Below are 109,702 nucleotides of genomic sequence, written 5' to 3' on the forward strand. Positions count from 1 at the left end.
AATTAATGAACAAAAAAACACCATTTTCAAATGTTCACTCACAGTTATGAAAATTAAAACTATATGCATATACAGCGGTGTACGAAGGAGGGAAGGGCATTGGGGAGGGCAACTGCTTTACACTTTAGACGCAAAGTGGTTTTAATTAAAATTGATTAAGAATTACAATTTTACGCCATTTACAATAACTACCTCGTTATGAAATTTGCTTGTATATATATATATATATATATATTATATACATATGTAATTAAAAATCAGCCAACCAGTCTGATCGAGATGTGTACAGACTTTGTGAGCTGGTGGTGCCGTTGTTGTATTCTTGAGCAATTTTGAAATGCAGAATAGTTGGCGTTCGAATTGTCGCACCTCGATCAATTTCAATAACCTGTTAAAAAGTTAAACAAATACTCAATTTTGTGGTATTCCCAAATTGAGATGAATAGCTTGTCTGTGGGTTTGTACGTACATAAGTCGCTACATTAAATCGTTGATCGGCTCCATCGATTTTGTTGAAATAAATGATTTTCGCGAGTAAGAATTGTGTAACTACATTTTTTGAAATTACCGCACAAAAAAAAGTCAACCCCAATGTGCAGGGGCAGCGTTGAAAATGTTCATTTTAGGGTTAAGCTAAGAAACTCCAGAAACCTTGTAAATCATCGATAGAGGAATACAAACGATCAATCCAAAACACCGAAAGAAGGCGGAGTGATCTACAACCACATAAAATATACAATTGGAAAATATATTGTCCTGAATTTTAAAAATACGCCATACTAAAAATTAAAATTGTTGGGCAGAATTTTAATAGGCACCACTGCAACTTTATAACAACAACAATATAAAATTAGCTTTTTTGTTTGCTTATGTTGATAATAATCATTAGTAGTTTAAGAATTCAAATTTGCAAACATTTTAGATAGTTTGCAAAATTCATTTAACTTAAAATGGAAGGATTCGCTTGCGAGTTCAGTCACTTCCTACTGAGCTACTCGGTCTCTAGGCTTGATCTTTCTCTCGGTATATATATATTTGAACAGCATCACATGCATAGTTGACCTAGTTATAGTTCTGATACTATAAAAACTAAGACTTCAAGCTGATATAATTGTTAATTAGACTCACGAGCACTAGTATGTATGTAAGTAGGAATCGGAATGGATTCAGAGAATGAAATGTACAAAGAGAAGCACATATGTCGTCGTTTTAAAATGACATGTCCGATTGCGATGAAAGATTGGTGAGAATTTGGTGGGAGTGGATCTGCATTCACAGTGAGCGACGCACGCATGGAACAAAAGTTAAAATCGCCACTGAAGCAGTTCTTATCAATGCAGGTCTTTTTATTTGTACATATTGTGTAAAGTTTGGTGTGCAGAAATTAAACAGATCTTTCTTGTAGCTTACTTGATTTAACCCATTTATGTTGAATATTTTGTTTGTTGTCAAATTACTATTTAGTTAAATTAGATCCATTGCGGTGATGGGCAAAATGCATTTTTCTGTTCCCCATTCGCAGATTATCTTAAGCGTTGTACTAATATTTATTTTTTGCATAAATCTTTACGAATACTTTCGAGTTATCAATTCATGGTGTTTTCGAAAAATAAAATTTTAGCATGAATTTGTCGTTGGACAAATTAAGTAAATTATATTATTATTGGTTCGATTGGGTTTTCTCTGGATTTTCCCCAAACCATGCATAAACGTTAGGGCATTACTGCAAGTCAATTAATATTTTTTTAAAATTGTTTTTAAGCTATATACTAAATTTTATTTTTAATTTAATTTGATTTTTGTTAATTTTTACTTTTTGAATTTTTCTCCATCGACTTAGTCGACATTAAATAAATAAATATATTTTATATGATTCATTAGATATTACAAAATTGTACTAAAAAAAATTATAAAAATATACTTATTGCTTTTTGCTTTATCATTAACTTTTTTTTGTAGAACCAATGTGATCCTAAGTACAAAGAAGTCTGACAAATTGCTCAATTTGCTCATTACATTCCTCCAAGAGTGCTAAAAGAATAAACATGACACTTAAGTGCTCCTATCGAAGCCGGTGCAATACAATTGTGCTTCTGATGCTTCTGCATATTGGCCAGAAATTCTACGGCAGTGAAGCTAGCGTACAATTTGATCATCCGACTGTAGATAATGAACTTAATTTAAGTGAGGCACATCAGAATAAAATGAAACAAGTGGATTTACCAACGGACCAGAAACTTATTGTACGCTTGCCATCCAATACACTGCTGAAGTACACCTCTTATAAGGATGTTTCAATACTTCACTTTCGAGTTCCATCGGACTCACGAGCTGCATATTTTACTTTCAAGGCAACTGAAGAATCTAAGAGTTCGTTTCGTAAGTAAATCATTTATACACTTTCCCACAAATCTTTTTCTATCTATACTTTTATATTTACAGAAAGAAAGTGCAAAGCTAAGGATGTCACACTACATTTAAAGGCAAACAGTTTACCTGTGATAAGTCCGGAAAACATTACCTTCCCCAACAATTTTGTAAACTCCGAGCAAAGGTAAATTTTCGTATCTTCAGGTAACAAAAATAATTTAAAATTAAAGTAACAAATTAAATAATACAAAATTAAAAGTAAATAATTAACTTTAATTTAAAATGAAAATCAAATTGTTTATAACTATTTATTATTATATAACTGCTACTAGACAGCTTCTGTAACAATAATGGCTTATTCAGGGCAACTCTGTTTGATTCTGTTTTTCTTTAAAAATGGAAAAAAAAGGGTATAATGAAGTTGTGCAAATGTAAGCGGCAGAGGGAAGCGGTCGGTCTAGTCAAATTCATCTATATATCCGGCTGTCAGCTCGTCCGCTTGTCTGTCCGTCCGTCCGACTATCCGTCCGTCTGTATAAGCTCGTCGATCTCAGAGACATTAATTTAAGTTGATCGATACTTCTTCCGGTTCTCTAGTATCGATAAAAATCGATAAGCGATCGTTTTAAAAACAACTATTTTTAAAATGTAAATTTGTAATTTGGTTGGACTATACATTGACAAAATGTTTTGTATCTGTAAATTTTTTTTAAACATCGGTTACGAGACACAACGGGAAATCGGAAATTTACCAAAGAACACTGCAGCAAGCTCGAGTATTTCTGTATAAGCAATTTGTTATGGGTTCGATGTATCTACTAATCGAGCTCTCCCGAATACAGTATTCTTAGTTGTAATTTAATCATGATATGAGCAGACATCTCTGACTTCAAAAAATTTAAACATTTTTGTCCAGCATTAATAATCTAATATGAAGGTGTTTTATGCTTTTTAAATGTTGGCAAAAACTAGCAGCAGCCGACTACATTATCATGTAACCCCCATTAGAAAAATCTGTCAGTAAATTCAGATGTTAACTTATTTCATTAATTGCTACAAACATAGATGAATGCATTTTATTAGCTTTTCTTTTATAAATTATGTATGTAATGGATGACAATTGTTATATTAATATTTACAGATTCAAAGTATATAACCTGCAGTTTCAGTCCGATGCGCAGGAGCACCGCATTCATATACAGGGACCCCAATTGGGCAGTTGGTTTGCTGTGGCTTTTATCAGTTGGACAGATCCAAATAATGATCGCATTGAACAACAAGGTAACAAACATATTTTTACACTTTGTACCCACTAAAAATTGGTAAAAATTGTTTTATCAAGTTGTGCAAAAATTCTCGTTTGTGTGCGCGCTTTTATGGAAGCTGATTATCTCAGTTTTTAAAGAATCATGTTAACAATAGCTAGCTATAGTTATATTTGTATTCAAATAATTCGCACACTTTGGTTGAAAAATATCTTTATCAATCTAATATGTCATACAGCTTCTGTTTAGATGCTCCAATTTGCGAAAACTAAACTTTTTCCATTCTCAAAATAGAATATCTCAATATAGAGCTACTGCTTTCAATGGTAAATAGCAATTTTCATGTGAAAATGCAAAAGATACTTAATATTAATATATATAATTATTTGTAATCTGATCTATTGCATTAACTACAGACTACCTTACAAATATATATTTGTAATGATATAAAATATTACAAATGATCTTGGATGTGACTAGGTCGATCTGCAAGGGTATAACAATTTTGGAGCTCCGAATATAGCTCTTCTTTGCTTTAACAAAAAATAACTAGATATTATTTCCGGATCGCATTCCGAATGTTTCATTGTTCTATAATCAGTAAGTAAGCACAATTGTAATAATGAGCCTAAATAAAGTAATAATGTTTGGTTGAAGCTCATTTAAAACATGCAGACAACATTTTTACTTGGTCATCGAGTTTTGAAAAGTTCTGTCACTTACATTCCGAAGGGAAACTACAGTTTATAGATCAAACTCAACATGAAAAAATAGTTGCAAAAGGTTATTATAAATTGATCACATAACCTCAGAAAAAAGTCGCACTGAATTTTGGAAATTCGCTTTTTTGGGGTCAAGGGTAACTCAGCTTATTATTTAGAAAGTATGTTTCTAAGAACAAGGGTTTTTGTTTTCTAAAAAACTGATCTAATTTGTTTTTCTTTCATATATGTAGAAGCGCATCTCTAAACTAAGCTACTTTGTTGCTTATATTAGCTAATAAAAATGAGTAATTGTAGATTTCACATGTGTAAGCATTTTAGGTAGTTTACAAATTTATATAATTTAATTAGAAATTTTCAATTCAAATAATTTATTTGCTCATTCGTTTTAACTCTAGGACTTTCCGCGTCATGCGATACTGTGCTTCTGGGCGAATTATCTGTATCTCGCTTCTCACCGACAATCGTAAATGACGGACAAGTTGAGACCGGAAATCTAACCGGTACATTTAGCTCTACCGAAAAACAGAGACTAAAAAATATAAACAATACTAAAAAAATACACCCAACTAAAATCAAACAAAGCCAAAAGAGGCAGCAACAGTTAAATGTAGAAATTAAAAATGTGACGCGAATACAAAATGATCCGCTTTCAAGGCTGGAGATTGACGAACTTAGTTCGCCAGATAAGGTCAATGAAATGATTTATAAGTTCTATGTGCCCGAAGATGTGGGCGTGGCAACGGCACTTATAACATTTCAAGAAGTGTGCGAAAATTGTCCCGAAATCGGCTTCTACACTCAGGCAAATGCCTTCCCGCCAATGGATGGTGTGGATCAAAGTGTGGAAGGCAACGAACTCAACTACGTGCACAGGCCTCACATTAAGCCAAATCAGACTGAAGAGATCGCAGTTGAATTTTATGTGCAGCCAAACACTTGGCATTATGCACTCTTGAAATTTGTTAGGCCCCCAAATACAGGCGAAGAAGACGCTGTAGACTTGCAACCAGTTAAAAGATTGCGGCAAGAAAATGGTAAAGATGAAAAGGACTACAATGTTGCGTATACGCTGTGTATACTTTATAAGGAGATGGAGCCACTTAATAAATCTACAAAGACTCTGGGGCAGCCAGCTAAGCTCTCGGAGACTGAAAATGCCTGGCAGCCAAAACGTTTTCGCGGAATGGATTTTTATCCGCTGCTGCGCCAGAGTTATCACGAATTTTTTATGTTTGACTATGATTTGGTGCCGGATGCCAACGGCACAGTTCCAGCACTACTTAACCTAACGGCCCAATCTGCAGTCGGATTCGCCTTTGAGCTGGGCGAGGTTTACGACACGGGCGGCACTTTAACCTTTGCCCTGTCCATGAAGCACGATCTGCGTTTCAGGAGCGAGTTGAAAGCAGCGCCAACGACATCTCCATCGGAACGGGGTGGAATCCTTGCAGAGAAGTTGGTTAGCGATCAAGAGGACGGAGCGGGATTGCCGATAGCCAAGGATCAACTGTCGAAATTGGCTCAAGGAAACCAGAGCATGCAAATTATTGTGTGTATGCACCACGGAGTTCCGGGCGTACCCACCTGGCCCGACAAATGCCGATATGGTCAGCGACTTATGCCTGCCACTAGTTTGGTCAATAACACAGATGCCACGGGTCTAATCCACGTTCCCTTTCCGGAAAGTGGTCTCTGGTAAGTGCACAATACTCTCCTCCCACGACAGTATAAGCCGGATGTTTTGATGACTCCAAAACATTGTCTTCACTTTTATTTTTCACATAAGCTATATATTTTTTTCTTATTTTATTTATTTATTTAATGTTGACTAATATCAGCTGACACAGAAAAATACAAAAGTAAAAAATAGATTAAAGATAAATTACAAAATTGGTAAAACATTTGTTGTACGGCTTGGGGGAAATCCAGAAAATCCGAATTATACCAAAAATAGTTAATGTGGATATGCAAATATGCTAAAGAGACAAAACTTTCAAATTGAGTTCGTAATCATATAAATAGAGTACTCTTCATGATATAGTCTAGAGTACATGATAAAGTCTATTTTAATCATTACAGAGAACTCGAAAAGGATCATGACAGGAATAATTAATAGTACAAGAAGAAAGTGTGAAACAAGAAGTTCGAGAGAGACCAGCCAAAATAATTCAATGTAGCAGCATTAATTTCACCGTTTGGCAATTTAACTGCAAATATAATACCTAGCATAACAATACGATTAATTGGGGAGGGAAGTTTTATGATGAGGAATCGATCGGTGTATGGAGGTAATACAGTCAGAGCGACGAACTCCTCGTAAGAACTCCTTTGCACAGATATTGTTGAGACCACACACAAGATCCGTATTCCATAATTCGACGTGGAAGAGAAGTGAACAGTATCTTTAAAGTATAAGGGTCATAAAATTTCCATGACCAATGCTTAATATATCTATGAACTTTAAAGGCTTCGTTGACCGTTAGGCTTTGTGTAATTGGGTAATTTGGAGTGGGCGTAAATAATCAGTAATCTATCTTCAAAAATTGTAATTATATGAGAAACTATTTCAACTTTTGGATTAAATAATTAATTATTATTAATTATTTAGTTTTTATTAATAGGAATCTAACAGGTACGAGCTCATAAAGTGCATATATTCTTAGTCAGCATCAAAAACTTCCAGTTGATATATAATATACCTAACTCAACTTTGAAACACAGATTTTGTTAATAAAAATATGTTTTCGTATTAAAAACGCTAGTATCATATCATTATGCATTTAAAGCCTGGGTTAAGAGTTCTTCTGGATGAGAAGCTCGAAGATTTGTACATATCTTCTCTCTCACTCTTTAACTCTATGTTTCTCTCTGCCTTCTAAGCTTTTAACATTCCTAATTACCAAGCCACTAATTCTTATACATAATTCTTATACATTTTTGGGATGTTGGTTTTTTTCCTGGATTTTCCAATCAACACAATATATGTTGGATTACATTAACATTTTAGTACCCATGATTTGTTATATCCTTTTTTTTACTTATTTTTTTCATTTTTATTTTGTTATTTAAATTTTCTTTAGCTTTTTTTTAATTATTTGTTTTAATTAAATTAATTTAATTTTTACTCGCATTAAAACTCATTCTTATTTTTTTGCTTATATTTTTAGGTATGTTACTATGAGGGTGTACTGCCCTGAAGCAGACACTGCACGGGCGACTATAATTGACAGTGTCAAGGAATTTGTACGGACCCACTCCGATCTGCTTTTGGAGATGCGAAGTCCTTGCGCCTGCGCTGGTAATGCTGAACGGTATGAGAAGTGCATCAAGTCCAAGGATTGCTTGGCCGGCATGAACGAGACGGATACGCTGAAGGTAAAGGAATGTATTATGGATTACAAGTGCACCGATGACTATCTGAAGATGACGCATCTCTTTCAAATACACCACAAGTCTGCGACGGAGCAGCACTTCGCGGACAACTGCAGCACCTCGGTGATCTTCTCGGTAGCATCGAGTCCATGTGTTGCCGGACGATGTGGTCGATTTGGCCGCTGTTACAATTATATGTCCGGCGGATTTGTATTTTCCACATGTGTCTGCATGAAGGGTTACCGTGGCTGGGATTGCACCGAGGATTCGCAAGTGCCCTCGAGCATGTCCATTCTGCTGGCCACACTGCTGCTCACGCTGAGCAACCTTCTCTTCATTCCGAGTATTTATTTGGCCATTAAGCGTCGATACTTTACCGAAGGCATCATCTACTTCTTTGCCATGTTCTTCTCGATTTTTTATCACGCCTGCGACTCCGGCGAAGATGAGTACAGTTTCTGTTTGGTCAAGATCGGAGTTCTTCAATTCTGTGATTTCTACTGTGGTCTATTGGCCATTTGGGTCACACTAATTGCCATGGCCCATGTTCCACAGCAGTTTGTGTCGTTGCTTCACATGTTTGGGGCCATTCTCCTAGCATTTGGCACCGAACTCAACAAACAGAGCCTGTGGGTATTTCTAGCCCCTGCTCTGACAGGCATTTGCCTCATTTCAGTTAGTTGGGGATTGAAATGCTCAAAGACCCGTAAGTGCTTTCCAGCGCGGCATTATCTGATCATCTTTATGCCGCTGGGGATGGTCCTGGTAATGGTTGGCCTGGTCTGTTACGCCTTTCTCCAGACCAAACAGAACTATCACATTGTGCACTCGATCTGGCACATGGTCATGGCGATGAGCATCATGTGCCTGCTGCCCGCACCACAGTCTTTTGTTCCGAAGGGCTAGCATTCGGATTTATCGAGGGAGATTCTCATATGGAATAAAAGGTATTCCTAGCTCTGCAGCTGATGTACCTCACATTTTTAGAAAACAACAATCCTTGCACTAGGTCTTGCAACTGTTCACTAGTAATAAGCTATACCATATAAGTAATGTACGATATTAAAGCAGTAGTTAACAAATTACTATAATTTATAATTATAAGCCTCCTTTGAATTTATAAGTATGTATGTATCAAAATCGAATTTTCATAGTGAAGGAAAATAGAATGGGATTCTAATTTATTTATTTAATCAAATCTAAATCCTGTCCACAAGCATTAGAAGATTAAACACATAAAGTGTATAAAATATAATTGGAAAATTCAAAATAAAAATAATTGTACCATTAGAAAACTAAATTAATATAAAATATAAGAACTGATATATCTGGGGGTATTAAACTGGCCCAAGAATTTGGGAAACCAAAAAAAAAAAAAAAAAAAAAAATCCAGACAGACCAAACATCCAAATAGATAGAGCTTAATAATGTTAGGGAAAAAAAGGAGAGAAAACGAGGTAAAATAAAGAGCATGGAAAGAAAGTTTGGTAAATTCGCATCAGCTAAACACGTTCATAGATTTCACGAAGATATGTTACTATTAATAGTTAAGAATTTAATTAAAATAAGGCATTGTAAGACTTACTTAAATGACATGACGATTCTCCAAAGTGGAATCAGACGTGCATCAAGGTAACAGAACAGCGATAAAGTTCCTGGTATGTCTACTAGAAACAGGAAAGTTAAGTCGACGTAATAGAAAAGATTAATATATTTATCAGTGTATGTATGTAGGCAGGTAAGCTAGTCAACGTTGGCATATTAATAAGAAATCGATTTTGGAGAACGAAGTCAAACGGAGATTTGGATCTTAGTTAGTAAAAAGTATTGAAGAATAGTGCGGACAAAAGAGCCATCAAATTCTTTTGACTAATGCAAGTAAACCATTAATCCCATTAACAATTGTTTACATATGGAGATTGAAGCCTAGTTTGATAACTAAGAGAACCAAAAGATCCTTAACTATAATTGCAATGTGACATGGTTAATCATAACAATCAAATGGTTAACTGGTGTCTAGTGCTTATGACTAGAATCATAAACAGGCATTTTTTGAATAATTAAGATGCAACTGGGTATTTATAGAGTTGAAAATATATCAGCTGTGTCGAAGGACGAGCAAATATGCTTTAGACGGGTGAGCTAGACTACGATTTGCCCTGAAACCCCCCGCTGTTAAAACAATTCTAGTTTTATTGCAAAATTTCCCAATAGGAGAGGATTGCCTGTCATTTCATTTCATTTTCTGTGGCAGCCAAAGCCACTGTAGAGTAGAGAAAAAAGTAATGGAAGTTCCGAATTTGGAAAATGGTGGCTTTTTTGCTATTGTAAATCAAAATGTATCGATATTCGAGAAGCGAAGGTAGATAACGATCAAATTAAATAAACTTTACCTACGCGGGGTATACGAGAATTTATTTCCAAGTTGGAAGTATCTGACTCGAATAGTTTCTGAGAACAGCATGTTCATACAGACGGACGGACGGAAATCGGCTGTGCTGTTGATACTGATAAAAAATATATGTATATACCTTTTGGGGTCGGAGATGCTTCGTTCTGTCTGCCACATACATTTGCACAATACCATACCAACCTGTTTCCCAACTTTCAATGTATTCCGATTATAATGAGCCTCCTTATCGCACGTTGATCAGTTATTGTGTTAAAGTGGTATCCCGCTGGCAACATCTCATTTTTCCAACTCATTATTGGCTAGATTAAGATCGCAAACTTACATAAGCCATTAGCTCCCGTTTTTATGCAGCAATGGACTTGTCCGGAAAAGAACAGCATTCAGGTCCAGTATGATACACGGATGAAACTTACTACAGGCTACATAATACCATATGTTGATTTCTGATCCTACAAGCGATTGGTCAGTTGATGTACAAATATTTATCATTGCCATAATCTTAGGGCTAAGATGGGGGCCCTAGATTATAATACAATATTGTCTGTGACGTCATATCAATTGAATAGTTGAAACACACTTGGAAATGCAGTGCTTACGAAAACGATGAGGAGTGAGCAAAGTGATCAGAGTGGAAAATTTATAGTGCCGATAAATCATGCAGTTTAAATAAACTGAAATTTCCCAATCTTAGAAAACTTTTTGCTTTATTGTTACCTCTAGCTGATGATCACCAATCCGTCGTCCATACACTTTAATGCTAAGAAAGTTTAGCGTTAAATGTAAAAAAAAAAACAAAACTACGCTCCCTGGCCTTTATAGAGAAACATAATATAAATATCAGATTCACATCAGAGAAACTGTTGTCACTAAATCTCACTACGATACCAAACCAAACCGTAAATATATTTATTTATATTTTGTAAATACAAAAACTAAACTTATAAAACTGAACAAAGAATTAAATTAAAAATATATAAATAAAATTTTTAATTTTTGTGGGTCTATAAATTGTGATACCCTGTTTTAGATTTGCACCATACATTTTGCGGGCTGTGCTTACAAAATTGCATCTGGCCCAAAAACTGATCAATTAAAAATCGAGTGCCAGCTGACATACAAAAAGTGTTGCTGCTATCTTCGCACACATTCAAGTGTGTACGCGATCCGGTAGCAATATAGCTGCTTCTTTCGCACACATTGATTACCCGTTATAAAATGTGCGTACCTGTTCGCAGCCATGCATACATGTTCATAAAAGGCTGGATTTTTCATTTACCCGCGATGTTGTCGCAGCGAAATCAAGTGAAAGAATGACCAGCGTTCGCTGCTCGACATGATGCTCCCGGAAAAATTTTCGACGACTTTTTTTTTGCCGATTTGACGCCTCTATTGTATTGTCTGCTTAGTGTTATTATTTAACCAACTGCTTTGAAAAGTGTACAGCCCTGACCGCAAGTAATGTTGCAATTTAGGTGCGAACTAGTAGTTCGATTTGAGGTGGTGAAATTGGGTTTGTGTGTCTCACTTTTGTTAAGTCCGTTTTTATAATATAGGAACCAGAGTTCGCTGGTAGCACCGAATTTAAACCATAATTTTTCCAAGGGATAATACTGTATATTGTGTAGTATAGTAGTAGTACTAAGCAGACAATACAATAGAGGCGTCAAATCGACAAAATAGTGCATGAGGTTTTTGTGTGAGTCTCTGTATTGTCTTAGTGATTACAGTCAGTACTTTATGTTGACGGGTCACCTTTATTGTTTAAAATCACTGCACAACGATTTGATTTACTTCTATGATTGATTTTTATTTACATTGTACTCTAAATGAGAGTAAGTCAAGGTTTTTAGCGCACAGATCCAGACCCGTAGCGAATTTCTCTTTCGAATTGCTCCGCTTTCAGAGTGCCGTCAATACTTTCACAGTTCTTGTTAAAGACACTGTATGCACTTATTTCACTCGGTTTTCTTGGACCAGTTCTGGTGTTGAAATATATTCCAAATAATGCCGAGAACATCAAAAACACCACTCCGAATTTGAGCTCTATGGCAATCACATACAATGTAACCCAGAATAGAAGGTAAACAGTCCAAAGAGTGTATTTTAAGCACTTGCTCTCCTCGTTTGCATTAGCATTTGTCCGGTTGTCCTGTGGCAACAATTCATCATCTTCGCTCGAGGCCACATTTTCATCAATGGTTTCATAAATTAGACCGGATTCCTTATTTAGCGTTTTAGCTGGCTAAAATTGCAATTACATTTGTTTACATTGTTCTATTGTACACGTTGACAAACTAGCGATAATACCTTAATGTCGATGGTCGTTTCACTTTTTCCCTGAGTTATATCTGCACCAGTGCCCAGCATCCAAAATCGTTTAGCTTTCGTTTTGATTCTGGTCAGTAAATCCTTTCTTTGTTTCTGTTGTCGATACTGCCTCAACTGCTCTTGGAAATCAGCCATATTCTTCTTCTTTCTCACATATGTTTGGCAACACTGTTAGAGATGGGAGCGTCTTGTAATCGGTGTTTTAACAAACCGAGTCACTAATTCTTAAAATAGCACTTACTTACATGCAAATGGATTTGTTATATCTTCAAGTGTATTCAATACTTGCAAAATTAAGACTACATAAAAAATCAATAAAAGTCAATACTTAGTAATCTTCCTTTTTATGATGTATTATCATTTTAAATCACCATTTTTAAGCAGACAAGATAATTTTGTATATTATATTTATATTATATCATATAACTCATATGATTAGCGCAGTTAATGATTTAAGCGAAAATATTTCTTCTAGAGCTGTGCATCGTAGCTCAATAATCATTTCAATAATTCATGAACTGTACATGAAGTGATCATTGGTTGAATCATTTGCTTATCGGAACTTGGTTCCGGCATTGGAACTAAAATTAATTTTCAACATTATTTACTCAAAGTTATATATAATGAACAAACAAAAATGTAGAGATATTACGCATTTCTTGGGCCACCATTTGTAGAACAGAAACACCTATCATATAAATCAAATCAACCAGCCTTCTTCGACTGTCAGAACATTTTCCACAATAAAGAAACGCACAATCCGAGCTGCTTGGATTAAGGGCTGGGCAGTTTTATATTACAGTTTAGCGGGAGTCGTGCATTTTGAACAATTTGAAGATTATGAGGAAGCTCAGACTATGTTATACACCAAGAAAATAATGTTCAGTTCAAGCTAGTCGCTTGCGGAAATGAGGTGGCGCAGTTTTTAATAAGAGAATAGGAAAATATAAAAGCAAATATTCTTTTAAATTCCCTAATAGCAAACATAGCCTTACTCGTTTGCTTATCTGTTTGCAAACGAGTGTCTCAGCTTAAAAGCTTCTAAATATATCGAAGTTTCTTGTTAGAAAACCTGGCACGACTTTTGAAAAATGCGAACATAGATTGAGAGGTGTTTGAGGAATAAATCAAATTAGATATTAAATTTAAAATCAAACGGGTGGAATACATCCTTGGATAATTGGTTAACTTCACACATAAATGTGATGCAGATAAGGTGGTTGAACTGATGTTGATTGAAATTTAATCTAATATTCTCTCATCGTTAAATGTATGGTTTAAAACTCGTTTGTGACTTGTTTGGAACGTTTCAATTAACAAGTTAAAAATATTATGACAATGTTATAAATAAGAGTAGATATCTTGCTACCTATTCAGTAGTTACACTTTGAGCATACGAAAGTATGTCATAATAATCATAGCAGCTGACAAATATTCCTACTGAATGCCTGACTAAGTGTTGACTACTTTTATGGGTTCACACTTTGAATTGTGAGAGGTCATAAAAGACGTAGACTTGTTTTGCATATCATTTATGTAAATACGAGAGTCGTCTGATAAGGCATTGGCCCAAGTGAAAACGAAAATGCTAAACTTCTTAGTTAGTGTATTTATTGTGCAGTTTAGTAATATAATTTCAAAAGATCAATCGAACGATGAGATACTGAAACTATATTATATAATTATTATATTCTCTGGTCAAATTAAAAATAAAAAAAAATAAATAAAATAAAATAAAAATAAATAATACATTTTTAAAGTTTTATTTTTTTTTTGGCCGATAATAATGAAACTTTTATGCGTATGAAATTATAAAAATATTTAATAAAACAATAAAGCTTTATCTGCAAAAGATTTTTTCATTATGTATATTTTAAAATCCTATCATACATTGTCCCGCAGATTCTCCTACCGATCCCTCTCTGTAGTACTGTGAGCAATGTCAGCATGCATCTGAATTGCTTAAGTTGCTTTAATTTATTAAGAACTATAAAATGTGGGGAAGGTATTGTTGACAATTAAGACTCTCGACAGTCAGACAAAAGTGATACACAATTAATAAATTAAACAGAGGGCATCTTCAGACCTTATTTTTATCTTTGTTGTGCACTGATAAACCAATCTCTAACGTTCCAGCGCAGAGACGTCGGAACTCGCTTTGAATGAATATTACCAATTTGTGTATAAAAAGATATGTCCGCGAGCGCATCGTGCTTCTCTCATCGTGATTATTGTGAAATTGTTCAGTGAAAAATAAATTTTGTACAATGAATACACGCGTGGGTCAACAAGATCCCGAATCAAAGCCAGTTGACTCCTTGCAAACTGACACGAGTGCTGGTCATGAGTATGAGGAAGTGCTTGATTTAATTGGTATGATAACTATAATTATAAACATAGTAATACAGTAACAAAGTATATATAGCTGCTAACTGAACAACGACTTGTTAAAGGATTTGGACGTGTGCAGTGGTGTGTTCTGCTTGCATCAGGCCTTTTACTAATGATGGTGATTAATGAGACAATGGGAATGTCATACATCACAATCGTATCCCAATGTGATTTTGAGACCAGTTCAATGGACAAGGCAGTAATGAGTGCAGCCAGTTTTATCGGTAAGTTTAGCTGAAGAATTAAGAAATACCTATTATTAAAAATGTCAATTTGGATAACTTCTGCTGCGGGTACATAAGGATATATGTACATATTTTGGGCTTAAGTATATAATGAATTTTAAAAAAATTTCCAAATAAGAAAGATTTTAAATTTTAAGGCCGACATTCATTTTAGCTCGAACTCATGGCCAATTTTTTGTCTGAATGTATTTTATGTAAATTACAGAAAACGCGCAATTGATAAAACTTTTCATTTCTTTTTTAATAATCAAAATACGTTTTTTTCTTTGAACAAATCAAGTTATTAAGTGTAATAAAAGATTATTGAGAGTAGTCAAGCTAAAGTACCGAGTCCTTTATTAAACCAAAACAAGCTTAACTTGAAGTACAAACTTTGTTATTACCATGTTCCATTATCATGTCTGCACAATTATCGTGTCGTCTCAGCAATTATGATTGCGAGTTGATTGTGTTATCAATGTTGTGCAAACTGGTGTTGTTAGGAAGCCTGTGCAAATCAATCCGGTGCAAAGTCTGAATTTTCATCATTTGTTTTTTTAAGTAATAAAAAGATGCGTGTTTCGTCTGTTAGTAAAATTTGTGATTCATGATGCTGGTACTATTAGCCGATTATCTCTTCCAACTGGTGTAATCTTGGATAAAGCATTTGGAGCACGAGATAACATAACAAATACATTGGAGAAGGCAATTAATTTCCATGAAGTCTTCAATTTGATCTTGCAAAAATATTGCATTGGATGAGGATGTTGTTTGCTTACGATTTGTCCCACGCTGACTTGGCCAATTAATTAAGAAATCCATATAAGTTCATTAATAAATTAAATTATGTATACATTTGCATCTTCTAATAACTTCATAATAAAAAATAAAAAAAAAGAAAACAAGTGAAGTGAGTTTTACAATTTATATTTTAAATATGACTTGAATAAAATAAGAAACAAATTTTTAACATTTACAAAAAATTCGTTATTATCATTCAAACATTTTGAAAAATGTACATTAATAGTTTTTCTTAGTATAATTATAGATATTATGGTAAATATTTATTGGATTGGATTAATGATAAACATTGGTATACTTGTGCTTATTGATAATGAACTTACATTTATATATTATTGCGCCTCATGCGTCTTTCTTCACCACTACCTGCAATCGAACTCTACTGACTGCCGATCAGATATCGATACTTTTGCTGATATCGCTGCTGACTCGACTACCTGCTCTCAATAGTATCGGGACAATGGCAACAAGGTTGCCAGATACCATTGACCGCTTCTCATTTGTTTAACTCTTATGCAAAATCCCACATTAATATTACAGATATTCAAGAAATTTATTTTGCAACGAATCATTGTGCTTTTGGAACGCAGAAGGTTAGATTTGAAGACAATCTCTGCGCAGTTCCTCAACTGCCAGAAACTCTTGCCACCAGCGAAATATTAATAAGCAGATTTTAATACCGTCTAGAATGTAGACTTGACCAAAGTTATTATTATTTAAAAAAAAATAATGATCTTTCTCCTTTTAATATTTTAACTGTCTCAACTAGAAAACAGTTTCTTATTATTATTTAATAAAATTAAATTTTCTTTGCAATAGGAATATTTTGTTCTTCATATTTCTGGGGCTATCTTAGCGATTCGATTGGACGAAAATCAGTGTTATTGTATACAACATTAACTGGAAATATTGTGTCTTTAATTTCAATCTTTATTCCGAATTACTGGATTTATGTAGTTGCCCGTTACTTTGTTGGATTTTTGTAAGTATTTTATTAAAGCCTTAAATATATCATACATACATTTGGTTATGAAAATAGTTATGTCAAACTGTCAAATCAAACGTCGGCAAATAAATATATAAAAAATATTTGTTAATCATTTTCGAAAATATTATTATTTGGTTATATAATATTTAACATTTTAGTGATCACATACTTGTAATGTTTCGAACTCTTGCGCTACAATTTTTATGAACATAACTTCAACAATAAAAATTTTTTAAGTCATACAATAAAATAAATGAAATTGTACTTTGATTGGTAACTCTGGGTGTCAAATTGTAGGATATATATATTTTCGAGACTTTAGGGTTGAAAGTTTGAGTGGACGTGAAAAATATTTAGATCATAAGTACATGGAACAACACCGATTTATTATTTTCACTTCAGGTTGAAAATATTTTAATTATATATTTTTTATTTACTTATTTAATGCCAACTAACGTTCGTCGACACAAGAAAATACAAATAGTAAGCTATAGATCAAATCAAATTAAAAATAAAATTTAATGGAAAATGGAAATTAAAAAGATTAGAAGTTTTTATAAGGATTAAAGGTAAAATGGTTCAAAACTTATTGCGTGGTTAGGGAAAACCCCAGAAAAACCCAATCAGACCAAAAAATAGTTAATATGAATTTGTTGAACCCAGCGACAAATGCATGCGAAAATGTCAATGCAATACTTAAAAAATTCTATCGTAATCATTAAATTGAAATGATTTTTTTATTTCACAGTATAGCGGGTGCTTCTTCTACAACATATGCTTATCTTGGGGAATTTTTCGTAACGCGACTTCGCCCGACGATAATCAATTATGCCACCTTGTCTGTCGGTGTTTCAACAGTTTATGTGCCTGGTAACTAATTCAATAATTATTTAAGTGTCTGACAACAATCAATTTAGCTTTTGAATCCTTCAGCTGTTGCCTGGCTTGTAATGTCGATGCATTGGAGTGTAGAAGTGACAGAAACTATCTCATTTCGACCTTGGCGCTTATTGACCTTTTTTTATTTACTTCCTGGAGTGTTGGGAATCATTATGCTATTTCGATTGCCTGAAACTCCAAAACTATTAATATCAATGGGTAAAATCGATGAGGCATATGTCGTATTAAACTGGATTGCTTTGCAAAATGCAGGCAAAACGCTTGAAGATTTCAAAGTTAAGAAAATAAAATCTGATATTTGCATTGGGAAAGAAAATATTATGACTGTTTCCAACTCACCGTGAGTATTCAAGCGTATTTATTTTTTATTTAACTAATTCTGTTGCAATCTGTTTAGAACTGTTTCTTTTAAAAATATGTGGAAGGAAACGTTACCATTGTTCAAAAAACCATACTTAAGGAACTTTTGTATTAGCTGCCTGGTTATGGTCGGGTTTTTCTTTAGGTGGGTTTATTAACCAATATGCTTGAGTTTTTATTAAATTCAAAGTTAACTTCCAGCTCGGCGGGAATGGCGCTATGGTATCCAGAAATACTAAATCGTTTGAGATCAGACATTGCCGAGGACGACATGACGGTATGTGATGTAATCGATGCATCTATTGATCAGGCCCAACTCAACGTAACAACAAATGTATGAGTGTAAATAATACACCTATTTATATCGAAGTCTAAGCATATTCTAATATATTTCAGATATGCAACGATGAAGTAAATACAAGGAGCTACATAGACACAATTATTTACGGCTTGGTTCTTATTGTCGGCTATATTTTAATCGGTTTTGTTATGAATCAAATTGGGCGCAAATTAGCAATCACAATTAGTTTGGCCATCGCTTCAACTTGTGCTGCTTTATTGGTGTGGATACAAAATGAGATTATCATCATAGTCTGTTTTTGCTTGTACCTCGTATTGCCAGGCTTATGTGTATCGGTTTTGAGCGGTGCCGTGGTGGATCTGGTCCCCACCCATTTAAGAGGGAAGGCGCTTTGCATATGCCTAATGCTGGGACGCACGGGTAGTGTTTTTGGCAGCAACCTAATCGGAATTCTTTTGGAATCGCACTGCACTATAACATTTGGAGTGTTTTCTGGATTGGTTTTTGGTAATTATGTTCTTAAATACTTTTAAAACTGTCAGTCAATACTTAATTATAATCTTCATACAATTAACTTAATGGACAAAATTAATAAATGAATAATGTCATCTGTTATCCTCCGAGTAAAATAGTAAATATAATAACATGAGTATATCATTGATCATGTTCAGTTAACTAATGCGAGTAGCTTTTTTTATAATTGCCGAAAATATTATAAGTTTGTCATATATATATCATTTTGTTATATATAGCCAGATTAATATAAATATAGCTGCCTACACCTGTAAATATAAAAAATATATGTGTCCAACTAGGAGATACCTAATTCTCAGCTTGAGCTAATTAATTTTAGCGGTTTTTTTTATAGTCTTTCCGAGAATATTATTAATTTGTCATGATTCATATGTAATGTAAATTTGTGTGTCTGTTTCTTAACTTTAGTCATAAATCAATTCATTTAGCGGCCATTAACTGCCATATTGGATGATAAAGATAAATTTGTGTGCACCTTAATTAAAAATTTGATCCTTTTTTAAATTATAACAAAATTTAACTGTTAGTATGTAGGCTCCCCTCTACTAGGGTATTAATCTTCGGCACACAGAAGATTAACTAAAGCCAAAAAGTTCATAATTTACATATAATTTTTTCCCTTGCAGGTTGTGCAGTGCTTTCTTTCCTTATTCCAATGTAAATAATCACACGGGAGTGGTCCTGGCTGTAACAAATCAAGAATGGATTATTTGTAGGAAAAATAGATTGTTTGCTTTTTTTCTAAACATCTTAAGGCAAAGGCATCGTCATTATTTATAAATGACATGTTTTGCCATTTTTTTCTTAATACAAATCAGATCAACAAAATGAATAAAAATCAACCACTATTTTTGTTCAATAATGGACACCATTATGAGACAAGACCCTGCATACGTAATAAAGGGTGTATTTCCTTAAATGTTTTCATATAAACGTCTCTATCTGTAGCTACAGGTATGTAAATAAAAAAAATTTACAAAAATAAATTTATATATTATAAATAATTATGTTTAAAAAACAATTGTAATCATCTAACTAGTAATAACTAAGCAAACATTGATAGATATAAGGCTAGTATTTTAAACAATAAAATCAATTGTAAATTAGAACTCAACCGGTGAATTACACACACATTTTTTTAAGTTTCTCAGATTTCTAAGAAGACTAAATTCTCTGCAAACAAAATTAATGAATATTTATACTTACAACAATACAATACTTGAAACACAAAAATCCTGGGCTTAGGCCTCAACGAAAGAGCAGAAATTAAAAATATGAATGCTTCTTGTAAGCTTCCTAAAATTTAGAAAATCCACTGAAAAATAGAAAAAGTTTCAGAAATAAATTCTAAATATACAAAAACAGTTCTTAAAATTATAAAGTTTTTTTTTTAATTTTCAGAAATATATTTCATAACAATAGAAACAATTGTTAAAAAGTAGAAAGCCTCTAAAAAATTTCATTTTGCATTTGCATTTGTCTCTCGCCTGCTTATTCGAGTGTAGCTGTTGTCTGCTTGGAGGCTGTGTATCTCTGCTGCAAATTCATTCAAATTAAATTTATTTACGCTATAAACTATCTAAAATATTACACATATAAAAACTCTATGGAAACTATACGGATTTGATTCAAAGTCTTAAAATGTAATTTTTTTGTGTTTATAAAAACACAACCTGCCGTTTTAGAAATCTATCTCATGAATTATGTGATGAAATTTTCTAAAATTCAGTGCATTCGTTTTCTGACTGTAAGAACAATAAGAAATATAGTAACAATAACAAATTGTCGGGCATTCATTTCTGTCAAATCTTTACTCAAGCTAACTCTGAACGTGAGTTGGTTTTACAAATATCTACATAGAGGTAACAATCGAAGTTATTGGTTTTTTCTAACTACAAATAATATTGATAATGTTAATAAGTTAAATGCATATAATATAATAACTGCCAAGGCACAAAGCACACTTTCAGACGAATTATGTATAAAAATATGTGTCTTATATTTTTTTAAAAACAAAAACTTAACCAACAATTGGTTTAATATTCCAAACATTTGGTTTCCCAATTGACATAACGGCCATGAACTTTGATTCTGCATACGCATATAAATGAATATTGTTGGCTTTAAACATTTTGCGCCAGATAAGTCGCATTGTTAGGCGACATTTACGTTGATCAAGGTCATTGGTGGATAGTGAACGTAAGTAGGTTGCTTGGACAACTCTAAAAACAAAGAGTTAAGCTGCTGACATCTACATTTCAGATCAGAGTTAGAAATATTATGTTTTAAGCAAATTTTATTCATAGTTGATCTTTTACGAATTAATAAACAAATTTTCGCTGTAAACCGGACTTTACCAGAAATGTTGAAATAAAATCGTTTTGTATGTGTTAATATTGCAAAATCGAAATCTAAAATCCAAAATATGAATTTTTAAAACTAAAATAATTCGGGACAGGAATCCAACCATGGCAATTTCGCAGGATCTACATTTTATTGGCATCAGGTTAGTGAATTGAAAAAATGAGTTTTGCTGTAAGTCAAGGGAGCTTTTGAAATTTAAACCTCTAGTATATGTGAAAAATACCATTAAAGCTTCACTGCACACATGCAAATTTTGGTAAGGTTTGCTTTAAGCAAATATTTAAAAAATGTTTTGTTTCAAACAAATATTTGTCTTACCTGTTTCAGGTCTGGGTGTTAACTGAATATTCAACATTTATGTATCAATATTATGTATATGGAGGGGTAGGTAACTGTCCTCAACTGTTTCTGCACTTTGCATAGAAGCAAACTGTTTTATAACAAAATTTGTGTGAACGTTATGCGATCTTACACATTAAATTTCTTATGCCAGTTAAGGCTTATCTTTCGATCGATTACTCTTTGTTGTCCGTTGTTGTCCGACCTATACAAAATCAATAAATTAAAGTTAATTATTTCTGGATTGAGAAAATTGTTGTAAGTGTGATTTCAAGTGCAAACAGGTTCAAATAACCATATTAGCTAAAAGACTTAAAGTAAAAAAGACTTCCGTCCGCCAGTATAATTGTTTTTGTGATTACAGTATTTGTCTATCATGGGTATATAGAAAGTCTGGCATGACTATGTCATCTTATTATCGAGTTATCAGAAATATTTTAATATCCCTATTAATCATACATTAACATATTTAAGTCACCAATTTGTTTGGAATAATTACCTCTCTAGTATATATTATTGTGATCTCTGAGCTACGAACACGTTGTTCTCAGAACAAGTTTTTGCTTACTCAAGCTGCAAAAAGTTTTTGGGTTTTAACTCACAGCTGTGAGTTGAGTGGAATGTGATGCATTTGTATAAGATACTTATAAGGCGGGGCAGTTTTGTCACGAGAATCAGTTGAATGGACGCCGTTGGAGTAGTAAAATGCAGGACCGTATTTCAGAATCTGGTGATTCCAACTCATTGGAATATGACGAAGTCTTGGAGAAGATTGGTATGCTAACCAGTTATATCTCTTGTGTTGCATTAAAAAAATATACCCCTTCTATGGTGCAGGCTATGGCAAGACCCAGTGGATTCTATTGCTTGTGAGTGGTCTCTTAACAATCTCTTCTGTAGCTGCCCAACAATCACTGGGAATTATTGTAATCGCATCCCAATGCGAGTTTCATACAACAGAAGCCGAGAAGGGCCTCATGATGGCAGCATCTGTTGCAGGTGAGTCGTGATTTAATTTACATACAACAGCACCAGTTTACCACATTTACATATAACAACGTTTCCGATCTACTACTAGCTCGGTATTATTTGTAAGGGGCTTAGATGTGTGGGAGCGATGGGGAGGGGCATCCTCTGCCCATATCTGGCTACGCTTATGCTTCTTAAATTTAGTTTTGTTACGCATGAAAGAAGAAATCTCATACTACGAAATTTGAATACAAATGTTTAGGGTGATCATCAAAAGCCGTCAATCAGATTGAAAGTCTGTTTTGTGGTTTGTATTCGTATCATGTTTTGCACAGCTATCAATTCTAAAGCACATCATGAATCATTGAGCTGAGTTTAAGAAATCACACTCAGAACAAAACCCCCGAGATGTACTAGAATATTAGCATATCATATCTTTGGCGCCAAAGGCAGTTCGACTTCTTATCAATAAATTATCTATCTAAAAGCAATTCTTAATAAAAACATTACAATTTTAATATGTATCACATATAAAATGACACTTGTTAGATATTTTACAAAAAACAACTAAACAAATCATTTGGGATTTAAACGGCGATTCGTACCCGAGACTTCTGTCGTTCGCAAGTTGAGTGAGTTTCCTCTGAGCTACGCGCCATTAAAAACAATTAAATGCTAACTTTTAACATATCAGTTGAGAGAACATGTTTCCTAACTTCATAATCTGAAAAAAATATTTTGCCAAAAGTTAAGATTTCGATTTTTACTTTAATAGAAATATTCAATATAATTAAGAAATATATTTTAAATTTACAGTCAACTTTAATACTGCATCAATTCAATCAGAGCAAGTAAGAGTGCTGTAGTCGAGTGATCTCGACTACGATTTACCCTGAACCCAGTTATTAAATGTATTCTATTTTAATTGGAAAATTTATCTTTAAAAAGTTTGCACCAAAATGTGAGCAGGTCTGTCTGCAAGTGCGCTCTGCCGACAAACACGTGCATATTCATACATACATACATATATAACACAAATCTATGCCATCTGTGTCTCACACATGCGCTCGCATATTTATGCATACAGAAAATGCTTGCCGCTGATGATGGAATGATGAAATGAGATCAATATTATAAAATATTTTCGAATATAATTTGGGTGATTCTTATCGTATCTTGATGAAATTTAGGAATTTTTTCAATAATATGCATATGCATATTATCTATTTATTAATTTCTGCCTTTAACATTGTAGCCTTTATTGCTATCGGAAATGTATATGTATCGATAAAATAAAGTAAACTTGATCTGCGCCGGGGAACCTGTGAGAACATATTATTTAAATTTGAAGTCTGTAGCTGTTATAGTCTCTGAGATCTGGGATAGACAGACATGACCATATCGACTCGGCTGTTGATCATGATCAAGAATATATATAATTTATGGGGTCGGAGATGTTTCCTTCAGCCTGTTACATACACTTGCACAAAACCATTATACCCTTTTTACCCATTTTTAATGGTTCAGGGTATAAAATAATAATAATGAGCACTCATTAAATGGTCATTGTAATATATTTAATAATTTGTAAACAAGTTCATTTTGCATTGTTAAAGGTATCTGCATATCAAACTATATATGGGGATATATCAGCGACGTCATCGGCCGACGAACAGTTTTACTTTGGGGAGCATTTATTTCGAGCGCCCTTCTGATTATTCTCATGTTCGTTACAAGTGTTTGGTTATTTAACATTATCAACTTCCTCTGCGGTATCAGGTAAGTGACTCCTATGTTGAATTTAAGAAATCTTATTACGCAGATTATAGAAGATTAACATTTAGACCACTTAATTTTGTTATTATTTTTTTGAAAAGACATTCTAGTTATCGCGTGTTTCATTGTATAATTTCTCATTAATAATCGACTCACGCAAATGGTACATTAGTTCTCATATAGAGACCGATCCGGCAGTGCCCCGAGATTTAATCATGCATAAATACAAATATGTATGGATAAGCAAACTGATGATTTCAATCTTGGGATTTTGTGGTGATGCTTCACACATAAAAATTGAGAAAACTTTGACTTGTGTAATTACCTTTCTGTGGTTGAGTGAGCAAAACTAGGACCCGTGCCTTAAATGACTATTTATTTAAAAGCTGGGTTCAGAGTCGCAGGTTTGCTTATCTAAAACAGGTGTCCATTGAATGTTAAAAATATAAAAAAAAAAACGAATCTAATTTAATTGTTAGCTTTCAATTGAAGAGTAAGTGGAAAGGTGCCCACATTGTGGATAGTGTGCTTGAAGCTTATAAGAAATCTACATTCTGAAGATTTTTTTTAGATACAAATTTTTTAAATGCATAGCTTCTGCTACGACTGTCAATCTGCAAATACATATGTTTTTCAATTTATTTAAATTTATTTTCATCAAAGAATTTTAGAAGTTCTTAAAATGTTAATGGGCCCAGTTTCTGAAGGTGCTGGATAAAATGATTATTGTATAAAACTTATACTGTATGCAACTTAAAATTATAAAACTTGCATCATCATGAATTTTCATGCACAACCTTTTGCCTCTTTGTTTCTATTAACCTTTGACTTCCGAAACTCTTATTAGTCTGACAAATCGATAAGAGTCGATATACGTAGAAGTTGAAACGATTAATCCTAAACTAAACTAGTGAAATAAATTTGCATAAACAAAACTTCCCCGGCCATAATTAAAAATTATATAAATATAAAAATAGTACTGACAAGCTTTTACATCGATTCACACCCACAGTCGCACCATATAAGTAAACATATAAAATACATAAATATGTCAATATAAATTAATCTCACATAGTCTTGGCGCTGTGTCAGCTGGACTTTATCCGTATTTGAGTGAATTCAATATACCTCGGCACCGAGCAGTTACGATCAACTATTCGACGATGTTTGTCAGTGTGACCGCAATTTATGTCCCAGGTAATTTAAACACTGCAATCTATAGTATTAAGAACAGTGGAGCAGATGCAAATAAAGGTTCATCTGTAGGTAATTCTTAAATTTAGTTACGAATATTAATGATAAAATTACTATTCGACGCGTTTTTGCGACTAAAATTAACAGCAGCTCGATTAAGTTAAAGGCTTTAACTTACCGTCAATTTTGGTATGTATATTAATAGTATCCCTTTTTAAGAACCGATAAAAAAAATTGTAGAGCCATGCCAAACACGCTCTGATGATTAGCAAAGCCAATATTTCGGAAAGTGTAAGTCAATAGAGCCGCATATTTACCACAATTGTATAGTCCCCAAACGTGAACGGTAACTTGCTGGCAAAAATCTTAAAACCTTAAAAAATCGGAATATACAGTTTTAAACAACGCCCAAATCCGCCGCCCCCAAGGAACTTCGGCCCTATAAATCTGAAATGCATATCTTCCACAATTTAGTAACTCCTTCGACGATCGTTTGGGTACATCCACCCAATTCTGGGGCACCTGTTATCAGATGGTATTACTTATTGTTATTGGAGTATTTCTTAAAATAGAACATAATATTTATCAATTTGCAATAATAATCTACGTATGTATTCGAATTTAATAATAGAGATTGCCACGTTAAATAAAGAGATAGATCCACAGACAGACTTCGAATTGCTCTGTATAAAAATATTATTATTACGATTATTATAAAGTTTGGCAAATAATTGAAACTGAACTTATTTATTTGCAGCAACTGCTTGGGCGATATTATCTTCAGACTGGTCAATCCATGTAGTTGGCGAATTTGTTTTCCGACCATGGAGATTGATAATGCTAGCGTCTCTTTTACCGGGTCTTATTGGAGGAATAATTCTTATATATTATCCCGAAAGCCCGAAACTTCTGCTCTCCCAAAATAGAGAAAGTCAGGCACTAAGCGCTGTAGATTGGATTAGTAAATTTAATCGAGGTCTTTCAGTAACTCATGTGCTCAAAAATAATGAATTTTCGCTGAAACCTGAAATACAAGCCGGAGAAAATGTGTTGGCAAACCAGAAGGGTTGTGGCATGGTAACAAACATCGCGCGCGCCACAATTCCATTATTTCATAAGCCGCATGGTTTCAACTTCATATTGTGCAACGTGGCTGTGCTTTGTTTGTTTTTCAGGTAAGATTATAAGTTGGTCATTCATGTAAGAATATTAAGTCTTTATAAATTCCACGCACCTCAATCCGTCAATCGCAACTTTAGCACCCACATAAGCTGTCATCTCTTTCCTACTTTCACTCGCCAGAGCACAGTGTCACATTCGACTTCAGCCTCAGCTGTCTTCACACTTTTTTTTCCTGCGTTTTGCAATACTGAACAAATTAACCGTTCAAATTATCACATCTATATTCGCATAGCTCATATTTTTTTTAGTATTATTTATTTATTTATTTTTATACAGTGCATGTTAATATTGAAAAATATATTTATTTGAATATTATTTTTAGCTCAAATGGTATGCAGTTCTGGTTCCCAGAAATAGTAAACCGTTCATCGAGCGCTGAAAACACTAATTCAACAGTTTGTCAAATATTGGAAGGCTCCTACGGTAAACAAGCTCAAAATGTCGCATTAAATAGCACTGCGGTAATTTAAAGAAAATACTATATCGATAGAATGATCTTAACAAAATACTTTGCCTTGTAGGTGTGTTCCGATGAGATTTCAACTAGAACCTACATTGATAATATGATTGTTGGAGCTTCATTTTTATTGGGATTCGCCATACAAGGCGCTATTTTGAATCCTCTGGGTCGAAAGAACGTTCTGTTCGCTGCACTCGTATTCTCGATTTTAAGTGGAGTTTTACTACACATTGTTTCGAACTCCACAGTGGTGCTAATACTATTTTGTCTTTACATTCTGTTGCCTGGATTATCGATTTCCATTATGATAGGAGCGATTGTGGATCTGATGCCAACACATTTAAGGTACGAAACAATTATCTGCATCTTATTTAAAGCAATTAGCTGCGCTCAGCTATGATTATTTTCAATTTATTTTATATTATATATATATATATATTATATATATATATGTATATATATATATATATATATATTTATAATATTTTATACTATGTTTAGTCAATGGGCTCAGAACATTTAAGATTTGAAGTAATAATCGATATTTATCGATATCGATGCGTACGTCCTCGTACCCATTTGTATATATAATTTTGCGTATTGATACAAGTATAACAAGTATGAAAAATCTATATATGTTTTAGGGGAAAAGCAACAAGTTTGGTCATGTCACTGGGACGATTTGGTATTATTGCATCAGCAAACTTAATTGGAATAACATTACTACCGTTTTGCAACTCAACGATTGCTTTATTTACAATTGTTCTTATTGGTAAGTATTAACAAACTCATATCTTTAAAAGGCGGCTCTTACACGACACGTTGCGTACAGCTGAGAGTTTTCTTGTATATTAAAATGGTTTATTATTAGCATTACCAGACTTATTAGCAACTGGTGTCTAAAGTTCAAAAATTTTTGATCACATCAATATCATCTACAATATACAATACTGTCTGTATTATTCTGACTGTGCTTAACGATCCTTTTATACTGTTTCTGCTGAGCGACTGTCCAACGAGTAGTTGATGACTTTCTCGGCACCGTCTGGCAACGCTATGAAATCCAGCGTAGAGCTGCCATCCTTTTCCATATTAAATAATCTGCAATGACTTAAAAATGATGGCGGCCTTACGAAAAGTATTAAGCTTGATAATAAATTATTTCAACGATTTTTCAATAAATTTCCAATCACTATGTCGCGTAAGTGTCGTCATTTTTAAAACTTTTATTAGCTCTATTATTATATTTTATATATATTAATATATTTTTTATTTTTTTTTTAGTATGTCTGATAATTGTGTATCGTCTGCCAATAAGAAATTCATAATGAAGCATTTTGAAATTTGGAACAATCGTACACTTGTAAATAAATAAAATAAAATTTTAATACTTACTATTGATTGATTTTAATAGCTTTTTCTCTAAGAAATGAGGTTAGCAAGCCCCCTTGTTATTCACATTGTGCATGAATAACCTTTCGTGTGTGATAAATCAATTCAACACTTTCCCCGTTGTATCTTTCTGCTCATAGGTTACAAAGACAGTTTTAAAGCCTGGAGTCAAGAAAATTCATTAAATGTTAATTGTGGAAAATGTAGTTAATTTTTTTTTATCGACGAATGCTCTTTTTGTATCATAAAGTTGTTAGCTGGTTAAGGTATTCTTTTAAATTCAAAATTTAATGGGTATGCTGGGATTCATAAAGCGCTGGTCTCTATGTTACTACAAATTTTTAAATTCCACTTCTTGGTCACAGTTTTGAATATGGATATGAATTTAATCTATACAAAAACAATTTCAGAAATATGGGGTCTTAGCTGTAATAATAATAGTCGCTTACTGTGGTAAACTTTTAAAATTAAATCTTTGTTCTTCTTGCATAAACTAATAAGTGGTGATATTAATTGTTAAAAATTAATCAGCTAAACTATTTTTCAGTTCCGATTAAGAGTACTACGATTTTCTATCCATTTATCTTCAAACTTGTAGTACTGTACTAACTATCGATAACCATTTTATTTTGGAAGAGATCAGGTGATTATGCAACAGGCTATAATAAAAAATAATAAAAATGAATGAAAAATGTATGTTTGATAACGTATGATGATTTTATATCAAAATGAAAATTTTGCACATTTTGTACACATCGGTAACAATTAGAATTGCTATAAAAACAATAAAACTAGTCTAAACCGGTTTTTAACTATATTCGTTAAATGATCTGTAGACAAAATTATATTGTACTTCGCGTGCTATAAAAAATTAAAAGTCTCCAATAGCGTTCCAAAGAGAACTATTGTGAAAGTTTCTGGCAGTCAGTAAAGAATAACTCCTTTAGGTTAGCATTAAAATAAAACTACAAAATGAGAATCGTAATCATATTTATATATTTCTTAAATATATAAAAGATTTGAATCATATTTCTATTATGTTAATCTGATAGGAAGTGTCATTCAGCTAGTAGTGTTAGTGTTCACAAAAGCTTTGGCAATTATAATGCTATAAAATTATATTAAAAACAACTACATTGTTCTTATGGCAAATAGACACAGTTAAAATTTTAACAAATTAAACTGTTTACCATCATGTTTTTGAATTCGCAAAAAATAAAAAGGTTTCTAATTTCAATGAACATTAATTATAGATGTCGTCAGCAAAAATGATCATTGGTGTAATTCCTTATTCTTCGTCGTCTTCCTCATCTTCAGATTCTTCTACAACACTATCTCCGCCAGTGTTGTCCAACTGGCCTGAAACATCTTCGATATTCGAACTTAATTCTATGGTCGGTTCCTGTTGATGATCTTCCACAGGAGTGGATGGCTCATCAATTATGGGCTCAGCAACATCTCTACTTTCCTTTTGAATCGACTGCAGCTCTTGAGCAGCAATTTCCGCCTCCTGGCGGGCGATTTCGGCCAATTCAGCTGCTTGGCGTGCAAGATCGCCCTCACGTTCCTCTTCGGCCTGCTTCTCGATTTCCTCCAGGCGACTCAACTCCTGCTCCCGCAAACGCTGCTCCTCTTCTAGGCGGGCCTCCTCAGCCAAGCGTTCCTCTTCGGCTTTTTGTGCAGCAGCCTCTTCCGCTGCCTTTTGAGCAGCCTCTTCAGCCAAACGGGCCTCCTCCTCAGCTTGTCGGGCGGCAGCTTCTTCGGCAGCCTTGGCTTCTGCTGCAGCTCTGGCTTCTTCGGCAGCTCGGGCTTCTTCTTCTGCCAATTTTTGTGCTGCTTCCTCGGCAGCACGGGCCTCTTCAGCTAAACGTTCCTCTTCGGCTTTTTTAGCGGCAGCTGCTGCTTCTGCTTCTGCTTCTGCTGCGGCTTGTGCTTCTTCTTCGGCGGCCCTTTGAGCTGCCTCTTCGGCTAAACGGGCCTTTTCCGCAGCAGCAGCTTGCTTGGCTGCCTCAGCCAAACGGGCCTGTTCTTCAGCCTTTTTTTCAGCCTCCTCCCGTTGTTTCTTCTCCTTGAGAGCACTGTAAAAATAGTATTTTTTTTATTATTATTATTATTATTATTAATTTCGAAATGACGTACATCTCTTTGCGACGCTTCGCTTCATCGGCCAACTGAGCTTGTTTCTTCTCCACTTCAAGATCGTCTTCGTTGACGGTCATCAGGCGTTCCTGGCGTAGACGTTGCTTCTCCTTGGACTCCAGATCGACAGCATCTTCAAGTGGCCTGGGAGCAGAGAATTTTCTCGTTGGGCGATTCGGATCCAATTCGGCATCTGAAATCCAAATCCCGTTATAGATAATGTTAGGAATAACTTTTGTTTTTAGTAATTATGATATCATACTTATCGAAATTAATATAATTAGGTAGTTTAATGTAAAAAAGTCGTGTATATCGGTGACTGTATTCAAATATACACATTATTGCTATATAATGACTTACCATAGGTGATTGCGGAGAGAATTTCATATACATCAATAATGCAGACTTGCAGATTTGAAGACTCCAATAATAGAGTAATTGTATTTTAATTAATGAGTATTAGTAACTGGTTTCTAGTTGCTTGAGTGTTATCAAAGATACATATATATGACCGTATGTATGTTTATGTCAATTGTTAGGAAAAAAAAACTAAGGAAAGTGTTGAATGAAATTCCAGTGCTCGTAATTAAACTTGCACATACATATATAAATAAATATATATAAATATATTTATATATAAAAGAATATGTATATGGTACATGTATTATATCTTGTGTTTTCGTGCTCTCATATTTCAAATTTGTTATTTGTAAGTGTGTAAAAGTTTAGTTATGACGAATTTATAATATCCGAGTCGATCCAGCTTCGCATTATTTTCATAGTCGACCCAGTTATGAATGTATTTATGTATATTGATTTATCCACATCAAGTCATATAAAAACTAGACCTGCACATTTTGTTAATACGTAGATTAATTGTATTTTAGAATTGTCATATATTCAAATGCTAACCATGAATATAAATATATATATGGACTGAAGTTCTTTCAGAATCTATGTCTTCATCAAAGAAAGTAAGTTGTGCAATTTTTCATTTTACATTCGTATATATGATTTATAAAACAACATGCACATGTATATGTGAATGCATGGATGAGTGCGATTAAGTGTTTGGGAACAGCATTTATGCCAAATAAACTGGTATGAAATAAATATGTATGTACATAATAATTATTTATAGTAATAATGAAATAAATTTGATCACACGTGATCAATTAAGAAGTCAACACTTGCCAAATTTATTGTCATATTCTTAGTTAATACTAAAGTGTACCCAGTACGTTTCCTGCTGCCAATCAAAAAATATAGGTCAAGGTCATTAAAAGTCGCACAAGATATATAAGCATATGATGAACTGTCATATGTTTTTATGTATAAATTTAAACATATACATTTTTATACTTGCATATAAGTTTGCTGCGAAATGTAGACAAAAAATAAACGTTTTTTTTTAAAGGGTGAGCTTGTTTATTATCTGGTGAGCTGTTTTTATAATATGTTTTAAAATTTGTTTTTTCAGGCTAAGTTCTATTTTATTGTTTCAGAACTTCAGAATCGTATAACAATTAACATTTTATATTTTCTCCTGTGCAGTGCAGCTGTGCCATTTGAAACTAACTTCTATGTTTGTATTGTTGTATCAATTAGGTGTCTATATAAATCAGCGATTGATTGTCTTGAAGTTTAGTTTAACATATGTGGCCATATTTATCATGTGCATCATCTCCAATTTGAACCTTCTGTTGAAACTCTGCTCTACTTCTAAAATGTTCACTGCTGCGATGTCTGAAGTGTCTATTCTCGGCACAGTGGGACGAAAGCGCTGTTTTTCGTGTTGTGTTTTATGTCTCTTTTAATATCAGGTTTTTGTCCAGTTTTTAATTTCGATTTTGTCGCCACAGCATATACTTTATTTTATTGATATTTTAATGGTGTCTATGGAGGAGTCCATGAGCGATAAGAATGGTGTCTTTGTTGTAACAATTCAATCTGGCCCGAGAAGTTTCGAACATATACTACTGATTTGAGCATTTTTAATGGTTTGTCTTCTTTTGTTACCTTATGCCTTTGAGATTTTAGTCGAGCACATATTGCGATTTGGAAAATATTTATTATTTCTTGGAATATTGTATTGATGGAAGAAGTGATTACTCGTGTATTTTAAATAAGTTCACGAATTTTTACTAGAAATTAACTAGTTCAAACACACCTAAATAATTATAGAAAAATTAGAAAAATTAAAGAATGCTTTTCTACTCGAAGAAATGGGAAAATATGAGTTTTCTCCATTGTCAAATCAATTTCTTGGGCAACTGTGTTCAGAAGAACACAAATCTGTGCAAAACACACGTACATGAAAATGTTTAGCTGAAAATAACTTTTATATAGTCACTTGCTCTCCCATCGCTAATTAAACACATTGTTTTGCAATTAGGTATACATTTTAAGATCTGTGCTTAAATGAGAATATACGTATGTACACAAGTACATATATTTATATAAAATGGTATCATTATACATGGCATTCATTATCAAATACAATACACAGTTATAAATATACACATATTCAAACAGACATATGTGGCAGTTTTTTTTTAAATATATATAAATCAATAAATAACGTACATTTGCGTAAATGCCCAACAATATTTAATTAATAATAATAATTATACAAATTGAGGACTTGGGTAAGAAACAGATGTAATTCAAATAATATACATATTAAAAAGAAAGATAAGTCGCTAAAATTGTTGGTAAGTATTTGAAAAAATTAGTATTTAAAACGATTCGTCAGAGATTGTTTATTTTTATTAGTTTGTGTTAGTGATAAAAGTTAATATGGGCTTGCACATTAGTCTAGATGTGAAAGCGACTGAGTTTAGTGATATCGATTGTTTATTTTTAAGATATCCTTTTTAATTGACAATAGACAAACATAATGAATTTTCTTTTTATTTATTTATTCAAAAATTATAAAGTGTGTATGTCCATATTATAAAGTCAGGCATATTATCATTTAGGCCTCAACTTCAACAGCTTCAACTGGAAAGAGTCAATCAATCATAAAACATATTAAGTTAGTAAGATACAAAGAACAAAGCTAATAAGGATGCGAAAGTTCAATGCATTAGTCACAAGTATTTGAATTTAATTTGCTCCTACATATATATTTATTTATTTACTTTTGATCCTATGTAAAATGTATATGAAACCACGTAAAATTTTTTTTATTTTATTTTTAATTATATTCTTGAAATATGAGAAAATTAATGGAAAACACTTTTTAAATGTACTACTCAATTAATTAATTGAAAGTCCCCAATAAATGATTAAGTGGAACGAGCATGAGTGAAAGGCTAAGTCGAGGTTCTAGTTGCTATATACAGGTAGCGTTTACAAGCTTATGAAAATATTGATCAATGAATCAATCAATCAATTAATCGTTTATAACGATACTTACCTTCTTCGTGTGGAACACTCTTTTTCTCATTCTTCCAAGTCGGATGTCTAAGGTACCAGGACAAAAGGTTAATATCTGTTCGAACTTTGTCCGAATCGTACATGGGGCTTCTAATATTATAAGCCTTATCACCACATATCCTTACAGAGGCAAGATGACTTTTACCTTATCATTTAATATTTAAAAAACAGCATTAAATACCAATCTGAACGACAACGCAGGTTGCAACTTAATACCTTAACACTACTTTTATGTTTACAATCGTAATCCAAATGTATTAGAGGCAACATATCAGCATATATCTCAAATTACTCACCAACATACTTTACAGCTGGTCTTGGGTAGTGAGAAATATTGTGAACTTCCTTTGCAATGTGTCGCACCGGATTTGTAACACGTGCTACATAAGCATCTAGGGCCAATTGTGATGTAGGGCCATAGGAGTAGCTAAAAACAAAATTATATTACTTTCTATCCAACACCAGCACAGTTTTGCTAATATTTATTTAAAACCCGTCTAAGCCTTTCACAAGTATTTATTCCCTTTTTATTTTAAACATCTTATATAGAATTATATATTTGTCTTATTTCATATTCAACTTTTTATCTCAGACAATATTTCCTCCAATTATAGCATATTAAACATGTTTAGAAAATCTTTAAAATAAAACAGACTTTACTCCAATTATAATAAAAAACTACCTGTACAATAAACATATGTCCCTAAATACCTAAATCAAATGACGCCACGGATTATCAAACTTACGATTTTAATATTTGATCATAGAAAAATGAAAAAAAAACCAATCGCTATAGTCAGACTTGTATAATAAAATAAGAAAACATGGGGAAAAATAGTCCTTTTAATGGGCATAGAAAGTGATGCTTGTGGGCGTGTCTCGACCTTTAATTAAGGTTATCAGTAACCTACTATTAAAACTGTGAGATATAGATTGTACTAATCTAACCTGCCAAAGTAATAGGTGCAGCTCTAAAATGTATATAATTATATTAACTTTATGGGCACTTTTCATAGACGCAACGAGGTTTAGATTAAATTTAATGAAATAAAGCCGAAAAACCAGGGATGCGGGAAAATAAATATATTATGCTTCCTACTGACTGCTCACTCATTCTGCTCTTCATAAATTGATTTAAATATTTTGCTTATTATTATGTATAGAGTGTCGTTAACTTACCCAGTCACAGGGAAAGGTGTGCAGCTTCGTGCACGGCGTACGACTGGAGTGTGCAGATCGCGAATCAAGGATTGGGCCCGATTGCGAATCCGACCCGTTTCCTCAGTGAAGGTCTAAACATTTTTTTTTTCGATTTAAGAAAATAATACTTTTCAAAATAGTGTTATCGTTGATGCTCTTATGCCGATTTGAACGAATCTGCATTAGCCAAAAGTTAGATATTGAACGGCCACAACTTACGGTAAAGGGTTCAGTATTGAGGTAATTAGTTAAGGCCCGTGCGCCATATCCAGGAGGGAGTCTCTTCAAGTATGAGGGAATTGCACGAACCGGAGATGTAGTGATCCTCAGTGGCGATGGCGATGCCGAGCGGGCATAGACGCGTGTAATAGTTGTGGGATTGTAGTAATACGACGGTGTGTATGTCGTATACGAGGTGGGGATATAGGACGAAGTGTAATAGGTCGATGGCAAATAGGTCGATGGACTATACGAAGTGTATGTCGTTGGCGAAGTGTATGAGTAGGAGGTTGTTCTCTCCGGCGATGAAATAACACGCGTTGTCGTGCGCACAACACGCACAGGCGATGGAGAGTGGACAATGCGCGAATAGACGCGGCTGGGAGAGGTAACAACCCGAACAGGCGATGTTATAACACGTGTTCCACTGACGATACGTCTTGGGATTGAATAACTCGAGTAGATGGGATAGCTCGTTTTGTATACCTATTATTATATTTGTGCAAGTTTCGTAAGTTAGTTTCATATAACACAAACACAAAATATGTAGAATGCAAGTAGAAATGCGTGTGAAGAAAAGTATTTTATGGTAATGAATTATGAATTCCTACAGCAACTAAATAAATAAAATAACTAACAATTTTTACGCAGAGCTGCTTTTCTCGATAGTTTCGGCAAGACCTTTGTGTAACTATATAAGTCGCTTACATGGTGATTATGCCTCTCATACTTTTTTACAAATGTTTGTCTATATTTATTTTATTTGCATAGTTGAAATTAAATTATTTTTATTTATGCTATTATTATATATTATTATTATTAACATTTTATTTATTTATTTTAATTTATGTTTATCTTAGTGATTCAATGATTTGTACTCCCGCCAAGTGCTGTCAGTCAGTCAAAATAATACAAAGCATGTGCCATCTCTATCGCACTCTCATTTTCTTAAGGCTGGTATCTCAAAAGAGATCATGTCACCACTATATATATATATATATATATATATACATATATATATATATATATATGTTTGAACGATGAATCATGGGCAAGGGTGCCTGCCACATGAATGCAAATTCTCTCAATATTCTTTATCCTTCGTTCTATCACATTTTATCAAGGGGCTCGCACTCCTAGGAGGAGCTCTCAACTAGGACGAAACACTACAGAGCCTTCTCAATTCAAAATATTTTTACGGCTATATGGCACTTATTTATGTATTATCTTTACCTTTAATATTACTTTGCGACAATGCAGTTGAGGAAAAAATGTAATAGCACCACGAGGACACTTTGTTTTACGAATGAAAAAACACACCACGAGTTTTGCAATTTTGGCAATAGTTAATTTGTAATATATTATTTGGTATTCCCCCTATAAATTAAAGTTATTACTGCTCCTGGAGTTCTATTCAATATACATATATAATAACTTCTTTTTTTTTAATTTGACGAGAAAAGTGCCAAACAGTATCGAAAAAGTAATATTACAACTTACGCACTTTATAGAAATCGTTTATTTGTTTCTAACTTGCATAGTTTTAAGTGAACATTTTAAAAATGTTGCTATAATTTTTTCGATCATTTTCTTCCTTTTCCAGAAAATTAAATTTTTTATATTATTTTTAATTATATTTAAATAAGTTGAAAACGTTGAATAAGCTGATGGTTTTTTTCTTTCTCGCTTTTTGTTAAGAGCCTTCTTTCACTTCAAAAATCGATTATGTTGGTTAAACTTCAAACGATTTTAAAAAAGACACTTTCAAACATTTTTCTTGTGAGAATGGTACTATTATTTTTTTTCGCAACTGTACATACGCTTATTAAATATTCATATATATTCAATTGTCAATGATCCACTCTTTATGATATTAGCTAATAACCTTTCGCTACACAAATTAAAATAAAATCACTTCAAAAAAGTTAAACAAAAGTCTTCTTACTTGAAAATAAAAACGTAATTTACTCTGTCGAATTTTAAATTTAAATTAAAAATGTATTCATTTAAAAAAATATGTATATCTGCTTGAACTATCTTTTCTCCGATTTTTGTAAATAGAAACATATTTATGGTATAAAAGTACTAACCACGTATGATTCCAGGTGATGAGTGTGGTTGAAGTGTGACCAGGAAAATTTCAAAATCATAAAAGAGATGATGGATGACAAGCAACACATGAGCAACAAAAGTAATAAATGCGAATACTTACACGAGTCACATTATGAGCAGACGGATACTGTAAGAGAATTATACAACATTGAGTTTAGTTTATGTGTGTTTTATGAAAAAAAAAACTCGTTTCGTTGATGTCTAACTAAAACTTTTATATTTTGAAGACTTTTTGGTGAGTTTTTGCAGTCACCCCAACTATTTGATTCAATTGAATTTGTTGTCACAGCATAGATCGATCAGATTATATGAATATCGTATTTTAATTGGAATTATCGGAATTAAATGATGCAGCATATATATATATATTTGTACATATAAAACTATAGGTAGAATTTTTGGTGAATGCGTTTTTATTTTATTGTATCACAAATACTTTTAAACTAATAATGATTTATGGAGAGTAAATACATCAGATAGATTTTGCTTATCAACATCTATTATCTATTTGACAATCAAATTAATTATTAGTTATGTTAGTCAACTCGAAAATTTACACAATTCGGGTGATAGACAATATCAATATCAATATCAAAAAACTTCATACATACATATAAGTGTATAAGTATGTGGTTGGTTAGATGTTGTTTCTAGTTGCGATTAACAATTATAAAACAATTTAGGCGGAGTGATTAGTGAAAATATTATTTGAGCCATATATAAACCATTTATGCGATTGCTTTTGTCTAAATCATTTGCGTTTAGACATGGTATGAGAAGTGGCGGTATTTGGTGCCACCGGGCAAATTTCCAGAGGTGGTCGAGGAGTAGCTGTAGCCACCGGGTCCAGCGCCAGTGGTGCTGGTTCTCTCGGTGCTATAATTGTAGGCACCACCTGGGCCACTACGCGATGTATTCTCAACAGTGGACGTATATGTGGATCGTTCCGGCCTGGCATAAGGGTTGCTCGAATCGTAACTGCTCTTCTCAACACTGGACTTTGAGGTGTACGAATAGTCCGAGGAGGCGCGACTGCGATGAGAGCCAGGTCTGTCCGTGCACAGGTCTAAGCGTGGAGTCTATAAATTCCGATTTATGCATTTGGGGTGAGAATTGTAAAGGAAAATAGGCGATCAGCATACAAATGTTATGCAACTAGCAACTATATACAAAAAAAACCAGCTTGCTGTTCCACTAACGATTTCCATTCAAAATATCCATCCTTATATTTTTTTTTGACCTGAATGCTCTCGCAAATAGATTTTAATGCAATTAACCCCAAGAAAATGATTTTAAAAATGTAAATGGGGGCACCTTAATTAACTCTATTTACGTTTACTCAGCCCAACTTGAGGAAAAGGCTATAATATAATGAGAATATGACAATTTATCGAAATATTTTGTGCACAAGAAATTAATAAGAAACGTTTTAGGTTTTCTAATGGAAATTGAAACAGGTTCGAATACTATTTAACAATTTAATTCGTTTCGTAATTTGGCTCTGTGTAAAACATGTATAAAAAAAGTAAACAATACAAAATATCTCATATAGCATAGATTATGACATATTATAGGCAAAATATTAGATACAAAAAACGAGTAGAATGTCAGATCGTATATAATGTGGTATGGTAAACTTTTGAACATTTTGTACAAGTATGTATAGCCAGGTGTGTGTTTAATGATTCGTAATTGTAATTTCCAAGATATTCGAGTCAATTTCGTTTTAGTTGGGTTCGCAACTGGTTCGATAATGTAATTTCGTCAAGGATCGGAGTTCGTCTCTCTCCCTGTCTCTCTTTCTACTGGGGTTAGTAAGAGTACTTTGTGACCATGGCACCCGACTTTTCATTGCGATAGGTCTCTCGGCGCACCGGCAGACTCTCGGATGCGGCGCGATGGACGCGGGGCAGCTGGCAATCGAGGGAGTCGCGCGAGGTGCGGGCAGCGGTATTGCCACCGGCCTCCACAGTATCGATGTGCTGGCGGACCATGCTTAGGATGCGCGATCGATTCTTGTCCCGAGTGGACACATATGGCTCAATGGGCTCATAGGCGATCTTATAGTTCGGTTTGATAGCGGCTCGATTAATTGGATCGAGTATTGATCGCTTGCGCTGCTCATAGTCCGATCGACGCACTCCGAATGCGGTCACCGGATCGGAGATAAGTGATGGTCTTGGCACATAAGGAACTTTCTCCCAGTCAATTGGTGGTCTCTTTGTTCTCTGCAATGCCCAGAATGTCACATAGGTGGGTTTTAAATTTTGAAAAAGCCAAGTTTACGCTGTTAGATTTTGCAGAACGGCGTGCGGTTCATCGGCTGGGATACCCAAAAATCATCGGTGCATTTGGTTTTGGCATTTTTACAAGTGTCCATGGCATTTAACGTATGTACATCTATCTATCTATATATTGTTGTTTCTTACATGCAAGTATTCACAGCACGAGGATGGAGAGTTAACAAGCCAGGTATTTATTTATTTATATTTATATACATATGTATTTACATTGGTGATCCGTTGTTGGTTGTTACATTAAATGTACTATTTACAGTGAGTTCATTTAAAGAGGTCCGACTGTACACGTTAGCATATAGTATATGGTGTTGAGTGAATGGTTATATGAATATTTAATTGCACAGTTTAGTTAAAAGTGTATTTTTAATTTTAATGTTAATTCAATACATAATATTTACTAATTGGTCAAACCAATTAAGTTCAACATCATCACTATGCGATACTGAATGGATTTTATTTCTGTATCCGAGCACGGCTAACAAGCAAGAAAGTTAAATCCCACGATATTTGTGCAAAATGGATTTTGAGAGCCATTCGAAAATTTATAAATTTAACAATCTATCCTATCTGTTTATTATATTTTAGCGCATTTTTCGAAAAATCTCAACAAAAAAATGTTGCTTTGAATGTATTTTGGAAATTGTAAAGGTATTTTTAGATCAGCCATAAGACGAAATACGCAAACAGCTTATATTACACATATGTGTGTGTATGTATATGTACTTTCATTTGTACATGTATGTGGAATACGTGGAAAAAAGAGAAATAACGAGGGAAAATAAATTTTAAAAATATTCACAATAAACTGAAAAATTAAAACAGACATTGATCAAGAAGTCCAGTTAAAAATATATGTATGTATCTGTTTACAAAATAAATATTCATCCGAGTGTACAGACAAACTTACATATGTGCACATACATACATAAATACATACATACATACATACAGGCATATGAATATACATGTATAAAAACTCTATTTTTGGAATTTGAGAGCAAAAAAGCTTTTTGCTTTTCGGTTTGCCAATAATCTTGGCCGGATCTCATAGATGAGAAAGCGTACAAATTTCAGAAATTATAACCACAGAGAAAATGCTCATAACCTTGGAATATTTTCGCAGCTATTGCATCAAGGCAACGCGTATAATTAAGAGAAAACACTCAAAAATAATTTGATTTTGCCGATCTTACAGCTACTGGCATATATATCTCAAAGAGATGTAGAGATACATATGTACATATATTGTTAGGCACACACACAAAAATACAAGCTGTGTGTGTGTGTGTGTGTGTGTGTGTGCACCTCGTACTTGTTTATAGTCAGTGAGTGGGCCGGATGTTAGTCTACATACACACATATACGCTTGAAAACAGCGAAAAACAACTATAATATTGAATAATTAGTAGGCTTAAGGAAAAAAAAATCAAGAAAAACTGACATAAGACTAGCACATAAATCCATACATATTTGTAAACTGCACACAATAATCGTAACAATATTAATAAACTTTATACGTACACGCGTCTGATAATTATAATAGGTTCACAACAAATTTATTAAATTCCAAAATTCAAATATTAATCAATATGTATGTACTTATGTACAAATTAAAGCATGCACATCAGCTTGTATATGTATAAGCAAAAAATTGTATTATATATTCTTCTTTTCAATTAAACTTTTTTTTCAAATACTGATACGATATTCATATGTGAGACATTCATTTTCACTAAAATGTAAGTTACTTCTGCGCTCAAACGTGTTTCAATTTCTTAAACTGTTTGCACCTTTAGAAAATGATATTGATATTATGGAATACAGCAAGTTGGGTACAAGCGCTTAAACAAAAAGTACACAGGATGTAAACAACGTTCTCAATGGAATCCTTTTCATAAAATGTCAAACTTATCTGCCGCGTGGATCGGTCTACACATTATTATGCAAATTTGCATTCAGAAATTGAATTTTCTACGCGCAGATTAATTTCACAGATTTTATAAATTGAAAACCACACACATTTCTTATAATTGTAACTTATTCGTTGCGTTGCTCAGAAATTGCAAAACTTACCGTCACGGCGTACGATGTAGTCACCGGTCTGGAGCTGTAAGTTCTACGGGTTGTAAATCCACTTTCGTAAACCATTTTGAGTTTTTTTTTTTTTTAATTCGATGAAAATTAAATCACTTATTCGTTATTATCGATTTTGGCTTTCTCGAATTTTCGTGTTCTACACTTGACGCCCGTTCGAATTGTTCTGTCAGCTCACTGCATGGAACAGTTTCTTATAATTTTTAGATGCCAAAAAAAAAATTTTTTTTTTTGAATAGCCTTCGCTCTGCCTTATTCTCTTTTTCTATGACTTGAAATAAATTTATTTTTGGAATAACAAAAATTTAAATCTCTCATGTCACTAAGAGCGCGCTGTCTCTTTTTACATTTGAACAAACATGCTTATAATTTTTTGTACATTTTGCACACGCACACTAATGCATAATGTGTATGCATGTTTGCACACAAATAATTGAATATATATAGATATATTTTTTAATTTGCACACCTATAATTTGTAAAATGAATATACACTTTTCTATTTTTCATTTTACCTGTATTTAGAAATAATTTTAAATATATATGTAAAATATGTGTCTATGGTTTTATTAATGGTGTTTATAAATATACATCGGTATATGCATACTACGAGTTTCTCGCCACCTCATATCTATGTATATTTAAGGGCGTAAGCAGGATGCGGGGGATGGATACACTGTCCGCCTACATACATTTATTTATAAACATATTATTGTAAATCCAGATAAAAACAAAATATAAAAAAACAACGTACGGTATATAAATATGCAATTACTCATTTAGTAAAGATTCATGCTCGATAAACACTCAACAAATAGAATTATTGATCAGTTTATTGTGGGCCTCACTGAAAGAATACCCTGTAGACGCAGTACAATTTCCGTTACATATTACAATGACGGCACTTATATATTATTATATGTGAACCGAAGGACCCATCTCAAGTATAGCACAGCAGTCTTAGCTTACCAAACCCAAAAAAAATGCTAGGAGCAAATTTTTCCCTATATTTCATAAAACCATTAGCCATATACAAGATACCCAAGGAGACCTTATCCTCAAGAAATTCATAAAGAAATTGTATAATATACATTTTACTTTCATCTCATCAACATCATGATTTTCAGATCATTCTTAGTAAAAGTTTTACTTTTACTTTCATCCCACTCTTAGCAAAACGTTTTATTTTAATTTTCATTAAATATTTGATTTTTCTCCTCCGAAGATCACCTCGTCACATTGCTCGTCTTTATAATAATAATTTAAGAAAATCGACCGATTTTGATACTATATGATAATGTATTATCTAGATCATTATGTACGTAAAATAATGTACGGGGTGTGTTGTTAATTTTGGCATTCATAAAGTACCCGTTTTGGAATTTTTGTCGATACGGACGATTTTTCCTGTGGCAGTTGCTTTTATTTTTAGATTGGCTATTAAAAGTGTAATATTAGACGATTTGCAAAGTTGAAAAATATAAAAACAGTTCATTGCTTTTTGTATTAAATGTCAGTCAAATACAGTCCGACTAGCAAACCGAATCGAATCATTTGCCTTCCATTTCGGATTCCTAAAAGTATACCCTTTAAAAATGTAACCCCTTTTCAATTGTCAGACAAACCCTTTCGCATTCGTACGTTATTATAGTTTGGTACCACAACAGAACCCACGAGCCCAGTTTATGTCTATCAAGACAATTTTGAAAACTAAAAGTAGCTTAATATTCGATCGATTTTCCCTATCATTCGATATTGATAAGGTTTATCAACTGATCAGAACACAATAATATGCTTACTGTTAAGTTTATTTGGATATCTTAGTGAAAGAAAAGGTTTTACTAAAATATTTTAAATTTCAACCAAAAACTATCTGAAAATATCCTTAATAAAAATATCCTTAAATGGACTTATTTGAGGAAACAGACAGAAGGACGAACGGGCATCACGAACATATTAATACTAGTATTTTTGTAGGGTATTTCAAAGTCGATTGTGTTAATATAGTTCATACTTGTTTATGTGGTCCATATACATACTTGTACATTCCTATTGAGACGAATATATACGTATATTTAGACAAGGATGATACATATTAAAATTCATACCCAAAATGTGTATATGTGTACATTTTGTATACTTATACTTATATGCGACAAATATATGTGTACATATAAATAAAAGCAAGACAGAAAGCTTATATTTTTATGACATTAACCTTAAAGAGTGTCAATGAAAATAAACCAAAAATGTTGACCTTAAAAATTGTATAGCTGGCGTCTCCATAAGCATACATATACATATGTATGTATGAGGCTTATGTAATTATAAATTATAACTAAAGAATACCACTTTAGATACGCAATACAACTTGTGTACGCCACTAATTGCTTATCATCCTGTCGGCTTGAAAATCTTCTTTGTTTTTTGTGGATATCAAAAATATCGATTTACAAGCACTTGGCACATATAGCTTTCGGGATCAAACATTTTTTGTTTGAACTTGGAATTTATCCGTCTATTTTGTTTCAGTCACTAAGCAGGTATCATAAAATAATAAAACTTGCTTAAGACTTACAAAAACATATTTAAATTTCGAACTCCACACTACAATTTAGATGTCGGCAGTTCGACTCCGGTGTACAAGGGTATATAATCTTCGACGTGCCCAAAAATCAATTTTTTGTTTTGGTAATGGGAATAAATCATGTGCATTTATAAGTTTTAATCTTCGGACTTGAAAATTGAAATAAATCTAAAATCACTTAAAAATGAAACAACAAAATTAAAGCCGAGAAGAAAAAAAATTACACTTGACATATTCAATTAAAGTAAATAATAAACGTCGATAACACTAAATATATAATAACCAAATGTTCATAAAAATAATATATATATATGTATGAATACACCTACATTAATGGTACATTTTATTTATTAGCACAAAAGACAAAAAAATCGGTTTGTGCCTAATGAAGATTCCTCCTCATTTTCCCTAAATCGGAAAAAATATAAAATATTTAAATTTAGCTGTGTATCCTCTTAATCAACAGTCTACAGAGACCGGTAAGTCATCTAAGCCGGTTCTTCCCCTATTTAATAAATTGCTTATATCGTTCCTGAATATAATATAATATAATATAATATAATATAATATATAATATAATATATAATATAATCTACAATATAATATAGTTTAATATTATGAATCCAAAAGACATTTAGCTTTTCTTAGACTTATTGCCCCCAGTAAAAAAATAAAAGGAACTTTTTATTTATTTTTGACTTTTTCTTGAACAGCTGTGCATAATTATTTAATAACAGTTTTTTTTCTGTTGTTGAAGAAATTCAGTTGAACAAAAAAAGAACAACTTGTAATACTAAAAATTCTCTTAAATATATTTCCCATTTACTTTTCAGATGTATTGAACCTATTCAAGCGATCGGCCTGTACATACATACATAGATACATATCTATACACACACATGAGACAAAAAAAAAGAAGCAGCACCCAAAAGATAAGTGTTTGCAAAACGTTTTTGTTAATGCTCGTTTGGGCAAATCGCCAGTTAAAAATTTGAATAATTATTCTAGATTAGCTGTTTTTCGTTTTTGTGTCAGATTCAATTGGGATCTGTACAGAAAATTTGAGACCGCGTTGGAAAAACTTTTCTGTGACTTTGGATTATATTCCTTTCGATATAGTTAATATCCATCTAATTATTAACTTCAATAAGTTTAAAGAAAATTCAATTCTTTGAGGTAACAAAATAAACATAACTGAATCCGATCCCACTATGAGTAACCCAAGAGTCATAACACTTTGACGCAGATATGCTCAGAGAGCTGTATCGATTATAATCGCTAAGAATTAAGTATAAATCAGTTCAGAGATCGGCTAGTTTTTTTCGCTCAATTTCGCTGACAAATCTGGTAACAGTACTAAAAAATTCTCTCTAATGCAGAGTCAATCACAGAGAGAGCAGCAAAAAATACTTATTGGTGTGGTCGATCACTGCGCGAAATCGGGTTCCATGTTTATCAACAAGTGCATGAACTACAAAAAGTGCTGAGCAGCAAACAATTGTATAGATGCGATTTCTGTCTTTGATCATCTTGATTTCTTTTCAATAATCTAATTTAAACAGTTATTAACAATGAAATGAATAAATATAGCGCAAAACATCACATTTCAACAACAACTAATATGAAAAGCGAGCCAGTAAATTTTTACATTACTTGCTTCTTAATATAAGCAGAATTTTCCCCCATCCTCAGCTTTACTGGATATCCTATCAACTCATTGAACTCATTAATTGCCGTCGAGCAGTTGGTAAGAATACAATATTCTCAAATTCGTTTGCAATTGATTTTGATGCAAGATAATTTATAGCTAATAACACTATATAATGAAGTTTTAATAGTTTTCGCTGACTTAAGAGCATTTGCAAACAAGTTTTGAGACTGTTCAATTGGTGTGGCAGTGCAATAATAATTGTTTTATTATTATTTGGTATTTCAGTTAAGCAGTATAAAGAATATATTCAAATCTTACCATTTTAATTCTCAAGCTCAAATTGCACTTTTAACAGAAAATGTGTGTTAAAGAAATGTGCCAAAAAATTACTGTACGCTATATCAAACCAGAGACTTCTGATGTTAATTTTATTGTATTGAGGACATGATATGTTAATTGTAATTTGAAAATTTGCAAGTACCGCCCTTACACCGATTTTACTGTCCTGGTGTGTATGTGTCGAGTAAGTTAACGATCACCTCTGTTAATCAGCCAAAGTCATACCTCGATCACTTCTAAAATATGATCATTTTGGGTGATTCAGCAATACATATATATACATATAAAATAAATTTAATAATTTTGTTAATGTATTTTTAAAATTAACTAAAAGGTGTAGTCGTGATAATGAGAAGAGACAGGAATTTAAAACGAATATTACCTTCCCATTGAGGAAGTGCCGAAAAGAGAATTACAAAAGCAACGATCAGGACTTGCAAGTGGCTCAACAAACCCGAAGTACACACGGTTTACAAGGAGGAGGCCTACAGGGTCTGCAGGCATTACAGCATGCCATTCTAAAATGATTGAATGAATTTAAAGTTCAAACTGATTTCATTATTTTGTGTTACTTACTGCCGTGAAAGATCGCGATGCTCCATCTTAATACGAAGGATGTCACAGAAGCGAACTTCAACACCACGATACGGTCTCCTCCGCGAATTCAAGCTGTTTATGCTCGATAGCCTCACACAGGATACTGTTCCCTTAATATCCTTCGGGACCTTAGATCTGCTCGAATTGACAATTACAGAACGCTTATTTTTCGACGTCCTTGCGCCGCCTTTTCCTTTCTTGCTTTCCCTAACTTTTGAGCCACTGGACTTTCCATCTCTCTGTTTATCTTTGGTCATATGTGCTTTTCTTCCGCTGATATTTTCTCCATGAGGCTTTCTTCCATTAGTTTCATTAACTGCAAGCGGCTTTCCTTTTTTGGCTTTAGCACTTCCCCCTTTTTCTTTTCCCTTTTTTTCATCTTTGTCTTTTACCTCAACCTTTCCGGATGACCTTTGATTTTTCGGAACAGTACCCTTTTTATCTTCTTGCCCGCCATCCTTTTTCCGCCTTTTTTCTTTTTCTTTTATTACTGCAGATTCTTTTACCTTCTCTTCTCCTTTCGTTTTACCGTCTCGCTTACTCGCTTTTATATCCGTTTCCGCATCATCGCCATCCTTTTTGCCTACTGGATTTTTCTCATCGCGGCCTTTTCCTTTTCCTTTTTCTGATTTTGGTGAAGTTTCTTTTACTTTTTCTTCTCCCTTCATTTTGCCGGTGGGCTTACTCGATTTTTTATCTGTTTCCGTATCATCACGATCCTTTTTGCCTACTTGATTTTTCTCATCGCGTCCTTTTCCTGATGTTGGAGAAGATTCTTTCACTTTATCTTCGCTCTTCGTTTTGCTGCCTTTCCCTTTCGATTTCTTCTCGATTTCTGCATTATCATCCTTTTTGCCATCCTTTTTGCCTTCTTGATTTTTCTCATCGCGTCCTTTTCCTGATGTTGGAGAAGATTCTTTCACTTTATCTTCGCTCTTCGTTTTGCTGCCTTTCCCTTTCGATTTCTTCTCGGTTTCTGCATCATCATCCTTTTTGCCATCCTTTTTGCCTACTGGATTTTTATCATCGCGTCCTTTTTCTTTTTCTGATTTTGGTGGAGATTCTATTACTTTATCTTCTTCCTTCCTTTTGCTGCCTCGCTTACTCGATTTTTTCTCAATTTCCGTATCAGCCCGATCCTTTTTGTCTACTTGTTTTTCCTCATTGCGTCCTTTTCCTTTTTCTGATGTTGGTAGAGATTCCTTGAATTTATCTTCACGCTTCGTTTTGCTGCCTTGCCCTTTCGATTTTTTCACATTTTCCGTATCATCCCCGTCACCATCGATTCCTTTCTTCCTTTTCGCAGTCCCTCTATCTACATCCTTCTCATTTGATATTTTTTCAGCCTTTAACTTTTCTTTTTGATTACCTTTCGTGTATTTTTCATTCGCTAGGACAGCTGCGTTATTATCTGGATGCCTGTTCTGTTCTCTCAAGTAAAAGTTTCCATCCCGCTTAAGGGCATCTTTATTGTGATCGGTATCACCATCGATATAACAATTTTTATACATACTTCCATCTCAAAATATTATCAAATTATATTAGAAGCTTCAAATATGTTATCAGAACCTTACCAATTTGTTTATCAGACCACCGAGGGTAAATGCTATTGCCACCGTCGAATATCGTATACTTCTCAAGGCATTGCTTCCGGTTGTAGCTTTTGATTATTTTATGGCAAACTCTCTTCAGAATTGAATAAGTAAAATCAGTCAAAAAATGATTAGCACACTGACCACCTTTATTGTAGTTTTTGTTGCAAAAAATTGTGTTACTACTAGATGAACTAAATAGAAAATATAATTTTAGAACCGGAAACCTCTACAAAAAAAAACTATACGTACCTAGATGGTGGATTACAAGAAATCTGCTCTAAGTCAAAACCCATTTTTTTAAATATTCATTTTAAATTTGAATTTTGTTGTTTTCCAAATTGGTTAGAATTTTGATTTTTCCCTGTACAAGTGAGTCTGACATTAATTGCATAGACATACAAAAATATAATGTGATATTAAAATAGAAGTAAAGGCAATTTTCTTTGACCTTGAAATGAGGTATATTCAAATATTATAACGCTATCAGTATACCCTAATCTTATGACGACAATAAACACAAAAGTCATTTAAGAATCCACTGAATACTTACTTCATTAGTCCCAAATGGATTCTCTAAAATTAAATTAGCTCTTATTTGTAAATGTATTCTTAAATGACTATATGACCATATACTGCGAAAAAAGTAATTGTGCATTGGAATAAATGTTTTCAAAGGTATTTATTACACTTTTAAGTTTAACGAATTTATGAATACGGGTTTAGAAGTGGAAGACTCTTATAAAAAGGATAAAGAAAAAACGTTTGATTATTAACTGGTTTAAAAGTATTTTTAAAAAAATGGATGAAAAATTAAGAAAATTAACTAAAAATAATTGCAACTCTTTTCAAATATGCACTGTGTCTGCGCAGGCCGCTTCAAAACCATTATTTTGGTGGTGTGCTTGGGGTTATAGTGTTGTTGAAAGGCCCATAGTAGTGGTGTCATACATTGAGAGGCGTAGCTTATGGTTTTGATCCCATACATATATATATTGTATATTGAAGCTAGTACATACAAGCCCTTGCCGTTATGCTTTACCCTCCATGTCGAATGATTGTAATAAATGAAACTAACAATAATAAGATAATCAAAGTAAAATCTCTTAAAAACATATATTTTACATGCGCAAGTTTGCGAAACATAACGATTTCGATACAGAATGCGAAAGTGATGCTATTCATTTTTCGCTACTTTTTGGCACTCTTCCCTTCAAATTAAAAAAAAAATAGATATATTTAAAATAATTCCAAGAGCAGAAGAGGAAATACTAAACAAAAATCAACATTTGAAAAAATAGTTTGTTTTTTCATTCCTAAGAAAGCATATCGTGCATAGCCTTTAATTTGTGTGCAGAAATCAGTAACTTTCTATCCTTGCATTTTTTTAGTTTTTGGCCTGCGATGATACTTCTTGCAAAATGTGCTGGTTTAATGTTGACCAATTTTGTGACTGCAGAATATATGGTGCATATGTATGTAAAACAGGGTATCCTTGTCTCGACATGCTAAATTCATTCATTCGCGACGGGCACACATACAAAGATAGGTCTGCTTTGTGGTTGACGTTTACTGTGGTACAAGAATGCAAATAAATTTAAAATAACGCAATATATCAATTCAGTTAAGCGTCGACCGATGCTCACGTGTGCAACTTATGCGAATAAAATGTTGGTTCTCCGAAATTCACATTTAATTAGTAATTGAAATATGAATATTTTGTTTGCTCATAATTTGAAACACGCATACCACTGTGCTCATTTTTTTACTTTCAAACAACACAAACAAACTTTTGGCAAGCCCTGTTGCACACTGATAAATACTGTGACAGACAAGTAGATGAACATGTTCATATTGTTGTATTCGATTATATTATGTGCTTTTATTTTTAAAATGTAGTATCTATTCTATCTTTATTAATTGTTGGTTTGCTTGATAATTAGCAACGGCTGCGCCTGCTGACTAAGTCTGTCATAATTCACTCGTCTGGTAATGCTATTTGATCCTTGCTTACGCCAGCTGCCTGCTATGAACCTCCCCGTAGCGCTGCCATCCTTTTTGCATATACATCCCTTGTCAAGTACAAAACAGTCACACTGCTGTAGTCGGATGAGCATTATTAACGAACACTATATTGTAGGCGATGCTCTGCAGAATACACACGATAATATATTGACGCTCGCGTCGATTATCATGCCATCCCTTTCTTACACATGCGCTCGTATATTTTGAAAATACAGAAAATGCTTGAAAATGCTTCTGATAGAAATGAGATCAATATGAGAATAACTTGGGTGTTTTTTATCCGATCTTGATGAGTTTTGGGCAGTTCATCAAAAATATGTCAATGTACATTATATGTCAATTAGAACGCCCTGCTTTTAAGATTTTTTAAGATTATCTGTAAAGTGAAATAAACTTAATCTGCACCTACATGTACATGTATGTACATATGTATATATTATTATATCTCTTTTATATCGACTGTTGATCCTGATCAATATACATACATACATATGTATATATGTATATGTATGTTATAACTTGTGTACATATAAACACACAATGTCGCTGAGAAATATTGCGTCTTACTTTTGATAGTAAAAGTCAATTTCGATTTTTGGAATTTAAAACTGTTTGGGATTTTGTTAGGGCCTGATTTGTAAATATTTCAAATAAAAACAAAGGCGCACAGGCAAATGGCAGTTGCAAATCCTCTAGCGTAACAGACAGTGACTTAATACCAGAAATTTCTTGGTCGAGTGCATGCGAAGATTGTCCAAGTTACAGGTGCAAAAACTTCCACGTATTACAGTCGCAGAGTCGCAGTCGCAGTTATAGTCACAGTCACAGACTGAGGTTTTGGTTTTGGTTTTGGTTATAGTCACACAAGCTCACACTTAAGTATCTTGTAATTTAATGTCGCTTTCTGCAATGCTTTTGCGAAATAATTGAGTGACTTGCGCACGAAGTTAACAAGTAAATTTGATAAAGGCATATTTTCCCATATTCATTTATGTTTATAAGTACGCAAGTGTAAGATGTAATAGTTTTCCGTTGTGCTACAGCGATTTTCTATATTTTTATTTTTTACTTTGTATGAGTTCATAGTAAAAGGCTGATTTTTATACACATCTGCATGAAGCGAATAATAGTTGGTACTTGCTTGACGATTTATAATTTGAACAAATTGCTGGAATATTAAAGTAACGCATGACACAAAATCGGTTTCGTTCAGCGCATATAAATATGAGTGAGCAAATGCCAAAATAGTTAGTTTGATATTTAGTGTCACAGCGCAGTGACGAAGTTGATATACACACAAAACAAGGATTAAGGATTCGTGACAGTAAAATGGATATTAAATACCTGGTCCTCTTTTATCTAATTGGCATATTGCATCTGCTTAGTTTCTGTGAAGCGATTCCAAAATTTGAAAACAAACCAAAGTGAGTTTTTAATAACAACAATTACACGATTCCGATTAGATTTATTGATGTATATTAAAAAAAAAGATTTTTAAAAAACTATAGCTAGATTCAACAAAAAATGTCAGTAATTTATATTTTATATTTTGTCATCATTTACTTAATGTCAAATAAAAACTGTCGATACGAGAAAAAGTTAATACGAATTCGTTAAGATACAAGAAATAATTAGTAGTACAGCGATTAAAAGAAATTGAGAAGAAGTACCGGGTAGGTCTAGAGTGAACAAGAAAATGAATGTTAAATTAATTAATTTATATCATATTGCATATTTTAAATCATAATATAATTTTTTTTAGGGCGTACACAGAGAATTCGCAATGGAATCGAGCATATCAAAACGAAAACAAAACTCAGTTGAAGGAGCTGGAAACAGCATCAACCAAGGATAGATTAGAGAGACTGGGATACACTACTGGATATGGTTCATTAAACGTGTGTTTAATAAAAAATGTTAAATAAACAATAATAATTATACATTATTGTTTAATAGGGTTACCCGAGTAGCACAGGACTTTCTGCGTACAATCCCATTAAACTGGATCTAGGTGGAGTCGTTTTGGGCACCCTCGTTGGCATTGGGGCCATCATCCTCATCCCCAAAATACTGTCTGCCTTTCATGGTGGTTATGGAGGCTATGGGCGCAGTGAGTAGAAGAAAAACGTCTATTGTTATTATATAAATAAAACAATTCTGCTTATTAAGGCGAGGACGAGAATGACTTAGCGTCCCTGAGCAGCATGATAAACAAAATTGACAATGTGCTCGGCCAAAACAACATCGATTCAACAAGTTGCATGCAACGCGCCGTTTGCGGCTATGTTCGTTCCACCGAGACCAATATAAAGACCGGAGTATCGGATCAGATGGATGAATTTATTCACATGCTATCTGGGTAAGTTGAAAAATGCAGCATTTGTTTACGTATTTGCAAAATGAGTGGTTGAAACATTTAGCTAAAAATAAATTGTTTATAATACCGACGAATTCAATCGGAGCGACTAAAGCAAACATATTTTCCCTTACGTGTAAAGCTAATAAGTTTATATTTCTTATTCTTGTGGCTAAATTGAGATCATTGTTTGACTCGGCAAGATTTTTCTGTGACTATGAAAAATATGCCTTAAATAGTTCAATAAAAATCGATCTGTTATATTCTATAGCATACTTTATATTGTATGAGAAATTACATAAATTCCTCTTCTCTATACGATCGTCCTAGCTTTTTTGTTCCTCCTAGACAGTTTTTTAACTTTGCATCTTTTCTAAAACTATTTTCATTTTAACATATAACGGGAAAGTCTTTCACTGCGTGGAACTGTGGTAAATTCATCTAATTCCACAGACTGCGATATTTTCCTATTTCTTCTTGCTTTCTTTCCCTTTCTCTAATTCTTCAAATATATTTTTATATTTTAAAATTTTTTGTTTATTGTTAATCTTTAATCGTAAACATTTTTTTTGTTTTGATTGCGTATCTCTGGCATATTTCACATTTTATATTATTCATTACATTTATAATTTATTTGCTTTGAATTGGAAATCAATTACTTTTAATTTATTTATTTTATTGTTAATTTCTAAATTAATTTTTTTAAAAATTAATCGCTCAAAGTTTGTGGAGTGCAAAAAAAAAATGAATAAAATAAAAAAAATTATATTTTTGTAGAAATTCGCTTGTGGACTATCTATTGGACGGTACTGCAATCAAAGAAGCATTGGAGCATGGAAAGGAAATAAATGACAAACCTTGCGAAGAACTTTACGTTTCCTGTCCATTGGATAGTAAATCGGCCACTAATGTTCTTATGAAATTATTGCCCAAGAAGCATAAGCAAGCTAAGTTAAAGCCGACAGGATCTAATACAGAATCATAAGTCAATACATCTTTAAGAAAATGCATAAGGATGTAAGTTTAGATTCATGTTATGAAAAAGTTATCATAAATTATCATTTTGACTCGTAAAGAGAAAATATCAAATGTTATAAAATCACAATTCAATACCTATAAACATTTCATTTTTGTTCACTTACAACACGCTCTTATATAGTATCTAACTGACTGACTAAATGTCAAGTGCAGTTCCAAACTGCTGAAAAAAACAAGAGGGAACGTTCCAATCGGGAACCGACTGCGAAATACTCTGATACCGTAAGTAATACCAGCTGATAACAGGGTCTACAGAACACAGGGTGCGAGTAGCCAAGATATACTGATCTTTGAAGGGGATTCCCAGTAATCTACCGTCCAAGTTTGGCTTAAAAATTGTGGTGGAGATAGGCTCTCGTGAATTTTTGGGGGCGGGAGTGGGCAAAACCCAAAAAATGTGTTGGAACAGTTATCTAGTAACCTTGCTTCTAAGTTTGGTAACTGTAGCTCTAAAATCAAGGGAGAGATGGGTGTCACTAGCAATACACATTTCAATTTTGTTGACTCTAGCTTTCAAATTGTGTGAGATACATGGTTTTATCGATACCTTTGCTTGTAGAGTATGCAAATGAATATCACAATTATATTCAGACTATAAATAGACGTATTTTTTTAGCGAGCTGAGTTTTTTAAATAATGAATAATAAGCTTGATTTTCCATTTAGTATTTGTAATTTCCTAAGGGTGATCACTGTCTCTCTCAATGTATATTATAATAATATAATATACTTTACTTACAACAGTATAACGACCCTAAGCATATCATCAATAAAGCTCTATAGTTGTTTGTGTTCCTTTCTTTTGTCGCCATAGGATCCCCTCAGAGTCATCTGAGAATCGAATGAGAAGAATTTTGGAGTTAAGAATTTAATGATGAATAAATTACGAAGTACTTTGAGTTAAAGCTCAAGAGCCATGAAATATAACTCTCTAAAAAAGATGTCAGCATTATTGACAATAAAATACGTGCAATTAAAGCTTTATGACGAACATTACCTAAAAAAAACAAACGAATTTAAATAATAATTTTCCAATTGTTTCGAATTTTCATAGGTTTTTTAAATTCGTTATTTTTCGCTTTGAATTTTTAAAATCCATTTCAATGAATCCATTAAATGATTAACAACACTTTTGTTACATTATGTTGATGTATCTAATAATTCATTTTTATTTCATTTGAACAAATTAAGCTCGTAGTTCACAAAAGGTTTCAAAAACTATATTTTAGCTCACCAGGTTTTCAAATTCCCTTAAAAATGTTGCTAAAGTAGCAAATAATGTAAATAATTTCCAATTGGCTCCTACTCGCAGTGAAAATACATACCAATATTGTAAATATAAACTGCAACTTTATTGTTTTATTAATTAAATGTGAAGATGATAATGATTTTACTTTTAAGATGTGTATTGAATTTAATTGGAGTCAAGCAGTGATTGGAGTTGCATTTCCTGTTTTTCAATTATCGGCAGCCAGTGCTCAGAAGGAAATACGAAATCGGGTGAATCCATTTTTCTGATTTCATGCAATGTTTTGAGCACACTTTTGCGATGCGAGCTCTTATCTTGTATTATCATTTCTAGTCTATCCATTAAATTATTTGATTCTCGGACCAAATCATCAATTGACTGGAGCAGGGCATACCAATCAATTGTCTGTCTCCCGACTAGGGTATTCCCTCTGAGCTGAAATGGAATAGGGTTAAAACTGCGCCACGGCTTAAGAGGCTCAATGGTGTATGGAATGAAATGTTTTGTGGCTTCCATTTCGAGAACGTCATCGTCAAAGTGCCACGATGCCAAAGTTGGATTGAACTTCCTAATCTTCGTTTCCATTCGCGTCTCACTCTCGGCTGTGTTATCTGGGACATAATGCTTAAAGTCAAATGGACACGGATTTGTGACTTCATTGACAGCAATTGGTAAGAGTGTTTGGGTTGAGACATCTGCCGTATCGATGGCATCGGTCATTTGTGATATGGAATAGTTTAATACGTCTGCAAGAAAGACGAGTTAGTTCCAAAGTAATAAGCACAGTTAATCTATTTCGATTGTACATTGCTCGTAGCCATCCTTTTTAATTGAGTACTGGCCATCCGTTAAAATTCCAACATCCTTCAGTAAAATCAAATCGCACTGCACATCGACGGAGGCTTCTTTCAACAATTTCGTGGGCACAAAATCTGTTTGCAATGCCACATTGGTCTTGCCAGCTCTCAGGCGTCTACAAATCAAATATATCTAATTATTTTGTAATAAATTAATTGCAATTTATGAACAAACCTGGAAGCATCAAGCAACTTGGCTCGGAGCAATGCGTTCTTATCCGGCTTGGCAAGAGTTGAAACGCTGACAGCTCGCCAAGGAGGTCGCTTCGATTCATTTTCCTTTTCCTTTTCAGCCGCCAGTTCTTTCATGCGATTCCAACTTCTTTTTGCTCTAAATTTATTAAATTAAATTGTTTTCTTTACTAATTGTACATATTCAGGTATTAACTAGTATTTCCTGGGCTTTGTAAATTTCAATAGTGTGGATTTTCTTTTAAACGAGTTTATCCTAAATCGATGTATAGTTTATTTTATGACTTATATATAATTTAAGTTAAGAAATAACAAAATCTAAAACTTAACCTGATACAAATATATATATTTTTTGCATTTGCATTTATAAATTGGTTTTTAGTAAGCTTTTTTACAAAGCTTTTCAATCAAGTATACGATTCTAAGAATGAGCGAATATTTATTTATTTAAGTATATTAAAAATCTGGACGATTGTTTTGTTAGTAATCTGATGTTGATGTTTTTGCTTGATTAGTTTTCAAAAAAATTGGCAGACGAACAATGAAATTATAATACCTAAATTAAATTAATGAATAAGAAAAATTTAATAATAATGTGCAAAAAAATACATAAATATTTTTGATGCGAAGTCGTGCCAAAAATTGTAAGTATGATTTATGCTAAGCCTTTGAGTCAAGTATATGATTCCAAAAATGAGTAAATGCAAATGTTAAATAAAGTTACAAAACAAATATATTTAAATATCACACACTTAGTCTAACAACTATGAAAATCTATCCGAAATAAGGCAAAGATTGGTTACTTTTCCAGCTGCCTTTATATAACTGAAATTATTTTATTGTTTATTGTTATTATTGTTTCCATAGTAGTTTGATGTTTATTTTGTACTGTGATAGTTTTCATAGAAACAGGCTATATATGTATTTAAATCTGTTATTTAGACCAACTCACCTGATTGAAGCAGCACTTCGACTGTTGGCTGCCAAAACAGATTGATGGTCTTCTACGCTCGGGTTCTCACTAATTTCCGACGAGGTTGCGCTGTTGTTGGAGTTTGAATTGATTTGTGCTTGTATCTGTGCCTTGCTGCTCATATTACAGATTCTTATTACATGCACTGTTTAAATTTTCATTGTATGCTTTTCTTGTACAAGGCAATTTAACTTCCGTCAGTGAATTGGTAGCTGCGTTTATCGCAACCCAATATATCGATGCAAAACAATTTGCGCCACTCGCGTTGCTACTGGCAACGCTTTTTCAAATAATTTCCGTGAGTGCAAAGAAAAGAAATTTATTGCCTGAGACAACAAATTGTCAAAAGTTATACTTTAAATTCGTACATGACTTTTGAGATACAATAAATCTAAAAATAAGGCGATATTAGACCAGAAAAATATTACTTTTTTTCTCGAAGATTTTGCACTACATCATTTTAATTATATTCCTTAAATTTGTATCCTCGATAATAAGAAAAAAAAAATTAAATAAATATATACATTTTTTTAATTTGCTAATAATTATTTATTCTTCATTTTTTTAATCTTCAATATGTGAAAAAGTGGAAAACGAAAAAATTGTAAATGGGCGGATAAATATAAATAAAATAATCATCAAATTACACATTGCTTCCTCTAAAATTGAATAAATTGTTAAACAGTATTGATTCTGATGAAAATTGTTAGATTTCTAATATATTTATTTTATATTGAATATTAACTTATGACAATATCCTTGTCAAAGTTAGGAATTTTTAGCAACGCATATAAATTTCTGTCAGCTAGTTTGAAGGTTTTCAATTAATTTCAATTTGTACAATATTAAAAATGTTTGCGAAAATCACGCTACATTTTTCCGTTATTAGCAGAAAACAACAACTTTATAGGTGCTCTAATTCACGCACAATTTATTTCTGTTTTCTCAAATTTAAGCACGAAAGTCGGGAAATTAGAAAAGCTATATTACTCAATAATAATAATAATATGACCCAGTGATATTTGCAGTGATTGGTGAACCCTTATTAGAATCTAGTTTTATGTTTATATTACGCTCTTTTCAGTTACCAGGTCCGGATACTAAACAACTTATAAATTACTGTCGAACAAACATTACAATAAATCGAATTTTATTTGTAAGATTTGTAAACAAAATTATGAGTTTTGATAAAATGCGCTTAAGATACGGAAAGGTTCAGTGTTAAATCCATCTAGGTGTGGTCTGCCAGTTCTGTAGCAACATTCCGTGAACAAGTCCACACTGTCCCGATGGAACCAATAGTTTTTAGTGGTGCTGTTGGAGTTTGGATTAAGTGTGTTCAGTTGGAACACGCCAAAGTGAAAGACTCGTCCGTCCGTCTGAGCGCATTGCACAACAATCGGTTTCTGAATATCTCCGTTGAACGAAACGCCATACAACTGCTTAGCCCGGGTAACAGCCGCAACAAACGCCTTGAGCATGGTACGTCCGTGGAATTGAGTTGCCGTCACTTCGGAGCCGTGCACATTGTTAACAATACTTTTGTTAAAGAACGTTAAAATTGTATGAGGATGGGAACAACTTATTTCGCGTCCAATCGCTAAAATTGTAAACAAAATATTTGAACATATTATCAACGACTGTATAACTGAACAGATTACTTACGATAAAAGTTGTCTGCCGTGTATATGTTCCGCTTTGGCATTGAAACTGTGCACTTCATCGGATAAAGATCTGGCAATTCCCCATGGTATTTACCCTTGATGGCATCGAGGGCACGCGATGAGCTTATTAATGTCTCTCCACTGACTGCAAAGGCGAGCACGTCATTGTCCTTTGTTATAGTTGTTTTAAAAGTGACATTGTCGATCATCCTTCGACGCTCAGTTACGGGACGACCAGCCAATTTCTCGATCTCAAACAATAGCTTATTTACCAAAAGGCGACTGAAAAATAGCAATACCATTATTAAACAGTCAACAAGACTTGGCTTAATTTAGTAAATTTATAATACTTGTCATAATACAATAGTGCTTTAGTGAAGAGTGCACTTTAAATACACAAAATCACAAAGTTAAATTTCCTGAGTTTAACACTATTTTCCTAGTTCTGGTTCTTAAAGTATTCCTGTACGCAAATTATTGCATATACCAAATATCTAGGGTATATCTATAAAAACGCAAATTGATCATCAATCAACTTGTCGAAAAGGGTGATAAAGATAAACTAATATGGTGTTTAATTAATATATGAGGTATATATATATTGCTGGTAAAATATAACTTCAGTTGTAGTCTCTTTATTGAGTTTGAAGCAAGACACGGAAATGGAAAAATCTAAATTTATGTTCAAAACATAATTAAATATAATAATATAAGATTGAAGGTGCTATTATTTATTTTAATTTACTAAATAAAATTTAATTTACTAATTGAAATTAGTAATCTTTCAAATTATTAATATATAATATAATTAATAAATAATATAATATAATTCAAATTAAAATAATAATAAATGTTTAGAATTAGTATTAGGAAACTTTGTGGAACTAATTGTGAAGAACATTTACAATTCGAAGTCTTTGATTTATCTCAAAAGATATTGTGAAGTGTGCAGTGAATAAATCAAATATAAGCTTTAGGAAGAAAAAATATAAAATATATAAAATCTAAAAATCCAGACGAAGCTAGTTAAATAGAATAGTCATATAGTTATAAGAAAGCCAGGCGGCCATGGCCTGGTTTCTAAAATGTTTTCTATAAATGGCAAAAAAAATGGTGAAATTTTTTGTTAAGTTTTGTACATCTTTTATAGGAAATTTGTATACAGATTTTCTCTAGACAAAAACATGTGTATCCATTAATTGTAATTGTAATATTTGGAAAAGCTTTTATGGAAAATAGATACCAGAAACTATAATAATTTATCATATCACATAAGAACTTCACAAATATTATAGAGCGAATTCGTAGTTGGACTCCAGAATAAATATTTAAACAATAAAATAAATATAATAAGTACAGAAAAAGTATATAAATATAAAAAAAAAATATGTAATAATAAAAATAAACATTGTATAATGTTGAAAGCCCGATTAAACTAGATCTAACCCTTATTGGGCCAAAAAAGTGAACAATTATTAGAGAATCAGGTTGTAAGGAAGAAAAATGTGAAAATTGACTATAAAATAATATCTATATAGGTATCTCTTAGAATTTTTGATATTTGATACCAAATTATGATTTGCTCGAACCAAACTAGTGAAGATTTAACGCCAACGAAAACGTTAACTTAAAGGAACAATGCAGATCAAGATCATATATACTTAATGGCATCGGAGCCGGCTAAAATGTGATATTAAATTACTAGTCAAAAATTAAAAAACTTACTTGCGTCTTTCGTGGGAGATGCCGTAAAGACGGGGTAAATTAAAAGCTGGTCGATCGATCAGTTTGATCTTTGGCAGTTTCACTTGTTGGGCATCCAGCAGATGGGATGAAAAGATGGCATTCTGAACAGCTCGATCGACGGCTTTCGGCAACTGCCCATTTGAAATAGCATCCTCGATTTGTGGTGGGAAGCTGTTAATCTCGATTGTGTTGGTCAAAACCTGAGCTTGAGGCAATCCTCCGAGAAGAACGTTGTTATCCGTAAAAACATGACAGGCATTCGTATGCCAGTTTGGATGAGTTTGGTCCTCAGCAATTGGCTTTACCACTGGTCCCACAATATCCACTCTACGTGTGCACACATATTTAATTTACTTTCATTAATCATTTTCTCGATTCCACTTACAACTTGAACATTTTTTGGGGACTCAGCATGTCCTCGGGGGATTTTACTTGAATGCCAAGTTTTATGAGCTCAGCAGCTGCTCCGGTGTCCTTGGGGACTCGCCTGCCTTGCACCTGCCAGTGCTTCTTGAAATGCCATCCAATGTGCTGTGCATACAACTTGTTAGTTAGCCGCATTTTTACCAATTTAATTCGACTAATTCGGGTTACACGAATCTCAGGTTATGAAATGCGACCAGCTGATATTATCGATAGCTCATTGCCGGACTATCGATAAGAACTTTGTGAATTGTAATATCGAATGCACTCACTCGTATAGGGCTGGACTTACACTGAGCGACATCAAGCATCAACACGCGAAAATGTCGTATATGGAATTGCAATATATCATAAATATTATGGCATAAGTTTTCATCCAAACTACGTTGCAGAAGCAAAAATTAGCAACAAAAATATTTACTAGACGTTATTGCAAACTGTACTCGATGTAATAACTTAAAACCAATCGTTATTTAATTTAATTTATTTTGTTAAATAAAACCCTTGAGTACAATTTCAGAATTTCAGATATGATTATAGGAAAGTTTTAAGTTTTTCTCTCATGAAGTAAGGAAGTATACTAGTGTTATTGAATTTAAAATTTAATTTGTTACCCTAAAATATTGCAAAATTACAAATAAATTAGGAACATCTAATTTATTTGACAGAGCAATAATTTATATCAATTAACAGCGTGACAGCTGCAGATGCAGCAATCTGCAATTCGCTAGATGTCGCTCTGTGGGATTATCTACAAATTTTGAGTTCTGATACCTTCTTTTCGGAATTAAAAATACCGGTTCCGGTTACTGGTTCTTAAAATAAAGGGTTTAATTTCAGTTCGGACTTTGGTTCTGCAGTGTAGTTGGTAAATTTGCGATTGCGACTTGAGAAACTGGTTCCTGTTCTAAGCAAAAACTGTTTTTAACTTATGTTTTTCTTCATTTAAGTTGTTATTTTGAACGAAATTGCGAATTATTTTTTTTTTTTATTTAATGAAATGTTGAAAAGTTATAAATTATAAATATAGAATATTGGCAATTCCACAGCAAGGACAACTTGAACCGAAATGTTAAAGTATTTTATATCAGCCGAGTTTTCTAAAATTATTTAAAAAAAAAGATGTTCCGCATTTGAATAATATATATATAATATAAAGTGCATTTAAATGCAAATCTTCAGTCTGATTCAATGTTCAGTAAATCATGAAAATTTATTTTAACACCACGAAACGGAGTTTTCCAAAATGAATTTAAAAACAATTGTCTGAAATTTATTACCATTTATAAATATGTATATGTAAAATGTTTTTATATGAGGAAAAGGTTCCCGGGCAATGTTCTGTAAATTGAAAATAAATTTTTAAGCCAAGAAAAACACCTACAAAATATATGTAGATTTAAATAAAGAAATCTTTGTAAATTCAAGTAAAATGATGTGCTTTGTGGGCACAGTCAAGTCACTTTAATATGTGTTCATTGTTCGACTTAATGTGCAACTGTACAATTTACTTAGAAGTAGTCGTGAAACATAATTTGTTAAACAGGCGCACACTTGTCAAAATATGATGCTTACTTAAAAAGGTACACACTTTAAACTTAGCAGAAGACGCAACACACATCATCATTTCCTTGTTTTGTTTGTTTGTTTTTCGTTCTCGCTGTTGCACACTGGATTTGAATATAATCTTAATCATTTAAATCTAGTCATCATTTAAGAAGGCTAAAGGATTAGCTTAAATAGCTAGCGCATGCGGTATGTATTTGATTCCTGAATCTCGGACAGATCCCCCTTAAAATGGATGTCGATGACAAAGTCCAAGTCGCGATTGTTTCGCTCATTTGGCTTCATTTGAAAGGTGCCGTTGATCTCCTCGTTCTTCTTCGCCGTCATGTGGTCGTCCAGGTAGAATACTGTCTGCTTCCAATGCGTGTACGTTGAGTCCGGCGATGTACTGAATCCCAGTCGCTTGTGGCACTTGGTGAACTCAATGTTGAAATAGGTGACCAAAGCCTGCACAAAATCATTCCGCTTAATTGTCAAATTAAATTTCGAAGAGAAATTCAAATCCGCCTTTTGCACCGTGTACAAATCGACTTCCTTCACCATGCAAGCCGTGGACACGACTTGTTTGGGATCGACAACATCGACGAGGGGCTCCGTGACGGCCACCTTGCGTATGCAGCTCATATCGAAGCCGTAGACATCGTCCCACCAGTTGATCTTCTCGTCCTTATACTGGCGGTCTTCGATCGCTGTGATGTAGAGTGTGCCCCGATCCGGAAACATCATTCCATTGGGTTTCAGCCATTTGTCGCGTGCATACAAAACCGTATCCAGCATGGACTCGTAGAACAGACAGTAGCTGGAGAGGATTACATGTTGTTATTAAACAAATATATTTCATCTATGGATTATATACCCCATCCACTCGGAGATAATAATGTCGACTTTCTCAATTCCACCAGGCAGCTCAATTTCCTCAATTTTCCCCTTGACTACGGTGATAATTTCCTGCAAATTATTGTCGATTATCACTTGGCGAGCGAACTCAATAATATTCGAGCAGTCGACGGCAATCACTTGGGCCGCACCAGCCTTGGCGGCAAACATGGACAAGATGCCCGTGCCGCAGCCAACATCCAAAACGGTCTGCAAAGAATTCAAAATGCCAATTTAAATCGATCTTTAAAAATGATGCAGCAATAAAACAAGTTGAATATTGCACTTGATTTAAACACAAGGAAATCAGGCTCATATATCCACGTGTAACATGACCACAGACGAGGCTTACCTTGCCCTGGAAGAGATGCTTGTTGTGGTACATCGCATTGCGATAGGTCACCGTGCGCACCTCATCCTTGAGCATCTCCTCGTGGATCCCAAAATGGGCATAGGAATCAAAGTAATAATCTCTTGAAGTCATCTCGTCCGCATTGCCGCTGCCATCACGAGGAGCAACAGCAGCTGCAACCGCCGGAGGAGGAGCAGCTGGAGCAGATGCGCTGGCAAGTTTCTTTAAAACATTATTCGAGTTCGCCGCAATTCCGATTGGGATGAGGCCGATTGCAGGCTCGACACTTGCTTCCATGGCTATATCTGTTGAAGACTGCACATATACGCATTGGTTAGCAATTCCCAATTTAAAGAATATTTTTGCTTACCATGATTAACACAATTTTATTTGGCGTGAGTTGTGAGAAATCAAATAGATTTGGCAATGCGAAAAGAGACCGAACTGCTTCCCTCCAAACACACGCGAAAAAGTGATACCAATCAGTGGCCAGGGATGCTGCAACAATATCGATAATTAACATTTACGATATATATTGTGACACATTTATATCGATAGAAATGTAAGTTTTTCTGTAAATTAACAGTTCAAATAATACTTTTACAATATTACTTTGGTTAGAAAATTTTCAAAATAATTTGAATTAATAAAAAAAACAGCTTTTATTTTTGGAAGTGATCACCATCTTTACTAATGTATCACAAACTGCCGCTAAAAACTTGGAAATATTTTAAATTTAGAAGTGCTGAAAAAGTACTGCAATAACATGCGAAAATTGTTATTTTTGTGTTCAAAATCTAAAATAATTAATTTTTTAAAAAACTTCCACATTGTTTTCCTAAAATCGTGAAAACTTGAAAAGCAATGTGTCCATGTAGATAACTAGATATATTTCTTCTGCTATCTATAGCTTTAAGCTGGAAATGCCAAGTAATTACATATACATTCTTATAATTTCTTCTGCACCCTACAATTTAAAATTGAACGCGATTTAGAGTTAAACAAATGTTTTCTTGAAAACGGTGAACGACAATGGAGATCGATAGCAGGAATGCCGCTGTTATGTGGGCATTATTATCGAAAAACCATGTTGTGCGTTACTATCGGGTTATGTTTTCATTATTTTATTTTCGATTCATCGGCTTAGCCAAATCGATTGCAACAATGCCTCTTACTATTTTGGCGGCAAAATTTTATTGGGCATCGTGATTGAGGCGTTGGTATTAAAAATAGTAAATTAAAAAAGTTTGATTTTAAAGAAGCCACTTTGCCGGTTGTAATCAATTAAAATGGACGGCTTTGATGATGCGGGCGTATTTTTCTCCGACAACTTTGGCAACGATCAACAGTCGAATGGAGCCCAAATTAATTTGCAGGCCGTAAAGAAAAAGTACAAAGAATTTATTCGCACTTTCAACGAAGACAATTTCTACTATAAATATCGGTGAGTAACGAGATATAGATATGGATTTGATATAGGATATTTATGGGAGTTGTCATTGCAGTGATAATCTCAAGCGAAACTATCTCAATGGACGCTACTTTCTGGAGATCGAAATGGAAGACTTGGTAGGATTTGATGAAACGCTTGCGGATAATTTAAACAAACAGCCGACGGAGCATTTGCAGATCTTCGAGGAGGCTGCTCGCGAGGTGGCCGATGAGATAACGGCACCGCGGCCAGAGCACGAGGAACACATGCACGACATCCAAATACTGCTGATGTCCGGCGCAAATCCGACAAATATCCGTCAACTGAAATCGGACAGCGTTTCACGGCTGGTGAAAATTGCCGGGATTATTGTGGCTGCTTCGGGCATTCAGGCGAAGGCGACACGCATGTCGATCATGTGCCGCTCTTGCAGCACTGTTATACCCAATCTGAAGGTGAATCCGGGATTGGAGGGGTATGCCCTGCCGCGTAAATGTAACACCGAGCAGGCTGGTAGACCCAAGTGTCCACTGGATCCGTTCTTCATTATGCCGGACAAATGCAAATGCGTCGATTTCCAAACGCTCAAGCTGCAGGAGTTGCCGGACTTTGTGCCCCAGGGCGAAATTCCAAGACATCTGCAGTTGTTCTGCGATCGTTCGCTCTGCGAACGTGTTGTGCCCGGCAATCGTGTCCTCATCCACGGCATCTATTCCATCCGAAAAGTGGGCAAGCCGACGAGGCAAGACGGTCGCGAAAAGGCTGTGCTCGGAGTGCGTGCTCCGTATATGCGTGTTGTGGGCATCATTGTGGATGCGGAGGGAGCGGGCGCTGTGTCGCGCTACAATAACATCTCCATCGAGGAGGAGGAGAACTTTAGGCGGTACGCCGCCTCGCCGGATATCTATGATCGCCTCTCCAAATCCCTGGCACCCAGCATCTTTGGCTCGAACGACATAAAGAAGGCAATCACCTGCATGCTCTTTGGTGGCTCACGCAAGCGTCTCCCGGACGGTCTCTGTCGTCGTGGCGACATTAATGTCCTCCTGCTGGGAGATCCGGGGACGGCTAAGTCGCAGCTGCTCAAGTTTGTCGAGAAGGTTGCCCCAATTGGCGTCTACACCTCCGGCAAGGGCTCGAGTGCAGCGGGTCTCACGGCGTCTGTTATGAAGGATCCACACACGGTGAGTTCCCTTTCAGAGATTATATCAATTAATATCTAAACACAATTAAACTGGATGTTAATTAGTATTCTTTATTTATTATTTTTAAATTGCATACAGCGGAAAAAATCAAGAAAGTATTTTTACCAAGAAATAAATTTCACTTTTTTGATTTCTTTTGCCAGCAAATTGAATTATAATCCTATATCTTTTGTCTTATTTTTCTACAATTCTGTGAAGCTCTTCGATCTAGTTACAAGGAAAATTATCAAGATTTGAAATTTTTAAAACCAAAATTAATTAATCTTTGAACTGTTAAGAAAATGGTTTCACAATGGCCAAAATGTATCTTTTGTGCATTTATGTTGCATATTTTTATTGTCCTATATTTGTCTTCTTATTATTCTACAATTCTGTGGAGCTCTTTTCAGAAATATTATCAATTCATATCTAAATACAATTAATTTGTATCCAAATTTGCGTACAGTATGCCAAGAATGTGTTATTACAAATGAAAAAATTAATTGTTTACCCATTTCTTGTGCAAAAAAAAATTACTTTATTAATTTCTTATTTTTTTTTGTTTTGTATTTCTATATTTGTAGTGCTCTTAAAACTACTTAAAAAAAATAATAGAGAGTTGAAATTTTGAAAACCAAAATTATCCATTCTTTAGAAAGTCAATAAATAATTTTGATAACCGTTTTATGATTTTGCTATGCCCATTTGAGCTTATCGCCATAGAAATGTGCGTTTTTATTTCCTTGCCGTTCTTCAATGACCTTGTCATATATTTTTTTTTTTCAAATTTTATTGTTCAATCACAACAGCCAGATTGGGAAAAACATTTGATTTTCGGGTGGATAGATATTGTTCTCCTCAATCTCCGATTAATTAAAACAAACTTATAGACCTCATCTGCCCAACTAATCTAATGTTGTCAAATAACGAAATAGTGAAATTGATATCGCTGCATTGATCAGTCAAATTAATTTCTCTGTACCCTATAAATCTCCCCCTGATATCTATCAACTTTCTTTTAATCGCTGTACTTGTCATTATTCCTTGCATGAAACTTTTCGAGTATTCTGTAATGAATACAATAAACCATCATGTTATCAATTCCCAATGCTCTATTTTTATCATTAAGAACTCAATTTTAATCGTCTTGTCTCGTGAATACAATTTTAGCATGCCTTTGTGATTCGTAATCTTAAGAAATTCTTACTATTTTTTTTTCTGTCTAATTGGTTACTTTTTGGGTTTCCCCTCTCATTTTTTTAAATTTTAATAATCCCAGAATTATTATATATTTTTACTTTCTTTTTTCATTTTAACTTAATTATCTGTTGTTAATTTTATATCATTAAACTTTTAACTTTAATTTCAATTTTAAATTTAATTAAATTAATTTTTAAATTAGTTGACTGTTTTTATTTCACATTAAAAAAATAAATAAAATCGTAGACTTTTCTTGATGAAACTTTGAAATAAGTTCTACATTTGTTGATTATAGCCAGTGGATAAAAACTTTATTAACGATCTTTGAAATGAAATGAAATGTTATAAGTATTTCCTTCTTTTTTTTAAATCTAAATTAAAATATTAAATATGACTTTTAGTTGAATTTAATTTGGCTTATACTTTTAGTATTTTTTGTGTAAATAAATAAAAATAAATATCTGCACTCATTGGTGGAGTATCCCAAACTATATCTATATCTACTATATTTATCTATTATATATTTATATTTACTAACGATGCATCTATTTTTCCCACAGCGTAATTTCGTTATGGAAGGTGGCGCCATGGTTCTGGCTGATGGTGGCGTCGTTTGCATTGATGAGTTCGACAAGATGCGCGAAGATGATCGCGTTGCCATTCACGAGGCAATGGAGCAGCAGACCATATCGATTGCCAAGGCTGGCATAACAACCACTTTGAACTCACGTTGCTCGGTGCTGGCAGCTGCCAACTCGATCTTTGGTCGTTGGGATGATACGAAGGGCGAGGAGAACATTGATTTTATGCCAACGATTCTGTCCCGATTCGACATGATTTTCATTGTGAAGGATGTACATGATGAGGCCCGAGACATCACCATGGCAAAACACATTATAAACGTGCATCTCAGCTCAAACAAGTCGGCGCCATCAGAGCCGGCAGAAGGTGAAATCCCCTTGGCCATGTTCAAGAAGTATATTCACTATTGTCGCACCCATTGCGGTCCGAGACTCAGTGAGGCTGCTGGGGAAAAACTAAAGAGTCGCTATGTCCTGATGCGTTCGGGTGCCGGGCAACAGGAGAAGTCGGCGGATAAGCGCCATTGCATTCCAATTACGGTGCGCCAATTGGAAGCTGTGATTCGTATTTCGGAATCATTAGCAAAAATGCATTTACTGCCGTTTGTCACCGATGAACATGTGAATGAAGCTCTGCGCCTCTTCCAAGTGTCTACTCTAGATGCCGCCACAACGGGTAGTCTGGCTGGTGCCGAGGGTTTCACCACCGAGGAGGATCAAGAAACTTTAAACCGTATCGAGAAACAACTGAAGCGACGTTTTGCTATCGGCTCTCAAGTTTCCGAGCAAAATATTTTACAGGTAACTATTACTTGATATTTATATACATAAATATGTTTTATTAATTGTGTATACCATTTTCACAAAATCTAGGATTTCTTGCGCCAAAAATATGAGGAGAGAGCTGTAATGAAAGTCGTCCATACGATGATTCGACGTGGCGAGCTTCAGCACAGAATGCAACGCAAGATGCTTTATCGTATTTGCTAAATTCAATGAATTACGAATCAATCACAAACATAACTTATATTACATTTCCAAAAACTATTTTTCAATAAATCATTTTTACAATAGCTCGCTTTGAATTTAAAAACTAATTGTAGCTAGAGTACTATATTGGTTGGTTGAAAAAATAATGTATCCGATCTGTTTTACTGAACGTTTTTTACGATTTTTAAACGATTATCATCTAAACTATGTCAGATAGCTATACAAGTCAGGATTTTAAAGAAGAATTAGAAACCCAAAAAAGTTGTTAATACTTTAACTCATCTTTTGGCATTTGGTTCCAATAGCTTCATCTAGACAAAACTAGGTTTGATTCAGATTCAAGCTGCAAAGCCATATCGACTGCTGATTAGGAATATGTAGCTGCGGTAGAAAAAATAGCACCACAATAAAGCCAATTTAGTCCGATTTTGAGTATGAAAATGAGCAAATAGAACCACAAAGATGACGTAAAAAAAGATGATTTTGATTTGTTGCCTTTTCAAAACAATATGTCAAAAAAATGGCATTCACTGAGCGAATTAGGCAGTAACAAAAATAATTATGAAAAAACGAAACAAATTTGAAAATTGAATATTCCAATGGGAATATGTTATAATGAATAATGATATATGTTATTTGTGTTCATATTTAATTATACTTAAGGGCATTTCATCACACGCGTATGGCAAAATTACATTTTCCAAATTCACAACTGCTTCAATCCAATGTAAAGGAACAACTACAGCATAGATTCCTATCCAAGCTATATTATTATATTATATATTAACTCCATGTTTAATAGTTGTGCAAGTGAATTGGGAGTTGTACACTGCAATCGAAAGTCATCTTACAAAAAATCGAGCGCCTTTTTCATCACACAAATTTGAGCTACATTTTGTGAAAAATGAAGTTGCTACCTTTGCCTTAGTTTTTTATGATAAGCTTAAATTGAAATTAAATTAAAATAAATGCAAGTGCTGCTGGATTTGGCTTCCCACATGATTTTTAGTCAAAAATTAAGCTTATCTTGGGCTACTGGTTTAGATTTATGTTTCCTTAAGTAAGCCCGAACTTTTTCTACACTTTCCGGAATTTAAATTTAGACTTATATGCCCCATTCCTACCTAGACAAATCAGTCTTTTCTCTACATATGTTCTGAAGATTTTAAGTTACGTATCATTTTGTTTAAGTAGTCAACTAAATTTCCAATTTCATTGAAGCTCTTACCCTAAAGAAATAAAAAATTTGTTTTCTCCCCTATCTATTGCCAAATTATCTATTCTGTCTATAAATTAATTGGAAGAATTGTTTTTTTTTTTCGATTTGTCTTTAACTAGTGAAAATTTGACCGAATGTTTTAAGAAATACGAACAGTTCTACTCTTTTTAAGGCCAGTTTTTGCACTCTCAAACCCTTTGGGATTTGGGAATAGAAATGTATTTCTCAGAGAGGAACCATATGATCTTTTCTCTTTCTCTTAAAAAAAAAAGGCTCCGATAACGAAGACATGAGTCTCTTTTTTTGTAGAGAAAGATCTAAGTTGATAATATTTTTTATCGGCCTCTGTATTTATACCTTATGGAATCTGAAATGAATTCTTCCTAGCGTTGAACTATTCGTGATCAAATAAAAATACCATTCGAAAGGAATATAAGAAAAAAAAAAAACAGCTGTCTCTACGCTAAATATTATAATTGTAAATTTTTGTAAACAACGTGCCTAACTTAAGATCACTTATATATTTTAATCAATTTTGGCATAAGAAGAAAACATATTATTAAGCCCCAGCGTTAAAAATTGCGCATTTAAATATTTTTTTGTATTCTTGTCTCAGGCATTATTCAAACAACAAATGATTTAAATTGAAGCCGCATGAATATAAAACAATTAAATTTCAATTGTTCTGCATTCAATTTGCAAATTGAGCAAGCAATTAATGTTTGCATGTACATCTATATATATATATATATATATATATACATACATATGTCTCAATTCAGATAATGCTTGCCTTCTGTCATGTGGTCGGGTCAATATCCATGATCCATGTTATGTCAAGGTATTAATTCATGTTGAAATCGAAATAAGAAAATTTTGAAAATACACTGAAAATGCACGATGCCATTTTTTCAAAATTTTAGAAAAATTTACGATTTTTTCTGAGTGAATAGATGAAATCCCAATAGCCCCAAAATTTCGCGCAATTTTAAACTTTCAGCCAACAGTGGGACCAGAAAACGTTATTTAAATAATGTTTGGAAACTGACTAAAAGCATATCCTATTCTACGACTTGGGCAACATATTTATAGTTAGGAGTGCAATATATACGCTGTATATACATACAATTTGCTGCATTTACTTATAATTGTATGTATGTATGTAGTTGGATCTACTAATGGGATTTATTATTGTTAACTTAGTTCTCTTCTCAAAAGTCAATTAACTCGATTACTTTCCTGTTGACCGCAGATAGCAGTTTATAAACGTAACCATTGCCTTGTCATCACCCGGAATCAGTGGCAAAGGAAAAACACATACATATATCTATATATATATATATTTATATATATACACGGTGGAGGCATTTTGACAGATACAAAAAAGAAAATAAACAAATCGATATATGTATGTGCTATACAGAATAACAAGAAAAGTTTGTTTTCAGCAAACCGAAAAGAATATACCCTTTTTGAGTTTAAAGATTATAATTAATCTATAAATTTTAATACGCCCAGGATTGTTATATTCTGAATTTAAATTGCATCAATAATTTTAAATACAATTTTATATAATTTACTTTTTACGCGTTAAATAAATACAAAATTTTCTGTCGTATGAAACTTTTTGTCATACCATGAGCTTTGAATTTATTAACGTATTTATTGTCAAAGATCTGTGTGAAAAGTCATTGGAGATTTTTTGATAAATTTTCCCCCAAATGGATGGAAGGAAAACTACATAATTAAACGTTGAGTTTAAGATGGGCATCAAGCCTATTTACAAAAATCTGTCAACCATGTACAAATGTATGTTATAATTCATTCAAGATGTGCATTTTGTAAATATATATTAATTTATGTTGTGTAAATACTTAAATAAATAATCGTGAGTACCACTCAATGTTTATTTCTATAATTATAAAATCCCACACGCAGGAGTAAAAGAGGAAACAAATGTTTGAGAAAACTGGAGACTTGCAGATACCCTGTGGACTCTGGTCGACTTTATTTTTACCAAATGATTCATAATTACATACATGTTGAGAATCGATTTGTAATATCGTCTGTGTTTTTATATTACCTTTAAATTGAGATCATGAAAATGGCATCCAAATGTTTGCTTATACCAAAATTAATGACATTCCATCAGATAATTTAATGTTTTACTTTTACGAAAGATTAGATGATATTAAAAAAACTGCCATAGCTTTATGTGTCGACTAAAATCAGTCGACTCAGTAGAAAATAAATGTAATTAAATTACAAATAAACTTTAATATTTAAATCTAAATTTAAAAAAATAAATATTTACAACAAATTTTTATTTAATGTCGACTAATTTCAGTCGACTCAGAAGAAAATAAGTTAAATTAAATGATGAATAAAATTGAATATTTCAATTTAAAAAAATAAGATATTTAAGATAATATTTACACAAACTATTTATCTCCCTTCATTTTAAAAATGGTATCTATGCGAAAGTTAGACAAATGTTTTTCAAAAGTTCAAAGATTACATTAAAAGAAAATATTCAACAGAACGAATATTGCACCAAAAAAATATATATTATATTTTGCCAAACAGATTTACAGAGTATATCTATCAACGTCATCAGCATCCGCGACTTTTTTTTAATTTTCAAAAGAGGAAGAGCCACACAAATCTAGTTACACATACACACATCCATACATACAAACATACATTGGATACGTAAATTCACAAATACAATTAAAATACGCAGACAAAACCATGTTCGATACATACACACATGCAAAATGTGCATGTACACATTTGTATACATTTAGTACACAGCCACACACGCAAACACAGTGAAACACGTGAAGGAAGAGAGAGAGGGGGTGATTCAGTCTACGTGTGCAAGAGCATAGAAGATGAGTGGGAGGAGGGTGGGGGGTCTTTTGTTTTGTGAATGGAAAATTGAAATGAAAATTCTTGGTGCACAGCAGCCAATTCCGTTATATATACGTCAGTACACTTATAGCTCTCGAAGGAGCCAGTTCACATTGCTTGCAAAGGAATCATTCGTGATTCTAGATGTAACTCCCGTTATACTTGAGAAGGAAAAAAAAACAAAACAGTTGAGTGCTGCTTACGATCATGTACATTTACCCGAGCTCACCCGAATCACAGTCGTTTTTGCAAACCGAAGAAAGTGCAGCAGCCATTAAAATTCAAGCTGGTTTTCGTGGCTATCGTGTGCGCAAGCAGATTTACCGTTTGAAGAAAGCGAACGGTGCTCACAACACACACAAGAGTACCGTACGACGTCAGCAGCAGCAGCGCACCGATTTCATGGAGGGCAAAACGAAACAGGCAGCAGCAAAAATTGCTGACGGCAAACAGACGAAAACGAGCGTCATCAGCTCAGCAACAGCAGACGCAGCTACGTCAGTCGAAGATCGCTCGGCGACAAAAATTCAAGCAGGCTTTCGCGGATTTCTCGTGCGCAAGCAGCAAAAAATAGCAACAAATGCTGCTGTTAAAATACAATCAAGTTTTCGCGGCTTCAAGGCACGCAAGGAGGCGGAGAAATTGAAACAGCCGTCATATTAAAAAAAATACTCTTAGACAACTATACTAATGTAAATGACTCTATATATATATATATCTATATATAGTCTAGTTATGTGTACATCCTGTAAATAGGTTAAAGTAAAAATAATAGTCGCCAGTTAAACAAAATAAATATTAACATGATATGTGTTAAGTAATTCTTAGTACTTCAAATGTGTATCTTCAGTAAATTCAGAAAATTGTATTGAATGTTTAGAGAAACGTTTAATACTTGGCATACAGTTGCGTTCAAAATAATATCACCATTACGACATTTTTTCTAACGAATGAACCAAACAAAACATTGGTTTGTTGATTTTTAATATACTGATTTTTTTTTTTTCAAATATTTATATTAATTTTTATTCTTTATAAATTCATATGTATATAAACAGTAGCAACAAAAATAATAGCACCACCTATGCATTCATTAAGGAAATCGCTCACTGATTTCTAATAGTTTTTTTCTTTCTCACTTTGAGAGTCTTCTTCTATTTCTAAAAACGTATTCATCAGTTCCTTAAACTTACAAATTTCGAAAAGACACATTTGAAAGCATTTCATTTAAGAGTGGTGCTATTATTTTTTTCGTAACTGTATGTGCACACTAAAGTTTTCATATATAAATTCATATATTATATAATTATATAACTTATTACCATTAAAGCAGCAAAAATCAAAAACCAAACATAAATGGCATTTATGTGTACATTTTAAAGTACATATGTACATTGAAATCAGGTGTGGTATTTATATTTATCTTTTGCATTAATGTGTATTGTTTGTGTATTTGTGCCCAATTGGTAAAATATTTTGTTCGATCGTCGAAAATTTAATTTCCAGTGCATGAAAATGACATTTTTATGTGCACACAGCAAAAATAATCAGGGTCATAAAAAGTACAATTTCAAATTTTTGATAGGGTACATTTTACATTTATATGTACAAATATTCTGTACACTCTGAAAAAAATTACCCACATTTTAGTAAATCGTTATAAAATGAAACTTGATCTAAAATATATAATTTTTTTTGTTTTTAGAAATATTTTCTTAATATTAGAAAACAAAACTTGTAAGAATTAGAAAGGCTGTTTTATATTTTTTTTTTAGAAATATTTGGTAATGTTCATCTTGAATTTTGTAGAATTATAAAAAGTAGATTGACAAGCCTTAGTTATAGAAATAATTCTTTCGAAAATTACGATTTTTTTTCTGAGTGTGTACTATTCGTGGATCAACATGTGTTCCACATATGTATCTCTAGTACTCTTTCAATGTTGTCCGTATTTTTGTCAAATAAAGTAAGATTGGAAATAAATGATTTTTGATTTGTGGGAAATTAAAATGTCTCGAATTTAAAATGGTTCTAAATACTTTTAGCCAGAAGAAGCTAAAGGGACAAAAACTCTTGATCTCGTGCAATACTCAAGTTTGATGAAATAGCTATAGGCTCAGAAAGAAGTAGATATATTAAAAATAATATTCAAAAAGTCTTATGTATATGTTGGCTATTAAATTAATCTTGTTGGAGCGAATATTTTAACTTTATTTTATATCAAGGCTTTCAAACCGATACACGTGAACTATTTTATATTTAATTTAATCCATTTTTGTTGGGGAACTTCCACAAAAAATTTGGAGACCAATCGGCAGAAACATTCGTTCAATGCGAAGGTGCAACGATCTGTCAAAATAATCGAGCATCTATCCTCAGATCCAATGAGGTGCCATCCAGTCTTGGGAATAAAATTCTTTTGAGAAGCGGAAGGACTTGATCAGGACTTGTCGTTGTGAATGGGTGCTAACTATTGATGAACCAGCTTATTTTGTTTGGGCTGAGAAGAGCTTCCAAAAATACAAGGTAGGTTGGAGGACCAGAAACCATTTTTCTATGTGGCCGTCAGTGTTTGCCGAGGTGATCAATTAATTTTTTGATACAATGACAAAGTCAAGTCTATACTACGGGTGCTGAGAGCACGAACCCGAAGGCAAGGGATAGAATTTTTTGTTGGTATATTGTTAGCTAGTGCAGGTCATTATTTCAGTTACTCTGATACCGAAGGTATTATATTATATTGATTTTTCTACAATGTCGACAATTTCAAATCGATAAACACACATATCTCTCACAATTTGAAAGCTACAGTCATAAAAATTTGTTGGTAAGTTGTGGCATATGCCACGCCCACCTTCGTCGTCACCACTTACTATTTTGAGTTTGAACCATCAAGTTTGGTAGGTATATTATATATTGAGTACCTGAAAGTGTAAATCGATAAAACCGCAAATCTCTCACAATTTTATACACGGAGTCACCAAATTTGAACGTAGCTTGCTGGTATCCCAGGTCTAGGTCTCAACCGCTGTCGGCTTTTCGAACAAACCATTTAGAATTTTGAGACAACGACACCTCTTTTAAGATATATAGCATTCAAGGGCATTAGGTAACTGATTTCATTAATAAACCTAATTAGAAATTAGATTATATCCATAAATTCTTAAAATATGTGTTAATAAAAAGCTAAATAGCCGACCGTCACAAATCTGACCTAAAGTTAGGCTAACGGGAAAGAAATCTAATCTAATCTAATCTAATCTAATCTAATCTACTTCAAATCTACTTTATTTGATTAGACTTTATTTAGAGTTATTACATAGACTTAAGCTCAAACTAGTCACGTTTCTTTGTGCTTGGATCATATTGAACCTTGCGAAATATTCGTATTTTTGGCAGTGAATATGTCGAGATCGGCCAGATCGAACCACTCGGACTACTTATCATAAAATTATAAAATATCTACTGTGGATCAGCAGCATTTATTTTCTTCTAAGGCATCCTAACAAAACTAACTATAAGTGCGTGTTCTACTTTTTTAAATTTATTTATTTATTATTATTATTATTATACTAGTTTTCATAGAAAAGTACAAAAATTAAATACAATTATTTTATTGATGTTAAATTAACAAAATGTAATAACTATGGGTTTAAAACTAAAATGTTAGAAAGACCATGTTCTTAAAGCTGCTTGAATTTTGTCAAGAATTATTCAAGATCAGACTTATACTCTAAATGTGTTAGAAGTCCCAGCTTAAATTCGCATAAGTTTAAAAAACAGTAATAAAGTATATTTTATATAAATTTTTTATTATAATTTTTAAAAATGTTGTAATAAGTATACGTTTTTAAAAAGCAGACGATTTTATATCGTGTCGGCTATAATTATATTTGGTAAAAATTTATTTCGGCAATTTGTTCTTTCCCATTTCGGCGCTTTTGATACGTCTCCTTCTGTGTTTGGGAATAACTCTAAGAACCTCACACTCAATTTGAACCGGCATAGAGTTTTGTCTCCTGGGAGGCCATTTCAAGCTCATATTCGCTTTCTTTTGTACACGTCTCTCTAAAATGGGAAGAGTAAATGTTTTAAATTAGGGTATCTACACAAATGTATAATAATAAATAAAAATAATAATAAAAATAATTAATATATATTTCATGTCGACTAATTTATGGAGAAGGTTTCTATTAATCTTACTTCTAAGTTTGGTAAGTGTAGCTATTAAATTGCAGAAGATATAGGTCAAAAAATTTTTTTTCTCGGATTTTTTAAGGGTTACACTAGCAATATACCTTTCAGATTTGGTGAATAGCTTTCAAATTGTGTGAGATATATGGTCTTATCAATTTACACTAACAGGTGTATCGGTTTAGAAAGGCTGATTGGTCGTGGTCATCCAATATTTTATCGATATCTTAGGGGTAACATAATTTTAACATCATTTTAAAAATTGGTAACTCTAGCTTGCAAATTGTGGAAGATATGCGCATTTCAAATTTTTATGGCCGCATCCTCTCCATAGATTTGCGAATAGAAATTTTCTTGATTTTCTGGCCTCCTAGTGGCCGTAGCACTCGGACGGTGGCACTGTATCTTAGAGTGAAAAAAGTAACGTTCATACAAACGGATAGACGGACAGACAGGCAGATAGACAGCATGACGGACATTGCACAAAACCTATGATACCTTTGATATCAAAGTATAAAAATAATAAATATTTATAAAATATCTGGCGCTATTTTAATGCAAAATGATCCAAAATTTGTTGCGTGAATTGAGGAAAACTCAGAAAGAAAACCAGCCAACCAAAAAATAAATACATAAAAAAATAATAGTAATTAACTTAATAATAATAACAATTATAAAATTAATATTAATAACGAAACAATAATATATAATTTTACCATTTTGCTGTACTGCAATTGTATCCACAATTTTGCTTTCGATATTTTCATCATCTGGTGTGGAATTAGAATCCTTTTGTAGGGCATCTCCCCGTTGCAGTGTTTGTCGTTTAGCTGCCAAACTGCTCTCCAAACTGGCACTTTTGATGGCATTCTTCTGTTTCTGCTTCTTCTGTTTCTTGCTATGTAGACGATAAGCAGCTTGGATCTTCTTGGCAGCTTCTTCCTCAATAAATCGCTCCAATGATTCGCTGATGGCATCATTTCCAAATGAGGCCTTGGTTTCTTGGGTCGATGACTTTGTGCCAGCACTGGCGCGACGTAATCTTCGCCTAGTTAGGAATCCTCGTGCTCCCGCCTGGATCTTGGCAGCTGCTGAGACAATGGTGGATTCGGTTTCTGTGGATGTGTCCATGGCATCTGTCATTGCGGTATCTATGTGAAAATCGTCTGCGGCGATTTTGCTGGGATCATAATAATCGGAGTCAGCCTCCGACAGCGAGTACGCCATTATCTTTTTCCGAATGTTTTCCGATGTCTCAGCGTCCAAGCAGAAACTGTTGCCGCTATTTAACTCAGTGCCAAGATCAACGTCTTCATTTTCGATAAATTGAACCGCATCAACGATTGTCACCGACCGGAAAATACTTTGCGGATCATCGCCGGCGATTGTATAATGCCGTGATAATTGTGTCCGAGTAATTTCTGCCTCATTGGATACAATTCGATCTTCATCGGAGTTTCCAAATATTACGGACTCACTTTGAGCGGAACTCTCACGGCTTTCCTCACGTTGCATGCGATTGTATACGATCACATCACCATCCGGAACATCCAAAGAGGCTTGTTCTTGCAAGGAGCTCATGGGTCGAACAACGGTTTCATCTGAAATTTGCTCAACAATACGAGAGTCTTCTTTATCTTCTTTCTCTAGTTGTGCTGTCACGATCTCATCTGCTCCTGATAATGCTCCATTCTTCAGTACATTCAAATCAGTAGCAATTTCAGATTGCTCCTGATTGCTTTCTTTTCTTTTTTCAGTTTCATTGTCTGCATTATCCTCCTGATCAAGTGTAGTGCGTGAAATGGATTTCTTTATACATGGTAGCTCCTCAATTCCAGAGGAGAATTCGATCTCTCTGTTCAGAAATTCTTTCATTAAATCGAGAGTTGATACATCTGCCACTTGATAAAATAAATAAATAAATTTTAAAGCAAATTGTTTTTATATTTATATATTAATTTTACCGTCGGATTTCCTTTCACATGGTGCTTCCTCAACCCTAAGGGGCACTAGTCCTGAAGAGAAATCGATTTCTTTGTTCAGGAATTCCATTAGTATGTCTTTCAGGAAAAATATTAAAAATATGACAAATTTAAAAGAATTATATTTATATATGTATGTTTATTTTACCTTTGGGGAAAGAATCCGATTCTGAACGCGACAGAGCCTTATCTAAGCCGATTTCTACATCGCTTGTGGAACCTGCTAAATTATTAGAAGATCCATTATCGTTTTCAAATACTTTGGTTGGATATATGTCATTTTTAAGATTGCCAATATCAGTTCCCAAATTTGTTTCAAGTGTGCTATTATTTTGAGCACTTGCCGTAGTAGATTCTGTTTGTGCCTCAAATGCTTTTGGCTCGCTCGATTCTAGGATTATGGGTTGCGTGCCCACAAACCACTCAGATGACTTTGGTGCAGTTTTTGTCAAGAATCGCCTAAATGCCTTTTGAATTTTAGTGGCTGCAAGGTTTTCGCTTAATGGAGTTTTCGAATTCGGTGCCATATTGGAAGTTTCCAAATTTTGGCTTTCCTTACTCTTCTCGACCTCTGGCTCGCCTTGTCTTCGACGAGCTAAATAGTTTTTAAAGGCTCTCTGTATAATTGTTGCGCTTCTCATATGTTTTAATTGATCACCATCATCCAAATTTGTATTGATTTGATTGGATTCAGAGCTTTTATTTAAATTCTGAACGGCAGATTCATTTTCCGCATCAGCAACTTTAGTTTCCTGAATATCGATTTTAGTATTTTCGTTTTCTACTTCTACTTGAATTTCGGGAACATTATGTTCAGATTTTTGCACATTACTTCTGAATTCATTTGCAATTTCGTTTTCATTTAGCTCATGTATGGTTTGTAATTTTTGTGTTCCAAATTCTTGATAATTGAAATCAGTTGCAACTTCTTCAACTTCTTCTTCATCTTGTCCTGCTATTGAATCTCGTGGAGCTTCTTCTTTACCATCATTTTCTCCGTCATTTTGCACAGTTGTATTTTGGGCAGATTTTTTATTCTTGATTGTTGGCTGCTTAGAAGTTTTCTTGCCATCACTCGTTTCCTCAAGTGGAATGAAAAAGGATACTGATGGTTTTGGTATCACTTCATCATTTGATTCTACTTTCTTATCAAGTATGTCGCCACCTGCACTTTCAGCAGTTATAATTGGTTCTATTAGGCCCTTATTGTCTTGCTTAGACTTGATATTACTTTTTGTATCTGCATCATTGGTTCCTGTCTCCATATGAACCTCATACCACAATCCTGTATCGGAAGGGTCACTAAATGATTTAAGCTGTAGTTCAGCAATTGGTACGTTAATTAATCGGCCCGATGAATTATTTGGTATTTGTTTATCCTTAGCGACCTGCCCTTTTTTGGATTTATTTGTGGAACTTGTAATTTGTTTGCCAATTAGGGGTTTACTCAAAACTGTTGACGATCTGTTCTGCTAATGTGAAGAACATAATTTAGAATATGATATTACTTTAAAATCTTACCAGCATTTACTTCGGGACTTAACGAATCCAGCTTGACCACCTCGCTCGATTTATTTGTTGCTATTTAAACATGATTGAGTTTTAATTATATATTTAAACATTTTTGATGATGAACTTACGTATTTTATCCATAACTTCAACTTCTGTAGTATCTTTCATAATAGGGTTTTTCGATGGGCCATCTATTAAATAAATAAGATATTTATCACTAATCTATTTGCCAAATTATATGAGTCCGGATCTTAGAGTGTGGGTTTATATATACAGTAGTTATGTGAAATAATCATTTTGAGATAGGGAAAGTAGATAGTTGAGAGCTAGCATATTTTTGTATTGTACTCAATTGTGAAATGTGAGACTATATATTTCAGTTTTATCGATTTATATTATATATATTATTAATAAAAAGAATTAGTTATAATAATCAAATGTTATAATACTGATAATCAATGAACAATATCAACATGTTGAGGCTCGACTTAATCAGTCTCTAAACACTCTTAATGAACGATAATTAGTCAACACAGAAATATAACAAACTAAAAATAAATTAAGCTTAAAGTAAAATATAATATCTAAACTTTAATTTTAAAAAATAAATTTGATATATTTCAAGATTATACATTTGGTGCATGACTTTAATTTAATCTAGCTAAATTATAAAAAAAATTATATTACCTTTCGAGTCAATAGATTCAAGATTTTGTTTTTGGGTTTCATCGCTGTCATTATCCATTGGCGGTTTATCGACATCGGATACAGATATTTGTTCGTTTGTGCTTCCGTTTTTTGTCGATTTGCTTATAGGACTTTTGAAATTGTCGCTCTCCTTATTTTTCAAATCATTCCCAATCAAACGTTTGCCTCTTATAGCTTCGTCAGTGGAAGTTAATATAACGTTTTTTATTTTTTCATTATCATCTTCATCTGTTGGTTCACTTTGTTGCTCTTTTAAACTACTACTTAAGTTTTGTTCAATCATCTCAAGTTTTGATGGTTCATCCTCATATGGTTGTTTGATTTCCATTAATTTCGTATTATCAGAGTTGACTTCAGAATTTAAACTAGAACTTCTTGTAATGCTGCCATTATTCTCTTTTATTTCTTTATTTTCCTTTTCTATGCTCTTATTTTTGTCCTTTTCATTTAAACTACTGGCGTCACTCTTAATTTCTTTAGGATGATCTTCAGAGCTATCTGCAGCTCTTGAAGGTGATACTAAAATATTTGTATGTTCAGTATTTAAATCGATTTTAATTTCCTTTGATTCGTCGGATGGTTCTGCAGCTGTAAGTATTTCAGTGTCAGAAGGGGCGGCTGGATCCTTCAACTCCTTTTTCTTTTCTATGCTCTTATTTTTGTCATTTTCATTTGATCGACTGGCGTCACTTTTAATTTCTTTAGGATGATCTTCAGAACTATCTGCAGCTCTTGAAGGTGATACTAAAATATTTGTATGCTCAGTATTTAAATCAATTGTAATTTCTTTTGATTCGTCGGTGGTTCTGCAGCTGTGGTATTTCAGTGTCAGAAGGGGCGCTGGATCCTTCAACTCCTTTTTCTTTTCTATGCTCTTATTTTTGTCATTTTCATTTGATCGACTGGCGTCACTTTTAATTTCTTTAGGATGATCTTCAGAACTATCTGCATCTCTTAAGGATGATACTAAAATATTTGTATGTTCAGTATTTAAATCAATTGTAATTTCTTTTGATTCGTCGGATGGTTCTGTAGCTGTGAGTATTTCAGTGTCAGAAGGGGCGGCTGGATCCTTCAACTCCTTTTTCTTTTCTATGCTCTTATTTTTGTCCTTTTCATTTGAACTACTGGCGTCACTTTTAATTTCTTTAGGATGATCTTCAGAGCTATCTGCAGCTCTTGAAGGTGATACTAAAATATTTGTATGTTCAGTATTTAAATCAATTGTAATTTCTTTTGATTCGTCGGATGGTTCTGCAGCTGTGAGTATTTCAGTGTCAGAAGGGGCGGCTGGATCCTTCAACTCCTTTTTCTTTTCTATGCTCTTATTTTTGTCCTTCTCATTTGAACTACTGGCGTCACTTTTAATTTCTTTAGGATGATCTTCAGAACTATCAGCAGCTCTTGAAGGTGATACTAAAATATTTGTATGTTCAGTATTTAAATCAGTTGTAATTTCTTTTGATTCGTCGGATGGTTTCTGCACCTGTGAGTATTTCAGTGTCAGAAGGTGCAAGCGTATTCTCTAACTCCCTCAAATTACTACTTTGAATATGGGTTGGATTTGCGGTTGTTAAATTTGTGTCAGCTTCATCTGAGTTGTTCTCCATTTGACCATTTAAATCATTGTTGTCAACATCTTCTTTTATGCTCAGTTTTAATTTATCTTCTATTTCCTTATTTTTAGCAGTGTTATTATCTTCTATGTCAGATAAATTTGAAGTTGGAGCAATGATCTTCTGTTCTTCCTTTTGTACCATGTCTAAAGCGACCTGTTTTGGATTAATAACATCATCAGCAGTTTCAACGATTTTCTCTATAACTAATCCAATTAAATCTTGTTCGTTAGCTAGAGGTTTTTCCCCTATAATATTTGGGGGATCATACACCAATGCAACTCCACCGTCATCAGGTATAGTTACTATTTGGGTTTCTAAATCAGATAAGTTTCTTTCGTTTGTTATATTTTTATCGATACTTATGCCTTCGCTTAATATCTTCTTAGCATTCTCAGGTGAGGTATCCACATTTTTGATTGCTCTTTTGGTAACAACTTTATCGAAATCATCTTGCGATGGAAGGTTTCTCTCAAGTTCGATTTCATCTGGGATTATACTTTGAGATTTTATTTCTGTCTCAACAACGTTGCTTTGTTTATCTTGGAGTTCACCTTGAGTTAAGGTTGGAACTATTTCAGTTGAACTTGGAGATGAAGCAATAATCTGCTTGTCATCCACTTTTAAATTAGTTACGTCATCATCATTTTTTAAGATTTTCTCGGTCACTCTTTCAATTAAATCTCCTTCGTTAATTAAAGTCTGCTTCTCAGGCATATTTAAAGTATCACGCATTAAAGTAACTTCATCGTCTTTCGGCTTTGATAAATTCTGGGTCTCATCTCCAGCTATATCTTCTTTGTTTGTAATATTTTTATCGATATTCTTATTTTCGCTCAGTGTGTCTTCAGCATCCTCAGGTGTTAAATGTGCATCTTGCACATTTTTGCCTGCATTATTGGTGTTAACGGAATCAAAATCATTTTTCGATGAAAAACTTCTCTCAAGTTTGTCCTCAGGAATTGTACCTTCAGTTTTTATTTCTGTCTCAATACTATTATTTTGTTTTACTTGTGGTGTATCTTGATTTAAAGTTGAAATTATTTCAGAAGGATTTAAAGATGGGTCAACGGTCTGCTGATATTCTTTTGACGTTTCTTTAGAATCTTGGCTTAATATTTTGTCGGTGACTAATTCAACTAAATCTTGCTCTGTAGTTAAAATGTCTTCATCTGGAATATCTGTAGAATCAGGCTCTAACGTAACTTCATCGGCATTAAGTTTTGAGTTTTTCTGAGTCTCGACCTTAGCTATATCTTCGTTGTTATCGATATTTATATTTTCGCTCAATACATCTTCAGCATTATCAGTTGTGTCATTTTCCTTTTTGTTTTCTCTTATTGTAATAATTGAATCATCTGGCGATGGAATGCTTATTTCGAGGTCATCTTCAACTTGAAGTAAACTTTGAATTTCATCTTCTGTTCCAGAACCAATAGTTTGATTATTGGTATCTTGAGTTAAAATTGGAAATATTTCAGGTCGATTTGAAGATAAGGTCTGCTGATCTTCTTCTTTTGGCGTGTCCATAGAATCGAATGTTGGGATTTTCTCGGTAACTACTTCAATTAAATCTTGTTCGTTTGTTTGATTCTTTGACAAATTAAAAGCGTCAGGCACTATTGTTACTTCCTCGTCCTCCGGTTTCTCGGCTTTCTGGGCCTCTTTTCCAGCTATGTTTTCTTCGTTTGAAATATCAATCAATAGATCTCCAGCATGATCAAGTGTATCCTGTTCACTTTTGATTGATCTTTTAGTAATAACTGAATCTGAATCATTTTGTGCTGCAAGGCTTATCTCAAGTTCGTCTTCGACTGGAAGAGCACCTTTAGTTATCATTTCTGTTTCAATACTATGACTTTGTTTTTCTTGTAGTGTATCTTGAGTTGAAGTTGGAATTATTTCAGGTTGGTTTGGAGGTGGGGCAATGGTCTGCTGATCTTCTTTTGAATCGGATTTTACGATTTTCTCGGTGTCTACTTTAATTAAATTTTTTTCATTTGTTTGATCCTTTGACAAATTAAAAGAATCAGGCACCATCGTAATTTCCTCGTCCTCGGGTTTTGCGGCTTCCTTAGTCATTTCTTCAGCTACATTGTCTTCTTTTGAAATATCAATCAATAGATCTCCAGCATGATCGGGTTTCTGCTGTTCATTTATGATTGATCTTTTGGTAATAACTGAATCTGAATCATTTTGTGCTGCAAGGCTTATCTCAAGTTCGTCTTCAACTGGAAGAGCACCTTTAGTATTCATTTCTGTTTCAACACTATGACTTTGTTTTTCTTGCAGTGTATCTTGAGTTGAAGTTGGAATTATTTCAGGTTGGTTTGAAGATGATGCAATGGTCTGCTGATCTTCTTTCACCACCTCTGTTGAATCGTGTTTCAAATTAATAACATCATCATCAGTTTTTAAGATTTTCTCGGTCGCAAATCCAGTTAAATCTTGTTCGCTGGTTACAATTTTTTCTTCTGGCATAATTAAAGAATCATTCTCTTGTGTAACTCTATTTTCATCATCTGGCAAGGTTTTCTGGGTCTTAAATTTATTTTTTCTCAAAATCTGTTCTCTATTTCCAGGTGTGTCATGTGTATTTTCCATTTCACTTTTGGTATTTGCGGATTCAATATTATTTTCTGGCGAAAGACGTATCTCATAATCGCCTTCGGTTGAAAGTACACTATGAATTTTAATTGTTGTTCCAATACTATCTAATTCTGTGCTTCCCAGGCTTGTCGAGATTTTTGATTCTGTAAAAATAAAAATGATGTTATGCTTTTAATTAATGGACATAAAGAAATTAAAAACGGAATTTAGAATTAAGACTAATTTTTAATAAAATAAATAGAGGTGATACTACTAATTAAGGGGAGGAGATCATTATAATTGGAATATAAGATCTGAAATGGGGTAGCAACTTAAATTATAAGAAAATTTCTAGTACTTCTGATCAGAAATGTAAACTTATTTATCTGCTTAATTAAATAATGAATTAAATTATTTATTTAATGTCAATTAATATTACTCGTCTCAAAAATATACAAAAAGTTACAAAAAATTAAATTAAATTAAAAAAATATAAATTTAAAATATAAAAATTAAGATGTCTATAGATATTCAACAAAAATTCCGAAGAATCAATATCAATTTTGTTCCCAAAGGATTCATTATATTGTTTTCAAGAAAACTTGTTGATCACTGCAAACAGTTAAAATCGTCCCAGTCACTAGAAATTTTGGTAATAATTAATTTTTTACTTTCTAGTTATTATTTTTGGGATTTGTTATATAATAACAATTTTTCTTAAATATACTTTAAGACACCTTTTAGAAAACACTTGAAAGCTATAAGTGAACGAACAATTATTGGTCTGTGTATATTTTATCGAATTACCCTTCGAGGGTTGTGGAGGTTTTGATATGTCCTTTGATTAAGGACACGGATTTATACAAATAAGTCTAATGCCACTATATATTTTTTTCCAATAATTTAAAACGAATTTAAATGACTTCCATTGCTTACTTACTGGAATCATTCAACTCTGCTTCGAATTGATGCTGCTTTGCTTCGTTATTGACGCTTTCCAAAACCGTCTGCAGGCTTTTTATTTCCATCGAATTTGGGTCCATTATGTCTGGTGCAGTTGAAGTGAAAAAATATTTATTTAAATCTCATAATAAACACAAGAGCTTAAGATCCTAATTTTAATCATACTAAAAATTATTTTCTTAAAAAAGTTTGGGACAGAAACGGGTATTTTTTTGTCTCAATTTTAATGTGACCAGCGATATCGCCTATAAAAATATAGGAAAAAGAGGATTCTTGATATATTTTTTCTTAATTACTAAACTTTAAAATAAAATTATTGATAATTGAAAGAGAGCACTTTATAATTGAATACTGCACAGGGACTATTCTACTCATCACAGAGTGCTCCAAACGGATTACTAATAAAATATTCATTTTAATTCACTAGTTGCCGTGGCTTTGATACATTATGAAACGTACACTCAAAAAAAAAACGATATTAAATATATAATATAGTCATACTTTTGACACCGGAGGTAGCTCAACTTATTATTCAGAAATTATATTCCTAAAACGAACGGTTGTCTTTCTAAAAACCAGTCATTTTCTATTATTAAGTAGGGGGTAAATTATATAAATTTTAGAAAAAGTATGTCTAGATAAGGAATGCTTTTTTTGTATGCTTCTACCAAATTCTCACATTAGGTTTTTGTTACCTTACATTATAATTAAACATATGTATTTAAAATATTAAAATGAATTTAAGTGACTGCTTACGTACCGGAATTGTCCGACGTTGCTTCGAATTGATGCTGCTTTGCCTGGTTATTCACACTTTTTAAAACCGTTTGTAGACTTTTTATTTCCATCGAATTTTGGTCCATTATATCTTGTGTCGCTGATGTGAATAAAACTATTTGTTATATCTCATAATAAACGCAAGAACTTAAGATTCCTCGTAGAAAACATTTTTTCATCAATCCCTTTTTATATAGAAAGGAATTGGACTTTTTAAGAAATACATATAGGAACATATTTTTTTAGATTAAAATGTGCTTTAAATGTTTTAAGTTATTAAGTTTTGCCACTTTTGAGACTCCAAATTGGGAAATAAGTTTTCAGATTTCATATATTTGTCACCTACATTTTCTCAACTTCATAATACTCTTTTTATTAAATATATGCAATTGTTACTGTCTGTGAATTTTTAATACGTTTTAAAATCTCATCGCAAAGTACTTGAAAAAGAATAAGTAATTTTTAATTTACTATTATTTCTAGCTTTAGCACATATGACAATTGAATATTGGTAGCTCAAATTATTTTTATGCTTGTGTCATTCAAAAGCTAGATTTTTTCTATTCAAGTAGATTATTCTAAATTTTGGAAAGCAAGGAGTGTTTTTTAAAATATCTATACAAAATTCTCATATTAGCCTTTTTCAAACCTTAAATCAGAATTACACACAAGTATTTAAGGAATGTAGTTGTTCAATTTTCTCTAACTTTGCACTTTTACTTTTATAATTACATTTCTTGATAATAATAAGAATATCTAACAAAAAATTGTTTTCAGATTGTCTGTCAGATGTTCGAAATACATATTGCTATTGCATAGTGTTATTAGTAATTACCATTTCCATTAGAGATTATCGATTTTTCACTAGATTTTATAGCTTCAGTTACGTGCTGCTTCTGTTGGTTTTTATAGTCGTTCTCGACTTCCTCATCTTCATTTATGGTCTGTTGGTGGACTCCTTCCTCGTAATTGATGCCTCCCAACTCATTGTGCTCACCTGCCGACTCCGTCGAAAGTAGAGCCGTGGAGGCGGACGTATAGGAGCCAGCCTCGGAGGCATTGTCATTTATGTCATCGCTTTGCTCAAGTTCAGCATTTGTGTGTCTTCTGTCTTTGACCACCTTAACCATTCGTCGAAATGCTCTCTGAATAATTAATGCCGCTGTCGTAATTGAAACGCTGGTATCCAAAGGTAAAGACCCACTTTTAATTGGGGGTCGTTTCAACCTCTTCTTGGTCAAATATAGTCGACATTGTCGCTGTATAATATATATGGCACTTATATATTGAACAGAATTGTACTTTTCTACTGATGTGTTCGTAAGCTTCACAGTATTTTTAGCTCGTTTTTTCGATAAGTAACGTCGAAACTGTCTTTGAATCAGAGAAATTGCATTTAAGTAATCTGTATTTTTATATATATCTGTCGTTAGTAAATTGACCTTGGCAGATCTTTCCGCCTTTCGTTTTAAATAGTTGCGGTAATGTTTTTGTATAATGCATACTGCCCTCAAATTGTAATTATATTTATCGATCTCCAAGGTTTTGACAGATTGTTGACCTGTTTTTCCTTCTAAAACACGTCCACATGTGCATATCACCTTAGATTCTTGAGACCATTTTGCATTTTCTTTAGTGTATTTTTCATAGGCGGCATACTTCGTATAGTCAATCTTAGCTTTGCTAAGACGAAGTTTTTGAAAATATTTTCTTGCAAAGACAAGTAGATTTTCGGGATTTTCTTTAAGGACGGCTTTGATGAAGTTTTTAACTACATCCGTGAGATTTTCAGGTATAATGTAATGAACCAGTGACAATGGCACTTGTTGTCGAATGCGGTTTTTCATAATGATTTCATAAGTTTGCGGAGGTTCGTATTGAACCGTATTAGGGCGTGTTCTCATCGCCGCAATATTTTCAAAATAATGTGATGAGAATCCAAGAAGATCTTTTGGTTTTTCGCGTAAAACTTCTTTTGTATAGGCTTTCATCAAGTCGCGAAGACCTTCTGGTACTCTTGGTAAATTTATTGCTGTCATTTTTATTCTTCACAATTTTTATAAACACTCACGGCAAATGTTGAATCAATACTGGCGAAGAAAATCTCATTTTGTACCTGGATACCTTCGGAGGGCTTTGTTAGTCGTTTCCATGCTAACCTGAAGGTAGCCACAACAATTGAATTACTGGAATCACTCTGCTCACTGCTGACTCACTTTGAAAAGAGAGCAAAAGAGTGTTATTTAATTCATTTCATTGAAATCTATTATTTTTATAGGCGTCGAATGCAAATTACTTAAAGCAAATCGTCTTAGTAAGTCCTTAAGGATGCAATTTTGGACTTAGGGAATTGAATAATTCGTATGCCTTGGTAAGATTCTTGATACTCTACAAAATTAGTTTCATACTTACACTTTACATTATTTCAGAGTCAATTCTGTTTGATGCTGAAGCTGTATAAATTGCGCAAATTCACTACCTAAATTAAAATTGAGTTAAAAAAAAATAGAGAATTAAATGTATATCTCTCAAAAATAATGAAATAATTTTTTTTTATTTTCAAAAAATTGATCTAAATGCTATATTGTCTGTTAACACGAAATATTTTTATAAAATTTAAAAATGATAAACATTCTTAAAAAAAAATATATTATCTAAAATTTAAAAAAATAAGACAGAAAACTCACGAATTAAGGGTCGTACAATTTTTCAAATAAAATTATATAAATTTGTAAGCAACCTAAATTGTTTGTATATGTGGAATCTTAAAATACTAATGACTATGATAAAAATTTATGTAACAAAAATTTAATGTAACAATATGGTGTTCAGTTATAAAAAAAAACATATTTTTGGTACATTTTATAAAAATATACTTTCTGAACTGAGCGCAATTAAATTCTTAAATGTATTTTTTTAATTGTTTTTAATAATAAAATATTATGTATGTACTATTCATTATTATATTTTATTGCATTTTTTTTAATTGCACTTGTGTCTGGCTGATGCCCCATTAAATAAACATTGTCCAAAAGTGCAATATAATTTTCTTAGTTCATCCGACCGGAAATTTTTCTGCTTGATGACTAAATAAAAAGCAAACCTCCAAATTTTCAGGTGGTGAAAAAGCTATTACTTTTCAAATAAATTATTAATTATTATTACTTTTAATTTTATTTTTTATAATTTTTACTATAAGATATTACATCTATTCAATGGCATGTGTTTCTTTGCAAAAATAAACTGATATTTTTGTGTGACGCCTTTTCAGGAGACATCATTTAATTTTTTCAATCGGGGATTGAAACTGATCCCATTTAAAATATTTTGTGCACGATGCTTGCACCCAAATATGTACAATCGAATCGAATTCTGTAATATTTAAAAATATATGAACCGATTAGGTTTATTTTGATATAATACGCAGTAATGAAGATATGGCAGGTGATATTATTTAAATTGAATTATCCAGACAAATATCTGGAAAATTATGCAAGGGAAGTGACCAAGGAACCATAACATTACAAAGAAACATAATTGCCTTAATTACATATTGTGCTGTACAAAAATTAAAATGAAATATTTATGACCAAATTTGAATACCATCTAGGCAATTTCTCCACGTCAGATAAAGTGTTAAAATGGTGGGTTCTGTGCCAACTGGGGCATATTGGAATATTGATCGATTTATATTTCTCCAAATATTTTAAAACCAAATGGTAGATTGCTGGTGATACCTTCAGAGATGGGCGTATGGATTTTCCTTCATATAGGCATATTATCGAAAACACTCTTCAAAGACCTATTTCTCAATTTTATTTTCTGTGCCAGAAAGCAGTTTAGAAGCAAAATACGCCAATTAATGGATTTAATTAAAGTAATTGCCAAATCTTATTGAAAAACACGAGATATACAATTATTATTTAATATTATCTATTTTCTTCGATGCGACATAAGATAGGTATATCATCATGTCTAGCAATATCCGTTGAATTAGATAACACATTATTCTTTACAAAATCGTTCTTAAATTTTTTCCATTTGAGATTCCTCAGAAAATCATCGAATAAAGCTTCTCTCGATGGAATAATAACGTCTAAATAGACTGATCTCCGTTGCCATATATTTCCAGGATTTTGTTCCTTGTCCATTAAGAAGAATCTGGGAAGTAATAAGCACTGCACCGTATTTCGAGCCATTATCACACGATGTTGAATGTGTTCGCCTAATCCAAAAATTCCGCCAAATGTTATGGAACCAACATCTATAAAATGGCTTTCGTAGTTGTCCGACTACAATAAAAAAAATGCAAATAAATGTTACATAAGCTTTATTAGAAATATGAAAGACCTATAGAGAGCCCAAATTTCTCAGATCTTAAAGTTAAACTATTTTTGGATGAACGTGCTCTACCTTGAAAAAACTGAAACATTTTTAGCTTTGGTTAGTTCTCAATATGATACAGTCATTAATTTCTTCTTCATAAAATTTAATTTGACTATATTTGAGTCATGGTGAGAATTCCACATGGCAATTCTGTAATCATTCCTCATAATTTGAGAATCTACACATGAAATGTAATTCTATCAATATAATAAATTCCCTTCAAAAGGGCTAGTTGAACTATCTAACAGGATTTTACTGACTCAACTTATTGCCAGACTGTCAGCAAATCACGTGGAGGCTCAGATAAACTTAAATGAACGCGATCTGCTGATTAAATATGACTATTTATATTTCATATATATATGTATATTCATTTTGATTGAAAGGTGTTTTAAAATAAAAATTAAATTAAATTATAAAAAGTAAATATGCTTAATATATAAATTAAAATGAGTGGAAAGTAAATAAAATAAAGAATATAATAGTAATTTAAACTTGGGTCCAAATAGCGCTTCAACTTAAATTAGGATTGACACTAATCCAAGACACATTGAAATTTGTGCACGATTTGTGATGGGTACTCATTTGAGTACGAGCACTAAAGGGTATCTTCCGCTTGTCGACCTCCCTCGACTAGAGCACTTAACTTGTCACTTGTATAATCCATCATCGCTGACCTCAAATAGTGTATATATTTTCGCAAGTGAGCTCTTTGAGAACTCAATGACGCAAATGTCTATAGTAAAATAAGCTTATTCATTTTGAGGGCAGAGTGCTGGACAGCAAAGAGGCGAATTATTCCGTTCTTATTCATTTATTTAATGTCGACGAATATCAGCCGACAAAGAAAAATACAAAAAGTTAAAGATGAATTAAATTAAAAATAAAAGTTAATTTTTTAGTTTAAATTAAAAACTAAGAACAATTTTTTAGATATTATATTTATTTAGTAAAATATATTTAATCTGAATTAAAAAAGATGCAAGACAAGACAAGACTTTTAAAATTGAATTATGAAAGATCGAAATGAAAACATGACAATTAGTTAGGGAGGGAAAGTCAATAAGGAGGAGTCCACCGGTGAAAAGGTGAGTTATAATCTGATTTATGAAAAGTCAATTTACCTTTCCTATAAATAATAACATTTTGAAACTCACTGGTCTTCTTTCACTTAATTTTTTCAGATCGCCCTTCAATTAAATCCTAATTAACCATTTGAAAAGGCGTCACGCCCACCTAAATAAATCCCTTTTACACTGGAAATATATTATATTAGATGTAGCACGAGGAAACTCTTCATTCCCTCACCCAGTGACAAGACATAAGATGAAAATTAGGCCGATCCAGATGCGTATTCATTTGTTGCATCCTCTCTGAGACGTAGATCCGTTAAACGAGAAAAGTAAGTCAGAAAGGTGGACAGGATAGTAATAGAAAGTAATGTGCTGTGTAGGAGCTAAATAAGTTTTCAGAAAAATGTTTCACCTGTAAATGTAGATTGTGCAGTGTCTGTCTGTTTGTCCGTTTGAAAGCAACACCCATTCCGCAAATCAACTTATATGGTTAAGAATAAAAAGTTGCAAGAACTCGGTTAATATCTCGCATGCTGATTTGGTGGCCGTTTGGCTTGGGCCACTATGTAAGCCCTACCAGAAACTTTGGCTGCTTTTATTAGTGTGGTCTTCATCTGAAACATGATTCTCGGTCAACTTTGGTCGCCATACGTGAGGGGACAATGGGAGACTTGTGGCAGTCAAAACAAAATTATCTTTCTTTATAAAACTCACTTTACTTTATTCCCAGCAACTCTACTCTTCTCCTTCAAGCTTCTGATCACACCAATGATATTGATCGATATCGATATTATATGTTAAGTACATAGCATGAAAAGTTACAGATGTTATGTTACAGTCTTAGTGCTACACAAGTGGCCGGTTACAGACTGTTACTGTTATCCGCTAGCATGGCTATGCAAACTGTGCACAAGGTTTTGCCATTTGGCTCACATTGGGTTCAGGATATCAATGGCTTAACCATTTTATTTAGCAAATGAAGGGATATTTGCTCTGACTTTGTGGAAGGGACGATTTAAGAATCTTCTACTATGTTCAGTACCATGTACATTTTATTTGTACACTTGTCTGCATAGACTGGGCTCTGCTGACATACCTGAAGAGATTTGAATTATCCAATGTTGAAGTCACAATGCTGAATTGAATTGATTTATATTATTTTTAGATGATTTCGACAGCTTAACTGTTTTATATATTTGGCTAGGACAAATAATAATGATAATAAAGAACTCACCGCTTCACTTTCGTTTTTGCTGATCACATCCTCTGACTCTGAAGATTTGACGGTTTTCTTATTTGTACTCAAATCACTTTTAGTATGAAGAAACTCATTTTCCGATGTGTCTACTAGTTCGTGAACTGTTTTTCCATTTTTTTGAACCACCTATAAATATTGGATAACCCAAATTTTATTAAAAGCATATTGGCCTAGGTTTAGTTGTTACAATTACCCTAATATGTAGACACTGGAGTATTACACATTCACCGCTTAAAACAAAATGCACATTTGTGAGTGTTCCTTCGTCCCGGCTATAAATTGTATCCAAAGGATTAAATTGCCTCAGGGAGCATATTTTACACGCATGCGAAAGCTATAATAAGATTTTGGCTAGATGCCCAATAATGTTAATTTTTTATGAGGTTTTCTTACCTGATCCTCGTTGAGAAATTCAAAGTAGTCTAAAGCCCTAAAGGCTTTTTTCTTTTCATTCAAAATCTTCTGCATGTGTGGCCTTAGAGTACAAACATAGTTAAAAGCTCAGCAGTCACACAAAATATACGTTGAATTGGTAGCAACACCAAATGCAAAATAAATGGGAATGGAGTGCATCAATTCGTTTAAAGATTCCCAGCCAAAAAAAAAAAAACAGAAAACAAAAATAAGCACAATCGTTGCGAAGTGAAAGCAAAATTCAGATGGCTTGGGGGTCGAAAGGGTCTGTTTTGTTTGTGCCAACCTATATTTGCAGTGCGAAGTAGACGCCCCCTTGGCGAGAAGTGTGCGGGGGTGATGGAGGGGAAGGGGGCCATGTTTTGCTATTCATTTTGATTGAATCGAATTAGGACTTAACTTTGTTTATTTCTGATTAAATTGGCTGGTGCAGGCCTCTGCTTTTGGTCACGAAGCTTGAGAAATGCTCCGATTTAATATATATCGCGTGCTGACTCTATGTATTGAATTTGGATAAGACTACATACACATGCATATACTAAAATAAATACATACTTACATACCATGCAGATGCACAAACCACAATTTTCTAAACCAATTCTTTTTAAATCCTCAATGCAATATGAGACAACAATAAGAATTGTTATTTGGAGTGTCAAATGTGAATAGTGGACACAGACGACTCTTGATACTATTCAGGAATGCAATTTATAATACCCACTGCATAGTGTTTTTTTTTTTTTACTTACTTACTTCCATATCATTGCCAACAAACTACGATTTATGTACAATTCAATTCAGTGTTTTTTAACTATATATTTCTTCTGTATTAAATCTTGAAAATATATATTTTATTAAGGAAAGTTAAATCGATTTTTATAAAAGTTATGAGAGTATAGCCTCGTTTAGTCTCTTACATCATCGCATCTGTTTAGATAACTACGGATAACTTGTGTATAATATATGACGTAATTTCAATGCCATTAGGCATTTTTAAATTATCATTACCATACTGTGTCCAGTTGTAATCATACCAACTTTTCCCGTTACAATACCAAATAAAACATCGTAGTCGGAAAATCGTTGTCTCATAATAATAAATTTAAGAACACGCACTATCTACAAACGCATATTTTCCTTTTTGAGGAAGACAAAAAAATAAACATTTTTGTTCAGAGTTTCTCAATTTCTTATCAAAGATTTTTCCCAGATTGGCAAATAAATAATTTTCAATCATTTTTTCGTATTATATTTTTGTTTTTTTGTTGGTTGCTGTATTTAATTAATGTAAATATATTTAGTGTTAATTATGTACAATACAATAGTTTGAAGTAGAAGATTGAGATTGAGGGTGTCAAAGAATACTTCGAAAATATTTGGAAATACTAAGAATCTGAGCACCAGTAATCCTCTTTTTTTTTAGATATGGAGGTGGCTTATATAGACGCATGTATAAGAATTGATTAAAGGTAAATTTCCTAAAACATTAAGAAACTTTTAATTGTTTGATTATAATCAAGCGTCAAATAATTAAATAGGATATTTAAGATAATTTAGTTAATAATTTATAATCTAAAAGAAGATTCTCCAGACTTGGAGGGAGGAAGGATTATCTTTTACGTTCGTTATAACTTCCAGCGAAATTCAACCTGAGTAAAGGTAAACACATATGCTTCTTGCCCGGCACAATATTAACAATTCAAGAAAAAATAATAATTGTTATGGTTAACCGCCAATTGGCGCATATTTCAAATTTGCATCTCAACTGTTACCCATTTAAACAAAATAAAATCCAGATAAATATATCGGAAATACCAAAAATATACCACAAATCTTAAATCTAATCGATTTCTTCTGTTGCGCAACATACCCGTAATCGATTGCTTCAATGTTATCGACCATTTGATAATAACAGAGCATTTACAGCACCGTAAGGAAGCGGCGAATGCAAATATTTTACTAAAATGTATTTTAAAAATGTTCAAAGCAAATGGTGTCCGTGTTGCACCAAAAATTTAAGAAGTAAAAATAAAGCCGAAATCTTAAAAAATGTAGATATCAATTAATAAATTTGCACTTTCAACTTAATTTGATTAATTTAAAAAAAATCGCTATTGAGAGTATTGGTTTTGCGCAATAATAATAATAATAACCAACGTATTTCTATTTCTAGCTCTATTTCTACAAGTTCAGCGATTGCAATTGAAGCATGTATGTCTTCCAAAAAGAATCATAATCGGACTATATTAAAAAAAGTAATTAAAAATATCTCACATCACATGTAAGAGTTTATAAGCGCCAATGCCGTTTAATGTATGTTTATAAGTTTATGTACATATATATTGTATATTTTAACAATTTAAATAAATATCCTATTAAATAAATATCAGGGATTTTATCTGTATAAGCAAAAAAAAGAAAAACAAAACATTGTATGATTAAACGATTCCGTAAAACATTTTAAATTAATTACAGAAATGTATTAAAATATTTAGAGCTTTAACATAACAGATATCGCCTAAATTTAAAATAACGGATAGTTGTGCAACAAAGTGCTGCAGCTGCGCAATTCGATTTCTAGCATGTGTGGTGAGAAAGTAATATTTAAATACGCGCCAAAAGACAGAATGTGTAACTTTAAAGAAGAAGACAACAGCTGATTCATAGTGAATGGTTAATACGTAAATAGTTTCATTTTACTTTGTCAATGTAGTAAAAACTTAGTAGCAATTGTGATTTAAATAAATAGTTTAATTTTAACAAAAAGCATCAGTAAAATGGAGTCAAATTCAAATGAGGAAGAACGAGACAAATTAAACACTGAAGATAAGGTAAGTAAGCAATGAAATCGAAATTATTGTGGCATAATAGAAAACTTTCACATTTCGCAGCTGTCAGAAAAGTCCACTAAAATGTCTTCACTTACCTTGGGCACAATACCAATAAAAGCAGTTATGCTTTTCTTGACAGCAACTGTGCTGACAGCCGTACTTGTTGAACTACTGCCATATTACACTAAAATCATAAATAAGAATAACACAACAGACACAGAAATTATGCCAAATCGCAGACGAACTTATTCAGTTTATAGCAATAGTCCAACGGAGGAGCATTTGGTGCATGTTTTGGATTTGCTTCAAAGGTTTGGCTATGAAAGAGTTGAGCTGGCAAATGGTGACTGGGACCTATTGTGGGCCCATGATTATCCATTCACGCGGAATCCCAGCCTAAAGCAGTTGGGCGATCATCAGCTGGTTAACCATTTACCCGGCTGTGGATATTTAACCAATAAAGTCGATTTGTGCACGACGCGCTTGCCCTTTTTGCCTCGCGCTTTCCGGCTGCCGGGTCAGCGGGATGAGTTTCTGGAATATGCAGCAGCGCATCCGGACGTACTCTTTGTGCAGAAGCACAACGAACACAGGCACATCAAAGTGAAGGCTCCCAATGATATTGATCTCAAGTCGAATAAGTCGTTTGTCCAGGAATTCATTCAGCGACCATTTTTAGTGGATGGATTTAAGTTTGACATTGGCGTTTATGTTGTGATCACATCTGTGAATCCACTGCGCGTCTATATCTACAATGGGGATGTCCTCTTTCGTTACTGTCCTGTCAAGTACTATCCTTTCGATGCCGAGAACCAGGATAAATACGTTGTTGCAGATGATTATTTGCCCAGCTGGGAAGTTCCTTCGCTACGAAAATATTATAATAGCTACGGGGGAAGTATGCGTACCTCTTTTGAGGCCTATGTCCGAGATCAGCACAAGGATCCATCCCAAATATGGACACAAGTCGAGCATATTATACGCACAACTATTCTATCGAAAGAACAGGATATAACTAATAGTCTACGTGCTTATAAGACGCACAAGTTTTTCGATCTATTGCGGTTCGATCTGTTTATTGATGAGGACCTCAAGGTGTACCTCATGGAGGCCAATATGTCCCCGAATCTTTCATCCGCCCATTTCAAGCCAAACGCACTTTTGTACGAACAGGTGCTTTACAGTGCCCTCAACTTGGTCGGCATTCGACCTGTGACAGACTCTGGAACTGGTAGCAGCAAGTATGTAATAAAAATTAAAACAATTATATTTACTCACACTTATAATTATTATTATATTTACTGCATTTTTATTACAGGCTCTCTGAAATTGTGACTGCTGATAAAAATTTGGCAACGGGGCTCAATAATTGTGCAAATAACGATTGCAACAAATCATGCAACAAGGCAGAGTGCAGCTTGTGTGTGCCTTGTTTGAGTGGCACGGAATATGAAATGCTTCGGAGTGCACACGATGAGCACCTGCATCGCATCGATATGAAGCGCATCTTCCCCAAGCCAATAGTAAATATTATTTCATGCTGCTAAAGTCTCTTTTTTAATCATTCTGTATTTTCAGCATAATTTTGGGACATTTGATATTGATGTTGAAACTAGAAATATGACGAAAAGAAATGCTTGGATATCTCGTTGGTTCTACAATAAATGTGAATATGACCGTAACTGGTGCACGTGACACCATCCGTTCTTACGGCGGATCACAAGACAACTGAAATATTAATTTGTTAATGACAATTTAAAATTTAAACGAAGACTGGAAGAAGAAAGCAATGACAAAATTAGCTTAATATATATGGGAGTTCTATTTTGACCCAAAACAGTAATAAAAATCATATCAAAGTGCTCGAATTGAGAGTGTACGACTAGGGGATACCCCCTACTCAGCCATAGCCTGTCATATAGAAAAATTGTATAATTTAACACAAGTTAAACTAACAGTTTCATATTCACTACGTGGTTTGTGGGTCTTTTACATATTTTTGTCTATCTGTTCTGATGAACGCAACCTTTTTCGAATTCTTTAAAGCTTGAGAGCTTGAAATATTTACTTATCCAAAGTATTTAGCTTGATAGCCAATACTTTTCCCATAGTTTTAAAGTTCTACTCAATACCATATTTATTTGTTATTCATTTTTTTTAATATGGACAATAATCTGTGAACTCAAATTGTAATATAATTTTAGATATTGAGCTTTAAAATAAATATAACAATTTTTAAATTAAACATACAAATCAAAGTGTACTTATTAAATAAATAAATCTGCGAAAATGTATGATTCTGTCTAAGAAATGTACATCAAATAGTTTAGATAGCGGGAGAGATGAGATATAGACAGTTTAAGGACGAACCAATTACTAAATTGGTTGATGCTGCTGCCAACACCAATTGCATTGTATATTAATGAAAAGAATAGTGGAATGTTGACTACGTCTTAAAAAATTATATTCTAAAATTTGCACAGACATTTGAAAATAATAAAATAAAATAATATTTTCATATCAAAATGTTCCTTCAGTTGCCTCGTACTTTTTATGGTTAGGTTCTCAATCATTTGTATACCTAAAATATTCACTTCTGTTCGTTAAACCAAAATTGTAGTTTTTTATGTTTACATAGGTAACCCAATATATCCTGAGCGATTAACGCACAGTCCAAAATATCCACCTAATGCAGATAATTGGGAAACTCCGATGAGGTTTTTGGGAAATTTGATCATCAAGTGGGGTAAAAATGGGGTCAAGTGGGGTTTGTGTGTCAAACTTTAGATACAAATATTGACATTTATTCTATATTTATTTTAGCCGTTCGGCGGGCAACCTAATTAAATGAGCTGTTAGTGAGTCAGAATTATAAATGGAAATGCAATTAAAGACACTTGTTTGCTCTCGTTGAGAGGGCTTAACTTGGAGAAACAATGAACCCAGTCTTAGATAGAGTAGTTTGCATTTGTAACTGTAACTGTAATATCTGAAGAAACATCAGTATTAATATATACTTTGTAAAACCGCTTTCATTTCAACAACTGCTCAGAAATGTTGTTTTGTTTTCAACAAACATAGAAACTAATTATGCTACGACCATTTTTTTTTTACTTTTCAACACAATGTTTAGAACAACGTAGAATATTCAGAAAAAATCGCCCAAAAATGTAGAAAATCGGTTTTGTATGTAGAAAATATGTTTTCACATATAGAAACATTTTAGATATTTTTTATAATTCAAATAAAATTAATTCTGAATTAAAAAGAAAAATATTTAAAAAAAAAAAAAGTTTTCCATTTTTACTTGCTATACGCTTCTTAAATATGTATTTATTGTTTACCTTACTTTAAAATTTAAATATATTTTTCGAAACTGCAGAGCTGACTGGAGTCAGTCTCTCCCTGAAGACTAGTCCGGACGGTATTTGAAATATATTGAAGTATACGAACAATAAAAAACACTTGACCAGAAACCAGCTTAAAACACATTTAAATTTTTAAAAATATATTTCAAAACAATAGAAAATATTTCTGAATAAAAAACACTCTCTAATTTTAAGATTTTTTTTTTTGTATATTTAGAAAAGATTTTTTTCTGAGTGTAGAATCTGGAACAAATATGCTTTGTTTGAAGGCAACCTGTGTGATAAATTGTATAGAAATTATAGTAAAGTGCCGAAATATATTGATTCCGGCAGCGCTTAAATCGATTAAATATAAAAGGGAAAGCCCAGCAACAGAGTCCAATATAAGTATGTATGCAAGCACTTCTTCTAAGGAAAACAGTCTGTCCTTACCTGGGTAGTTACCCAGTTGTGGCACTTGGCATAGGAGAAATGTGCCCATTGACAGAATATTGACAGAAGCTATTTCACTTTTCGGGCGTCGCCCTCGTCCCTTGACAGACGTGACAGTCAACGACTACAACGACCTCCCCACCGCCCCGCCCACATTCTCACATGCGTACCAACTTGCGGCCAATAAGTGAGAGGGGGCGAGGCAGAGGGAGAGGAGGGGCTGGGGCATAAAGGAGTTGGGCATGGTTTCCGTCCGTGCCAAAAGTTTTGACTGCAATTCAATAAACAAACGGGATCATTAAATATTTGGCCCGCTGCATGCTTTTGGGCGCCCAGTTCTCAAATGTGGAATGTGGAATGTGGATTCAGAAATGCAAATGGATATTAATAAGCTACAAGAAGCAGAAGAAGAAGAAAAAGGTCTGGCCAGACCAGAACAGACCAGAGCAGAGCAGGCCGTCTCAGCAACAACAAAAATTCGGCAGAGCTGAGCAGCCAACTATACAGCGCCCCCGTCTAAGGTGTTTTAATGAATGTTGCCAGGATACAGGTGCCAGGTGAAGCGATTTTGTTATTTTTATTTACTTTGACAGTCAGCACGTGAAACTCAAAGCAAACGTTGCGGACTTCAAGTCGACCCGTGACCGGCTCTGTGTGAACTTCGAATATTTGCAGTGCAGTGCATCGCAGATGCACAATTCACAATTAAATTTTGTTGCATTCGGCAGTTGGCTTGGGTCGGTCAGCGACGCATGTTATTCGAACTAAAGTGCTAAGTTGCCAAATGGGTATACCCAAGTAATCGTCTTAATTCACAATTTCGATCGCAATGAAACCGTTCACGAACTTCAACTACAACTTTTCCCCGGGACGCAAGCGTTCAAGTGCGAGGAGTCTGATTTATCGTGTCCTCCCGCTGATTATAATCCTACACACATAGGTTCTCATTGACGGACTTGCAGCTCCATAATCGACATATTTACTTAAGTCTGCATACACATTATAAGTACGTATCAACTGAAAGCATTTCGTTAATCATGAAATCATCTTCAGCTAACACAAATCATGGCATAGTTCAATTACAATATGTAAATGCTTATAAATAAGTAAGTATTATGACCACAATTTAAGTCACCTGGGTCACATTCGGGTTGGTGACCCAGTTCCCTGGGTTAAGTTGGGTGCGTGTGGAAATCTAATAGTATTGAAGCATTTTTGTGCGCACTTCCAATGCTATTCAGGCACTTAAATAAAACATTTCTTCAAAAAAATGTGGATTATATATATATTTATTTTATATTGAACGTTTCTCCATAATTAAATAGATTACTTAGAGAACTTTTCAAATTAATATATATATATATATAATAATAATAATAATAATATAATATATATATATATATATATATATTTTTTTTTCTTTAATACATTGATACATATTTTACGTTGTGTTTCAGATTTATTTTTGTGAATTTTAAAATTCCAACTTTTGGGGAAATGCTCTTTAATATATATAACTTTCCCTTCAACTCTCTTTATAAAGGGTTAACTTTTTATATATATATAAAATTTGACTAGGAAAAATGTATTTAGTCATAGGAAAACTTGCTCAATTTTTAATGTGGTGTGAATACTAAAATTTTAGGCCATGGGGGAATGCTTTCAAAAATATTTAGCTTTCCTTTCCACATCTCATATTCAATACATTTTTTTTTGGAAAATGTTGCCAACTTTTATTGTCTTACACATTAACATTTTTCTATTTGTCTTTAAGGAGAGTTACTAGAAATATACAATTAATTTAGTGATGTAGACTAGAAGTTGATACACGCTAACAGAGAAAGGGCAACGACAAACGGAAATGACAATATTTGTTCAACTTTTGATACACTTGGTTGATTAAATGACACAAATATATATTTTATATGTGGAATGCAAACCTAGGCACTGGGTTTCTTCTAATCATGAACTTTAAACTAGGAATGCTTGCTTGTTTTCACGATGATAAAATGTATAATAAGAATAAGAAACATTTTTGAAAGTGGCAGAAGGAGCCATGTCCACCCTAAAAGAATATTCCTGATAAGAACTAAAGGCTAAGCCATGTTGGTCAGTCCAAATATCCGTCAATCTCTCTATATTAATGCCTCTACTTCGGGCACTATAATATCTAGATGCTCCAAATTGTGTTCTATGCTACTATTCTACTACTAGATTTATATATTAAAAATATCGATAGATATCGATTCGCAAACACCTAAACATTTCCTATAGTTTATAATCAGTAACATATCACATATTTTATGTCTTGGATAACATCATCAACAATTTTAAAACACCTATTTTTCATTCCCTTAGGAACTCTAGAAAGAGAAACAATGTTTGTCAAACCGAACAACTTTCATGGTTTATTTTACTAGGGTATTGTATTATATTCAAGTAGAACACTCTTACTTTTTTATTATTATGAACTAACAACCAATGTAGGCTAATGCTGGATGTAGGGTATCTGCTAGGCGATCAGTCCCGACTAGACCACTTTGTTATTCATTGTGATGGCATGTAGCACGCGAGGAGTTTGATCTGATAAATGCATCATACCTGTGACCTACAGTGCATAAAGAAAAGTAAGAGTGTCCTAGGCAAGACTGCTCGACGGGTAGATACTCTATACCTGCCCTAAAACTAATTAGTATCTAAGTATCCGTGCTGAACTGTGCCTATGATTCTTAAATATTATTACTATTATTAAATACAGTTATTGCAGCTATAATCTGAGCAATCTAGGTAAAATGGGGAAGGGGGTGCGGTCATACTGTTTTTTACGTATGATCGTCATAAAACGTTTCAGTGTGCTTAAATGCTAAAAATCATGGCCAAATTTCTCACAAGGATGGAGAGTAATAAAATATTGGGGTGCAATTAAATTCAGAATATATAAAAAATATTATTGTTAAAATCAAAAAGATAAAAGAAAAGAAATATTCGATAAGGCGAAGATTAAATACTCTTGCAGAAATAGGTTCAGCTGTCAGCAACTAATTTTAATTATTCATTATACATAAATATATAGTAAAGAGTTGACCAATATCGAACTATTATAACATAAAGTGAAGCTACATTGTTTAATTTTGGTTTTGTTTTACAATTTTGGGTTAATAATAATATTTATAAACAATTGACTCTTGTCTGCAAGGGTATTTAGGATTCGGCGTGACGAATTCGCTATTAATTGTTGCTTATAACGCTAAGCATGGAAATGTTAAACGCAAATATAGATGTGGTTTATGTGTCCCCAATTAATCCGACAATTGCGAATTAAAGTACGACATACTTGTATTTTTGTGCACCCCACTAATGCAGACCAAGGCAAAACTACTTATGGATATCAATTTACAACTGGCGGCCAACACATGCCTTGTGTTGACTGACGAATAAAGTTGTGGCAAACAAGCAATTAATAAACATTGCTGCCCTCTCCGAGAATAGCCGTAGCATGCAAATGAAACCTTCACTAGCCAAACCCGGTTATATTGTATGGCAACAAACCCCGGAAGCCCAAACACTTCACATACAACAACTGGTGAACAAGTTCTCTCTCTTATTAGTCGCAGGACTAAACTGAATGTGTGGAGATCCGGGCCATAATTTCTATTCGTCACCACAATATATATGCTCGGACCTTTGCTTAGAGCTCGGCCTCCGGGCTAAAGTTCATGCAATCCTCCGAATTAATGGAAAGTCCAGTCGTATGTTTTGACCACCACTGGTAACCATGGCTATAGACTTTACGGCGAGAGCCAGAGAGGTCATTACAAGAACTTGCATGCAAATCGAGTTAGGGTGTTTCGATAATATTTCCCAAAAACATAAATGTAAATATTACACTTGAATTTTCTTTAAAACTAACACATATTAAGTATTTTTGCAGTTCTGTGTAAAGTTCATTTGGGAAACCTCTTTTGCGAATCGCTAAATAAATTCTAGTTAATATTCGGTTATCACAATAAAATGTTATTATGCAAATTTCCTATAGCTTCTATTTTAACGGAACCATTAGTCAGCTCCCAAACTATTCTTGGGTAAGGAATTAATTTGAATTTCCACAAACTTTGAAAGCCACGGCCATTCCAAGTTCCAGTGTATTCGCTGACTAGGACACGCTACGTGCTTCTATTCCAGGACTAGAAATATAACACATTCCGGACTAGCTCTCTCGTTCAAACTGTCCAAACGCAAATCAAAACCGCAGTCCTTTCGACGTGGTCAAGACTCCGTTTTAATCGTAATTTGTGTTTTCAATTGTAAATTACTAACTCTGGCGCTTGTTAAAAAATATTAAAAATAAATATAAATTGATGTTTGCATTTTTACAACAAAAGTATTCAAGTTTAACAAAATAAAATTTAATTGTGACAATGCTGTTTGTACGTTTTAGATGATTCGCTTAAACTATTGCAAAGATCTAAGGAGTAAAACCCCCTTTTGTCACGTTCTGTGCTCAACAAAAATACAAATCATTCAATTAAATTCAAATAATTAAAGCCAAATCAAATAAAAAAACTGCGATGCTTTTACTCAATTAACTTTCGTCGGACTGTTTTAATTACAAAAAAAGTGCAACAATAAATCAACACAAAAAAAACACCAACAAAAAATGATCTAAATTTAGCTTTGGGTTGTAGTATTTTGTAAGTAAAAATACAATAAGCAGCTATTTTCGGGGTAGCGTTAAATAATGGATGCATTATTAGCTAAATTAAGTCAAATAATTCAACCCACTAATTACATTTATTCGGGTCAAGATTCTCTTAACACCATTATATTTGTGCTCTTTGAAAAATTGTATGTCTGCATGTCGTTCATGTAGGGGATGCCACGCCCACTGAGGGGCTGGCAAATCGATAGCAGCTCCAGCCACAAAATTTGAAAAGCAGATAACTATTTGCATGGTTAATTTATGTCTGTATTAATTAATGTCTTCAGCTGTTATCACAATGCAATCAGAGTATTACACAGTCGGTTACTTCCGACTGCAACGCTTAATCACTTGTTTAATTTTAAATCTTTTATACTAATAAATGTTGCATGTCGAAAGATGGGTTTTGTGTGACATATAATTCAAAGCCTACCTCGATTAAAAATGAGCGGTTATTTTGGACACACCGAAGATAATTGTTGACCGGAGGTAATCTGTTGAAATTTAATTTTTTGTCAGAGTTTGAAATATTATGTTTCTGTACGGCCTTGTGGTATCGAAAATGAACCAAAAAGGAAACAAACAAAGATTATTCACCTAATTACAGAGAAAATGTCTATTATGTTCGTCTTCGTAATTCCAAAACAACAATTGTTGAACAATTCACACAAGATAAGAGCTACACGCCAAACAGAAATGAAAGTAAACATATTTATTTCTTGTAAAACTTGGAAAGTAAGCGTCGTTTTGCTGAAGAAATATAAACATTTCACACCTGATACAGCGAGGCGTGAAACAGGAAACTTATAAATGACATTTGTTTAAAACCTATAAAAATATTTTAAATTCCGAACAAAAATTGACAGACAGCAGATTAAATACGGTCTGCAAGAGTATTTACTCTTCGGCTTGTCTAAGGTAATTGATCTTCCTTGTTAATTTGTAAATTTTTTTTATATATATTTATTTTCATATTTATTTTCATCGTGTTTCTGAAAATGTGCCAAAATCTGTGATATATTTAATTTTATTATGTGAATCTTGTCGTGAACATCCAAAATTTGAAACAGTCTTGAACTGCGCGCAATACATAAATCATAAGTATGTCCATCATCGTGGCAAATAGATGAAGAGACAAGAAACAAATTGATAGGTCAGTACTCACAATAGCTTAACTACATTTATAATTTGAGAGCTTATTTATACGCACTTATAAGAAACAGTTTTAGCAAGATGAATTTAATTGGTTTAACTTGTTAGCTTCTTAGCCGGTCAATTGTTTTAGTTTCTATTTCCCCTGTCTTTCGTTTTTTTTTTTTTTTATTTTTTTGGACACTTTCGAGTTTTATCGATTTAAGTTAAAATTGTTCGACTATGTACACACATACTGAGGTTATTGTACCCAAAATGTATCTTAGTGTGCTGACCTTTAATCTCTTCCCGTCAACGCGGATAAGTAATATATTGAAATGCATAAACTGGTTTCAGCCGAAAGTACTCACTACCGCACATGTGTGTACATATCTATGCATGCTTATATATATATATATATATTTATATATATATATATGTATGTATGTATGTATGTGCGACTTTCAGACAACACAGCAATGCAATTAACCTAAATCAAAATAGACCGTTTGGTTGCGTGTAATTCGGGTAGTTAAACCATGTGAAATCTGAGTCAAATTTTAGCTGACTGGAAACAGTTTATTTTGTCCTACACACTACATAGCCACTAAACTAATTTACTTTACGTCAATGCAGATGCTTATTTAATTCTATAATGTAAAAGAGAGACTGTAAAATACATTATTTTTTCTGCATTCAACAAAATTCAACAAGATTTAATCAACAATTGAGACTCCTTTGAGACAAATACTTAAGCCCTAAACTTTGCAGCGCATAATCAATAAGTGTGTCACTAAAGAGTAGGATTTATCGTCGATTAACGTCTAGTCCAACCAGTTGGGCCAGCCGTTTATGTCCTGCACCTATTAAAAATGGTAAAGAGAGTATTATGAAGATATGCAAAAGTATGTGACGAGCAGAAGGTTTAATCTTTGAACCAAACAGGTATTTTCCTAATCAGCATTGAGTCGACCTAGCCATGTTTGTCTGCTGAAGCAGAAGACATATAATTTTGGAATATAAGTTTTTGTACATCATACGCAGATTAATTTTGTTCATGGGCTTTCCTATTGCCTGAAGCAATATTTTAATATATTTGTTCTCTTATTGAAGAGTATTATTGACGGCTAATGCATAACCTAAGTGGTTACGGCTAAATTTTTATTTAAAAAATTGGTAAAAAGGATATTATGAAGACATGGAAAAATATGTAACTAGCTGAAGTTATCATCTCTAAGCATATGTTCGACTATAAAAACAGCAGACATAATATATTGCATTTAAGTTTGTGTATAAAATTTGCAGATTAATTTTGTTACAGGATTTTCCTAAGACCGATAAAAATCGCTTTCTAATGTTTTTGATTAGAATATTTTCAAGGTTATAGAGCCAGAGGCTCTATTTATATTTTTGTATTGAAAATGAGAATTTTGTCGAGTTATGGCATTAAACTTAGGTTAAGTTAGGTTATGGCACGGAAGAAGAAGCAAAACCATTGCCATAATTGCTTAATTGGAAGATTGTGTGTTGGCTTTTATATAAAGTACGAAAACATTTTAGGGCTATGTAGAAGGACATCTCTCAGTATTACTTGTATTTTTTATGACCTATTTTATGTTCTTTGGAAGTGTTGTCAAATAATAATGGTAAAGCTTGAAGGATAGATTTGAAAAGATAGAATGACGCAAATGGGGAAAACAATAAAAAAAAAATTGTATGGAATAAATAGGTCAGGGTTATTTACGTCTGATTCTAAGGCGTTCCAAAATAATTAAGGCATAACCAAACTAATAATAAAACGTAATAAAATTTAACATGCCTCATAACTAATAAAAAAATCTCTTCTTGACCTTAAAAGAAAGCTCACCAGGCAATAATTAACATATAGTGAACAAATCTAGGTTATTCCATGAGTTTACTTATCGTAAGTCAACTGCAGGCAGAGTTTAATATTTTTACAAAATAAACTAGAAATCAGAAAATAATTATTATTTTTTTACTTTTAAAATGTTTGT

The 109,702-nt window shown here is 33.2% G+C and overlaps 16 protein-coding genes across 19 annotated transcripts; 7 read left to right on the forward strand and 9 right to left on the reverse strand.

Annotated features, from left to right (window-relative positions):
• Positions 1-1,959: 1,959 nt before the first annotated feature.
• LOC6564405 lies at positions 1,960-8,976 on the forward strand. Its single transcript, XM_001990773.3, has 5 exons — positions 1,960-2,379; positions 2,443-2,554; positions 3,512-3,651; positions 4,756-6,055; positions 7,528-8,976. Exons 1-5 carry the CDS (start codon positions 2,046-2,048, stop codon positions 8,636-8,638), a joined length of 2,997 nt encoding a protein of 998 aa, XP_001990809.1. The 5' UTR covers positions 1,960-2,045; the 3' UTR covers positions 8,639-8,976.
• Positions 8,977-11,879: 2,903 nt separating this feature from the next.
• Positions 11,880-12,623, reverse strand: LOC6564404 (SAYSvFN domain-containing protein 1). Its single transcript, XM_032737101.1, has 2 exons — positions 12,453-12,623; positions 11,880-12,387 (listed from the first exon to the last, which is right to left on the reverse strand). The coding sequence occupies exons 1-2, from the start codon at positions 12,606-12,608 to the stop codon at positions 11,992-11,994; spliced, it is 552 nt and encodes a 183-aa protein (XP_032592992.1). The 5' UTR covers positions 12,609-12,623; the 3' UTR covers positions 11,880-11,991.
• A 2,071-nt stretch (positions 12,624-14,694) lies between these two features.
• Positions 14,695-20,084, forward strand: LOC6564403 (synaptic vesicle glycoprotein 2C). The gene is made up of 9 exons (XM_001990771.3): positions 14,695-14,846; positions 14,927-15,088; positions 16,709-16,871; positions 17,626-17,747; positions 17,811-18,117; positions 18,175-18,282; positions 18,339-18,471; positions 18,534-18,945; positions 19,599-20,084. Exons 1-9 carry the CDS (start codon positions 14,741-14,743, stop codon positions 19,631-19,633), a joined length of 1,548 nt encoding a protein of 515 aa, XP_001990807.2. The 5' UTR covers positions 14,695-14,740; the 3' UTR covers positions 19,634-20,084.
• Positions 20,085-22,357: 2,273 nt separating this feature from the next.
• Positions 22,358-28,647, forward strand: LOC6563787 (synaptic vesicle glycoprotein 2A). The gene is made up of 9 exons (XM_001990770.2): positions 22,358-22,450; positions 22,513-22,674; positions 24,261-24,423; positions 25,496-25,617; positions 26,372-26,789; positions 27,119-27,257; positions 27,318-27,601; positions 27,901-28,028; positions 28,541-28,647. The coding sequence occupies exons 1-9, from the start codon at positions 22,381-22,383 to the stop codon at positions 28,582-28,584; spliced, it is 1,530 nt and encodes a 509-aa protein (XP_001990806.2). The 5' UTR covers positions 22,358-22,380; the 3' UTR covers positions 28,585-28,647.
• Positions 28,648-29,621: 974 nt separating this feature from the next.
• LOC6563786 (protein anoxia up-regulated) lies at positions 29,622-42,514 on the reverse strand. Of its 4 annotated transcripts, none has more exons than XM_032737687.2 (7): positions 42,133-42,318; positions 37,860-37,886; positions 35,648-36,133; positions 35,408-35,520; positions 34,525-34,655; positions 30,788-30,980; positions 29,622-30,726 (listed from the first exon to the last, which is right to left on the reverse strand). In XM_032737687.2, the coding sequence occupies exons 1-7, from the start codon at positions 42,205-42,207 to the stop codon at positions 29,937-29,939; spliced, it is 1,815 nt and encodes a 604-aa protein (XP_032593578.1). In that variant the 5' UTR covers positions 42,208-42,318; the 3' UTR covers positions 29,622-29,936. The 4 variants fall into 4 exon arrangements, with proteins under 4 accessions (XP_032593578.1, XP_032593579.1, XP_032593581.1 ...); XM_032737688.2 differs by lacking the exons at positions 29,622-30,726; positions 30,788-30,980 and adding exons at positions 33,688-33,790; positions 34,209-34,373 and having other exon boundaries at positions 42,133-42,316; XM_032737690.1 differs by lacking the exons at positions 29,622-30,726; positions 30,788-30,980; positions 34,525-34,655; ... (1 more) ...; positions 35,648-36,133; positions 37,860-37,886 and adding an exon at positions 38,155-38,838 and having other exon boundaries at positions 42,133-42,514.
• Positions 42,515-47,019: 4,505 nt separating this feature from the next.
• Positions 47,020-49,249, reverse strand: LOC116805490 (cylicin-1-like). Its single transcript, XM_032737673.2, has 4 exons — positions 49,172-49,249; positions 48,902-49,113; positions 47,307-48,846; positions 47,020-47,248 (listed from the first exon to the last, which is right to left on the reverse strand). Exons 1-4 carry the CDS (start codon positions 49,213-49,215, stop codon positions 47,176-47,178), a joined length of 1,869 nt encoding a protein of 622 aa, XP_032593564.1. The 5' UTR covers positions 49,216-49,249; the 3' UTR covers positions 47,020-47,175.
• A 3,024-nt stretch (positions 49,250-52,273) lies between these two features.
• Positions 52,274-54,285, forward strand: LOC6563785. Its single transcript, XM_001990768.1, has 5 exons — positions 52,274-52,368; positions 52,707-52,842; positions 52,901-53,054; positions 53,114-53,303; positions 54,078-54,285. The coding sequence occupies exons 1-5, from the start codon at positions 52,274-52,276 to the stop codon at positions 54,283-54,285; spliced, it is 783 nt and encodes a 260-aa protein (XP_001990804.1).
• Positions 54,286-55,715: 1,430 nt separating this feature from the next.
• Positions 55,716-57,730, reverse strand: LOC6563784. Its single transcript, XM_032737033.1, has 4 exons — positions 57,588-57,730; positions 56,619-56,774; positions 56,393-56,559; positions 55,716-56,332 (listed from the first exon to the last, which is right to left on the reverse strand). Exons 1-4 carry the CDS (start codon positions 57,728-57,730, stop codon positions 55,752-55,754), a joined length of 1,047 nt encoding a protein of 348 aa, XP_032592924.1. The 3' UTR covers positions 55,716-55,751.
• Positions 57,731-58,724: 994 nt separating this feature from the next.
• LOC116805392 (39S ribosomal protein L37, mitochondrial) lies at positions 58,725-61,649 on the reverse strand. The gene is made up of 4 exons (XM_032736891.1): positions 61,404-61,649; positions 60,998-61,345; positions 59,274-59,554; positions 58,725-59,208 (listed from the first exon to the last, which is right to left on the reverse strand). Exons 1-4 carry the CDS (start codon positions 61,577-61,579, stop codon positions 58,784-58,786), a joined length of 1,230 nt encoding a protein of 409 aa, XP_032592782.1. The 5' UTR covers positions 61,580-61,649; the 3' UTR covers positions 58,725-58,783.
• A 1,214-nt stretch (positions 61,650-62,863) lies between these two features.
• Positions 62,864-64,707, reverse strand: LOC6563783 (protein arginine N-methyltransferase 1-B). Its single transcript, XM_001990766.2, has 4 exons — positions 64,606-64,707; positions 64,236-64,550; positions 63,864-64,093; positions 62,864-63,806 (listed from the first exon to the last, which is right to left on the reverse strand). Exons 1-4 carry the CDS (start codon positions 64,606-64,608, stop codon positions 63,185-63,187), a joined length of 1,170 nt encoding a protein of 389 aa, XP_001990802.2. The 5' UTR covers positions 64,609-64,707; the 3' UTR covers positions 62,864-63,184.
• A 703-nt stretch (positions 64,708-65,410) lies between these two features.
• Positions 65,411-69,705, forward strand: LOC6563782 (DNA replication licensing factor Mcm5). The gene is made up of 4 exons (XM_001990765.2): positions 65,411-65,679; positions 65,741-66,851; positions 68,612-69,433; positions 69,506-69,705. The coding sequence occupies exons 1-4, from the start codon at positions 65,525-65,527 to the stop codon at positions 69,620-69,622; spliced, it is 2,205 nt and encodes a 734-aa protein (XP_001990801.1). The 5' UTR covers positions 65,411-65,524; the 3' UTR covers positions 69,623-69,705.
• Positions 69,706-73,863: 4,158 nt separating this feature from the next.
• LOC6563548 (abnormal spindle-like microcephaly-associated protein homolog) lies at positions 73,864-74,584 on the forward strand. Its single transcript, XM_001990764.2, has one exon. It carries the CDS (start codon positions 73,962-73,964, stop codon positions 74,415-74,417), a length of 456 nt encoding a protein of 151 aa, XP_001990800.1. The 5' UTR covers positions 73,864-73,961; the 3' UTR covers positions 74,418-74,584.
• Positions 74,585-77,593: 3,009 nt separating this feature from the next.
• Positions 77,594-87,402, reverse strand: LOC6563547 (interaptin). Its single transcript, XM_043215785.1, has 9 exons — positions 87,296-87,402; positions 84,968-86,519; positions 82,130-82,881; positions 81,571-81,633; positions 81,452-81,511; positions 80,079-80,153; positions 79,913-80,008; positions 78,665-79,843; positions 77,594-77,822 (listed from the first exon to the last, which is right to left on the reverse strand). Exons 1-9 carry the CDS (start codon positions 87,396-87,398, stop codon positions 77,659-77,661), a joined length of 4,044 nt encoding a protein of 1,347 aa, XP_043071720.1. The 5' UTR covers positions 87,399-87,402; the 3' UTR covers positions 77,594-77,658.
• A 1,517-nt stretch (positions 87,403-88,919) lies between these two features.
• LOC122322712 lies at positions 88,920-89,942 on the reverse strand. The gene has a single exon (XM_043215786.1). It carries the CDS (start codon positions 89,940-89,942, stop codon positions 88,920-88,922), a length of 1,023 nt encoding a protein of 340 aa, XP_043071721.1.
• Positions 89,943-92,024: 2,082 nt separating this feature from the next.
• On the reverse strand, positions 92,025-95,280 carry LOC6563546. Its single transcript, XM_032737030.1, has 4 exons — positions 95,206-95,280; positions 95,006-95,146; positions 94,789-94,938; positions 92,025-92,387 (listed from the first exon to the last, which is right to left on the reverse strand). The coding sequence occupies exons 1-4, from the start codon at positions 95,278-95,280 to the stop codon at positions 92,025-92,027; spliced, it is 729 nt and encodes a 242-aa protein (XP_032592921.1).
• A 2,695-nt stretch (positions 95,281-97,975) lies between these two features.
• On the forward strand, positions 97,976-99,925 carry LOC6563545 (probable tubulin polyglutamylase ttll-15). Its single transcript, XM_001990761.3, has 4 exons — positions 97,976-98,057; positions 98,118-99,298; positions 99,376-99,580; positions 99,636-99,925. Exons 1-4 carry the CDS (start codon positions 98,004-98,006, stop codon positions 99,750-99,752), a joined length of 1,557 nt encoding a protein of 518 aa, XP_001990797.2. The 5' UTR covers positions 97,976-98,003; the 3' UTR covers positions 99,753-99,925.
• The last annotated feature ends 9,777 nt before the right edge of the window (positions 99,926-109,702 follow it).

The sequence above is a fragment of the Drosophila grimshawi genome, unplaced genomic scaffold (genome assembly GCF_018153295.1).
Source record: "Drosophila grimshawi isolate 15287-2541.00 unplaced genomic scaffold, ASM1815329v1 contig_59, whole genome shotgun sequence".
Lineage (NCBI taxonomy): Eukaryota > Metazoa > Arthropoda > Insecta > Diptera > Drosophilidae > Drosophila > Drosophila grimshawi.

Bases quoted from the DNA above. Each gene is read 5' to 3' on its own strand.
- LOC6564405 (XM_001990773.3), top strand. From the start codon at position 2,046: ATGACACTTAAGTGCTCCTATCGAAGCCGGTGCAATACAATTGTGCTT. The intron at 2,555-3,511 runs GTAAATTTTCGT...TAATATTTACAG, and splicing joins TTTGTAAACTCCGAGCAAAG to ATTCAAAGTATATAACCTGC. The intron at 3,652-4,755 runs GTAACAAACATA...TTTTAACTCTAG, and splicing joins TGATCGCATTGAACAACAAG to GACTTTCCGCGTCATGCGAT.
- LOC6564404 (XM_032737101.1), bottom strand. From the start codon at position 12,608: ATGGCTGATTTCCAAGAGCAGTTGAGGCAGTATCGACAACAGAAACAA. The intron at 12,388-12,452 runs GTATTATCGCTA...TTGCAATTTTAG, and splicing joins AAACGACCATCGACATTAAG to CCAGCTAAAACGCTAAATAA.
- LOC6564403 (XM_001990771.3), top strand. From the start codon at position 14,741: ATGAATACACGCGTGGGTCAACAAGATCCCGAATCAAAGCCAGTTGAC. The intron at 17,748-17,810 runs GTAACTAATTCA...TGAATCCTTCAG, and splicing joins TTCAACAGTTTATGTGCCTG to CTGTTGCCTGGCTTGTAATG. The intron at 18,118-18,174 runs GTGAGTATTCAA...CAATCTGTTTAG, and splicing joins ATGACTGTTTCCAACTCACC to AACTGTTTCTTTTAAAAATA.
- LOC6563787 (XM_001990770.2), top strand. From the start codon at position 22,381: ATGCAGGACCGTATTTCAGAATCTGGTGATTCCAACTCATTGGAATAT. The intron at 27,602-27,900 runs GTACGAAACAAT...TATATGTTTTAG, and splicing joins CTGATGCCAACACATTTAAG to GGGAAAAGCAACAAGTTTGG. The intron at 28,029-28,540 runs GTAAGTATTAAC...TTTTTTTTTTAG, and splicing joins ATTTACAATTGTTCTTATTG to TATGTCTGATAATTGTGTAT.
- LOC6563786 (XM_032737687.2), bottom strand. From the start codon at position 42,207: ATGGTTTACGAAAGTGGATTTACAACCCGTAGAACTTACAGCTCCAGA. The intron at 35,521-35,647 runs GTAAGTTGTGGC...AAAAATGTTTAG, and splicing joins TCAATACTGAACCCTTTACC to ACCTTCACTGAGGAAACGGG. The intron at 30,727-30,787 runs GTACGTCATTTC...CTATTTTTACAG, and splicing joins GCGAAGCGTCGCAAAGAGAT to TGCTCTCAAGGAGAAGAAAC.
- LOC116805490 (XM_032737673.2), bottom strand. From the start codon at position 49,215: ATGGGTTTTGACTTAGAGCAGATTTCTTGTAATCCACCATCTAG. The intron at 49,114-49,171 runs GTACGTATAGTT...TTTTCTATTTAG, and splicing joins TCTTGTAATCCACCATCTAG to TTCATCTAGTAGTAACACAA. The intron at 47,249-47,306 runs GTAAGTAACACA...CAATCATTTTAG, and splicing joins CATCGCGATCTTTCACGGCA to AATGGCATGCTGTAATGCCT.
- LOC6563785 (XM_001990768.1), top strand. From the start codon at position 52,274: ATGGATATTAAATACCTGGTCCTCTTTTATCTAATTGGCATATTGCAT. The intron at 53,055-53,113 runs GTGAGTAGAAGA...CTGCTTATTAAG, and splicing joins TTATGGAGGCTATGGGCGCA to GCGAGGACGAGAATGACTTA. The intron at 53,304-54,077 runs GTAAGTTGAAAA...ATATTTTTGTAG, and splicing joins TTTATTCACATGCTATCTGG to AAATTCGCTTGTGGACTATC.
- LOC6563784 (XM_032737033.1), bottom strand. From the start codon at position 57,730: ATGAGCAGCAAGGCACAGATACAAGCACAAATCAATTCAAACTCCAAC. The intron at 56,775-57,587 runs GTGAGTTGGTCT...TAATAAATTTAG, and splicing joins CGAAGTGCTGCTTCAATCAG to AGCAAAAAGAAGTTGGAATC. The intron at 56,560-56,618 runs GTTTGTTCATAA...TTTGATTTGTAG, and splicing joins AAGTTGCTTGATGCTTCCAG to ACGCCTGAGAGCTGGCAAGA.
- LOC116805392 (XM_032736891.1), bottom strand. From the start codon at position 61,579: ATGCGGCTAACTAACAAGTTGTATGCACAGCACATTGGATGGCATTTC. The intron at 61,346-61,403 runs GTAAGTGGAATC...GTGCACACGTAG, and splicing joins CCCCAAAAAATGTTCAAGTT to AGTGGATATTGTGGGACCAG. The intron at 59,209-59,273 runs GTAAGTAATCTG...TTACAATTTTAG, and splicing joins CACGGCAGACAACTTTTATC to CGATTGGACGCGAAATAAGT.
- LOC6563783 (XM_001990766.2), bottom strand. The intron at 64,094-64,235 runs GTAAGCCTCGTC...AATTCTTTGCAG, and splicing joins AGCATCTCTTCCAGGGCAAG to ACCGTTTTGGATGTTGGCTG. The intron at 63,807-63,863 runs GTATATAATCCA...AATCCTCTCCAG, and splicing joins ATTATCTCCGAGTGGATGGG to CTACTGTCTGTTCTACGAGT.
- LOC6563782 (XM_001990765.2), top strand. From the start codon at position 65,525: ATGGACGGCTTTGATGATGCGGGCGTATTTTTCTCCGACAACTTTGGC. The intron at 66,852-68,611 runs GTGAGTTCCCTT...TTTTTCCCACAG, and splicing joins TTATGAAGGATCCACACACG to CGTAATTTCGTTATGGAAGG. The intron at 69,434-69,505 runs GTAACTATTACT...CACAAAATCTAG, and splicing joins CCGAGCAAAATATTTTACAG to GATTTCTTGCGCCAAAAATA.
- LOC6563548 (XM_001990764.2), top strand. From the start codon at position 73,962: ATGTACATTTACCCGAGCTCACCCGAATCACAGTCGTTTTTGCAAACC.
- LOC6563547 (XM_043215785.1), bottom strand. From the start codon at position 87,398: ATGGACCCAAATTCGATGGAAATAAAAAGCCTGCAGACGGTTTTGGAA. The intron at 80,009-80,078 runs GTAAAATAAACA...TTTTCCTGAAAG, and splicing joins ATCGGATTCTTTCCCCAAAG to ACATACTAATGGAATTCCTG. The intron at 79,844-79,912 runs GTAAAATTAATA...ATCAAGTGGCAG, and splicing joins ATGTGAAAGGAAATCCGACG to ATGTATCAACTCTCGATTTA.
- LOC122322712 (XM_043215786.1), bottom strand. From the start codon at position 89,942: ATGAAAAACCGCATTCGACAACAAGTGCCATTGTCACTGGTTCATTAC.
- LOC6563546 (XM_032737030.1), bottom strand. From the start codon at position 95,280: ATGCAGAAGATTTTGAATGAAAAGAAAAAAGCCTTTAGGGCTTTAGAC. The intron at 95,147-95,205 runs GTAAGAAAACCT...ATCTTATTATAG, and splicing joins AATTTCTCAACGAGGATCAG to CTTTCGCATGCGTGTAAAAT. The intron at 94,939-95,005 runs GTAATTGTAACA...CAATATTTATAG, and splicing joins TCCAGTGTCTACATATTAGG to GTGGTTCAAAAAAATGGAAA.
- LOC6563545 (XM_001990761.3), top strand. From the start codon at position 98,004: ATGGAGTCAAATTCAAATGAGGAAGAACGAGACAAATTAAACACTGAA. The intron at 98,058-98,117 runs GTAAGTAAGCAA...CACATTTCGCAG, and splicing joins AATTAAACACTGAAGATAAG to CTGTCAGAAAAGTCCACTAA. The intron at 99,299-99,375 runs GTATGTAATAAA...TTTTTATTACAG, and splicing joins TCTGGAACTGGTAGCAGCAA to GCTCTCTGAAATTGTGACTG.